The sequence below is a fragment of the Trachinotus anak genome, unplaced genomic scaffold (assembly GCF_046630095.1).
Source record: "Trachinotus anak isolate AG129_WGS33_773 ecotype Australia unplaced genomic scaffold, CSIRO_AGI_Tana_v1 ptg000004l, whole genome shotgun sequence".
NCBI lineage: Eukaryota > Metazoa > Chordata > Actinopteri > Carangiformes > Carangidae > Trachinotus > Trachinotus anak.
The window spans coordinates 13,544,385-13,670,300 of NW_027273855.1; the positions used below are offsets into that span (position 1 = coordinate 13,544,385).

A 125,916-nucleotide genomic window follows, 5' to 3' on the forward strand; every position below is an offset into this window, starting at 1 on the left:
ATAGGGGACATCTTGCATGAGCCAACTACAAAGAGGAATGCTACTGATGCAATGAGGGCAATGTAATGACATGAATCCTCACAGAGGGGTCGACAGTGAAGCTGGCACATAGTGGAGGAAGAGAAGCAGTGCACAGCGAGCCCAGTCAGGGATCTCTATCTTTCATCCACGATGTCGAGTTGGTCTTGCCGGCTATGCTGTGCATACTTAGGCTTTCATCCCTCCAGGGATCCCTCAACCTGACTTCACCAAACTGCTTCAAAGTGCAGAGAGGCTGGGGCTAACCCACATAGAGCTGTGTACCTACAGTGCAGCAGAATGGCACAGAGCTGCAGCATCCTTCATTAAATCAGATGTGTTTGTTAGAAGCTGACCTGATTTAGGCTCTAGGTTTGAGTTGGGCCTAATTGGTGCGTCTTGACTGGTGGGCTGAGCAAACCGAGGGAATGTCAGGCTTATCAATATGTAATAACGGTGCCCTACATATTCGCACATTCCAGCTTTACATGTAAATGCAGTGTGTTTTTTGTTTTTTTTTTTGTCTCTACATAAGGTTAGTTTATTAAAATACTACAGATTGCAGATGTTACAGCCAAGGAAGCCAGAACTGTATAATAGAGAGACCAGCCAAACATACAGATGTCTCATGAAAAACTGAGAGACCGTACTTCATTACATTCCGACTTTGTTCTTGTCTTTCATAAGTAAAAATAATTTGAAAAAAGGCTGGTTTTCTAAACAGGAACTCAAAGAGAATCATTGGCCCTCTCAACATTGCTGGTTCATCAAATTTAATCAAGGCATTGCACACTGATGCACCAATATGCACACACACACACACATATGCATGAACACAAACACACACCCACATACACACACAAAGCACTTCGCTCCTCACGGGACAGGCTTTTAGTGCTCTGTCTCATGCAGTATTTAATTGACCCCACACAGGAAGCCTAGCAGTCCCAAATGCACTCCTTCCCCCCATCAACAGAGAGAGCATGAACGCCTGCGAGTGTGCCCACAGCTTCCCACCACTGCTCCTCTGTCACACAACTGCACTAAATGCCATTGTCTGCTTTAGTGCAACTCAGATTTGCCACAGAAATGTCAGCGCTGAGGGTGAGGAGTTTGGACATCCATCAAATTTGTTCAAAATTAAATGTGGATGAAAATTCTGCCATGTCCCACTTTGACGGCCACATACGTGCATCCACACAATTTCTCCAACTTTCAGTTAAAAAAATCACGAGAGCAAAGCTGATCGATCTTCCTGTTTCTATAAATTAAACCTATATTTGATCAGGTATTATTCTATCATTCTGAAAAGGTGCATTGTTAGGTTTCTAGTGGCTATCCAAACAATTTTCAGTGAGGAGATTAGATGGAGAAGAGATGGCAGCGTACTTACTCAGTTGGAGGTAGGAGAGCACACTCCCCGTCTCTCTTGCTCGCTCTCTCTGCTAGGCAGTCATGGTGTGCTCTCTCTCTTGGGTAACACTGAAGTGTACTGTAGCGTGCTTGTAAGCAGTCTATCCCTCTCTCTTTCTCTACACCCCCCCCCCCCAGCCCCCCACCCTCTTATTCTCCACCACTCTCAGTACACAACCCTTTGCTACGTCAGTGAGGCTCTCTCTGCTCTGCATATCATCCTTCCCACCCTCCCTCCTCCTCTCCTCCTTCATCTCTACCTCTCCTGTCCGGTGGGACTCTGTATTGCAAGAAAGTTCATTCAGGACTCTACCATGAGACAACATCACTGTAGCAAACAAGACGACCGTGTGATGTTCTGTTGAATGAGGCTAACGTAACATAAAATGTAACATAAGTCCTCTTTTTCAGATCCAGAGTCAGGCTAAAAATAAACAACACTTCTTGGGATTCTTACATACACACTAAGTGACGTAAGCGGACAACTGAGTACGCCTATATATGATTGTTGAACATCTCATTCCAAAACCATGGGCATCAACACAGTGCTATAACAGCCTCTACTCTTCTCTGTGCAGGCCAGTCATGTTCTTCCTCAGTTCTTTATAGTCTAAGCTTTCATTGCATCTTGTAGCATTAAGTTTCTCTTTAACTGAACCTGACTGGCCCATACTTGCCCAAACTATGCAAATGACATGCAAGCGGACAGGGGTGTCCACGTATAACCATGAAGTGTCTCTCACAAACACAAAATCTCAAAGGGGAAGAATCCTTCATCTTTACAGTCCTATCAAATTGTTTTTGTTTTTTTCAGCCACTGTGGATTTCAACACGTCAAAAGCCCAAAGTTTAGAGACAGGAGAAAGTCTTATGGTGGTAAGGGGCCGTGGGAGCCATGTTAGTTGTCTCTGTTCGACATGTGGAGGCGTCCCCAGTGTAGCCCTCTGTTCACCAAGTGTGTTGTGTAGATGTCATGGCTGGCTGTGCTCTGACAGCTGCTCGGCAGCTGAGTGCATGTGTTACGGATGTGTACAGATGTGGACGTGGGAGATTTTTTTTCCAACATTTCAAGAGAAGACGGACGTAACTGCTCTATGTATTAATTTGCGCACAGAATGTCTTGCATAAGATAAAGTGTGAAATCAATAACGTGCATCTAAAGACGGACCAGTCTGGCACCATAAAACCATGACTGTGGATGATGTGAAAATCTCCATCAAAGCTGAGATTCATAATTCATAAGAGAGGTTGCAGGAAACAGTGAGGTGGAGTAGAAAAAAAGAGAGAAGGAGAGAGAGAGAGAGACAGAGGAGGCAGCCATTCGAATTCTGCATGAGAAGAGGATGTGAATAAAACATGAATGAATAGAGGTTTGAAAGTTAAACTCCACGGTGCTTTGCACTGAGCAGGAGAACGGAGAGAGAGAGAGAGAGAGAGAGAGAGAGAGAGCAGCTTTAGGAGCTGCACCCAAGCATTGAGTGCAGATGTCTGTCAGTCTGTCCCACATGAAGCGCCTCTGTGGGCAGAGCTGCTGCTGGTGCATTATGGATGAGGGGCTATTTTAAGGCACTGGGGATGCTGATTTTTGATTTTTGAGTGAAGGGAGATGACACCTGGCCGCTGCCAAATCCTTTCATGAGGTCTGTGCAGTACTTGATGGGTTCAGACATGCAGGTACCTGATCCCTGTTTGAAGTACGCACACCCAGAGGAGGGAGGAGGTAAACAGACTCATGGGATGCTAGTGAAGTGAGTGAGAGTGTCACCAAGCAGCACTTCACACAGACTGAGTAGTTTATGTAGCGATGGAGCACAGATATATTACATAATATGTGCTTTTTCGCAGTTCATGTAACCGCTACACAGACGTTTGTTCAAGCTGCCAATGTAAATATTACCAGTAATGCGTTTCCAAGACAATAAGAGACAATAAATGTTTCTGCTTGACAATATGACAGATTGTTAATTAAGATGGTTGTCTAGTTGACTGACTAAATTAATGAAATGACTATATTATAAGAAAAGATTTTTAATACTTTAATTCATGATATGTTAATGTATAACATAATTGCTCATGTGCGTGCATTCAGGCATATGTTGGAACTGCAAATGGTTTTTTGTTTCCTTTAACACTGTGCACATAATTGGGATTTTAAAAGGGCAAGAATGTAGTCTCCATGCAACTTGAACAGAAATATTGGAATATGTATGAAAATAAAAATCGTATTTTAAATTCACCAACTTCCATTTGTGTTCTTAGCTTTATGGTGCTGCCTACAATTTAATGAAATCTGTCACACCGCGGTGAGGTCAAGTTGGGTTTTTGTCCTGTCTCCATGTCTTTTCTTGTCCCGTTTTATTTTGAAAGGTAACTCTCCTCTCGTTTCAGGTCACTTGCCCTTCCTCGTGTGTCTTGGTCTGATTGCCTGAGTGTTTCCACCTGTCCGTTGTTACCATGTGTATAAGAGCCTGCGTCTCCCTTTGTCTTGTGCCAGTGTGTTGTCTTTGTCGATGTCTGCGTGCGATCACCCTAGCCGACCACAGTCTCGTCTCAGGCCTGTCCCCAGTACCATTTGGTTTATGTTCAGCTTCCTCCTAGATGAGTGATTTTCTGTTATAAGTCTCATAGTGTAGTGCCTCCAGTTTTCAGGAGAGTTTTTTGTTTGTTCGATTTCTTTTGTTATTTCTTTTGCCTGCTTCTGTTACTCGGTCTCGGAGGATTCAAATCTGATTCTGTAATAAAGACTTTTATTGAAACTATCCTGCATCTGTGTCCTGAGTCCTAGCCTGGTTGTGACACTATCTGACATAGTGACACGAAAAAAATGTTGGTTCCGTAGTTTACATATTAAAGAAGTCTGCGGTGCAAATCTGCTTCATCACCAAATAAGAGTAAAAGTCAAAATAAATGGAAAAAATCGAATTCTAAAGCAAGTGTCTCAAACCTCACTGAATGTTATGTACCCCAAACAAATTGGCGAACATCACACAGGTCATTTGCAGCTTATTTTCCAAGAGGAGATATTTAATTTGAGGAGCGAAACCAGCCTCAGTGGGATGCTGGAGAGACTTTTAGCACTCCAGCGCACAGGATGAATCTAGTGCAGAGACACTGACTAGACCCCCTGCAGTTTGCCTACCAGACACACACTGAAGCAAATGATGCAATCATCTAGCTCCTCTAGACGACCGTTTCCCAGCTGGAGAAGGCTGGTAGGAATGGCCAGCACCGTGTGTTTTGACTTTTCAGGCACCTTTAACACAGTCCAGACCCTGTGGGTGGGAAACAAGCTCATAGAGATGCAGATGGATGCCCTGAGGGTGTCCTTGGATCAGGGATTATCTCACCAGCAAGCCACAGTTTGTCAACCTTTAGAAATGTGTGTTCATTACAGAAGATAAAATATCTACTACTATCGACTTCATCTATCGGTCTGTCTTCTTTAAATCAAACTTCCAGGACGTAACCACAGGGGTGCCACTCTCCAGGATGTAACCAAAGGGGTGCCACCATGGTAACCTCAGATTTTAAAAATGTGTCAGGATGGTCAGGCTTGATGGTCAGAGAAAAACATCAATCATAAAGAGACCTTAAAAAAAAGTAAAGATGAAAGGTTTTGTGACTTTTTTTTGGTCGGGTATTGCATGGTTTTTTCATCACACTTCTCCTCATAATAATAATAATAATGATAATAATAGAATTCTCTGTTCACCAGCAGCTGAGAGTGGACAACATTATCAAGAGAGAGTTAATGCATTTGTAAACATGGGATTACATTTTTGAGTTGTTTAGATGAATATTGCTACATGATGTACTTGGATATTGCAATACCACTGATAGCTATTACATCATCAGCAGCTCCACATTACATTGTTATCAGAGGGAACTTACACTCTGAATCCCCCCCTTAAATAATAAGTACATCCCAGGTTTACGGTCTTTACATCTTTTCTTTAAGTTTTCACTTTCACTTCAGGCACTTTTTACCTTTTACTGTAAATATTATTCTTCTCCTGATGTCATTCTGTTGCACCGTGTGCTGAGACAATTACACTAAAAATATTGTGAAGGAGAGTTGTTGTGTTGACAGTCATTTGTTGTCCTTTTGTTTGTACGATCATAAAGAGCAGTGGATTATGATGGTTTTTTTTGACCGTATGTGTCCTGTGATATGTGGCAATATGAGTTTTGTAGCCCAAGTGCAATTACTGTAGTTTATCCTGAAGCAAAACTGTAATTATTTCTCTCATAACCTATAAAACAAGAATGAGGATACACACCCACTGTGATGGATAATTGTTTTCATCTGTTGCTCCCAGTGACCAGTTATACTATTTTTGGTCACTGGTTATCATGAACATTTAAAAGCCCACTGCAGCGCAGCTGAGCTGTCCCTAATTTCTGCTGGCAGACTGACAGCACCAATGCATGCGAAGTGAAAGACTCCCAGTGATGTCAGCCTGTCTAATTTCATTATCGGTGTCCCAACAAGGACCTTCTTCTACCTTTACCGCTCTGTTCATGTCTGAGGGTGCAGGAACAAAGAGGGCTGCACGATGTAAAGCACAGCAGCAGTCGACATCTCATCCAGTCGTCCGTCACCCCGACCACCTACCGGAGAGATGCAGAAGAAGAGCAAAGCTGAACGCAAACCAACCTCGTTGAGCAGAAAGACGCTTGAATTGGTCAGGGACATCCGCAGTTAACGGCGATCTCGGTCACCTCAGCCCAACTTAGGTGGGGGGAAAAAAAAAAAAAAAAACCCACAGTTTGCACAGTGGAGGCGAACTAAAGGCAGAGCACCGCGCCTCATCCCAACATTTTCACATCACAGGAGAAAACCACTAGGCTGCTACTCAGCGCTTGCGTTTGGATGTGAAGCTCCGGCGGCATCTGCGATGTAAAAAAAAAAAAAAAAATCTCCAGTTTCTGGGTTCAGGGCATGATCGATGCCTGTACACAAAGCCACATACGCACGGACACGCAGATGGATAGATTACAGCTTTCGTGATAAATTATGCAAGACCTGCACTTTTCACACAGCCCGGTCCCCCGGGATTTCTGCGGCTTCTTGTAGGATTTCTATTTTTTTTTTTTTTTTTTTTTTTGAATATTTGATGAACAAATGTGAGTTTGGCATCAGATCATCGTGAATTTGTACCCTAACTCATTCACTGACTTGTCTGCCTTTGTCAGAATTTAACTAGGCTACATGGGTTTATATCTGAGAGATCGAACTGTTTTTCTTTCCAGTGTGTTTTATCAAAAACTAAACGTGCCCCCCCGAAGTTCAGCAGCGTTCAATGGCTATCATGAACTTGATGCGAGAGAGGTGACCCCAGCTCTATATAACCTGTTGAAATGTCAATATAGTACGTACATATGGATCCGTGCATGGATTAGCACAGTCTGAGACGTCCCATCGTCTGCTTCTGCTGTACAGGGCCAATCGAACGCCCCCCCCAGTCAGGTAGCTTATTCTGCCAGTGTCAGAAAGACAGGAGAAAGTCACTGTGGACACACACACACACACACACACACACACACACACACACACACACAGAGACACACACACACACACACACAGGGGAGCATAAAGTGAATTAAAGGACCTTTTGTGGTGAGTTCCCACTGCACTGGGGTCAAAGCATCTTTAGCTGAGATCTCAGTCATGTTTCACAGCAGCTGTTGCTGTTTGGTGACAATCCAGGACAAACAGGAATAAAATCTGGCAAAATCCTGAGCAATTTCAAATTTAAAGATACCCTCCAGACATGTTTTAATTTCTATAAAACACTGTGCTTAGAATGATCATTTCTGTGTGATAATGTTTCCTTGCATCTATTCACCAGCACTAATTGAAAAACTCAGAATATATAAATATGCGGACATTGTTCAATTCATAAGTTTAACTGCTGGACACAAGATTTCTCCTGCTTTACTGTGAAGTCCATTCTCAGGGTTTGTGCTCTGTTGTTTTCAAGCGTCCACATCAGACTTGTGACAGTTTTGGATCTTGTGATGTAGGCTCATCTTAATCTCAGATTTAAGGTTAAAAACTACAGCAGATAAAGGTGAAAAGAGGCACATGTGCCATGTGTCAGACCGCACATACGGCATACATCACTGCATGGTGAAGGTGGAACATCCAAGTGAACTGACATAAAGCAAAACACATTTATGAGTTGAGGTGGACATTAAAAACATTAAAATAAAATGCACCCCTCAAACCACCTATATGTACATCCCAGAGGACTTCACATTGTGCTTCAAAGTTGCTCATGAGTTGTGGATGACACAAGGACAACATCAGTTCATAAACTCTTGGTTACACGCCCTTCACCTCCAGTAGCAAACAGTCTGTCTATATCTTGTGCTTCCTCAGACATCTTCTCTGCAGAGAAATAATTCACAGTAATAGGCTTTCTACAGAGATAAGAGCTATGTTGATGATCAATGGCGCCCACTGCTGGGCAAGATGACAAAAATGGCAACATGAAGGGTCAGAAATTCTGAGACCACTTACTTACTGGGACACCTTTGGATCCCAAGATGGACAAAGCTATAATAACTGCCGTGTTACAATTTACCAGCTACATAACTACAACTATACTAAAGTATACTCTGCTATAACTATAACTATGTAATCCACTGAAACTGCAATAGACAGATTATGAAACAATGGTACACAGACACAACTATTAGGCCCAGAGAGATGAGTGTGTCATTTTTTCTGCTTCTTTGCCATGATTTTATGTCCGTGATTGTTTTGACTCTTTGTGATCGTTTTCCTGCGTGTTTTCTTGTGTGTTTCTTCTTTGTGGTCATTGTGTGTCACTTTGGGATTGGTTTGCATTTCTTTTTTCTGTGTTTTTTAACTGGACTTCAGGCCTTTCCAACAAGAAATATTAAACCAATTTTTAAAGAGGCTCTGAGGCCCAGAGGCTCAAGGCATCAGAGGGCCCCTGGACCTGTGCCTGGTAGGCCTTCAGTAATCTATCCATGATGCTAACACTGCTGCCTGCAGACACACGCCCAAATTTCAATCCCTCATGAGTAATGTTTGCATTTTTTTTAATTGCACATTCCTTGTAACTTTATTTGTGATTGTTTTTTTGTTTAGTTTTTTATCTCAATAAATTTTCAGTCACTCTTTATGTTGATGTAATTTTCAGTACCTTTCATTTTTGTTTGTTCATGTTTTGTGGTGATGTTTTAAAGTTTTTTAGTTACTGTGTTCTTGTGCATCTGCTGCAGTGACCCTTGAATCTCCCTGCATGAGATCAATCAAGTTGATTTCATCTTATTTGTGTTGTCATTAGTAAAATTAGCCGGTGAATAGTAGTACAGAGCAGTGTAGTAGGTCCATACTGTAGGCCTACTAACCTTAACCAAGTAAACTACCTCATTATAATAGATCTAGGCTACTTTGTATTAATGTAAAGCTGTACACAAGTGTGACGACTTACTGTAGGCCAATGTTTAATGTTCCTGGTGGGGTCTGTGAGGGCGTGTGGTTGTTTTAAAGGGTGAAAAGTCAACAGATTCTTCTGTGTCAACACCAGTGTTGCTTTACTGGTTTACTCAGTCATGTGACTGAGCGCTTACTGGCAGGTAGTAGACTCATTAAACCCGATACTGTTGTTATAGCTTAAATGTCTGCGTCTAGTAGATGTAAACACTGCATAAAAAACAATGTGAAGTATTTTCACTCTATCCGCTTCAGGAGACCTTTGAGGCGTGATTATACATGTTTTCCACTAGGTGGTGATATAATGTCTGAATGTAATGTTTGGCACCAACGCTTGAGTTTCTCTTTTTATTTCCTGCCCCTTGAAAATGAATAAAAAAAGCATCGTTTCGACCGAGCTTGCTATGTTAAAACTGGGTAACGCAGCGGGCTGATGTGAAGGCGAGGAGGGAGGTGAAAGAGCGAAATGCTCAACATTTGCAGTGAAGGTGTAAGTCACAGACAGAGGCGCACTAGTGTCACCTCTAGAGGGACTCCTGAGTTCACGAATGGGAATGCAGCTTGTGGGAGTGTGTGTCGGTGTGTGCGTGTGTGTGTGTGTGTGAGAGAGAGAGAGAGAGAGAGAGAGAGAGAGGGGTCGAGGCGGTGGGAATGTACTGTATCTCTGGCTGGGAAGAGCGAAGGCTGTCCGGCCAATTTCACAGTTTTTTTTTTTTTTTTTTTTTTTTGCTCTCTCTCTCTCTCTCTCGCTTCCCTCTGAAACCAAGCGGCTTCCAGACGGACAGACCCGCATCCGAAGCGTGTGACGGCGGCTGCGTGGAGACCGAGGCCGGGGGCTGAGCTGGAGCTCCACCGCAGTGTTACAGTTACTCCTGTAACGAGGATCTCTAATGGTGAGTACACTGCCTCTCGGAAGCAACTGCCCTGCACGATGTGAATTTGTTGCAGGTCTGCCGAAGTGAAATGCAGTGAGAGGACACAGCAGTCGGAGGAACATGCCAACAGCTGACTTGTACTACAGTGTTTTGCTTTTTTTTTTTTTTTTTTTTTTGCTGTGATGATTGCGGCGGCATTGAGGAGCCTGAACTGCTCTGCAGGACAGTGGTCCTTATGCAGGCAGTAGCTATTCATTTACACTTTTTTTTTTTTTTTTTTTTTAACATTAAACATGAAGCCGTGACGAAGAGGCCGAGGAGCTGCTTTGTAGTTCGCATTAGGAGCCGTGGCGTTTTCACCCAATTTCCTCTCGTCCGGTGACCTGTTTGGAGTCTAAACATAATGACGTACACCTTCATATTGAGCCAGACGGGCCCGGTGTGTTGCCCGTGTAGAGCCGGTCACCGCTGCACAGTGTCGGTGCTGTAGACCGGACCGCACGTCCCTGTCGTATCAGGGGATCCGCTGCCAAGATTGAAGTTGCCCGACGGAATGTCTGAGTCCTGGTAAGTTGGTGAAGGCGCTGATGCGCGTCGAGCTGCACTTTCTCCTGCAGCCCGCAGACTCCAGGCTGACTTCAGGCTATCCGGTCTCCATGTGTAGCCTGGTTGAGGAGGCTGCATTGGAACATGGAGAGCCGTCGACTTCGCCTGTAGGCTATTTGGAGCGTCCTGTTATGTAATGCGCTCCGGCCGACTGCCCGCAAACCTAACAGCCGGGGCCTGCGCTGTAATTGCTAAACATGTGTGCTTTTTTTTTTTTTTTTTTTCTTAAATCAGGCCTGTGTTAGCAATGATGACAGGAAGGCTGGCAGTCAGTGCCGCTGTGTTATTAGTCTACATGTGACACTTTCACCACCTTCCTAATTTGTGCTGCATACAGGACCCGTCTGTGGTGCAGATGTCCTGTTCTGTGGCAGACGCATGTACGCGCATTGCATCACATACGAGCCGCACGCCGCCTCCTGACCTGTCACAAACGCTTCAAAGGTTAGTGGGGGACTGAGGTGATTCGTGCAGCAAGCCTGTAAGCTCGGAGCAGGAGGTGAACCGGCCACATGTTTGCGTTGTCTGCTAAAGTCGTGTTTTCAGTCTGAACTGTCGTGCTGATGATTGCACTAGTTTGCAGAGGTTGTGATTGGCTATGACTAGATTATTATGTAGGATTTCATTTAGCTATTGAGGAAACGGAGGAAAAAATGACTTAGGGTGATGTGTATTTCAAAAACAACCCATGAACCCTGATTTCTATTTGAGGCCAGTCTTTCAATTAGATTTTGTGTGTGTGTGTGTGTGTGTGTGTGGAGGTTGAGCAACTCACATTACAAGCTGCTGTTGATTATAAACATGGCCATGTGTGCAGTTCATGTGTGCTCTTCCCACTGTTTGCCTCAGCTCAGTCAGCCTGGCAGAGATTTGCTTATTAAGTTTAGAGGTTAGCAGTGTCCTTGACATGTGCTGCCAGAAGCCAGCTATAGTGAGTCATCAAAGCTAATGGGGGAAGCATGGACAATTGAATCCGGACTGGAGAGCTCTTGATCTCTGATGGTGCCCACTCAGTAGGCCTTTGTTGTCAAATAGAGCACACCCATCCGTGCCCACTCAAGATGTTTGGGCCAGATTGCAGTGATGGAGCATAGCACAGCACCGAGAAGAATGATTGGTCTCCTCTAAAATGGTAAATGTTTGAAAAGTCCAGCAATCAGTGCAGAGTTTGTTGAAATGGGACTGTGTTCAACTTCATGGTTTGATGGGAAAATGACCAGGGGGCACCTGCTGCATGAGGCAGTAATTGGAGGAGATTTTGCTGTCACACATTTTGCAAACACAACAGAAAATTATTTCCATAGAAAAGCCGTTCCCAGGCCGGTGGGGGACAGTGATGAAAGAGAGCAGAAAAGACAAGCTATTTACTAGATGTTATTTCCTGTCTCAGCTATTGATTGTCAAACTTTCTGCCAGAGAATTATACACAAAGACACGCACAAGCAAACACATCAATAAACACAGCAACTCCATCAATAGATGAGATACAACAAACGTGTGTGTTCCGTGATGTGTATGTTTCCAGAAAGATCTTGATCCTCAGGTGTTGTTTCCTCGGGCAGTGTTATCCCAACAACATCATATGTATTGTTTGTGTGTTTTTCCAGGAAAACAGGTGGTTTGCAGAGGCACTAGGTGGTGTATAGGGCTGACACACTGACTGTTTCTACAAACGAAGGGCGGCTCAAACGCAGACACACCTCTGATGCCTCTGGCCAGCTTGAGCTCATGGTGTGTGCTTGCTGGGACAAACCAGTGGCCTGGCCAAAGAGCGCAGCGTTGCTACACACAGTAAAGCCCACACAGGTGAGAGGATCCTCTCTGAAAAAAACGCTCTCTCTTTCTCTGAAACTTTTTGCTTCCAGGATATTCTGATTAAATGTCGTAATGTTGCCTTTTTTTGTTTGTGTCCATGCGTTGTTTAGGATGTCGTGGGCCAGAGGCCTCTTTGTAGGCAGAGTGGACGAACGAAAGACAGCATGGGGAGAGCGCAATGGCAAAAAGAGGAAGGACAGTTCATCACTGTGCAACCCACGCTACATGAGCTGCCTGAGGGACCCTGAGGACCTGGAGCCCCCTAATGCGGCCCCTCAGCATTACCACTGTGGAGCGGGCACCAGTGGCGGCAACTTTGGCTTGCGCTGTGGCTGGCAGGAGGACCACTACGGGAAAAGGATGGGTGGCGGTGGGGATCTGGGCCTAAAGGCTGTGGACCTGGGTTTTGAAGATGGGGAACTGAAGGGCAGGAAAGAGGAGGAATTAGGGGAATTAGCAGAGGGCAGCTGCAAGACGATGAGTGCTGCAGACTGCTGGATGAGGGTTGTGTGGGTTTTCCGATCCAAGAAATTCCAGTCCGCCAAGCTGGAGCGTCTGTACCAGCGCTACTTCTTCAGGCTCAACCAGAGCTCCCTGACCATGCTGATGGGGGTGCTGGTGGTGGTGTGTGGGGTCATGCTCGCCTTCCACTGCATCCACACAACCCCAGATGTGGCCTACATCTCAGCACTCTGTGTGGCCATGGCTCTCTTCTTGGCCATGATGGTGGTGTGTAACCGTAACGGCTTCCATCAGGACTACATGTGGATTGTGAGCTACCTGGTGATCGGGGTCCTGATTGTAGTTCAAGTCTTTGGAGTGCTGATGGTGTACCCCCGCAGTGCCTCAGAGGGCATCTGGTGGACAGTCTTCTTCATCTACATTATCTACACGCTGCTGCCGGTCAGAATGAGAGCTGCCGTGCTCAGTGGAGCCGTGCTGTCCACCATACACATAGTCACCGCCTGGCAGCTCAACCTAGAGGACAAGTTCATTTTGAAACAGGTAAGTGAAAGCAGGAATAATACAGAACAATAAATCAGCTCTGTGAAAATGTACAGAAATATTCTTGAGCATTCCTGCTCAAGATCCAGAGGTATTAAAGGGATGGTTTGACAGGAGACCAAGGCAGCGTTTATTCATACTTTAAAAAAAATAATAGGTTCACATTTTTTCAAGTATATCTGAATACAATATTCGCACACCCATATTTACAGTAAAAGATGCTGCAGTAATTCCTCCTGTCCTTACTAGCCTATTAAAGCAACTGCAAGTGTTGGGGGATAAAATGAATGGCTTTTGCTCTGTGCAAAATAACGTCTCGAAGTTAATCCCAAACTAATATGAGGCTTCAGCAGTCTGACTTAGACAAATGAAGTGGGTATTTTCCAAAGTTATGTTCTTTTTTTAGTACAAAATTCCCTTCAAAATGTCACGAAATAGAGGCAGTAACTTCAGATGATACCACTTGATTTATGCAACTCTGATGAAGCCTCTTATCAGTTTTCCTGGCAGTGCATTTTTGAATAAAATTAGCACTGTGGATTTCATCACACTGAAGTCATGTTAGGAAGGGATTCTCTTCATGGCTGGTATGTACAGGAACAACAATAACAGTGAGCGGTAACAATATTACTGTAAACACGGGTGTGCAAGTATTGTTTCAAGACAGACAAAGTGTGAATCTGTTCTTTAATAGTTATAATGCCCGTCATTATATTCAAACTAAAGCCCATGTAATTAAAAATGATTTTGTTTTAAAATGTCGTTCTTGACTTGTCTTTTTGGGCCCAGGTTGGCAATGAATATACAACCATCCGTGGAAATTAAAGTGAACATGTATTTATGAAAATACAAGAGAAGTATCTTCAGACTTGTGGTAGTCAGGGCCCACTATTATCAGCATACAATTGAGCACAATGTTGTTACTGTATTCGCCAGTGGAAACGCCCTACTTTCTGTCCCCATCAATATAGGACAAACATTGTACAGACTCCTCAACCACTTTTCCATGTCAAAGGTGCCGTACTAAAAGTAGATGGTGCCGTAGATCTCTGCAGCTTTTCAAATGAGATTTTTAATGAGCCTATGTTTTGTGCTGTAGGGCAGCTATTGGCAACTCTGTTGGGGTTTGTGGAAGGTCATCTGGGTTGAATGAGCCCGTTTAGCTGTATTGTGGAGGAATATCATGATAATGTAGCATGGTGCCATTCAGGCCGCAGTCCTCTAAAACAAGGAGGCTATTGTAGTAAAATGAAACAGGGTGGGGTGGGATACTCGGATTGTGCAATGAATTTGATGGAAAACAGGATGATTACTTCTTGAAATTGGAAGCTGTGGAAAAAAAATATAAACAGAATTAAACATTTGTAATGGCTTCAGCTCCACACACACACTGGAAATATTTCTTCATTACTTTTGTCTGCATATTCTGTGCGATGAGTTACTCTTTGATTTCTTGAAGCTGTACAATATGTTTGCGTCAGTGAGATATACATTGTATCAGACTTCACTATTAAATTGTACATAGGGATTCAAAAACAATGTGTGAAATTGCTAAACCCTTTAAAAAAGAAGTAATGAACTAACAACTAACAATTATTTTCAGTTATGTTTAACAACTAACCTGACTATTTTTATAACTAATTGATTATGTGATCCCTCGATAATGTACTTGAAAATATCAGTAAAGTTTCCAAACCTGCAGTGACATCTTTAAAGTGCTTGTTTTGACCCACCAATAGTGCAAACTGTTCAGTTCACAATGATAAAAAACAGAGAATCAGAGAAACACTCCACATATCTGAGAAGCCCGAACCATATATATATAGAATATGTCACAGTAAGAAAAGCACAGGTGTAGATACCGAAATGAATGGTGGCTGAATTCAGTTTAGCTACTTCAGTTTCAGGTTCCCGGTATTGTGCCAGCAGGCTCGCTGTAACACTGTTGTGACTTACTGGGACATTTGAATAGAACACAGACATGTCAATGTTATTATTATTACACCTAGGTTTTCCTACTATGACAACTGTGACTATGGAAAAGGGCTATAATAAGAGTTAATTGCACATTCAACTTGTTAATTCTATTGTATATATGTATCCTACTGTTTCATTAATAAATGCTCAAACAGGGAATATACAGACTCAAAGTAACTTGTGGCTTGAACTCTAGTCTCTGTGGAAACATGTTATTCATTTTCTCTACCGACCATCACTATTAAGCAACCAGATGAATGTGGAGCCACTCTGAATAAGGCAATATTGACATAACTCCACTGGTCCAATGAGCTTGTGTGTTAAGTGCCCCAGACTAGACAGGGTGACTTCTGGCAGATTGGTCTGCTGCCTCTATGTACTCCAGCTCTGGTTCGTTGAATTGGTCTTCTGACGATGGACTGCTGCCCTGCCTCAGGGCCTAGACCCTCAACACAGTATGTTCCAGTTCTCTGAGCAATCAATGGTGGGACATGGGCTTCACACTATTTTGGCTAGAGGGTTGCTGTCTCTCTTGGGCTTTTAATAGAGATGAAAGGAAGGACATCAGCTTCGCTTAGGGTTGTGTAATTCTGTTATCAGCCACATCACACTCATTCTGTAGATAACTTGTTTTAAATGGAGAGGAATTTCAGAGTGACTTCTTTGTTTTCACTCTCAGGAAAAGACACACACAGCGTGTCATTTAGTCACCTCTCAGTCTCATAAGGGTATCAGTCTGGCTTCAATACAGAAGGACTCTATTCACTCTGTCACACTGCCTGTGATAGTAAGCTCACAAAACTCTCCTCCTGGCGTCACATGGCCAGACTCCCTGATCTGGGAAAGCTGGTTTCTTCTTCTGGGACCTCATCATCCTCCAGCCCTCTCTGTGTCCCAGCCTTGTTTTTCCCTTATTTGTGTTTTCCCTGCAGAGACGTTCATGCGGAATCAGGGCTGAGAAGATGGGAGACCGATGATGGGGAGGACAAAAGGGGTCTTTGTGAGAAGCAAAGCAGGAGTTGTTGAGGGAGGGGGGTCGGTTGGTGGTGACAAGGGAATGGCCACGGATGGAGAGTGTGAAATAATGCTGGGCTGACACACCCGACTGTAAAAGAGCTGCCAGTCTCTTCGCGCTTTTTTCTCCTTCCACTTTTCTCCCTCTCTTTCTCTGAGTCATAATTCCATTCTCACAAAATCCCTCTCAGATGGAGCGGCCTTTTATTTCACAACAGGCTGAGACTGAGCTCACACTACTCATGGGGATTGTTTCCATAGATCTCCATGTTTCACCGCTCTGCTCTGAAGGGCCTCCTCAGACAACTACAGAGAGATGAAGGTACAACAGCTCCCAGGAAAAAGCTAGTTGCACTGCTGCTGTTCACTCGAAGTGCCTCCACTATCCTACAGGCGCAGGGTTCAGAGGGATCTCAGTCATTCTTACAGGTGGCTTCTGCTCTCTAGATTTAAAAGAGGGCAATCTGAGATATGTGGACTGAAACAGAAGTTAACTTATTGGTCTCATAAAGGTTCATTGTTTTAACTTCATGCCAGGCATCATTTCAAGTAGACAAGTAGGCAAGAAATTGATGACATTCTCCATCACAGACAAAAGCAACACAAACCTTTTCTTTTACCACTTGCTTGCATGTCTTGGTCTTTGATTGCAATTTTCAGCCTGGAAATACATGGCAGTTCTTCTTGACGCATGTCATTTCTTCAAAAGTATTGACCTGAGACTGGTTTCTGAATGAGATTAATATTAAGACAAGTCTCAAAAATCTAGTGGTAATTGTGAAACATCACACTTCATCAGCATTTCATAAGACTAGAATTGTATTTTAAAGATAATGTATTTTGTGCATTTAATCACGATATATCTTTCAATTGTTGTATCGTCAGTGTTGTCCTTTGCTTTTATGTATGCTTAATACTTTTGTCTTTTTGTATAATCTGATAATAAAATACAGATATGATATTTTTTCTAAATGACAGAAAAGGTCGAGGTTCAAAAGAGAAAGAATTATTCCATGAATAAGGACAGTGTTTCTGTAAATTATCAGTTATTTGTTTGGTCTTAAGTCTAATAGCGAAACAAGATTTCATTCCAAACCTGAAAACATGTGCTCAGTTTAGAGAATTAAGTCATAAGTACTTTCTTTTCTCTGAATTACTGTAAGTGCTCTAAGTGGATGATGCATGTTTGCAGTGAAGCAAATTGTTGGAAACTCTGCATAGATATCTTCTTTGGTTGAAGTCCCTCTGGTCCTGTAACTTGAACACAGAAGGGTCAGTTTCTCATTTTTTTCCCTTCACTTCCACTTACTGGGATTTTGCACGCTTCATCCTTTTAACTGCATTTGGTTTAAAATTCTGCTGCAGGCTGATGTTGTTGTGGTAGCTGTTTTCCTTCCAAGTCTTGACAGTTGGTAGATGACCAGCAGCCTCTTGATTGGAAGAAGAGCTACAAAATTCCTATTGTCCTTTTAATGACGTCAATGTTTGTTGTCGTGTTTGGTTTCCTGACTGAGTGCCCTAATGTCGGATCTTCACTGCAGCACATGAATGCACCACAAAGAGCCAGAAGCACATAGCAATTTGCGTTCCAGTAGGTTAATGTTGTCTTCTTTGTAGCCTTGAGCGTAAGCACGCAATAATCCTAATGCATGCTCCTCAGATTAGTGTATCTGATTTTTTTTACTGTCTGCTCATTGCAATGGCAGAGTGCATAAGTGAGTGTGATTTTAGAGATTCACCCAAACTCCAAATTTAAAAGAGTTCCCAGATAACACCCTCTTGCATTGGTCTACTTTGGTCCAGTCACCTGAGTTATGGTCTTGTGGCGCCGAGCACTCAGGCTGTGGCTGGTACATATGAGACATATATGAGCCAGCACTATCTCTCTCTATCACACACACACACACATACACATAGAAAGATGCACGCACAAACACACATCATATGGTCGAAACAGATTCATTTGGCCCTGACTGAGCTTCCCTGTGAGAGACCACCTGTCCCTTGTGTTTTGGTCATGTTATTCTTTCTTGTGGGTAGACGAGGCAACAGCCAACTTAACTACATGATTGGTATTCAGCACTGTGCAGAGAATTTTTGCTTTCATATATGTATCTCCAACATAAATATGAACAGCTGTGCATCCATACGCCTATATGTCTGAGGGGGGATTATGTTACTTACTGTGCCATTGTTTAGTTCTAAGTTCTTTCTATCCTGCCGACATGCAAGATGTCATACATGGATTAACAAGGAACCAAACAGAGGTTTTTCTTTAGTGTGCAGCAGGATATATTTGGATAACCAAATCCCAATTGGAGCCCTGTAAAGAGGAGCTATTGACAATCAGGTCAAGAGGAGAGTGAAGTCTCGAAGGTACATCTAGTCTGTGCTTTTGTTATTGTGTGCTGATCCAGCACTAGAGGAAAAACCAGTTCCTTTGTCAGATTGTTATGGGGTCAACGAATGTGGGACTAGTGGAAACATACTGATCCCTCTGCTTAACACTAGTGAAAAAGATACCAATCAATGAAATGTCACCAGCATGAACGAAGCGTGCATAATGCATTTAGGCCAGAACATTGATGTTACATAAGAAAAACCTGAAAGCAGCTCTACAGGCCACATTGACCTTGATGCAATTATTTATGATGTTTTCCTGGAAAGTATGACAACAGCTGTGTCTGATACTCACATGCACTGTAGGGTAACTCCCTCTGCTTTCTGACGCTAAAGTGATATTGAAACTAAAAGAAAACAAATATCTTTTTTTATTATCTCTCTGAATGTTCAAGATGGGCAAACAAAACCGAGAATCTGCTCATGTATTTGATACCAACTTTAAAGACTTAAAGGTAAAGGTACTCGTTGTTATGGACACTTTTTTTGTTTGATACCCAGCACGACCTATATGGAGCAAATCCAGTGCACAGTGTACACACGTTACTACATGTACACCTACATACGCACGTAGGCCATGAGAAGTGGAGTGTGTGATCTGTGTCTGTCTGCATGAAATGCATGGCTCGTCGCAGCCGACTTAGCCGCTATCAAATGGTGAGAACCTATCATCAGGTACTGTGGGGTGCCAAACAATGCACTGGCTCAAACAAACCCCCCCCCCCCCCCCCCCCAGCCCCCGCCCCCCACCACCTCTTTACTCCTAACCTCACGCCTCTCAGAGAGGGAGAGAGAGCTTGTGACTCATCCACTTATTGTATTACAACCAGAGGCGATGATACAAACCCGGATAACTTCCACCACCATGGGTGGGAGCAATTAGGATTAGCGATAAACGAAATATTGCTTCTGAAATGCAGCCAATGATAAGGGAAATAATAGCTGGGCTAATAATAGCTGTGTGAGTCGGGGATGAGGAAGTGCAGGCTTCTAATAACAGCTCATGGTTTACTAACAACTTGGCTCTCCACAAAAGTAAATACAGGGATTTAAGTCTGAACTGTTATGGCGGACGGCCAAGAGATATATATTAAGAATCCATTAGCACTGTTAAATGTTGATCTGTGTGGCGTGCAAGCCCTGAGGCTTTCTAAGGCTGGTTTTACTCTGGATCCCGTTGAGCATAGTACACCCTATCCTAGTGCTCGTGACAGGAAGGTGAAGAGCTCTTTGTCAAACGTCACACTAGCCAACTGTCTTGTTGTCCCAGTTACAATTACAGTCAAAACAGCAACAACATATGCTGGGCTGGCATAAGAATGTACTACAGGAGTGAAGCTAATTAACGAACATGTTTATTATCAGTGCACACATAGGGAACACCTTCCTGCTGCTGAAATGTACACCAATCTGCACAACATGTCTTCATTGTAAGACACCGTAAGAATCTTCAACCTGCTCAACCTTTTCAACTTTCACCTGCCCCACTTATTAAGTGGAAAGAATATCCTAATGATTTTGTCCATTAAGTGGAGACAGTTTTTACTTTGAGCTGCTAAGTTGAAACCACTGAGCTTTTTTTTTTCTTTTTCACATTTTCATTGAATGATGTCATAGACAATAACAAGACCCTGGTCCCATGATGTAATTTAACAGACTGAGGGTTAATCCAAAGGAAGTTACACTCTATCTCGTGCCTTCATAAGATCTATGAAGCGTATTACTTCATGTCTTGATTTATTATCCTCGCTCCTTACACATTAAAAAAAAAAATCCTTTCCTTTTAAGGTTGCAGAAAGACAGTACTGTTTTCTTTGTTTGGGATGATGTGTCATGAGCACCTTCATGTCATGAAGAAGAGTCATAGCTGCTGCACTCTGCATTCTCTTTAACATTCAATATGTCTGAATCGCATTTCCGAACATCTTTGTTTTGGTGTGTATAGCTTGTAAGGGCTGAGCTGAGAGGATCAGGACATCATACACACAAGGTCAGAGCCCTAGGTCGTATACAGTAGCAGTTCAACTTACAGGTTTCAAACCGCGTGTTGAAACTCTACACCTGTGCTTTTATTGCCATGAAATGCTGCTGATGTATCGGGCTTCCCAAACATGTCACTTCAGGAAACTTCATGTTTCCTGAAGTTGGCCCAGGAGGCGGATGTGTTACATGCACGAGTGCAGTATCAGCTCATCCTTGACTGAGCAACTCATGGAAGACTGAGTCCAAACTATAGTTGGAGCAGTTTCCAAACTCCACTCGTGTTGCTACTGTTTAAACTATAACCTGTTGTTCTTGTCTCAGTATTGATCTGTGTGCTTTATAGTAAAAGTCAATATTGTGTAGGGTTAGGAGACAGAACAGGGAAGTGCAGTGGCTAAAAGGGTGTAGTTAATGTTAGCAGATGCTTACATAACTGGACAGAGAAATTAAAGTTGTGAATGTTTTTATTGGAGCTCCAACATCTGGCCCACACACACACCACCTCATTTTATATAGTTTAATTCGCTCTCTCCTAATTCTGTTACTCTGTGTTCAAAGACTAAAAGTCGTGTTACATCGGTCACTGTCAAAGTGAAATGGTGGCCTCAGGTTCATGTTGTACATTGTGCTTAAAAGGAGATGCAGGCAATAGCAGCTGAAATGGGAATTCCTGGATGTTTAGCTCACAGTCACACAGTTCAAGGTCTGGACTCCCTCACACAGTTCAAATCAGCGAGACGAGCCAGCAGAGGAGTGAACGGGGCTGGTTGACCGGCTGGTTTGTTAAGCTAATTAACCAGATCTTGTGTTCCTGTAGCCGCCGTGCTGTAATTGCAGCTGTGCCTGTGAGGGTGTGAGTGGGCAGGAAGTGAAGGGTTAGTGAGGACACAGCTGGGAGGAGAGTGTCATGTCCAGTCCTGCCCCCTCCCTCCTTCTGTCTGTCCAGCCAAACACTGACCCCGGACCACTGAGCAGCCAAGACCACTGACAAACAGACTCGAGTGTGCTTCAAACCACAGCTTTGTGTGTAATGCTCAGCTAATGCAAATGGTGCATTTAATACTAATAGGTATTAATTGATTCATGTTACCTGTTGAGTAATAATTCTAATGAGGAAATGGGGAGGACAGAGAATTCAACACCCGCTGGTGCTGTTAGTAATGCTATTAAAGGAAATAAACAGAAGTGGAAATGAGACAAGTAAAATAGAACTGAAACAATTAGCTGATGATTCTATTAGTCAGTTAACTGGTAGTTAATCCATTTTTTGAATAATTTTTCAAGTAAGGCTGAATGAGTTGAATATCCTTGGTTATGAACTCTTGGTCAGACAAAACATGCTATTTAAAGACTTCCCTTGGGACTTTGGGAAATCGTGATGAGTTGAGAGCTTTTTCCTATACCAAAGACTTTATCAGTAAATGAAAATCATTGTTATTTTCAGCCTCAACGAGAACAGACCTCAGTTATAGCACTAGCAACGTGCACATAAGCCTTGAAAACCTGAGGTTGCACACCCATTTTATGTAAGATTATTTTGTGGCTGTCTACTCCACAGAGACAGGAAATGTTGGGAAAGAGGAAGAAATGATAAATGTCCCAGAGCAGACCCAAATCCAAGAAGCTACGTGGTATTATCCAGCCAAATTTAGTTAGCCACAAGAAAGTAATAAGACAGCTACAATGTGGGTTCATGTGATAATACGTCTGCTTTGTTTTAGTGAGTGGCCTTGTTCAAGGTTCTCAAATGACAGTGCAACTACAACAACAAAAAAGTCACAGATGATATTTGTGTCCATTTTTACTAAAAGTTGTTCCTCTCCATTCACTGTGAGTCCTCTGCTGTTGTTGGATTTGGTCTATCTTGTACTCAGGCTCTACACATACTGTAGATACAGTATCAGAAGAAAAGTGATAAAATCATGGCCATATTGCCTTGAATAAGGAGCAATATAATGTTGCTTCACTGCTGAACTTTAGTCAGCCAAGAATTGAGATATTGAAGTGGAAGGATAAATAAGCATTATAATCTTTTGATTTGAGGCAAAATTTGTTGGTCAAATTAGAAAAATGGAGTGGGTAGTTTTAGCTGGTGGTTGCAGTTTGTTTTAGTCAGTAATTCCAGGATCGCTGGGAGATTTTCCTTATGTTTGGACAACATTTATGTGCAAGTATTAATTCAGGATCTGTTTTTCTGACAGCCGTGCGGCCTGGTTCCAGCTCTATTTAGCTTTGTGGAATTTGCCTCAGCGTTTCACAGAGATTACTTCGTGGCCTCACCGGTCGCCTGAGACCAATTTTGGTTTGGCCCAAGCCATGACGAAAACAAAGCTCTAATTCCAGATGGCACAGACCCAAGATGGCAAAGACAGGCACCCCCACCCCTCTGCAACATCTATCTTTATAAGGAATAGCTTCACTCTTATGTCAGTAATTACACATTATAGTAACCCCAATTAGATCAGGACTGGTGCGGCAGAGTCTCATCGTATTGTCTATTTTTACCGCTCTGGAACCACATGTTATCTTTTCAGGCTATGATCAGCAGTGTGTGACTGGGCCTTGACGTTCATCTCTGTAAGACATTTTAAAAGCTCCAGATGCCTATCAAAGGTCATGCGCTGTAGAGCAGTCCCCATGTCAACTGCAGCCACTGTCCCCTGAGCCTGTGTATTGACTTATGGGATGAAGCACTGTGGCCTTTTAAAGTTTAAACATCAGCTTTGGTGGAGCTCAGGGTCGGTGAGATATCTGAACTTATCTTTCATTGCAGGCTTTTCAGCTACTCCCAGATAAATCCAAACACTGACTACCTGAACAATGCTTTTATTCAATAAGTGACAGTACATCATATCTGTGGTTATCAGTTCTTAGTGTACCTCCTATCATAGGAGTTAGTTACAGATTCATCAACATGTGACCACCTCAGCTCTGCTCACGGGCAAGGCTTCTACAGTTGCCTTTGCTGAACATACTTAAGAATAGAAGAGTGCACAGTGCAACAGGTCCAATTGTCTTGAAAACATCTCTTATTGATCAATAGAACGTATCAGCTGTAGCACAGGTTCGGACTCTGAATGAATGGATAATGACCTTGCTGTGAGAACCTGATCTGTGCATATGTACATTCCAGCATGCTTGTGTGAGAAAGAATTGTCCAGTGGGATATTATTAAAGACAGAATGCATTTACTGTGTGTTTGCCAAGCAAAAATCTTTTCCATCCCCTTCATCCACTCGTTCTTTAATGTGCTATCCTTCTGCCTTACTTTATAAAGCACCTTCCTAGGAGCCGCACCTTATAAGCCAATGTTTGGACTCCTTTTAACTTCACCGCCAAGAGGTTCCTGCTTAAGTAAATGTTGAGTGAGGCTTGTCTTTGAGAGCCAAAAGTCTGCGGAGAAAATGGGCAGGAAACATCAGTGAAAGATAGTCTAAGACCAGCTTAGTGGTTATAAAGAGAGTGGCACCGTGCTAATGATGAGAAGCTGCTTCTGCTCTCTTTACACCACATCACTGTTTGGAGAGGGGAGTGTCAGGGCGGCCCTGGATTTGCAGGCCTGGGTGATATAAGTGCCGCAACACACACAACAGGCTTCCAGATCAAAGAGCTGTTAGTCCAAAAGGAGTCACACATACACGTACATGCAGAGCTCACACACAAAGATTTGCTCGAAAGCCTCTGTGAATGCTTCTGCCTCTCATCTCCAGACTGTGTGGTGACTAAGCATAACTTGGCATTAACACAAGCTTTGTTCATCATGTTTCCTGACCCTTTAGTTTCACTTATTCGGTGCTATCAGTCACTGTTGTATAGAGTCATCATTCAAGATTTAATCAGCCAACTGTTGTGCAGCTCTAAGAACAATGAAAATAAGTGTGGCGAACCTGCTGATGTTTTCGGGCTTTTGCGGGGGTTTCCATGTTGCACCTGCAGTTGTGTGTCATTTGCAAAAACATGTGTATCATTGCTATCGCTGCGCTATTGCTTGTTTTCCCGTTCAAGAAAATACACAAAACCCCAAAGGTTAAAAAAAAAAAAAAAAAAAGAATGGACCCACTCTTAAATTGGACCAAAATCTGAGCACTCTCATATGGGAAGCTGAATTGTCTGAATGTAAATTGAATGCACCGGTGAGAGGCATGGTCTTGGGAACTGCAGGAGGCCTTGTATCTCAGACAGGCCATTTAACAAAGTTATCTGGCTCACTCTGTTCAGAGCCATCTGCTTGGGATTAATGCGATCAGGTTGTATCAGCGCAGTTCGAGGCTGGAGTGTCAGGTCTCCATTGGTGGTCTGTAACATTACAATGCAGAGCTTATCAGGACGCTCTGGCCTGTTAGTAATTTAATCACTAATTGAGCGACGGTGTGACACAAATTCAGTGTTGCACTCAGAGAACAATCGCTCCGCCAGTCACGTAAAGAACATGAGTGGATGCTCTTTGTGGGTCCTCACACCTGATCTTGAACAGCCTGATGATGAGGCGCCTCGCACCTCTTGACAGCTTTGATCTGAATCCCTGAGAGCTGACAGTCGACAGCTTGCATCAGCCAGAAGTGCTCATTGGTCCTTCCTGAAAACCTGTTTGAGGGAACTTGGCTGCCTCTACAGTGTATCCCTCACAAATAAAAAAAAAAAAAGTGGTGTAGCTGCATCAAGGATCGGTATTTACCCAATATATCAGGTGCTTCTGCACCTCTGAACCATTAGTGTGTTTATTTTTGCTCGCCGCTCTGCTCCTAATCTGGTTTGGCCATTTGTTTTGAGGTGGAATAGGAAACTACCACGGACTCTTCTCTTCAAATAAACAGAACAGAATTTGCCTGCCTGTGTCCTGGGGTAATGGTGTTCTGTAAAAGCACAGGTTGTTAGATTGTCTCCGTCTTGTTGTGACAACAGAGGGCAAGTTCTTGTGTATACAGTGTAAACCTCATCTCAGAATCATGGTAAAACGCCTGCCATCACTCTATAAATTTGGTTTTGTTTTTGTCCACTTTCATTGGGAGCTTTGTTTGCTTTGTTTAATGTGTGGATTGTAAGTATCTTAGTGGTTTAATGCTCCTCTTTGTTTCTTTTTTTTGAATTCACATTTTGATGGGACAAAGACATGCATGGAAATATGTGATGCATGCATGTAAGCAGATAATCATCCTTTATCTCGAGTTCTGTGTCTCTCTTCTGCTTGTCTTTCCGATAAACGCAAATTACAAACACACACAAACATGCACTGGTTTGGCAACATACCAGCCATGGCTCAGAAAATACTGATACTGGTGTAGAGACTTTTCAAGTCCTCCAGTTTTAGTCGTGATGTCGTTATTAAGACTGAAATTCAGCCTTTATGTGTGTGCCTGCATGTCTTTTTCTCATTATTGATGAAATCATCTTCAGAGGAAACGCTCAGTGCTCTGGTCATGGGTCAAGTGACTTTCCCAGGCTGGAGTGTGTTTCTGAACATGGAGCGGACGTGTGTGTGTGTGTGTGTGTGTGTGTGCATGCACGCCTCTGTGTTTCTGAGCGGAGGGGAAGTCCAGAGCTCAAGGCTCCATTTCTGATGTTGGGTCTTGGCTGTGGACTAGTGAGAAGAGAAATCACTAACAGACTTACACGCTGGCTTGCCACACACATCCAAGAACACACAGGCACACACAAAAAACATTACAGAAGAATGCTCTTAGGGTCGATGACCCCACAAAACTAACTGTACACTATATCTAAACTTAATTTACCCAAGCCACAGATAATGCTGTTTTACAATTGCTGTGTCTGCATTCTTAGAGCCTCATTGTTCAGCCAACATACCTCCCAGCACTGGGTACACAGAAGAAACTAATAGTAATGGCTGCTTCTATTTCTCACTACTTTCTAACGCTGTACATTCAAATACATCACGAGTGGCATGAAAAATTCTGTTGCACTACTTTATACCTCTATAAATGGCTCCATTTTGATAAGATGAAGCTATTTTTACAGTGTTTTCTCCACTCAGTAAAAGTAATCTTTTCACATCTTTTCACACACTGTAAAGCCAATACAAACTTTCAATACGAGTAAAAGTGAGTGGAGTGAGTGCGTGTCCCCAGTCATGCATCACATTCAACCCTCTGGGCTTACTATCTGCCATTGAGTGCGCGACGTGAGGAGAATGTCCTCTTGCTGAGAAACCACAAGGCCACGGTCATTGTCTCTGACCAGATCATATCTAATGGCCCCTCAGATGTTTGAGGAATTTTTCTCCTTGCAGTAAATCCTATGACATAGAGTGTTATCAATTTTGTTTATTGACCTCACCCAGGTCAGGCAGAGTTCACAGTATTCTTGTGATGTGACATGTGCATGCTTGGTGGGATTTCCATGTGTTTTTCTTCTCCCTTTTTACCCTCTCTATCATGTTCGTGTGTATGTTGTGTTTTCAGGTCAGCGCCAACGTGCTGATCTTCCTGTGCACTAACATGATCGGGATCTGTACCCACTACCCTGCTGAGGTCTCCCAGAGACAAGCCTTCCAGGAGACGAGAGGATACATCCAGGCCAGACTGCACCTGCAGAGAGAAAACCAGCAGCAGGTATGCATATGCGCACAAACACACACACACACACACACACACACACACACACACACACACACACACACACACAAACACTGATATACACACAGACCCACACTCACACAGTGACACGCATATTCAACCAAATTAGCAAGGGAGGAAGCCATGCCCCAGTCCTGCAGGAAAACTAAACACACAGAAATGCAAAAGAGCAACAAATGGGTGTCTCCATTCTCTAGTCTGATTTGTTTGTCTCACTTTTCGAGGTCAACAATATGTTCTGGAGTATAACACGTATCTCAACTCCTTTCTATTTGCCTAACACGTTCCCACGCACATGCCAACGAGGCAGGGTGACTCATTGAGCATTCTAACGGTGGAAACTGATGAAATGAATGGTCTCTCTCTCTCTCTCTTTCTCTCTCTCTCTCTCTCTCTCTCTCTCTCTCTCTCTCTGTGTCTCTCTGTCTTTCTTTAATTTCTCTCTCTCTGTCTATTCTCTCTCTCTTTCTTTCTCTCTCTCTCAGGAGCGCCTACTGCTGTCAGTGCTGCCAAGGCACGTTGCCATGGAGATGAAGGCTGATATCAATGCCAAGAAGGAAGATATGATGTTCCACAAGATCTACATCCAAAAACACGACAACGTTAGGTAAACCAAGAGGAATACACATACATGCTTCTTCACAAACACACTGACACACGGTGTCGGGGAACTTGTCTACGTTGCCATCACAGCTAGCACCAGTGTTTTTGACCTCACTCCGCTGACTGATGTGTCAGTTACAGAGTCACTCCAACAGCTATTTCCCTGGCAGCATGTATTATGCATGTTGTTGTTTATTGACACTGACAGCACCGGCTGCAGTAACGATATTGACTGAGGCACACTGCTGTGCATTCTGTAGCAAATGACAGAAGGCAGACCTCAAGTTTGCTGGCCCCCTGACTCAGCGCTCACCACTGGATTTCACCTCCTGAGTGGGAATAACTTAGTACTAACAGGTGATAGAAACCTTCCATCCATTAGCCTACCGTCGAGCGCAGGTTGAGGCAGCAGCAGTGGGGAGGGGACAGTGAAGTGAGGTTGCAGCAGAGATGTCCTGTCAGAGGTGACCCAAATAGGTACAGGTGATGCACTTAGTGGAACAATCCGTTGCAACGCTGCAGCTCTACCAAGGTGTAAACTTACAGGATTGATCCATTATCTAAATGTGACACAGGATTAAAACCTGCTGTCTCTCCCAAATTGATGCAAAGGCCATTTTTTAAAAGTAACAACGCAATCTAAGTTATTAATGTTTTCTGGTTCTGTTGATTTATATCACTAATGTTTGTAAGACAAGCATATATTTACATATTATATAACATATTATCAAGAAACCCTGTTATTTTTTAGAAGTCTAGAAGAATTTAGTGTAAAATTCAATGTTTAACTATTTAACTATACTTCTAATATTTAGTTAAAATTAAGTTTCTAAAGGGCTCTTGACCAAGATTAACAAACATATTTTCTCATATTTTTCTCCTAGAAGTATCTTGCCATGCAGTCATTTTTGATTTGTGAATTGTTGTGTTAACATGACTGAAGAAAATTACATGAAAAACTGTAACAGCAACATATCCAAAAACAATGCACAGGTGACTGTGGACAAGCCACAGATCCTACTATCAGTTTTCTGTTGGACTATTTCAATAATAAAACATAGTTCCTATGAAAAGTGTTTTAAAAAAGCGCAAATACAACCGTATGCCAAAAGTGCAGCCACTGCATGGCTAGATACCACTGGGGGTAAGTGAGAAAATATGTTTGTTTTTAATTTGAGTGAACTCACCCTTTGTAGATAACCTTGCTCAGAGTCTTGCAGACAGCCACTGGAGTGCTGTAATTAAGTTCCAATTCTCCCCCAGTGGTGGTTGATCTCGCCAGACCTACAGCGCCATCTGTCGTCTTCAAGTGGAACTCAGTGTCTGATGTTGTTTATCCTCACTTTTCATTACTATCAAAAGTTAGCAATGAAAGGCATGCAGACAGGGGGACAGGGGGTTGCGTTCTCAGAGGGACAGACTGGAGGAGGTGACCTACATTGGCTTAGATTATGAGAGCCAGAGCTGAACAAATGTCTGCCTCTCTCGTCTTTGCCCTGCTCACATGGCAGCTGGACAGTGAGGCGGGGGAGAGGCACTAGACCATGCTAACTAACTCTATACTTTATTGATTGATCTCATTTTCAAGTCGTCTTTTGTCTGTCTTTTCCTCTCCCTGTTGCGGTTACCCTCACCCTTACCCTCCCTCTCTCTCCCTCCCACCACCACCATCGCCTCCTCTTCAGCATACTGTTTGCCGACATTGAGGGCTTCACCAGCCTGGCGTCTCAGTGCACAGCCCAGGAACTGGTCATGACCCTGAACGAGCTGTTCGCCCGATTTGACAAGCTGGCCTCGGTGAGCATTGACACCTGCCGCCACCATTTTCCCAGCAGAACTTTGAGCCACTGCTGCTTATGTAACCGTACAGTCTGTAGGCTTCACTGTTAGTATGACAAAGCCAACATGATGTACTTGTTGGGGTGGGGGTGGGGTGGGGAGTTGGGGGTGTCACTTAAGCATTGTGTAACACATCAATTAGACTAAGCTGAGACTCATGAGTCATCTTAATTATGCATAAAAGGCTCTATATTTGACTTGAGCATGCTGTGTATTAGCTGTAATTGAGTGCCTAATATTTAACGTGTGTGTGCGTGTGTGTGTGTGCGCGTGTGCCCTTGCTGTACAGGAGAACCACTGCCTGCGCATTAAAATCCTAGGCGACTGTTACTACTGTGTGTCAGGGCTGCCCGAGCCCAGGGCTGACCATGCCCACTGCTGTGTGGAGATGGGAGTGGACATGATTGAAGCCATCTCGTGAGTCAAAGACACACTAATTGCGCTGAGACACACAAGAACCACACACTCATCACGGGAACACACACACACACTCAAAGTCACATAGCAATATTCCATTGAAGGTCAAGTCAAGATTTTTGCTATGTTGTTGTTACACAGCCTGTTGAAGAGACACTGTGAAGCTGAAGGTGACACTAGTTTTTTCTGACAACAGCACGTGTGCGTGTATGTGTGTGTGCATCTGCAGGCTGGTGAGAGAGGTGACGGGCGTTAATGTGAACATGCGGGTGGGCATCCACAGCGGCCGTGTTCACTGTGGGGTGCTGGGCCTGCGCAAGTGGCAGTTTGACGTCTGGTCCAATGACGTGACACTCGCCAACCAGATGGAGGCTGGAGGGAAGGCTGGGTAAGTCCCTACGACTTCCACCTGCCATAGTCTCCCATTGGCCCTTTAGTTTCTGACACACTGTAGGTTTGTTTGTATGTGTGTAGGCGTATCCACATCACCAAAGCCACACTGCAGTATCTGAACGGGGACTACGAGGTGGAGCCGGGATTTGGAGGAGAGAGGAATGCTTACCTGAAGGAGCACAACATTGAAACCTTCTTGGTGCTGGGCTGCAGCCAAAAGAGGGTGAGTGCACAGTCAAGCACACACACACACACACACACACACACACACACACGTACACATGCCCACACACACACATACTCACACACACGTCCTTGAGTCCTCTTCAGAACTTCACACCAGTGCCGTATTTCACAGAAACAATATAATGGCTTGTCACCTGGCATAGAAGACCTTGTTTGTCAAAGCATCTACCCTGGTGGGGTTTCTTCTCTTCCAGAAAGAGGAGAAAGCCATGATTGCCAAGATGCAGCGAGCACGTGCAAATTCTGCCGAGGGACTGATGCCACGCTGGGTGCCTGACAGATCCTTCTCCAGACCCAAGGAGCCCAAAGCTTTCAGGCAGATGGTGAGATACACTCAAGGAGCACTTAGCTCTGCCCATGGCACCTGTTCTTCTTGTCTATATCTGATTTCCTGTGTCATCCTCTCCACTCTCTAAAGTCAAATCATAAATATCCTTTCTAATTATGTCTTCAAAGTAGCTGTTAATACTAGATATTTCTCTTACGTGGTTATTTGAGGGTCAGAGGCCTAATGCTGGGAAGAATTCTTACCAACTTCATATCAGTGCACATTATACTAACCTCTTTTATTGTATAACACTTCTGAAAACAGATTTTAAAAATATTTTGTTTTAGTCACACCAAGATGTATGGCTAAAAGTTACTCATTTGGTACAGGCTCATATATTTCAACAACTATTGAATTGATGTCTTGAAGTTTGGTACCAACTTTCATGTTCTCCACTGGATGAACTGTAATAACCTCTGACTTTTCAGTCAACAGCAGGTTTTCAGTAACATTAGTGGGTTGACTCTTGTGATTTTGAGCAAAATGGTGCAACAACTATTCCGATGAAATTTGGTCGTGACATTCATGTCTCCCCCAGGATGAACTGTAATAACTTTGGTGATCCTACTACATGCTAACACACTAACACATGTAAATATGGCAAACATTGTATCTGATGAAATCAGTATGTTATTTGTAACTGTTAGCATGCTGACATGCTAACCGTGCCTACATGCACTTCAGTCCTGTTTCTTTTAGAATACCTTTACCTTGAATGAATAAGATGCTCTGTAAGTATGAATCTGAGTGCCTGAATGTGACAAACATGTACAGCACTACTTATATGGAAAAGCCTAAAACAGTCAGTGAGAATGTGAGAAGTATTGATCTGGTCCCATCAAACAAACAGGAGCTTCAACAGGGCTCCCAGGGATTCCCAGCTCATTGTTTACTACTGCAGCCGATCTGATGAGGCTGCAGCTGCAGATATTTCTCTTTCTCACTCACTCTCCCTCTCTTAATGCTACAAGTCTCATTTCCTGGTCGTTCCTACATTCTTTCCCTCTCCTCCTGCGTTTGTCCTCTCCATCTCAGAGGGTTTGTGCCCTAGGGGCAAAGAGGGTGTAATTTGAAGCCTCTGAGCATTAATTAAAACATCAGTCTGGCTCTCAGGGATTAGCTGTGCAGATGTCTGTGTCTCTGTCTATTTTTCAGTTGTACTATGGCTACACCATAATCTCTCCCCTTTCTCTCTTTCTCTTTCCTGCGCCGTCTCTGCTTTTTGCTCTCGTTGTCTCACTCTCTCTCTGTTTTTGTTTTTCTCAGGGCATCGATGAAGCATCCAGCAAAGACAAGTGAGTGTTTTGGCCCGAGTTTTTGTTATTAGGGTGGCTTTTGTTATTAGTGGTTGACTGGCAGGCTGTCACTGTAGCGGTCTAACTTTAGAGCCCACTGTTGGTTTTATACAGTCAGATCCAACCCAGCGCTAATACCATATTAGCTCTGAGTCATCCTGCCTGTCATAGCATAGGCCAACTCCCTCACACAGACACAAACATACAAAGACACACCACGCCGTGACCTATTGTTCCATCTCCCTCGTAGCCGCTGCACTCAGGAGGCCCTGAACCCAGAGGATGAGGTGGATGAGTTTCTTGGACGGGCCATCGATGCACGCAGCATTGACCAGCTGCGGAAAGATCATGTCAAGAAGTTTCTGCTCACTTTTCAGACCGCCGACCTCGAGAAAAAGGTTGGTATTTGACGTTTGTAATTCACTAAAACTCCCCATCGAATAAACTGGATTGATGATTTCTTCTTTAGCAGAGCTACTATGAAACTAAGTTCTCATTGATTTGCTATTTTCAGTACTCCAAAAAGGTTGATGATCGTTTTGGGGGATATGTGGCCTGCACACTCCTTGTTTTCTGCTGCATCTGTATCATTCAGATTATCATTTTCCCAAAGTAAGTAGTTTGCTCTGATAAGTTGCCTTTCCCAGTTTCCAAGTTAGAGTGAATTGTGGACAGGAAATGTGATCTTGATTAGTTTATGAGGAGTTAATGAGAACTATACATCCTAATGAGCCTGTTTTCTTCTCTTCCGCAGAACAACACTTATGCTTGGCCTTTACATCAGCATCTTCATCATCCTCGCCAACATCCTCTTCATCTGTGCCATCTACTCCTGCATTAAAGTAAGAAACCAAGGCCTTCATCACCCATATGATTCCTCTTGCAGATATCTTCAGATAAGAGTCATTATCACTTGTCTTCAGCCCGCATCACTAATGGTATTAACTCTCTCTTATCTGATCTTGTCCCTGCTGCCTGTATTCAAGCTCTTCCCGGTTGCCTTGCAGACTGTAACCAAGAAAATAGTCCACTCTCGTGCAAACAGCACACTGGTGGGCGTCTTCACCATCCTCCTCCTCTTCATCTCTTCTTTTGCTAATATGGTAGGGACTTAAGCTCTTCATTTTGTCATTTTTGTATCCTGTAGCTGTTGTTAATCTTAACATGTCACTTCAAGATGTCCCACACAGTGAATCAGGGAAGGATCTACTGTATGTGTCCGCCTCAGTTTTCATTTGTCTGTCTTTCCATTAATCTGTCATACACTTCATCTCAGATGCTGCTGATCAGATTTCAAGACATTTGAAGAAATTCTGCACCATCTTGGCATTTTTTTAAAATTAGACCACTTTGCCAAAGGGGGTGTTATAGTTAGGAGTTGAGCTGCAGTTAGTCATAATCCATCACCGTGACAGATGGAGTTGTAGAAATCAGTCTATATTTAACCATCATATGTTTTTCCATGTTTACTAACAATATATAGACCCATTTACTACTGGGTTTTGTGTATATGTGGATTAAAACATGCTTAATGCCAGTGCTATTGTATGTTACATTACAAACGCCCAGGCGTTTACAACGGTTTAAAATCAAGGAAAGATTAAAATATGACAATTTATCAATACTGAAACCTCACTTCATTACATTACATTCTTTACATTAGTAAGATTAAATGCACATTTTAAATGATGTTATGTAAAAACCTGTCTCCCATAGAAGCTATGCTGTGATCAAAGTTCAGCAAAGATGTTTATTCACTGTATATAATATCAGGTTTGAGTGTAGACAGCACAGGGCAGGTGTGTCACCTTCTGTGTCACTCTCGTTTGTGCTCTGTGCCTTGTAGCTGTATCTTTCTGTTCTGTGCTGATCCATTTCTTTGATTAGTGGCTTGCAGGTTTGTTCCAGTCCGACAAATCAGCCTATTCAAAGTCCGTAAGGACTTATCAGTAGATTGCTTGCTCAGTTCAGCAGCTGCTCTCCCTAATTCTGTGATATTGATCATTTATCAGTCTCCCTGTGTTTTGGACTCTTTGTGTATTATTGTATTGAAAAGTAAAATTATATTATGTGATTACCTACAGCACTGAGATACAGGACCTTATGTATTTAAATATCTCTGTAATATCTGTAAAATTACATGGAATTATGAAAATTTATTAGATGAAAAGACCTGTGTTTGTTACTTGACTAATGATTGGCCCAAGGGCTGTCTGTTACATCTCAGCTGATGAGATGGATGGATGGATGGATGGATGATATCGTTGGGAGATTTAAGATATTTGATGTAATTTGAAAACACCATTCTTTACAGTTCATTCACCAGAGAGCATTGGTGACTTTATTTTTGAAATTTAAAATGTCCTACATATTGCAGAACTAACCAATAATCAATAATCAAGTATAACCAATTATCAAGTGATCCTTATTCAAAATGTTTATGTTATATGAGGATAGACCATTATCGATTTTTTTTTTTTAACTCTCAAGCATAGATGCTGCCATTGACCTGAGCTTTACTGTCACAAAATACAGTATTCAAATGTTATGTGTATATATATATATATATATAGATATATATAAATGATTTATGGGGTTTCTGTTTCCAGCATAACATGAGTGTGCTTCCCCTCCTTGCTATTTCAGCTTTATTAGCTGACTGTTAAATGATAGACTGTATCTTTCTTCCCCGTTAGTTTACCTGCAGCAGAGAAAAACTGCAGGACTGTGTGGCCAATGAGCTGAACACATCAGTGACTCTCTGCCTGCTGCACAACCTGACCAGGACAGCAGAGGATGGTTTGACTCTGTGTTCCAGCCAGGCCATGCCCTGCCATTTCCCTGAGGTCAGTCCCATAACATTTTAGCATACGTGTCTGTTAGTGTTATCTGTTCTCTGTGTGTTCACACGCATACACAGGTGCCTGTGTGCTTGTATTTGTTTTTCTGCGTGCATGAACAGTAGGTTTGAATGTTCACCTAACAGTCCTCATCCCTTCGCTGTCTGCTCTCTGCTGCAGTATTTCAGCTACAGCGTACTGCTGACCCTGCTGGCCTGCTCTGTGTTCCTCCACATCAGCAGCATAGGGAAGCTGGCTCTGATGTTGCTCATCCAGCTCACTTTCCTCCTGCTGGTGGAGTGGCCTCAGGTGGCCCTGTTTGACAACGCAGACCTGCTGGTCATTGCCAACACCCTGTGAGTCCCCTGCCAGGAGCACACACATATAGGCTTTACAAACACGTACACTCAGTCTTCCCCATTTTTTTTGAACTTGAATAGTTCAGCTCCTGTGTCACAATACTGTGGTTTGGGTTGTGTGTGTCCTACTTTTTTACAATAAAGTTTAGATTGGACCTACTTTATATTGGTCCTATTTTCTTAATATGTTCTCATTTTTTTTCCTCAGGCAATTATCACCTGTTAATGATTCCCTACAACAGTAAGTTGAATTATTGTATGTTTTCCTCTGTCTAATTTAAGCGACTCATATGCTGTGTTAACATGACCTTTTCCCACCCATTTTTCAGGCCTAGTTTCAATGAAACTGCAGAACAGTGGTAAGTAGCTTTTACCTGTTTTGTGTACTTCATACATTATTTTACTCCAATGCACAAAACTCATTTATGACTCTTGCAACCTCCCTCTTGTCCTCCTCCTTAACTCCTCAGCCTGGAGAGTGTGACCAAGGTATCCCTAAAGGTCATGACCCCCGTAATCCTGACAGTTTTTGTTCTGGCTCTCTACTTGCATGGCCAGCAGGTGGAGTCCACTGCTCGCCTTGACTTCCTCTGGAAGCTACAGGTAAATGCAACAAAACTGAAGCTGGCACTACTATATAACTCACCAAGAGTCACACAGTTATATGACTGTAAGACTAAGCAACCATGTCCTCGTTCTCCATCCATCCTCAGGCCACGGAAGAGAAGGAGGAGATGGAGGAACTGCAGGCATACAACCGGCGCCTCCTCCACAACATCTTGCCAAAGGATGTAGCTGCCCACTTCCTTGCACGAGAGCGTCGGAATGATGAGTTGTACTACCAATCATGTGAATGCGTCGCTGTCATGTTTGCCTCCATTAGCAACTTCTCTGAGTTTTACGTGGAGCTGGAGGCTAACAACGAGGGAGTGGAGTGTCTCAGGCTGCTCAATGAGATCATCGCTGATTTTGATGAGGTGAGGAGAGAGGAAAAATTCAGGGGAAGACGATGAACTCAAATTAAATTTGTGCAGGAAACATTTAGTGGATGAGATGTGTAAGGACAGGGAAATTAGATATTTGTTTTATGCTGCATACAGTCACCATTTTCCTGGTTGTCTGTGTTGTTCTGTCACTTAGCATGTTGTTGACCTGTAGCTGAAGTGCTGATTTTGTTTGCCTCATTTCCTCTTCTTATACATGGTCGATCGCTTGTCTCTAGATCATTAGTGAGGAGAGGTTCCGTCAGCTGGAGAAAATCAAAACCATAGGCTCCACCTACATGGCAGCCTCCGGCCTCAACGATTCTACCTATGATAAAGAAGGTCGCTCACACATCCTAGCCTTGGCTGACTATGCCATGAGGCTCAGAGAGCAGATGAAATACATCAACGAGCACTCCTTCAACAACTTCCAGATGAAGATAGGTAAGCCTGGAAGGTAGCGGAGATTGGTCTTGAAACATTATCTGATAAATCTTCTATGGATTGGCATTTCTTAAAAAAAAATCCTTTTCCCAGTCAAATGAGATCTACAGTAATCTACGTCCTTAGAAATAGCATTGTAACTTAGTCAAAATGGTGTAACTGATATGATGTAACATAGCAAGGTGATTTGTTCTCAGGACTAAACATGGGGCCTGTGGTGGCAGGGGTGATTGGAGCCAGGAAACCCCAGTATGATATATGGGGGAACACAGTAAATGTGGCCAGCCGGATGGACAGCACAGGAGTACCAGACTACATCCAGGTACTGCACGTCATGGACTTCACAAGAAGCATTTCACAGTTTTAATTATTGTTAAGTAAATTAGCCCGTGTGGAATACCAGTCTAGTTACTAATGACATTAGTCATTGCGACATTGTAAGTATTCAGACATGAGAGTGCGTGTCATGTGCGTTCAGTCATACCAAAGTCTGCACTACATCTTTATGTCCACACCACAGATGATTATGACTACAAAGCACATATGTTGAAAGTATTGTTTGTGGTATCTGAAAGACACAAGGTCATTTGTCTGTAGCAGATACCAATGCTACAGATACAATCAGTGCACAGTCCTTCAGTTTAAGGATTTAAGATCAGACATCTGGTCTGCAGAAGTGCCCTTGAGCAAAAAATGCCTGTCAGCACTGGACATGCTGTTCTCAAGCATAAATGGTACTCTAATGTCCCTCTGGAGGAGGGCAGACGGCTAAATTTGAATTCCATGCAGAGGCCATGCAACTACCACAGGATTATCATCTTCAGTAGGAAAATCTTAACCACAGTGTTCCTCAGAGAACGAGTGTCAGTTAAGGACAAAGGTCCTACGACAAAAGTCTTATTCAACAATGTATTTATAGATGTGTAGGAGATGGTAGCACACATTTTGAAATATGTGACTTACACCAGTCTAGCTAAGTGCCCCAGTAAGATTTTCTGGCCCCAAATCAAATTCATAAATTGGCTTCTTTAAAGGTTACAGTCAGAACTATTCTGCCATCTGGTGTACAGTATGAGTTACTGCAGGTCAAAATGTCATTTTCAATACATAGCATATAAACAGTGAGGCTGCAACTAATGATTATTTCCACTGTCAGCTCTGTCAGTCAATATCTGTCTTTTTTTTTTTTTATTCATTCATTAATATGTAGTCTTTGAAAAGCAAATGGAGAAAAATACCCATCAAACATCTGTCGACCGACATTACAAAACAAAAGATGTTAATAATTAATCAATTCTTAAAATGGTCAATATAATGATTTAGATTGACTAGTTGATAAATTGATTATTTGTTTCTAATAATATTTTGATGTATTGGGTAGTCAATGTCAAAAACAGTGAAAAATGAGCATAAATTCTCCACAGTCTGAAGAGCAATCTTGAAATAGCACATTGTGTCTGATAGTACGTGATGGACTAATAGTCCAAAATCAAAAGTTAACAGAGAAAAGCAACAAGTCCTTACATTTGAAAAGCTCGAACTAGTGAATGTTTAACATTGGTGCTTGATAAATAACTAAAACTGATAATCAAAATTGCTGTGGAGTAATTTTCTGTCCATTGACTGTATAACTATTTGATTCAGTGAGAACAGATAAGTACTCAACATCTATATTGCTCTAATTTTACATGAAATGCACCGCTCTAATATTAATATTAACTGCTACAATATTCTATCTTTTATGTTGTCCCTCCATCATTGTGGTTTTGAGTGATTATTCAACATGATAGTGACTGATAGTGTTTCTCCTGGGCTGGGTTGAGTGTCTCACATCTTGGGTGTCAAATGTCTGTGTCCTCTCTTAGGTGACCACAGACTTGTACCACGTGCTGGTCAATAACGGATACCAGCTGGACTGTCGAGGTGTTGTCAAGGTGAAGGGGAAGGGGGAGATGACCACTTACTTCCTCACCAGCGGTCCCCTGGGCAGTTAACGACAGCGGCCGACCACAGAGTGACTCCCACTGCGCTGACAGGACAGAGACTAGCAGAGAGACTGAGTGGTCAGCCTGGCGATGAGCACTGAAGCACGGTGCGAACGCACTGGGGACAGGAGACGGCCGACGGAGACGAGCTCGGCCTGTCTGTTTGTTGTCACGTAATCAGATGCACACAAGTAGGATGTTGTTCATGTTTGAACGCTTTTCTCCCAAGCTGCTCGAGAGATCACGAAGCCCAATTGCCTTAGGACGGAAGTGGCTATGCTTGTGTTTATGAGCAATAGTATTTCATCTGGAGTCATTATTTATTTTGTGTGGATGGATTTTTTGTGATGACCTTGTACAAAAAAACTAAATATATACATATACAAAAACAAAACTATGTTACTAGAAAATATGCAAGGACAACATGAAGGATGACAATGACCAAAGAACAAATGTTTGATATGAAACACACACTAACGATTCTGTTCAGAAATACAAGTAATTTATTCATCTTTTGACAGCAAAGGCCACGGTAACGTCACTGTCACTGATAGGGACAAACTTTTTTCTTTTTTTTTTTTTTTGCTGTGGATTTATTCATGAAAGATCACACGCACACACATAGGCAGATTAAAAAAAACACTCACAGCAAACTTTCTTGGACTGTGTTTCTTATCAGGGCCTTCTTTGTTTCTTCCAGCCTGTGATTAGCCACAGTCTGGACGCAAAGCTGTTTGTGGTTCACTGAAATGTGCGATTGATTACTAGCTCCCTGCAATGTATTTTTGGTTCAAGCCAAAAAACAACAACTATGAAACAAATGAAGAACAGTTGCATTAGTATCACGGTACTGAAGAGAGATTGTCAAACTGCTATGAAACATTTTATATAAGAGTGTGTGCGAACAGTACGTATGCGTGTATGGGTGTGTGTTTGTGTGTGTGTGTGTGTGTGTGTGTGTGTGTGTGTGTGTGTGAACACACATAACTGAATGCTGATCTTTACCTATAAAGGGGCATACTGTAACTTTTCACTGTGAGGTTTTTATGATACTGTATGACAATGCTTTCTTGCCAAACTGGTTGCTGCAAGGCATGTTTTATATTATTTCGGAGTTGTGTGTCCATTCCTGATTTCTTTTGTCAAAATGATCATTTGAAGAGAAATATGTCTACGTCTTTTACTGGACTGTGATTTTTGACTGATTTCATTCCAACCCAAATAAGAAAAAGCTTACAGAGCGTATATATTTTGGATTGTGTTAGAACGTTTGAACGTGAACCAGTGACCTGACAACTTCAGGATCAACTGTATGCAGCAATTCTCCATCTGTTCACAAGTATTGCCTTGAGATTATGCAGTTCTGAGGTCCACCTACTCAATGGACCAAGATTCACAACTTTACACTACAGTATTTGACACTAGGTGGTTGTATTTGGCACAGGGAGGCTTGTAACCCCCAAAATTAGTTGGTCAAAACAATAATCATATGAATGTAATGTAATAAATATTTTTGCCCACAATGAAACTACTACTGAAGAAAACCACTCTTTACATTGCCTTTGGTACTGAAGAAGGAGTTCAATCATTGTATTAGAAGCTAAATCAATTAGACTTCATGTTTGCTGTAAAGTTAAAGAGTATTTCACATTTAGACAAGCTTTACTTCCGGTGTTGATATGCTCACTTTTGTTTCTGAGCCTAAAAATGTTGCCTTTATGGGCTGCAAAAAAGATTCTCATTTCTGCTTGTCTCTCTCTGTCCTTAAAAATGAAAGGGTCATCAAGACACTGTTGTTTTTTCCTTTTTAAAAGTGACAGTGTTGATGATTTGATTCATTTCCCCTTGGATAAGAAGTTAATAAATGGCTGTTTTTGCATTGACTGTGTTTGTTTTGTTTGTTGTTTTCAGTGGATTCCCGTAGAGCTCTACATTAAAGACCATAGTAAAGTTCATATCAAAAACAGAGAACTAGGGGCAAAATTTACTGTACCTCCAATTGTAAAACATGTTAAAACATATTTATGAAACATATTTTTTTAGATAAGTGAATATTTACAGACACCAACACACTGGACTGAAATTCAAGAGCAGATTAATTCTCTTTCTTTCAGAGTTTACTTGACAACACAGCTTTAGCTTGCTTCATGGTGTTGTTTTAGTTTGGCTTTAATTTAGATCTCAAGTCAATCAGCAGCCTGCAATCAAGATTTCTCCCTGTTACAGTAACCTGAGAGACGTCTCCTTCTCTTTCTCTGAATAAGTCAGTCTACAGTTTCAAGAGGGTGATACAGGAGAGAGTATTTAATTGCTTGCACATGAATAATGGATTTCTGTTGAGGTAATGGCAATGTTCACTTACAGCACTCTATGCTGAACATTAATTAAGAGACATAAATTCCTCCTAATCCCTGATGAAAAAGCACTAATGTTACTATAATAGGCTCCTGATACAGGAACCTGTAATGTGTCTGTAATATGCATCAGTACACTCGTGTTTTACATTGTACATTTTTTAAGCCACATTGTTGGAGGGCAAAAGTCCTGGACGGGGCCAGAGACAAGTTTGAACCTCTTTTCCAACACCTTATCTTCCAACACAAGTGCACTCCCAATAGAAGACCAAAAAGTTCACTGGAGAAGGTCAGAGGTCAGTGCAATAGAGTTTACTCTTCAAATCAAGAGTCAAACTGAAAACACAATGTAGAAACCACATCTTAGATACCAGTTCTCTTGGTGGTTGATGCACCCCTTTTTCCAAAAAAAAAACCCCATCCTTTCCTGGAATATGATGATGTCAGGTGTGCCCCTGGCAGTGTGCTGGTGGGCGAGTATGCCCCCCACCTTGTTATCCAGTCATTTCTAATGGTAGTGAAAAAAATACCTGCTTCTCCTGTTTTCTGACACCATTATATTCAGGAGTCCCTAGACTCTATTTTTTTTTAAAAAGAAAAGAACTTTATTCCAACCAGGTTATATGTTGTCAAACTTCTAATCATAATCAACATGTGAAATGCTTTGGTTCAGGATTTGAGATATTTGTATCACAAGTTATATAGTAAATCACACAACTCATTGCTATATAGCTACTCTTGTCATTCACAGACATACCCACAAATATATACATATACACATTAAGAGGACGAATAAAGTATTCCTCTGTGTGTGTGTGTGTGTGTGTGTGTGTGTACTTGTACTTGCTACAAAGTAAGAACCAAAAAAAGTATTTTACTAACAGAGTGAGGACATTTTGGGAAAGTGAGGACATTTTGGCCGGTCCTCACTTTTTGAGACACCTTCAAATCACATTTTGAGGGTTAAGACTTGGTTTTAGAGTTATGGTTAGAATTAGGTTTAGGTTAAGGTTAGGGTCAGGGTTAGGGATAGGCACTCAGTTGTGATGGTTAAGGTTAGGGTAAGGGGCCAGGTAATGCATTATGTAAATGAGTGTCCTCACAAAGATAGAAGTACAAGTAAGAGTGTGTGTGTGTGTGTGACGTACAGTGTCATTTTTCCGCATTTGGCACACTGTGTGATTTTTCTGCACAGGAACTGTGTCGCCTTGAACGTGCCGCATGAGAAGAACTCATTTGAAGTCGTGTGCGCCGCCAGTAGGGGACTCTAATCATTTCAACAAATGGCACCTGTTCACCTCAGAGGAACAGTCGGGAGGCCACGGAGGCGGTGTGTCCTGGTCCGCACAAAACTGCAGTGTGACAGCTTCACGGAACTTGGAAAACCCGCGGAGTGCTTGTTTGGCAACTTTCCAAACAATTAAAGGCATATCACGTCAACCGGAAAATTTGTGGCCGACAGCCGCTCGACAGTTTTCGGTAAGTGGCAGCATTTCGAGGAGGCTCAAACACATGAATGTTCATCTCTCTCTGTCGCAAGTCAGTGTTACTTTTGACACTTTAAAGTCTACTTCGTCTTATCTTTGTCTATTATGTGATATTTTTTTTTTAGAACTAAGGCGTGACTTGTGCGTATGATGTGAATTGAATTGAATGGCTCAACATAAACTGAATGAAAGCAGGATATTTGCAATCGACTCTTCCTCTTTCATTTGACACTGCTCAGAATCATTTAACCGCACTTTGTCTACTTTTGCTTCACGTTCCTCAAGCTGTAGAGAAAAGTGTGTGTTTATTTGTGAAATGATGATCCTGAAAAACATAATTATCCTGAAATACTAGAAGTTGGCCTGATGGGACATAATGTTATTCTAGCAGTCAATCCAGATTTATGTGTCCATACAGTATTGGCAATTGTGTGACTGAATATTTATGTGTGACTGAATATTTTTGCTTCCACTACCTCCTTTGTTGGAGCTGTGATGACAGCAAACTGGACTGACTGGTTGCCTGTCAGACACAACTGTGGATTGTTCCCCTTTTCTGGAACACCAAAACAGTGCCCTCTTGAATCACTTATGAGGGAGGCTGGCTTGAGAATGGTGTAAATTAATTATGACCAAGTAAGAGTGTGTGTCTAACTGAACGGTGATCACCTAAGATCATGCAGATGTCCCACATTACAATGATATCCTGTTTCACGTAGCAGGAAACGACCTGTTATTGTGCCATGGCAGGTTGAACCTATGGTCCAGTCATGCTCCACGTAGCAAACTCGTACTACTTCCTGTATTGGATGACAGCTGAGGTGTCTTTGGAGCAGGTGTCTTAGCAGGGCGTTTTGCGTCACTTATTAACTGGCATGGGAGTTGCAGGGTTTAGCCAGCAGTGTTGCAGCCCATCTGCAGCCACGTGGGTCCTGGAGGACTGTGTCCGGAGCAGGTGAATTCAGGTGTGTACAGAGAGGTGTGGTGTGTTTGTTCACTCACTCCTCTCCCTGTTCTCTCCACCTGCCCTGTGGGACTGTTTCCTGAAGAGGCAGGGAGAGGGAGGGGCAAGGTTGGCTAGATTACCTGCTGCTATGACAGTTGCACAGGCACACAAACCGGTTTAAGATATTTTTTCTTGCTTGTCGTCTTTTTTACTCCAGGAGTAAATTCCTGAATGTATAACAAGTACAGACTGGGATTTTGATTTTTACAGAGCTTAACCTACAGGTAACGTTCATTTAACAGACAGTTTCTGGGGAATTTCTTTTTTTTTTTTAACAGCTTTGGGAGCAACACCCTTTCTGAAACATGAGGCTGTTTCTACGCCGGCGCATGTCTCCTCTTAAACTGGTGCTCCTTGGGGGGACTCTGTTCATGGTGATCCTAGTGGTTCTCCACAGGGATGTTGGCTCTTCGCCTGCTGGGGATCCCTGGTTTCAGGAGCTGGTGGACAAGAAGGACAAGGTGATAGTCATGGTCCGAAAGGCTGTCAATAACATTGGCTTCCAGATCGGAGCTCCGGAGCCACCACCAGTACAGGTGCAGCCCACCCAGGATGTCAACTGCCCCACCGGCTTCTACACGCAGGCTGAACTCAAGCCTCACCTGGAGAGACCACCACAGGACCCCAGCAGCCCCGGGGCTGGTGGGACAGCATTTCAAAAAAAACAAATGACCCCGGACGAGGAGAAGGAGAAGGAGGAAGGCATGACACGTCACTGTTTCAACCAGTTTGCCAGCGACCGTATCTCACTCAGCCGTAGTCTTGGGGATGACACAAGGCCTCCAGAGTAAGAGCGTGTTCTCTAATGTTCAGAATTATCTGAGATAGTTTGGACTAATCACTGTTTTACCAACATGTTTGCTGACATGTACAGAGTAGGTCAGATAATACCCTGCATCTTGGTCGGAGGGGTAAATTATTTACATGCATTTTCATATTAAGCTCACCATTATCCTGGAAAACCACAAACACTGAGTATAGTGTAGCATCATGCACATGTCAGGATCAGGTTGCTGTAAACACTTTCACTCACTGTAAATGTTCATCAATGCAAACATGTCACAGGCGTTATACGCCTTGAGCTATGTCTTTAGAGGTTAGAGGTTTCAAATGGCTTTAAAATGAGCTGTTTATGACTGTTTGCACTGAGCATTGCATCAATTGCATTGGGCTATTTGAACAGACCTTGAATGTCTACTGACAATGGTCTATTATACAAGGCTCTGCAAGACCTTCTGTGACTTACATTTCATCTGATATGGCACTCTCTCTTGCACACACTCTACTCTCATGCTGTTGCGTTTTCTCTCCCTGTCTCTCTTTGTATCTTGATGTGGCTCACCTTGCTCAGGTGTGTGGAGAGGAAGTTTCGTCGCTGTCCTCCTCTGCCCACCACCAGTGTCATTATAGTCTTCCACAATGAGGCTTGGTCCACCCTCCTCAGGACAGTCTACAGTGTTCTGCACACATCTCCTGCTATCATGCTCAAAGAGATCATCTTGGTTGATGATGCCAGCACTGCAGGTACATACTAAAATATACTTGAAGATTCACTGACAGCAGAACATAAAACACCTTATTCAGGAGCTGGGTGACAGCGAGAGGGGCTTGGAGTTCAGTTTTATGATTATGTTCTTTCTTATTTCAGCTCTTATTTTGGCACATAAATGAGGAAGAAACTCTTAGGCTCAGTCATTCTGCTAACAGGAGTCCTGCTGGGTGCTGTGAAGTTAAAGTTTCAGTTAAATGAATGTAAATAAGACAAGCAGAGTAGGTAGAGAACTACCAGTGATGCATTCCAGAAAAGAAAAACCTGCAGAGAATAGCAGAAAGGTCCAGGTAATTCATTCATGATATTCCATTTGACATAAACATGTAACTTTATTGTACCATAAGCCTGTGAATATTCTCATTTGTCCAGGTCATAGTATCTCAAAGGAGTTTTAAATCGAAAACAACTTGACTTGGTTATTTGTCTAGGAAGACATTTCACCTCTCATCCAAGAGGCTTCATCAGTTCTTTCTCGCACCTGACCCGGCTGGGACCCAGCCCTAGACAAATAACCAAGTCCAGTTGCTTTCGATTTAAAACTCCTTAGAGATTTATTGTACCAACAATATTGAAAATGTATTTAATGCTGGTTGGAAAATTCATTCCTCATATAGTACTGACAGTTGCACTGACTGTAAATGTGGCATGCTTTATAGTAGAGTTAGACCATCGAGGGACATTTTTAAACAACACAAAAGAAAAGCTTCAGGTAGCTCATGTGGGTTATTTTTGAAATATGATATAGGCAGAATACAGCTTAGAGCATAGACTGAGAGAAAATAAGTTATAAGTAATTTATTAATTAAACTGACCTTCAGAGTTTTTAGGGCAGCGTTCCAGTCACAGTTAGGCGTTAGCTTTGATAAGATAGCATAGAAGGGTGTGAGCTCAGGATTTTTCACAGCATGCACACACACATTAGCAGTCAGGTGTGGTTTTGTAAATAGAGACTTCTGTTTGACAACAGTGTCATAAAGAAGAAAGTTACAATACAGTAAATTGCTAAAATGTTTTACTTTTACGTTGGCAAGAAAAAGTAAGTGAAGCCTCTGGAATTACCTGTATTTATTTATAAATGTATCTTAAACTTAAATCTTCATCAAAATTACAAAAATGAACAAACACAATCTGTTTTAACTAATAACACACAAATTATTAGATTGTTTTTGTTGATATTGAAAACATAATTCATCATGGTTTGGAGCTACTTTTCTCCCTCAACTGGACAGCTTGCCATCATCAGGAATCCTACAGGATAATGTCAGGGTGTCTGTCCACCAACTGAAGCTCAGTAAAAGCTGTGTAATGCAGCAGGACAATGAGTAAATCCACTACAGGATGGCTTCAAAAAAAAGAAAATTAAGAGCAGACCTTAACCCAATTGAGATGCTAAGATATTACCTCAAGAGAGCTGTACACACCAGGTGTCCGAAGAATATGGCGGAGCTGAAGCAAGTCTGTAAGGAAGAATGGTCCCCACTGAACGTTGTGCAGGTCTGATCCGCAGCTATCAGAAGCTCGGTTGAGGTCATTACTGTCAGGTTCAACCAGTCCAAGGGTTCACTTACTTTTTCTACCACCACTGGGATGTCTAATGGGTGGGATTAATAAAGACATGAAAGGTTATCATTGTTTGGGTGGTATAAACTTAAGCACTGTATTCTTGACTTATATGAAGAGCAGATCACATTTTATGACCAATTCATGAAGAAAACCAAGTAATTCCAAAGAGTTTAAATGCTTTTTCTTGCCACTGTAGATGGATAAAAGATGTGTTCTTGTCAGCCTTTATAGCCCACTGTTATTCACAATTCAAGCCAGGGATACTGGAGGATTTCAAGCCATACTAGCTAATATTCTAGGTGTCACATCATGTCAGTTCTTAAACCAAATGTAGAAAAAAAGTTCAATTGCAATAGATACTTAAACTAATGTCTTCATTTATCAGTTCTATTTCTATTTACAAGCTGTTCCTTTAATATCTCAAATAACAGCTGACACTAGCCTGACCCTGCCGAGAAACGCAGGTGTTAAAATGACAATGCTACACGTATCGTCAGTATTTGTAATGTTCGAAGGCCTGTTGTCTGAGTTTGTCAGTTAGATTTGACCTAAGCTAACATGCCATTACCCTCAGCTGTATTTAGAGGTTTCCTCCTGTACCCAAGCTTCTCCTTTTTGTCATAACATTTATGACACATGGTTGTTCACTCAGACTGAAACGTTGAGACATGCGGTGTGCATTGTGGTCATGAATGCTTTTTGAAGGGAAGTGTGACCCATTTTTACCAGCAGTGTTTCTACTTCAGTGCCTTTTATTCTGGTAATGTCTCTCACATGTAAATATGTCTGTTGCACCTCTGACCAAAGCCAGCCTCACTGTTTGTTGAGGTACTAAGTGTGCTCTGTTGCATCTGTAACCAGAGTATACCATGAGTATAGCAAGGTTCTCACCTCTACTACTCATTGAAGCCACTGGAGCTCAAGTAAGCTAACATTTTCAGCTGGAAAGCTCTTGTTTTAAATGAAGAGAAGTTGAGACAGACATGGTGATTTAGTTTCATCTGTGCAGAGCACCTGAAGACCCAACTGGAGGTGTTTGTGCATCAGCTGAAGATTGTCCGCGTAGTGAGGCAGCTGGAAAGGAAGGGCCTCATCACAGCCAGACTGCTGGGGGCCAGCATTGCTCAGGGTGAAATTCTCACCTTTCTCGACGCACACTGTGAGAAAATACACATGCACACACACGCACACACACACACACACACACACACACACATACTTGTACTTCTATCTTTGTGAGGACACTCATTTACATAATGCATTCCCTAGCCCCTTACCCTAACCTTAACCATCACAACTGAGTGCCTAACCCTAACCCTAACCGTAACCTAAACCTAATTCTAACCATAACTGTGAAACCAAGTCTTAACCCTCAAAATGTGATTTGAAGGTGTCTCAAAAAGTGAGGACCGGCCAAAATGTCCTCACTTTCCCAAAATGTCCTCACTCTGTTAGTAAAATACTTTTTTTGGTCCTTACTATGTAGCAGGTACAAGTGTACACACACACACACACACACACACACACACACACACACACACACACAATAATTGTCACTTTGGACAAAAAACATCTGCTTAATGTAATACCAGCATTCTCATGAAGCCAAGCTATGCCACAGAAACATCTACACCTGATACTGATTGTTGGCAGTAACTTAATTTTTCTCTGAGGGAGGTTAAGAAGGAACTATGTAGTGATCTCTGCCTTTCCTCTCCTGTATAGGTGAGTGTTTCCATGGTTGGCTAGAGCCCCTGTTGGCACGCATTGTTGAAGAGCCCACTGCTGTGGTTAGTCCAGAGATCACCACCATTGACCTCAACACCTTTCATTTCAACAAGCCTGTGTCCACCAACCGCGCTTTCAACAGAGGTAACTTTGACTGGAGCTTGACTTTTGGTTGGGAGGCGATTCCTGAGGATGCAAAGAAGCTGCGCAAGGATGAAACCTACCCTGTGAAGTAAGTAGGGTTGATTGTATTGGTATAACTTAGAGCACCCTAAATGATTTAAGTGCCTAAAGCTTTTGTACCTTCCTGTGAAATTTTCAGAACACCTACTTTTGCTGGAGGTCTCTTCTCGATCTCAAAGAAGTACTTTGAACACATTGGAACATATGATGACAAGATGGAGATCTGGGGTGGTGAAAATGTGGAGATGTCATTCAGGGTCAGTCTTTATCTATACTCCCACAGTTGCACATATTACTTGGTAAGTGTCTCGCTTATTATCAAGTTACAGTCTGAATTGCTGCCTGTGTCAAATATGATTCACAGGTATGGCAGTGTGGGGGTCAGCTAGAAATCATCCCTTGTTCTGTGGTGGGCCATGTCTTCCGCACCAAGAGTCCCCATACCTTCCCCAAAGGCACAGAGGTCATCACTCGCAACCAGGTGCGCCTGGCTGAGGTCTGGATGGATGACTACAAGAACATCTACTACCGCCGCAACAAGAATGCTGCGGTTATGGCCAGTGAGGTCAGTGTGACCTGCTGACAGTGTTCAGGTGTTAAATGCACATTGATACATTGTCATTTATCATCTTTCATGTCCCGCATTTTTGGCTAGAATTTATACTCCAACTTATTTCACTGTTACAGCATAAGTTTGGAGACATCTCTGATCGTTTGAAACTAAGAGAGAGGCTGCAGTGCAAGAACTTCACCTGGTACCTAGATAATGTCTACCCAGAGGCCTTTGTTCCAGACTTATCACCAGAAAAATTTGGAGCCGTAAGTCTTAGAGCCGTGCTTCCTTTTCAATGACATAGCACACCTCAAATGTTGATAAGCTGCATGTGTATCTTACTGTTATTGTGTGGGTGTGTTTTCACCAGATTAGAAATTCAGGATCTCAAACCTGTCTGGATGTTGGAGAGAACAACCAGGGAGGTAAACCTGTGATCATGTACCAGTGTCACAACATGGGAGGCAACCAGGTACAGGGGATTACACTTGTGAAATCAAGAGCTCTTTGGTGAATTTTGGGTCCCTAATTGAATGAATGTCTCCTCCAGTATTTTGAATACACAACTCATAAGGAGCTGCGTCATAACATTGGAAAGCAGCTGTGTCTTCATGCCATACCTCAGCCAGATACAATGAAGATTGAGCCATGCCAGCTGAAGGGAAGGGGCACCAGTGTGGCACCACAACAGGAGTGGGTTTTTACTGAGGTGAGGAATGCAAGTAATGGTCTTTTCCAGAATGTCTAACTATTCCTTTGACTACTGTAATCTGAATAAATGAGAGAGAGAGAGAGAGAGAGAGAGAGAGAGAGAGAGAGAGAGAGAGAGAGAGAGAGAGAGAGAGAGAGAGAGAGAGAGAGAGAGAGAGAGAGAGAGAGAGAGAGAGAGAGAGAGAGAGAGAGAGAGAGAGAGAGAGAGAGAGAGAGAGAGAGAGAGAGAGAATATATATATATATATATATATATATATATATATATATGGATTCTGCAATGATTCTTTTGATGATTTTGTCTCTGATGCTACTTTACAGGAAAATCTTCTGAAGAATCCCAACAGTGGGAAATGTTTACAGCTGAAAGCAGGCAAGATTCAAATGGACCACTGTAATGCTGCTGACATCTACCAGCACTGGTCTTTCAGCTGACCTCCCAGTATACCCATCAGGTGACCTCTGACACCTTGCGCCCCCTTCCTCAGACTCGGCTCTGAGGAGCCAACTCTACATCAATCCAGCAGGACTTCATGCTGTGGAACGTGGGGCATTTTGCCATACTGAGTGGAGAGATGAAGTAAAGACAGTCACATCTGTTGAAGATGCTCAGGTTGACCTTGTTTTAAATTTATTTATGATGGAAACTCAGGAAAGACATTTGAAGGTGGTTGGGGATATCAAGACAGAACATGGACATGAAGGAGTTGCAGCTTGTTCATGGGACTGTTGCTGTGAACTGCAATGATCTTAATTCAGTGAATTTACACTCCACTTGAAAAATCACTGTATAGTGACTTTTTTTGTAAAATGTGACAATATGGACGAGTCTTACTAAAGTGTAAGAGATGTCTGTTCTTTTTAAATAAAAATCCTACTTTGTTGTTTCAGATGAATGATTTGCATGATACATTTTTTTTTAATCATCATGATTTATCCATGGAGGTTAAACAGCGAAATATACCTGAGTTATAACAACAACTTTGATCTGTCCTGGTTATTTACTAATGCACGTCTACACTACTAATCTTATGTTAGTACTAGAATTTTCTTTTATGTTTTAGCCGAGTGATTTTCAGTAATGATTTACTTAGCATTTCCTGGAAGAATGATTCGCTCAGAGTCCTAGCTGTGGTGACTGATGCTACACATATTTAATTATTTGGATTTAGAGCCAGAGTAGCATCAGGTTGCCTGCATGGAAACACATTCATTTCTCATTTTATATGCTGTGAAAACTGTTATGCCAGAGGTTATGTACTGATAAGAACTATGTCTGCAACAAAGCCATAAGACTTTCTCAGCCACAGTTCATGTTTGCGCAACATTCATCCAAGGAGTGGTTTAGGAGTAAGGAACATTCCTTGCCTTGTTTCAGCCTTGTCTGAATAGACCTGAATTGTGAGCTGTGAATTGTGAAAAGTGAGACAGCAGGATTTCTTCCAGGCCAAACCTGATCTGATGGAATTTGCACAGGAGTACTATATATATCCAACCTGCTGGACTACAGGGGCTGGGGGGTAGAGGGTATATGCATTACAAAGCATGAAGTAGCAGTGACATTAGGATTTTTTTTCTTTGCAACAATAGGTGGCAGCATTAGCACATGAAGTATTTCTGCAAAGCAAGGATGACAATTGAAATTTCACCATACCGTGTGTGTTATGTAGGCATAGTGAAATGAGAGTGGCCTCAGTAGGGAGAGAGCAGATGGGCCAGAAGATGAGCAGTGAGCCTTTGACTCGCTCTGAGGTGTTTGGGCAGCTCAGGAAGGAACTCTATGGAGAGGAGCAGTCTACTCGTTCCAACACACACATATTTATTATCCTGGGAGCCTCCGTGAGTACAACCTTTGAACTTCTTACAACCTGGTATGGATATTCACTGTTTTCTTCAATTCTGAAATTTTAATGGACAGTTTAAAAAAGATCTGTAGAAATGTTCAGTCTGTTTCAGATGTTACAAAAACTGCCTGTTCACAAGTCTACAGGCTATTTTGAGGTTGATGCAGTTCGATAAACAATATTTCTAATCGCATTAAATTTCAAACTGAAAAAAAAAAAAAAAAAAACTTCAGAAGATAGTTTGAAGCTACAGGCCCAACAGAGGTGACACAACAGTTCACTGGGAAATATTGTGTTTGGTAATCAGAGAGTGCAAGCCAGGGAATGAGCATATGTTGCCTGAAATGTGCTGCATCTACTTTTTCCTTTGTAAAGCATTGAAAGAAGGGGATAATTTTGGACCACAAGCATTTTTTGTCTGACTGTTCTTGGCTTTTAAATCTGACACAAGTTCCAAAATCTAGTTGTTTTTATCTATTTGTTTTCTTTATTTTGTCAGTACCAGTTATCTATTTAAAAGTTACATGAAGTCTCAGACACAGCTCTGCAAGGAGGGTGTGTTCAAAGTCCCTCTGGTTGGCGTTGTCTCACATTACTCAACAAATCTACTTGTTCCACATCACTGCAACCACTTCTTTTTAAAGTTTGCTTACACTTTGGACTCTTCATTGATTCTTCACAGCCGCTGTGGTAATCAGTAGAGCTTCATGATCAGATCTCTTTTTCCTTCGTGTTCTTTGCACAGGGAGATCTTGCTAAAAAGAAGATCTATCCAACTTTATGGTGAGTAGAGACTTACTTCTCATACACCAGTCAAAGACAAGAGTTGTTTGGAAGTTGTTTGTCCACCCTGTGGTATGAAGAGTTTGACCCTTTGTCGGTGTTCTGTATCACTGCTTTTGACTCCTATCCTTCTTTAGGTGGTTATTCAGAGATGGCTTGCTCCCAGATGACACCTACTTTGTGGGTTTTGCCCGGTCTAACCTGACTGTGAAGGACATCAAGACAGCATGTCTGCCTTATATGAAGGTAATACATCTAGCACTCCCTGTTGGTTATCTGTGACAAGATCATTAATTGTGTAATCTGGAATCATTATTCAACATTTCTTCAGGTCGCTGATGAAGAGAGTGAATGTTTCTCAGCCTTCTTCAGTAAGAACTCCTACCTGAGCGGCAGGTATGACGACGGCAGCTCCTTCGACCAACTCAACGCCCATCTGTCGTCTCTCCCTGGAGGTGGCGATGCCAACCGACTCTTCTACTTGGCTCTGCCACCCACCGTCTACCATGATGTCAGCACAAACATCAGAACCCACTGCATGAGCCACACGTAAGTATCCTCCAGTCTGTTAAAAAACAGTGGTCATTCTGTTTAGATTGCATGGTTCTGACCAGCTATGTTTGTAAAACAGAGGCTGGAACAGGGTAATTGTTGAGAAGCCATTTGGTCGTGACCTCCAGAGCTCCCAGGAGCTGTCCGCCCACCTGTCCTCCCTGTTTACAGAGGACCAGATCTACCGCATAGACCACTACCTGGGGAAAGAGATGGTCCAGAACCTCATGGTGCTCAGGTAACAAGCTCCATACACACATTTTCAAGCACTTTACCACAGGTATAAACTTAAACATTGTCATATATGAGATATGCTCTCACTTCCAGGTTTGGAAATCGCATCTTTGGACCAATATGGAACAGGAACAGTGTGGCGTGTGTCGTTCTCACCTTTAAGGAACCTTTTGGCACTCAGGGCCGTGGAGGATACTTTGATGACTTTGGTATCATTCGGTGAGAGACAGTAGATTCAGTTAAATGTGGAAACACTGGATACACTGTCATTGTTATACTAGAGCCTGATTTTAGCCCTATCTCTCTAATAGAGATGTCATGCAAAACCATCTGCTCCAGATGCTCTGTTTGGTTGCGATGGAAAAACCTGCTTCCACCAACCCTGATGATGTGAGGGATGAAAAGGTAATACTGATGATTGGGTACCAGGAATTTGAGCATTTTTTTTTGTTTTCAATAACAAAGTCATCCATATGATCTTGTCATCCTGTGTTTTTTGCTGCAGGTGAAGGTATTGAAGTGCATAGCTCCCGTTGAAGTGTCAGATGTGGTGCTTGGCCAGTATGTGGGGGACCCTGAAGGTGAGGGCCAATCCAAGCTGGGCTACCTTGACGATCCCACCGTACCAAAAGGTTCCTGCACACCAACTTTTGCCACAGCAGTGCTCTACGTTCAGAACGAAAGATGGGATGGTGAGGCTAAACATCTCTCCTTCTTCATCACATTTCATTTTATAGTTCATTTTAATGGCAGCTCCTCCATCATATTTGTCATATTCGTTCTCCATGTCATATTTTTTCACCCTTCATGTCTGTCCTTGCACCATCCAACCATTCATTAGGGGTTCCTTTCATTCTGCGCTGTGGTAAAGCTCTGAATGAGCGGAAGGCAGAAGTGCGTCTGCAGTTCACTGACGTGCCAGGGGACATCTTTGGCGAGCGCTGTCAGAGGAACGAGCTGGTGGTGCGGGTGCAGCCAGATGAAGCTATTTACCTGAAGATGATGACCAAGAGGCCAGGGGTTTACTTCAGCCCAGAGGAGACTGAGCTGGACCTCACTTACAAAAGCAGATACAAGGTGCTACAGGTTCACTTGACTTGGTCTATCATTCAGGTCTTGAAATTGTGTATATATTTTTTCTCTGTCAGTGAAATACGTTCAAGAGTTTTCTTGAATAAACTTTATTTATTCAGTATCAACTGATGCTTAAAACAAGCTGATCACAGAATAGCATTTCGATGTTATATAATTCCGATCATGTCCAAATAAAGACCTGCCAAGTTTGCTACAAACACAATTACATGACAGATTAATGCAACGTTTGCATTGATGCTATGGTGCATTAATTATAATTCAACAGAGGCTTATATACAGGGTGAGCAAAAAACAGAAACATTTCACAGTATCTACCAACAGAAAGACTACCTCAGTGATGCTTAAAACACTGTAGATCATTCTACCTGAAATAAGCATGTGTGTAGTTTTTTAACAGCTGCCATCTTCCTCTAGAATGTGAAGCTCCCAGATGCTTACGAGAGACTGATACTAGATGTCTTCTGTGGAAATCAGATGCATTTTGTCCGCAGGTTGGTAAAACCATTTAGTTCATAGTTCATTGTCTTTGTGTTTTGTTTTTAGTTGTGTTTCATTCACTAATTAATTTTATTTTGACCTGAACTCTTCCTCTGTCTGTCGCAGTGATGAGTTGCGGGAGGCCTGGAGGATCTTCACCCACCTCCTTCACCAGATAGAAAAAGAGAAGACAATCCCCATACCTTACACATATGGAAGGTAAAATCAGTTTTATTGGACAGAAATAAATATATGACGCAAAGTAACTAAGTCTTTTTTTTTTTTTTTTGTCTTTCATTTGTTGTGTCCGCAGTCGTGGTCCAAACGAGGCAGATGATCTGATGAAAAGGGTGGGATTTCGCTATGAGGGAACATACAAGTGGGTGCAGCCCCACACAGCATGATGCCTTCTGTCACATGAACACACATACTCATGAACACGTGAACACCAACGTCACAAAGTTTACAGACAATAAGGTTTACTGCAATCACCTCTGTACCATGTTTGATTTTGATTTCTCTGTCTTTGAGCTTTGATTCCTAATCATACAAGAATGGATGTGGAAATAAACATAACTGTAGTAGCCTGATTTGAGTTTTCACCTGTAAATCTTAAATTTCTAAATAAATCATCATTCACTCTTCTGTCTGCACTTTTTTCTTGTTTTTAAACGTTGTCCACACCTAATACCTTGTCCTTAGGACATATTAGACTTGAAGAACAGTAAAATCTCCTACTTTACTGATTCTTGTTTGATCCTTGAATGTTAAGAATATAAGCTTGTTATGTGCAATCAGCAGCCCAGTGTTTACAGTCATCACTAAACCATGACACTGTGTATGATGCACATAAAGCAGCAACACTAAGTAGTGTTTACACTGGGAGGGCTTGTTGGTCTGGTTTGTAAGAACAGGTGACTCTCTTAATAACAGTCAGTCACAAAGGAGACACATTTAAATGTCCCGCTTCAGGTGAGAACAACTTCCAGGTAAGTGTTTTATGCTATAAGCTAAAACTGTGGATAAGTGTTAATAGCATTTTAAAGATGAATCGCTCACAACGTATGAATGAGTTTTCATTTTACAACTTCAATTTGCTTTTGAATTCAATTTCCTGCACCACACTGATGATGTTTCTTGCCGCCTATGTCTGTCTCTACCAGGTGCACAGCCTAGCTGGGAACACACACACATGCACACAAACACGCACTCAGACCAATAACAGATAACTCCATCCTGCCAGGATTTGGAGAGCCGTGGGAAGTGCAGCAAAGATGAACATTTGTTCAAACAACTTTTCCTCTGGAACTATTGCAGTTGTTCTTTTGTGTACTCTTCCATTTACTGTAGGTAATAATACAGTTATGGTGGTTTAGTTTTATTTTGAATGATACTAAAAAATAAAAAAAAGAGTTCCTACTTGTTTATGTCAAAAAAACGAGGTGCTGTTATTTCCAAGATAAATTGCACTGCTGAACTAATGCTGACAACAATAAAGAATAAAAGAGTCAGGTCAGTCTTTTTATTAAAATGTTTTTTGTCTTTTAACTCCTGTTGACATTTGCCATTATTTTATTCTCTGAAAACTCAAGTGAACATGAATAAAATGTACAGAACAAAAACTGCATACACACACTACACAGCAATGGATTAAATACGTTCTTTTGTGCAGAAAAAACCTGCACTACAGGTAAGTCTTTTATAGTGTTTTCAGGAGCAGTATTGAACGCACACACACATACACACAATGATTTAAGAATAAATAATCTTTTTTCATTATTGCATATATATATATATTAATATTGGAAACTCTTTGGCCATGACAGACTGCAGATCTGGAAATTCACAAATCAACCTTGTCTCGCTCTTTCTCTCTTGGGTGGGACTATTTGTGTAGGATGCATCTCCTTTCACACTTTTCACCTGTCTCACTGCAGTCGTGCATGGCTGTGCCGTCCTCGATGCCCCGGGCATACAGACGCACCAACTGGCCATGAATCCTAAGATGGGAGTTCAACGCAGTTAAAAAAAACTCAATTTAAAAAACAATTTAAAAATGATAACCACAGGATGATGACAGAATATAAGACTGCACAAAATACAACATGCATGGTTGTACCTGCAGAAGATCTCAGTGAAAGGCAGAATCTCTCCGTCACAGTTCCACACTGACACGGAGGGAGATTTGCTGCAGCACAGGCCACAAAGAAAAGGAGTCGCTGTTTTCTGCTTGTTTGTCATTTCTCGCCCTGTGGCCCTCTCTGCCAGGTGCTGTCGAGAGCTGCTCCTGCTTACAGTCTCCACGTACCCTCTCTCCTCTTCTTCTATCCCACCACTCTGCCCCACAACCTCTTCATATGCTTCCTCCTCTTTGCCAGAAGGGAGGGAGAAACGAACAGCCTTCACACGGTGGACCTCCACAAATGGCAGGTCAAACTAAGAAGAGCAGGTGTGAGAGATTGGGTCAAGCAGTTTTTAAACTTCCTCTTCCAGCTTTGTTTTAATGTGAAAGTGCCCATACCTGGTCCTGTGTGCTCGTGTGCCTATAGAGGAACTTGAGGAAGCCCAGCGGGTGAGTGTCCCACACCAGGATGAGGTCCCCTGTTCCGTCTGCCAGGTGGGCAGACGGAGAGAGGCCCAGAGGACTCCTTGGACACGAGCTGGACATACAGGTGAGAGACACACACCTGAACCTCCCCTCGACACTCACCCACTCACCTGGGGAGACAGAGATAAAGAGAGACGGTGATCCCTTCACCTACGGGACAGCCTTGATCATTCTTAAAGGTCCATCCTGCTGTTTGTGCATGTTTAAGCCCATCATGCATGTGAACCCTTTGGAATAATAATTGGTCGTTGTAGACAAACACAGTGTGCTTAACCTAATAACACACAAACAATTACAATCTTTTGCATTTAATTGAACACACCCATGAAACATGTGCTGGAGAACCTGAAACCTTAGATTTAATAACTGGTTCAAACCTCAAACAAATGTTTTCTATAGCAGCTGATCAGACCTGCACAATGTTCAGGATGAAGTTTGGACCATTATTCATAGAGAACTGCTTCAGCTCAGACATATTCTTAGGATGTCTGGGTTGAATGACTCTCTTCAGGTCATTTCACAGCATCTCTACTGAGCCAAGGTCTGGGCTCTGACTGGGCCACTCCAAGAGGTGGATTTTCTTTGTTTGAAGTCATTCTGTAGTAGATTTACTTTGATGTTAAGGGTCAGTTTCCTGCTGCATCACCCAGCTTCTACTGAGCTTCAGCAGGTGGACAGACACCCTGACATTATCCTGTAGGATTCCTTAATAAGCTTGGAAATCCATTATCTCCTCAATGACGGAAAGGTGTCCAGGCCATGAGGCAGCAAAGTAGGCCAAAATAATGATGCTTCCTCCACCATACTTCACCGTTGGGATGGTGTTTTCATGTTGGTATGCAGTGCCCTTTTTACTTATTTTTCGTCTTCACCGCTCACTATTTAAAGCAGACTATACTTGTTTGGACTGTTACTGATTGTGTTCTTTATCTTTTGGTTTATGTTAGCATTGCTGTGATTGTTGGTCAATGTTGCAGTGTTGTGTGGTTATGCAACTCAGACTACGAGTTGTTAACATACTGCAAACATACAGTAGGGCCTTCTGGCGAGCACTGTAAAGAAGTGCTTCCCTACCTGGGGGTTGGGGATGTCCCAAGGGGTGATGAGATGATTAATAGGATATGGCAGTAGAAAAATCATATTTCTGTTTTACTTATTCTAATCCCTGCTTCCTTTCTTGTGATGTGCTGGATAATGCCATCCCTTAAGCCCTCTATAAATAATTCAAATACAATAATTGTAGAAGGAAGAATGTCACTGTTGCAGATGTGCAGCCTGATGCGGAGTTCCATTTTAAGGGGTCACAAGCCAAAAAGGCTGTTAAATGAGCTAAAACATACAGAACACAAAACACAGGACTTCCATGTGTTATGTCATTACCTTCTGAGTCACTACTGAACTGGCTGAAGTGGGAGCTGTACAGGGATCCTGAATCTGAAGAGTGAGTGAAAAGTCTTTCTGTGCTTCTGGAGCACACACTGCACCTACACACACACACACACACACACACAAAACACAAAGAGTTTCACTCTACTTCAAGTTTGTGAAATAACAAGCTCCTCGCCCTTGAGACCCAGTCATGAGAGCATCATAAACTATTTGCTGACAGTTGCCTCTGACAAAGACCGAGGCATTGTACACTCTAACAAGAGACCAAGGCTCACCTTTCGTCTAGATCATGTTCCTCTTGCCATGGTTTCTACCCTTCTTAAGGTACACCCAACACCTGAGTCCCTGCTACAGGTGGTAGCAGTTACGCTGTCTCTCACTGTGAATTTGTGCTTGAATAATAAGGAGACTACGCTCAGGGACACTTTCTCTCTTTCCCATTAATCACCATTCATAATTTCTTGAAGCTTGTTTGTTACTATGGGCTACTACTTTTACTATAAAGGATGAGTCACTTGGGCAATAATTAAAGTCCCATTTGCCTTAAAAAAGACTGGGACTCATGGAGAGACATGACATAAAAACATAGCAAAGCTGGTAACTGTCATGTAACACTGAAAACTAAGGTAATGAAAAGTGATCCACAATTCATAATACAGGAAATATACGGACAAAAATCACATAGACGCAGAGAATACTAGGTGATTGACAAACAACATTATGAAAAAATGAAGTAGAATCTGAGTAGAATCTGACAGATAAACACTCCTACAAACCCAGACAGTGGTTGTTGGAAAGTGATAAAAGTGATAAAACACCCACATCACAAAATTTGTATGGAAGTAATATCTAGAGTAGAATCTGTTGTGTATACAGTCTTTATATGTGACTTCCTGTGAATAGTTTTACCCTGAGAGGCAGCGCGTTTTATCTCTAGGGCTGGAGAGCAACGGGTCCGCTGGTAGATACTGAACTATGCCTGCATAGCTTCTGTTGCTCAGGTACACCATTGTGCCTAGGCAAAGGAGAGCAAAAAAGAACATACTCAGGGGAATGTGGTTTTGTGACAAAAAAATGAAAGAAAAGAAAAAAAAAAGAAAAATGAAAAAAATGCACGCATCGCAATAAGTGCTTTCATCGTTATCATATTGATGTCAGTGACAGTTTCAGAATGACTTTCTAACTCAAAGCTAAAAATAAATACATATTTTTTTCCCAGCATCTAATATAATTCAGCACGTAGCCATTTCTGTTCTCTAAATGAATCATCAGCTCATACCTGAATAGTCATATCTGAGAGGTCCCATCCAGCGGTGCTTTTCACTCTCTGCCAGTACATCCCCATAGAAGCCATAGCCCACCAGAGACACGGAGTAGCGCACCAGAGTAGAGGCATGATGAACTGAACACACATCCAAAGGCTGAGAATCTCCTGCAAGGCATTGTGGGAAAGGATTAGCTCAAAGCTGACAAAATCGTATGGGTATTTTCATATGTTGATTTCTAAAATGAACAAATGATGATTAAAAGAATGTTCTATTTGAATGGAAATACTTCCTCACCAATGATAACGTGCAAAGCTGAAGTAACAGGGTCGATCACTCCCACTGTGGCATAACACACACAGTCTGTCGAACCTACAGTAGATATAATACAACAGGATGTGTGCATTGCAGCTCTAACCCAAACTCCGGCCACTTCATGAATTCTTAATAACCGTGTCATTACCTGCGGGAATGATGCCAATATGAAGTGGACAGGGCTGTAAAGTGACAGCAGGATCATTCTCACAAAGGCCTGCCTCTTGTTGAGTCCGCCCAATCAAACCATGAAGTATTTCACTGAACATGCCATCTCCACCCACACACACCACGCTGTTATAAACAAACACAAGAGTTTCTGTTACGAAAGCACCTCCCAGCGGGGTTAGCTGTTGTAATGCTGTCATACCACAGTGTTTAGACTAGCTCTTACCCGTCAAAGCCTGTCAGGTCTTTCTTCAGGAGGTGGTCTCTGGCCTGGTTTGCCCGCTCAGTCACTAAACAATACATGATTACATGCACACTGCAAATCCATTTCATCAATCATTTTTGAATTTAAGTAGGTCAGTGAAAGGCCATCTGTCAGACATAATCCTTCAACTAGAGGAGCATCAAGCATCCGCCCCATCAGTCTTTGCATCAGTAGCTAACTCAACTTTTCTCAAAACTGATAAAGAGACAAAGAAATGTTGCACAATTTTATATAATCTTACCGATTACATGAGAGCTGATTCCAGCCAGCTCAAACAGAGGGGCAACAAGAGAATGGTAGATCTTTCTTCCTTTCTTCTTTCCTCCAAAGGGGTTGATGAACACCAACAGCCTATGTGGGCGTAATGGACCTGAGAGACACATTTAAAACATTACAGGTTGTCGAGAGCAGCAAACCTGCAGACTGAGGGAGGATTTGAAAACAATAAATGATTAACAGTCATATCAAGACATATTTAGAGGACACTGGAGCTGTAATATCAGTCTAGTGTTTTGCCTTATTTTCCATCCTTACTGTGTGTTTTTAGAGCAGTCCTTAGGTGTTTTGTCCACTGGTCTCTGAGGACCCGACTAGGGCAGCTAAACTGGGTCCTGCCCAGTCTCCATAGCAACCCAGAAGAGCCCCCGCTGCTGCTGCGCTTCACATAGAAAACTAAGGGTGGATGATAGATAGATAAAACATAACCATGCTGTAAAACCACAATATCAGCTGCTGGAATGCTGATATATATTTGAATAATATGCTCTTGTTGGTAAATTATTTACATTCTCATCTCAGTATGGACAGCAAAAGACGTGCAGCGTTTCAGGCTGCGCTGTTATTTACTTAAGCATTGACAGTGACCTTGGGTTTGTGATACCCGAGAGTCTCCCAAGAGAACCCACCTGTGAAGTCTTTGTCTTGGTCCTCAACTGATTTCTGGGGAAGGATCTCCACCCGGCCTTCCTCCACTCCAACCACTTCTGCCACCGGTACTGAAACTTTAATCACACAGACAAACAAACAGTGAAAACTTCAGTGGACATGTTTCTGTACATACAAATAACAGACTATTTTAACCCCTGGGAAGACTTCTCACAACATGTATTTTTACCTGTGTAAAGCACAGGTGTGACTTAAGACATTAGTAATGGCTCTATCCGAATTAGCGGTTCTAATTCCAGGGCTCTCTTGTAGGACATTTCACGAAATACAGTCTGACATGTCAATAAGAAAAGCACAAGTTCAAATAATAAAGTTGTTGCAAAATTCAGTGAAGCTGCTTCAGTGTCAGGGTTCTGGTATTGTTCACTCTGGCTCACTGGGACACCTGATTATAACAGAGATTGTTAATGATATTAGTGACAACAGTTCTTTTCCTTGTATGACTGCCGTGAAGAAGGCCGTTTGTGTGTGTTTGCTCATTGACACACCTAAAGGGAGTGGAGCCACCGTCTTTATTATTAGCTACACAGGTGTAAGACAAGTCATGTCTGCCTTAAGAAAGCTCTGTTAATGACAGTTTTGGAGCCCAGGTTTTACCGTTATGCTGCCTGCACACGGGAGATTTGGATGATACAGCTTGTGTATAGTGTGTAACACATCACTTCCGTTTTTACTTTAACACCCCTTTCCACTTCATGTGTATGTATTGCTGTGTTGGCGACACAGACAGACAGCAAATGGACATTGGAGACATTTGGTGTCAGGAAAAATTGAGATTTAAAAGAAAACCCCTATATTTCAAGCTTGAGCCTTATGTGTGTGTGTGTGTGCGCGTGTGTGTGTGTGTGTGTGTGTGTGTCTGGCCTTTGTTTTCAGTAAACTCAGATCTCAGCAGGTTGTCTTTCGTGACAGTGCTGTTCAACTTGTTCTTCACGTTTTCTTCATGCAACTACAGCTTAATTAAAGCGCTCCCTCCCTGCGACAGTCAAAGACACGCATGCGAAGCGCAGCAAAGATGGCTTTGTTCGCGGATGCGCTCTCGTTTGTCATCGGTCCTGTTTACACCGGTTCCGTCATGTAGGAAACAAGTTGTGGCGTTTAACAAGTGCTGCGCACCAACAACACGTTTAATGGGCGCATTTATTCGTGATATTGACACTTTAAACAGGCATATAAGTTCACTAAGCGCAAGGACAATGGAAAGTATAAATACTGAGGATGTTTTTGCGTTTCCCTTATCCACGATCAAACTGTCTGAATGGATATTAGAGAGCGACTGATGTTATGCAGCTGGAGAACAGAGCCACCTACTTGTTTTCTTATCGCGATTCTTCTTATCTACCTCGGTCCAGTTGAAATGCCAGCCTGTCAGGACGGCCCGATATCTTTTACTCCCGATCCACAGACTAGACTCCAGCCTCAGGTCTGTCTCCATCTGTACTCTCAGCGACAACGTCTTCTCAGAAGAAAACTTTTATGGTCACATTTTTTTTTTTTTTTTTTTTTTTTTACACCATAACTTTTACATGCCTGAGGAGCAGCAGCAGGTTACCAAAACGATCTCAGCCCAGCAGTGTCCTTATCTGACATGGGGATGTTTTTAGCTTCCTCTGAATGAACCCGTAGGACTTTCTCTGAAGACACATTTAAGCCACTATTCCTGTGATTAGCACATGGGTGTTATTCTAAAGTATGTTTCCTCCACAGTCCCTCCCTGGCGACACCTGCTCGATTTGCATGTTGAACTGCTGATTGGATACCAGTTTACCTGAAGTGCTCTGAGTGCCAAGGGTATCAGGCCTGCGGGACTGTGAGAGAATGGACCATGTCACATTAAATTGTAAACAATAATAGATGTAGTCATGTACAGATGAAGTCAGCTTTTTAAAACGTAATTGTGAAAAAAACCATACAGGTCTGTGCAGTAGTGATAGCCCACAGCACATTATTGGTGACAGTGTGTGCAGGTGTGAGAGAAAGTAGGTGATTTAAAAGTTAAGTATTACCTTTTTTAAACTGATAATGACAAAGCCCTTTTTTTAAAATAAAAAAAAAAGCTTATGTCCACGCTGGTCTGTTGTGTGTTATCCCCTCTTATTCTTTCCTGACTCCTTGGCCTCGACCTTAACCTACATTTTCCTGTACTTTTCAGCATTTTTAAACATAATTTTAGTGGAATGTGCTTCACATACAAATAATGATGATTTATTTGTTGTTCAGTTTATCAAATATTAAGCCAAAGGAAGTGTGACACAGGTATCCACGTGACATTCAATCACTAAGTGAAAAACATAGCAACAGCAATAAAATAAACTGTCGAGGGAAAAAACAGGGGAAATTCCACCATCACCCAATCCACCAAAAGTCTCTGTATATGTTTGAAAATGTTATGATATTGTGAAACATTTCAAAAATATAAAATGTAGGTCTTCTAATGTGTGTCTTCTAATTTCAAGATGGGAGGTGCCTGATAAGAAGATTGCCAAATTGCAACAAACTGAGGGGTTATTAATCTTTACTAATCAGATTTTTTTTGTGTTTTTTGCTTGTTTGTTTTTCAGAGTTTTAAGACTTAAACTTGAGTCAGAGTTAAGTCACAAAATGAGAGCTTAACTAGACTTGGATTTGACTTCTGTGACTCTTTAAGATTTGACCTTGAAAGCAAAAACATAAAATTTTCACATTTTGACCTTGTAATTGCAGAACTGCAGAAAATAAATAAGGCAGGCCTTGATAGGCCTCACCCACACACTTGAATATTTGATAACCTGGGCCTGAAAGGATCTGGTCTCATGAAAAAACACTACACAGTTTTAAAAGGAAAATATTTAAATACAGCTATGAGAAACCTGAGAGAGATGTTACTTATGAAAAAGTTTCTTTCCCCTGCTCTGGCTGACAGGCATTGTGCTGGTTCTGTCACCTGTTTAGTGAACCTGTTTCATGTAAAGTGTCTCTACATACTTTACGTAACAACCTGAAATGACAGCTTGCCACACCAGGTCAAAGGAGGTCAGGTCAAGTCAATTCATTTATAGAGCAGGTTTAGACGTTACTCTTTATAATATTGATTACAGAGACCCAACAAGTCCCACCATGATCAACCACTCAGCAGAAAGAGACAGAAACCTCGAGCAGAACCAGACTGAGGAAGGGCAATGAACTGCCTCAACCAGTTGTGATGAGAGAGAGAGAGAGAGAGACAGAGAGAGAGAGAGAGAGAGAGAGAGTGCACGAGAGAGAGAAAGAGCAGAAAGAAGGACCACCATGCAATGATGATTTTGAAAATTGTGGTAATAGTGACACTAACACCACCAATAATAATAATTATGATGATAATACTATGACTACAACCACTAGTACAGATGATAATAATGATAATAATTGTAGCAGCAGGTGTTGAGCAGGATCATGGGGGCTGGAGGCAGGAAGACCTGGAGAAAGAGAGGGGAGGAGAAAGAGGGGCACACAAAAGTTAGAGTGTGGTTTTCAGAAAGTTTACAGTAATCTCGGACAACATGGACTACATTGTATATACTGGGTTTAACTGATTTATTGAGACTGAGACCGACCGTAGAATGGTAACAGATACAAAGCCTGAAGTTGTGAAAGATAAGAAACTAGCTGAAAGTTAAGGTGTAAAGATGAATTTTAAGTTTGGATTTGAAGGCATCAACAGAGTCAGACAGTCTGATGTCAACAGGGAGGTTGATCCAGGGGAAGGACAAGGCTCTGCAGCCAGCAGATGACTTATTTAACTTTGGGGACAGACAGAAGCCCTAAATTTTGGGAACGCAGAGCACAGGATGGAACATAAGGTTTGAGGAGATCAGGCGGATATGAAGGAGAAAGCCCGTTCACAACTTTGTATGTCATTAAAAGCACCTTAAAGTCTGTTCTGACATGGATATGATAGGCCAATGAAGGGAAAAATTGATGAAATATGGTAACATTTTCTGGATTAAGTTCAAATTCTAGCTGCGGCATTGTGAACCAACTGAAGACTCTTAGGACTAGAACATAGCAAGCAGAAAAACAAAGGGTTACAATAATCAAGTCTTGATGAAACAAAGGCATAAATTAAGATTTCAGCATCTGTCACAGACACAAAAGACCAAATTTAGCTGTTGCCATACATCGGGTGAAAGCTGGCAGTCTTTAAAGTGCTGACCAAAGGAGAGGGTAGGATCATGATGTGACACCCAGATTCATCCAATGAAAAATCACAGTTGTTGTTATTGTTGAGTTATAGTTACTTGATCAAACTGGTGTCTATGTCGAGCCGGGTAAATGACCAGTATCTCAGTTTTATCCGAATTTAGGAGCAGGAAATTTTGAGACATCCAGCTTTTTACAGTATGAAAACAGACCTCTAATTTCATAATTTGAGAATAGTCGTCAGCCCTTATAGGCACATACAGCTGATTATCATCAGAGTCAAATGAAAGTTATTTTCATGACCGTAAATAATGAATGAAAAGCTGGTCTAGGAGTGTGCAAAAAGCTGCACTGAGATCCAGTAAGAGGGGCACCAAGATGGAATCTCAATCCACAGAAATCAGAAGATTATTTACGACTTTAGTAAGTGCTGTTTCAGTGGAGTGACAGGTCCTGAGGGCAGACAGAAAAAAGATTATTGTTAGACAAATGAGCCGAAGTCTGCTGAGACACAGTACTTTTGACAAGAATGGAACTTTTAAGACTGACAAGTACATAATTAGAAATTCCAGATCAAGGTGTAGTTTCCTAAGTAAAGGTTTAACCACAGCAGTTTTAAAACTAGTGCAGACAGAAGTCAGTGATAAATTAACAATGAAGGTCCCAGAACTTGGCCAGAGGTCTTTGAAGAGTTTTGCTGGTAAAGGGTCAAGGAGGCAGGTGGCGGGTTTAGAAGCCACCACCAGCTTGGACAATGATTCAAGAAATATGTCAAAATTTTAAACACTCAACATGATGCTCAGGTGATTCTGCAGAAGGGGCCGTTTCTAAACTCCTCTACTTTGCTGCAAAGAAATCATAGAAAATCATGAGCTGAAAAGGGCAAGCAGCTAGAGATGTAGAGTAAGTCTAGCTAAAGTGTCAAAAAGAAATCTAGGATTGTGTTGATTGTTAATAATTAACTTAGAGAAATAGGCTGCTCTAGCAGTGGAAAGCACACACTTGTATTTTGATACAAAATCATGCCACTGGAGGTAAAGAGCTTCTGATTTTAATTTGCGCCATTTGTGCTCCAGTGTTCAGCTGGCGTGCTTCAGGGCATGTGTCTAGACTTCTTTGACCATCTAGTTTTGATGGTGAGAGTAGCAGCTTAACTCACTACAACAGAGCCAGTTGCCAAAGTGGAAGGAGCCAGGACCACTGGTCATTTCTCAGCAAGAGCAGCTACACATGCTGGGCCTATGTGTTGCATGGTAAATACATTTGAACTAACGGTATGAGGATAGGCTAATGTTACCTCAAATTTGATAAGAAAGTGATCTGAGATTACAAAAGTGATGGGAAAGACTGTTAGACCAGATACCTCTAAGCTATCTCACAGGATAGAATCAACTCTAGAGTGTAAAGCACTGCAGTGAGTAGGTTCACCCACAAACTAAACAAAATCACTGGAAAGACATTACTCAGAGGATCACAGGCCTCATTCAGGTGAAGATTAAAATCATCAATGATTCAAATGTCATCGGTACATGTAACAAGACTTGTGATAGATTGTCCAAATTCTTCTAAAGATTGTGAATAAGGATGAAGTGGTCTGTAAAGTACCACAAGGTGGCATGGTCGCAGTCTTTAATCCTGGAGAGGGCAATTCATAACTGCTAGGATTGGTTTCAGTACAAGAGCCTCAAAAGAGTTAAAGTTCACTTCAAGATTAGAGGTTAGTCTAAACCCTGGTAGCAGCATGGTCATTAGTGGAATCAGGTAGGGAGGCCTAAGAGGTGAGATAATGTTTGGTTTAAGCCATGTTTCAGAAAGGCCAATTACATCCAGGTTATGCTGAGGAATCAAGCGTAATACTTTAGAAGACAGTGATCTCATGTTTAGGAAATCTTGAGGGTCTTTTTGAGGCTTGACTTGTCAGCAGTAGGCGATAAAGGACGAGACATCTTGTCTATCAGACCAGGCCACACAGCCATTCGGGACAGGGATGAACTTTAAACCACAGGCCAAAGAAGCTGTGCTAGCACTAACAGGCTCGCTGTCAGACCCGAGTTGTAACAAACTCACATTTGCTGAATACTTTATAATATAGAAGGTCTTTAGGAGGGTCTGTCCCTCTCACAATGTCATCCAAACAGATGCTAATATTGCAATGTTGAGGCATAACTGTTGTATTCTTAAATGTTACATTATTTCTTCACATTCATTGTGAAATGAAAGACTTTCCAGGGACTGGGTGGCTAACTGAAAGTGTGTACCACTAGTTTAAGCCTCAGGAGATATGAAAGTCTGGCTTATGCATTGCTTAAATAAATGCAGGCTGCGAGGCTCATACAGTAAATTAACATCATCAGAGCATTTTAAAACTGTGCACTGCTGACCTCTAGTGGCAGGAGTCAGTGCAACATGCTATGAAATATATATCATACAAGTTTTAACTTGCTCATCACTGAGTATACTGGCATTATTCACTTCAAAATCCATTTCATGGAAAATGGGAATTCTATGAAAGTGGAAAACTCTTCAGATGTTTTCATTATACTAACAAATGAACTGTGGAAACATCCTGTTGAAATGGAATACTGCCAGAAGACCCTTCTAAAGTCCTTTATCTCTGTCATTAAGTTATGACAACTTCAACTCAATGGATAGAATAACTTTAAAACTGTTTACATACTTTGTATGTCCTTGATTTATCAGTTTGTTGTTCACATTTCTTAAAGAAAATTATTTTACATTTTATTTTGCTGCTTGTTCTTATTGAAAGAGTCAAATAAAAATTAAAGAATGTTGAGGTTATTTTATTGTGTTTTTTTTATAGAGGTTTTTCCATTTTTATTTTGAGGAAACTATAGAAAATTAACAATTAAGGGAAGAGTTAGAGACACAGTCAGTGTGAATACTAACCACTATTTTCCTTTTTCCTTTAAAGTACGGGAAATATTTAACATGTCTACACACTAAGAACAAATAACTTATTTACACACAGAAAGAATGAAAGGGTGAAAAGAAAATATCTACATAACAAAAAGAGTTAAAACCTATCTACACGATGAAAAGAGTTCAAACATGTCTATAAACTAAGGAATTAAACTGACAGAATATGAGAGAAGGCAGCTGAATCTCCCATGAGCAGATGTCTTGTCCTGTATAATGTTTGAGCTGCAGAGTGATATACAGCATGGTGTTTTATCTTCATCCCCTGATTATTGACGATCAAAATCTTACCTTTACAGTATCTCTCTGCTGAACGAGGGCAGGGCAGCAAGCTGAGATACACCTCCACAGGCACTTCAGTCTTCAGGGGTGTATACTTCCTGGCAGGAGCTATTGGACTCTGTATTCTCCCAGGATGGGACACAGAGACAATCCTCCCAGCATGTCCCCAGCAGGTGCTTCATACTAACATCTAATCCTCACACAGCAAAGCCCCACAGATCAGGTGGGCTTCATCTAAAATGATGCAGATATATCTAATGTCTCCACTGACTTACACATTAAAAATCGAGTTGATAACATTCAGGCTAAATGAAAATAAGCTGTTTTATGTATAGCAATGAAGGAAATGTGTGATTTTATTGAACAGCAGATTTGCTGAGCATGGAAGCTCTTTTTCAAAAATGTCCTGTTTCTCTCTGTTGTCTCCCAGAGGGAGATTAACTCAAACTTTTCAGCCTGTTGTACACTGTGACCACAGTTTTCTGCCACATGTGATTGGCGTAATCACTGAGGTGAAGAGAAGTTACACTTATAGTCATTTAAAAACCCTAGGTATTAAAGCATTACATGGAAGTAAAGATAATGTACCAAATAATATTTCAAATCAGTGCAAACTCATAACAAACCTAACAGGATGCACACTTTCACAGTCTGCATAACAGACATCAAAAGGAAGGTGTTCTTTCCTGTTGGTGTTGGTGCTGCTCTGACTACTCTCTTTCGCCTCCAGTAGTTGTGGTCATTTACGTGAGGTGGCACATCACACATCTGTAATCATTACAGGTGGTTAGGATGGTGCTCTACCTGCTTCAACACAACTATATTTGATTGAACACTGAATAAAGTGATTAATCCCTTCAACCTGCTGAGCTCTTTTTTTCTTTTTCAATTTACCTAATTGTTTATTTATTACTGTAATATCACATCAAACTTAACAGCAGTAGGTCTACTGAGACAACAGCAAAAGGAATCACTTATATACTGGCAAAGTATGTGGGCTACATCTAGATAGAAATGTCAGGCTCCAAGTGGAAACTATGCCTGTTTAAAAGGAGCATTTTACTGAAGGTGGATGTTGAATGCAAACCTGTGAAATATGCGATGTTTTATTTTAAAGAGAAATTTCTACAAGTTAACATTATATCAGTTTGCCTTAAAAGCAGCAATTGGTCATCAATTGATCTTCACATTTCAGTCATTACACCAAAGACTTTAATATTTTATATTTGATATTTTACATTAGCTATGTTTATGAACAAACTTACGTTGCATCAAAGTCAATTCCTTGAGCATAAATTTAGTTGAGATATTGAAGAAAATGGCTTGAAAAAAGTTTAATGATCTTAAAGTCCTTATATTCTTACATTCTCCATGAGGAAACGGTAACACGGGCCAAATGAGGTCGGGGCGTGAAAAATTGGCAATTTTTGCCTCCAGTGTCAGAATGACATGGAGGATTATGGATCGAGTTTCTTGAATATGTAGGTTCTCCATAGCAACCAGCGACATACCTCAGCAGACCAGCTGCTACTATTTAAGTAGGCTATATCTGTCAGGATATCTACATTTTAACACAAGAGAACCACTAATAAGAAGGTTATTTTTGGTGCAAAAACAACTGAGCGCATGTGACAATGGAATTAGTGGTTGTATAAATAGTCACACACGTACCAGTAAATTTGAGGTCACAGAGAAAAAAAATTGTAGTTTAACAAATACAGTACAACAGAAATCCTGTTTTACAAATCACAGATTAAGAAACTCATTTTGCTACAGTTGCTGCAGTGAAAGTGGTGCAAAACACATTCACACACCTGCATCAAAACTTGTGAAGTCATGGACAAAATTTGCATATCTGAAAATCAGAATGTGAATTTGTGCAATGAGAGTTGCACATCTGTGAAATATTTATTCACAAAACCTTTTTTTTTCTTGGATATTTTTATAGCACAAACACAAGTAAATAACCGCCACTGCTTGAATCTTCCGCTTTGTGTCTCAGATGGTCCTGCATGCTCTAAATTTTTCACCACATATCTGAGAAATATGGACCAAAAGTGTTTTGTACCTGTGGCACCTCAAGCTAAGCCCACCTCATACCATATTGGATTTATCATAACTACATACAGAGCAGCAGGTAATCACAGTGCAGTGCATCTAGAATTGAATGTATGAAGTTATTACACTAGTTAGTTAAACTAAAACGTTTTAAAAGTTAGTTCTTGTCACTGTTTACTGCTAGGTTAGGTGCAGCATCAGTGTTAGTCTTGCTATAACCATAAGCTAACGTTAGCATAGTTGTTCTGCTCTATAGCCTCTGAGTTTGGTGTAGCTCCACATGTAACAGTTCTCCATCGGAGCAGAACATGAACAACCGTCACCAGCTACAGTCCAAGACTGTTGAGTTACAGTCCATCTGCGGATCCAGAGACCTGCCTGCAGACAGGACAACCCAGGTCGAGCTGAGGTTAACTGGTCATCAGTGACTTAAGTATCTAATTTAAGTAATTACATATAGCACCTCAGAAATAAACACTGTTGAAACAAATACGCCATATGATCTAGGCAAAAGTGTTATTGGTTGTGACACAATTTGTAAACAGAAGACAGTGTTGTGGGTGAAGAATAGCTATGAGCTGACAAACATCAGGAAAAAGTGTCAAAGCAGCCACATGTGAACAGTGAGAAAGTAAATTCCAGTTGCATTTTGATTATGTTCTGGCCCGCCATCTAATGTATTATGAAAAAACTAGCCTGAGACCAAACTTATGTGCTGACCACTGATGAATTATATTGTAGGAAAACATTAATTAGTGCAGGGCTGTTTGAATGTTCTGTGAGATGGGCATACTTAGCTGTACTTAGCTTAACTCACAAAAAAAACTGTGCAAGTAATGTGAACAGTAAGCAACTTCTCTGGGCAGACAATATGGTCGACATCTTAAAATTAAAAACTCAACATCTGACAAACACTGTCCATCCACAGTGACATCATTTGAACAGCAAGCATCACTGATGTAAACACAGACTCTGGCTCCCCACCAGAGTCCTGCTCTGTCAGCAAATACGCCCCGTCCACCCGGCGAAGAGCCTGATCGGGGATGTTGTGACGGAGCCAGGTCTATAGATGTGGGCGCAACCGTCTCTGATTTCTCGTCGTTGGGTTAGCCCAGACTGACCATACTAAAACTCTTACCCTGACTCTTCCTCTCTTTCTGGATCAGTCGCTCCGTTTGCGGTGACATTTGATCCGGCTGCTCGAGCTGGCTGGTTGGAGACGCAATAATATAATAATAACACTATAATAATATTAGACTAATAATAGTGAAATGTAAAACCACATGTAGCCCAGTTCAGTTCTCTGAACATTCATGCCAAGTTGCCCAGTCCAACATGGCGGCCACAATCCAGCGGCCAATGCAGCCTTACTTATGAGGTGGGCGTGGCTTTAATTGCCACAGGTAAAAATCACTTTTGCCCTCCATTTCTCCAAGATATTTGGTGCAAAAGTCAGAGGGCGCAGAACTTGCCATTTGAGACCCATAGCGGAAGGTTCAAGCAATTGTATCCATTGACTTGTGTTTGTGCAGTATCCAAGAAAAAAAAGTATTTGTGAGAAAATATTTTTATGTGCAACTCTCATTGCACTCTCATCATTCATGTTCTGATTTTCAGATGTGCAAATTTTGTCCATTTTCACAAATATTTGATAAGGGTGTGTGAATCTGTTTTGCACCACTTTCACTACAGCAACTGTCGCAAAAAAAAAAAAATGTGAGCATGAGTCATCTGTGATTTGTAAAACAGGACTTGTCCACCCGCAATGAAGAATATGAGAAAATGTAACTGTTGTGTTATATTTGTGGGAGAGAGAAAAAAAAATCTACAAGTACGATTTTGTTTTCTCTGTGACCTCAAATTTACTTGTACACATTTTATACATAAACTAATTCCACTGTTACGGGTGCTCAGTTGTTTTGCCATGACCCCACCTTACAGGGCCACAAGGTCGGAAGTTGACACTGCAGACCTACTTTCATGGAGCAATGAACCAATGAATGTGGGGCTTTTGGGCACCGTGGGAGCAAGAGCAGTAACCTGATTGTTTATTGGTGGTCCAGCCTCGCTTGATTTACTTCGCCTGATGCATCCAAGTATATAAAGTATGAAATGTTGTCCACAGCACAACATCCGAGTTGTTAGCGAAGTTAATGTATTCTTCAAAATAAAAGTGTTTAATGGGGATGCCTGTGTGCCATTTGTATGGGTTACAACTTTTACTGTGAAGTCCGAGCGCACACTGTGGCCGGAAATAGGTGCCGTTATTGCGGCACGCTTCTTCCTCCCCTCCCTTCCTTGCTAGCAAGTCGGCTTAGCTAGTTAGCGAAACAAGCCCTTTAAACGTGTTACTGTAACTATTATGAATTGATTGATCGGTGTAGTGTAGTTGATTTCTGTTTTCACAGTCCAGATAACACCAAAACTAACAAAATGAACATACGAAACGCAAGGGTAAGTGTGCTTAAATCCTCTCGACAGCCATGCTGTTTCTGCTGTTAGCTAAGCTAGTTAACTACAGCCTACACGTTAGCTTACCAAGTATCGCAGATAAAGGGGTTTGTGTTGTGTCATGCAACTTTCTGACATTTGAGTTTTTTCTGTCATTACAGCCAGAGGACCTTATGAATATGCAGCATTGCAACCTGCTGTGCCTTCCAGAAAACTACCAGATGAAATACTATTTCTATCACGGATTGTCCTGGCCTCAGGTGAGTCACAGTGCAGTATTCCTATTTCTCCTGTTTCTGCGAGCACCACTACTCCTTTCAACTAAATCCCTACAATCTATACAATTTCTATGTGTGATACTCATTGTGTATTTTCTCCGTTTCAGCTCTCATACATTGCAGAGGATGAAAATGGCAAAATTGTGGGATATGTACTGGCAAAGATGTGAGTATCTGTAATCCGATATATTAGTTTTGCATCACATGGATAACAGAGCTGTACAGTTTGTTTATAAAGCGCTGAACTCTTCTTAGGGAGGAGGACCCAGACGATGTACCCCATGGACACATCACATCCCTGGTAAGTCTGGATCAGAGACACCTCATACATCTGTATTATTTATATTAAAACACTGATATTGCTGATGAGATATTTGGCTGGCTTCTCTGTGTAACAAAACCCCTTCTCTGTGTCTTCCAGGCAGTAAAGCGCTCACACAGACGTCTGGGTCTTGCTCAGAAGCTGATGGACCAGGCCAGCCGGGCCATGATAGAAAACTTCAATGCTAAATATGTCTCACTTCATGTTCGCAAAAGGTACAGGGTACTGTTGACTGGCTGTGTACTTTTATTTCTTTTGTTTTGAAGAATTATTGCATGTTTCCTGTTAACAAAATGTGGTCAGACTGTCTGTGTCTTAGTTCTCTTGTTCTCAAGAAACTCACCAATCCTTCCTCCCCACTGCAGCAACCGAGCAGCCCTGCACTTGTACTCCAACACACTCAAGTTCCAGTAAGTACTTTTGGGTGCCAACATTATTTCAGTAGTGGGTATTGATGTACATGTTGACAAATGAGTTACAAGAAATTGCAGTACAGAAGTGTCAAATATATCTCCGAGGTCAAAAAAAAAATAGACCACAACATTACATACTCAGCCCATAAAAAGGCTTTTTATATAACAGTGCACTTCACTAGACTGAATGTTATTTTTTTCTAACTACAACAGTAAGCAGCACCGCCAGTTTGACAATGTACAGTGTGTGTGAAAAAAACTTTTTTTGTCTCATTGTTATCTATCAGGTCTTGCTGTTATTGTCCACTAAAGAGTCCTGATAAGTTTTGTAAGATGTCCTGCTTGGCACATATATTCATTTACAAAATCAAATTTAAGGGATATTTTTCAAAAATGTTTGTGTTTTATGTCAAATATTAGTATTGGCTGTTATTGTTATTGGGTATTTATGACACCCATATGTTAATTTCAGTACTGGCCTTGAAAATCCCCTATCAGTGTGACTCTGCTCATGAGTTCAATTCCTGCCAACAGCCCCAGACACCAAAACAAAGTCTCTCAAATGTTTCAAATATTTGAACTTGAAGGTTTCAATCTCTTCTTCGGGAATAAAAAAATGTTGGAAATGGTGAAACCATTGTATTTATTTGTGATAAAATTAATCAAATTGAAATGCATCCTGTCTAAAAACTCTGAAATCATGTCCTCATGTCCTCAATGGCCCTGACAGATATCTGTACTGACGTTAACTGATATGTTATTCTGTTACTGCTCCACAGGATTAGTGAGGTAGAACCTAAATACTATGCAGATGGGGAGGATGCCTATGCCATGAAGAGAGACCTGGCCCACATGGCTGATGAGGTGACTATTCTTTACATTTATTCACTTGTTCGCACTGCACCAACATGATTTTCTCTAGCTCCTCTTTACTTCAGTGGATGTGTAGCCCTACTGAACTCACATGAGCAGTTTCTTATCATGAACTTGTTGTTTTTTCCCTATATGTCCCGAAGCTGAGAAAGCCTGGAGTGCGTGTTTCGGGTCACGAGGCTCCGTCTGGCCAGAGCCCATCGGGGTCTGGCGACCAGGAGAGGGAGAGCGAGAGAGACAGTGGAGGAGAGAGCAAAGAGCTGAGTGAAGTCAGCGAGGCAACAGAAAGCACAGACGTTAAAGATTCTTCCTCTGATTCCCAATGACACTGCAGTCCTAGACATTTTTAAAATTCATCCTTCGCCTCCTCTTTTTATCTCTATTTGACAATGTTCTGACAGTATCTCTGGCTTCACAAACTGTGACTATCTGTGCATCAAAGCCATTCCAACATTTCCATCGTTGGTTTTTCTTCAATCTTGCAGTGATGAACAAAGAGTGTTTGATAATGACATGGATCGGGATGTTATCTAAATGAAGCTAAAATGAATATTTGGTTTCAGCGTTTTTATTGGATTGCTGTTGTCATTACCAGCAGTGGCCCTAAGCTCTGTTAGATTTTCAGATTGAAAACAACTTGTGTTTTTCTCTTAATTATTTAACAGAATCACAGCAAATAAATCTTTCAAAATAATACTTTTGGTACGGCACTTTTTTCAGTAAGCAATCATAAACGTAACAGTTGTTCTGAGCATAGATCATTAGATTCTGATAAGTGAAATATTATGTGAGGATGTCTAAGTTAGCCACTATTTAGGTCTATGAAATGTCTAAATATATTTAATTAAAGCAAAACTTAATTATAAAGTAGGTGTCAAGAGTGACTACAGTAAAACCATCTACACAGACAGCAAATGGGTTACTGCTGAATTTATAATATCACTAGTATTGATGTACTTAAGGTGCAAAAGATCCATTAAAACAATTTGCCTTTGGTCAGAAAGCCCCTTCAGTATGCATGGGATTTTAAAATGTACAATTTTGACAACTGAGAGCATTACACACTACTACCACACAATTGGCCTGACCCTTGGACACTGATAAATGAGCTAAAAGCAACAGACTACACCAGTTTTTCACAAGTGTCACATTTTTCTACAAATAAATGCCATCAGAATCAAAACAATAATGCTACATATACACTCCTGGTCAAAAGTTTTAGAACACCTTCATTTTTACAGTTCATCAAATTTGCATACTGCATATCTTTGTTTCTGAAATTAATGCATATAAATGATAAAGACTATGGTCAAAAGCAGGGCTGTTTGCCTTGAAGGAATCATGGAATATTAAATCCTAAATTTAATCTCTACATTTGACTTGCTCAGCAGCCGAACACACTCATGACAGTCTTCTTACAATGGAACTCAGACATTGTGCAGAAAGTTAACACTGTTGCAGAAGTTCCCACAAATGTGTTAAACAGTTTTGCGTAGTTTTGCTTAGCTTTTACTTTCGGTTCATCCCCAACCAGCTCCATTGGTCTGAGTCTGGAGACTGCTCTTCCGTCACGTGAAGCCACCGTCCAGTTCTTTTCTCCTAACGTTTTGGGTCATTATCTTGCTGCAGGATTAACCTAGCGGTATATTCCTACTACTTCCTGTAGTAAAGTGTTGTCCTAATGACGCATCAGAGGTTTTTGTTTCAACACTGCTTTCATACAGACATATGGCTTGCAAGTCATCAAAACAGTTGGGGCACCCGTGGGAATGATTTGCATTAACGTTCAAGACTTCATTTACAGGAAAGCTGTAAGTTAACCAATTTCTTCATCCATGAAAATGGCCTGTTTTCCATCAAATCTACATGATTTTTTGCCGTTTTTAGTGGCCTACTTTTTTTTTTTTTTTTTTAGCATATTCGCTGGACTTGAACTGCTGAAATCTCAATAAAAACTGGTACTGTAGGAGCATTACTGTATATGTAAAATCACTAAGTGCAGTCATGTTGATGAAAGTCTGCTTTCTCCAATGAATATCTGACCTCTTGAACTCTCCTTGTTTATGGCTGAGATAAAAGATGCATTGGAAATTCTTGTTGGTGTTCCAAGGTTACAAAGTCCGCCATGCTTTAAACTGAAAAGTCATATAATCAAACGTGAATAAAACATTAACATTCAGTAGAGACTGTCTTCAATCAAACAGTGTTTGACCTAATACCCCATACTGACCTAAATATGTCAGTTTAATTGATTTTTTTTTCTTTTCATATGGTGATTATGCAACATCATCATACTGTCTGTTTGAGGAAGGAAACAAGAGAGAGAGAGAAGTACTACACAGATAACAGCAAATTATGCAGACTGACCGCTCACAAAGTTAGGCTGTCACAAATTGGAAGTAGCTGACTTTCACACACTTCTGCTATTTAACACTTTTCAGTGAGAGAACACAAAAACAGTGCTGCTGTTCAAAACAAGTCCTCAACAGTGATAAGGCTCAGAGAAATTAGTTATGTTGTATCAGTAGCAGAAGTTACCGGGGATTTTTTTTTACTGAAGTCAAAACCCCTCTTGGGTTTTGTGTGAATGTTTTACTTGAGATGAGGTGTTTTCAGGGGGTACCAGCCATATATCATGAACAGTGGTCATACTGTATGTGAGCAGATTGTGGACTTTCCCTGAGAATTCAGGGTTTTTCTCTCGCAACTAAACTCTAAAGCAGCTGATTTCATTTAGTAGCCAGTGAAAAGCCAGTGAGGAGGGTCTAATCAGTGAGAGCAGCTGGTGTTTGATTGGACAGAAAACCTGCTGTGGGGTTGAAGAGGCAGCATGAAAGAGAGAGGAAGGACTTGACTTGAAGAGGTTTCCACTCATCACACTTGCACAATCACACACTGATGCCTCAAGCTGAATGTGTGAGTGAGATGAGGGGTGAGAAAGTGACAGCAGTAAAGCATTGTGTGTGTGTGTGTGTGTGTGTGTGTGTGTGTGTGTGTGTGTGTGTGTGTGAGAGTGAGAGAGAGAGAGAGAGAGAGATGAGTTCCACTCCACCCACATCTATCCATGTCCAATGTGAGGGGGAGGTGAAATAGCTTACTTGAGAGCTTACTGTGCTATTAACTGGCATCATTTAGTTGCCTCAGTCTGGAGAAGAGACAAGTCAAGACTACTCCTCACCAGGTAGGACTCTTTTTCTGGATGTATTAAATCTTTATTGATTTTCCCTTACTGAACTGTCTCACCATAACAGGGCAGTTCGACTGTTTGACTCTAATAAACATGTTCTTGTTCTGCAAAGTGTGTGCTGTTATGAAGGATTATTCTGTTTGTTTATCTCAGTTATGTTATTGGCTACACACATAGCCCTCAGGCCATTAATGTCTCATAGTTCAGGCAGCTTCTATATTCTGGTACTTGTTGAAACCCAAAGTTAGATATACATCATTACTTTTACAGCGACTGACAAACCAGTTGCAGTAAGGTTAAGGCTAGCTTTATTAAAATATTGCAGCAGATTGTGACGACAGGAGGTGGTGATTCACTGCTGATCACATAGAGAAAGAATGAAAGGGCTAATGGAAAAGGGTGACATACGCTGGAAAAATCACTCTCCTTTCTACAGGGAATTTTGGGTTTGCTGTAATGTAGCAGTCATTTTAGCAGGTCAGTTGGTAAATGTTTCAGTTGGAAAAGAGTGCACATTTCAGCTGAACAGAATGCCGATGAGTGATGTTTGGCTTTTAAAAAAGGGGAAGTTGAGGAGGGGGGAAGAAAGAGAATGTGCATGATACTTGTGTACAGAGGGTTGTGATCCAGCAAAAAAACACCCTACTCTTCCCCTTTCTGATATGTACTAATAGAATCATATCTTGCACACATGAGTGACTTAGCCGTTCATTCTTAGTTTCTCAAAGGCCCATCAAATGAACATGTGGTTAAATGACTTTATCCATTGAGATGCTCTGGTAATATTTTTTTTCTGCATTTCTTTATTCTGCTGAAAACAGGCCAAGATGAATAGAAGCATATAGAAGCATTAGTTCCTGTCATACAACATGACAAAAATGGACCAGAAACTGAAACCAAAATTCTCATGTTCACCCTCAGTCAGATGAACTTGCCCCACTTTCTTCAACCTAAACTGGAACATACTTCAGTCATCCAAGTCAAGTCCAATTTTATTTATATAGCGCCAAATCATTAGAGAAATCCAACAATTCCCACCACAAGCAAGAACTTGGTGACAGTGGCAAGGAAAAACTTCTTTTAAGAGGCAGAAAACGTGGGCAGAACCAGGCTCAGGTTGGGTGGCCAACTGCCTTGACCAGCTGGGTTGACAGAGAAAGACAAAAGTAATAGGATATCTGCTTTAAAAGTTCGAGGTCAAAAGCAGCTGGATTTGTTGCTTTATTCTTGAAATGACAAAATATGCTCTGAGTGAGTATCACTGGTAAAACCACCTGTAGCTTTCCACATAAACATCCCCGCAGAGTTGTACGCCTTGTGGTTCATCCTATTTTCAGGGCAGCTGAGATGTTGCTAGAGCTATTTTTGCACCTCATGCATTTCTGCAGCGTGACCGGTGCACAAGGCAGCACATGCCAGCTGGTTTTGTAGTTGTCTGCCGTTCAGCAGAGCACAGCAGAGGGTGACCAGTTTGAAGAGATGTGTTACAGTAAGATGAACATGCTCTTTTCGCTCTTTGTGTGTGGCAGGAGGAAGTTTGCTCTGTGAAGAGGGTGTTACGGCACTAAGAGTGTGAAAGTTTAAAGAGAGGCATGCTAGGGTTGCAGCAGTGGATCATAGGCCTTGATTCCTACCCTACTTTCTCCAGCATAGAAGAATAGAGTAGCTTGCATGCACATAAAACACTCTGATTTTACAAGAGGGGTAAAAGGAATTGAGCAGCTGATATATTTCACATTAGACAGTGATGATAAAATATTGTCTTACTTTATACAGAATTTCACCCAGTTGGAGCAACAATGACTTCTCATGTGAAACTCCGGAAGGAGAGGGTCGGTGTGGTGGACTACGACACACAAATCAAAGGTGAAAGAATGACTGTGCCACTATAACATCCTCTTTATCATACCCCCGACTGACTATGATTTACATATAGTCTTTATGTAGGAAAAAAAAAACTTGTGAAATCTGTTTCTTACCTACAGCAAGACTTTCAGAATGAATCAAATTTCCTTGTGGTTCTTACTCTTTCCCCTGCCTGTACTATCTCTGCCCCCTCCTCCCCCCCTCTCTTTGTCTTTCAGAGGTACGTTGCCAGCTTGCAGACCAACTGAAGGTGTTGGACTTGCAACTTGAGCAGAAGAGCCAGCAGCTGCAGGACCTGACAGACTACCTGCGGCGACGGGGTGAGATTGAAAGCGAGTATGCCCGCTCCCTGGAAAAACTTGCTGAAAGGTTCACTTCCAGAATTAAGAGGTAAAGGCAGCCCTGCCTCTGGCAGTGTACATAATGTACTAAATTAACCAGCGGTTCTTTTGAGGATGCTATTGTGTAACATTCCTCATTATATCTCCACATGTTTGTGCCTTTGTCTTCCTTTTCTCCTCTACATATGCTCAGGAAGGAGCCCAGCAATCACTCAGTGGCACAAGTCTGGTTGGCTCTGCTGTCCCAGACCCGCCAGGAAAGTAAGGATCATAATGGACTGAGTGAGAGCTGCAGCAACTTCCTCATTCAGCCCCTCACACACTGTCTGGAGTACACACAACGCCTTGCCAAGAAGGTAGTTACACAAGCACTGACACACCAGCCACAAACATGAGTCTATAATAAAGACAAGTCTGTACGAGTACAATGTAACTGACTTGGTGCTAGAGAGACTATCACTTTCTTTTTCTAAATTTTATCCGTTGACCTCTGGAGACTGAAGATATTTTGGGGCACACTGTGTTCTGCCACCTTACTTTGTGGTATTTTGTCTCTACGTGATATTTCCAGAGTAAAGACATCTGTTCTCAGCTACAAGACGGACTACTGAAGGTTACCACAGAGCTACACACTGTAAGTGAGAAAGCAGCCACCCAAAACATTTTCCGTTTCCTAAACAAAGAAAAGAAAGCATTGCTGTATGCATCTGTGTGCAGGCATGGCGGACGTACCACCAGTACCACTCAGACTATGTGTGTGCAGAGGGGAAGCTCAAGGAGGCAGAGAAACAGGAGGAAAAGCAGAAGCAGAGTGCTGCTAAAAAACTGGAGAGGTTGATAGAAAAAGTAAATATATAAATATATATATATATATATATATATATATATATATACCCTTTGATGTAGTTTCCTGTACCACGCATGTAGATCATGTCACTCTTTAATTTCTTGCTGATAAATGTTTATGTGCTCCAGAGACAAGGTAAGGTTCAAGAGATATACCTGAAGTGCAGCAAGGCCCGAAATGACTACCTCATAAACCTGGGTGCAGCCAATGCCTCCATGAATAAGTACTACCTCCAAGACATCTCTACTCTCATCAACGTGAGTGCATCAGATTCCTTGTGTGTCTGCCGTCTTTTTCTTACCTATTCATAAACAAATACTGTGTATTTCTCAAGGTAATGATCTTTTTAGAGATACATCATCTGCTTTTGCCTTTTTGAACTTCATAGTTTTGAACTTCCCAACGGTGCCCCATTCAACCAATCAACAAACTTTCAAAACACTGGGACATACTATGTAGTACTCAGATGTCACCCAAAATATCATGTTTAAAGAAGATATGTCTCCGTCAGTGTGCGGATGTAGGCTACCACGTCTCTCTGGAACGGGTGGTGCAGGCTTACCTGTCCAGACGGTGGCGGGCTCAGCAGAACCTGAGCACGGGTCTGCAGCAGCTTGAAGGGGCCGTGTCTGGACTCGACCAGAGCCACGACAGAGATACCCTCCTGCAGGACCATTACAACACCTTCTCTATGCCCCTTCGGTTCGCCTATCAGCCCCATGACGGGGACCAGGTGCCTGTTTTGTGCATATAATGGACAAGTATGCTGTGTCAGTGGATTATTCAGCTGTTTTGCATCATTTTGGCACTCTCTTATGCCTTGCAGGTTTCTGAGGTCAGTGCAGAGTGTGAAATGAGATGTGAACTGGAGACCAGATTCAAACAAATACAGGCCAGACTGAAAGCAGTCAGCCAGGAAACAGAGGAGGTACATCACACCAACCCTTAGCGATTGGTTATCACTTTTTTTGTGTGTGTCGACTGTATCTGTTGTATTCAGAGTCACCATCTTTGAGTCCAAGGCAGAGTTTATCCAAGACTGTAGATACAATTATTTTAATGTTATGTTTTTTTTAATTATTTCATTCAAGTAGATGGAAAGTATCCTGAGCACAATCAAGATGTGAAGGCAAACTTGTAAATGTGTGAGGGGGGGGAAAAAAGAAGAATTGTTTGTTGTCTTAAAACATTTCTTTTGAAATGAATCATTTCATCAATTGTTAACCAATTTTGGCCAATGTGTCTTCAGGCTGGTAAATGGCAGGAACATACCCAATTTAAAAAGATTTTCTTACCACATTTTAAGTCTCAGTCACTAAACCTCAAGTTCAAGTCAAGCTTGGTGGTGAATGGTGATGATGTTTGTATTATACACACACACATGCCAATATGGTAATTCTGGCAACTCTGATAATTGAGTGCTGACAGCATCATATAAAGTTGTTATCTGTGTCACTGTCATCAGGTTAGTAAGAACATGTCAGCAGCCCAGTCTTCCCTGCTGGAGAATATCACTGATGATGATCTGGAGCTCAGCAGCGGCAGCAGTTCATCTCAGGACGGCAGCACTGAAAACCTGACAGTCAAGCCTAGTGTGGCCCGGCGCAGGGCCAACATGCAGGAAATAGAAAACCTCTACTTCACTGTGAGTCACATTGTTGAGCACGGTTTTGGTGATATGCAGTTGGTGGATACGTAGAAGCGGTTTTTGGTTTGACTATTGGGTTTTGGTTTATGAAAGTGACGGTAATGATAAGAAATGCTGTGAATTACATCTGACTTGTTTTGCAGAGAGTAAAAGAGTACCTTATTGGCAGCTCCCTGGTATCTAAACTGCAAGCCAAACATGACCTGCTCAAAGTGGCTGTAGAAAAAGGTATCACTTCTGCATTTCTTACTTAATTCCACAAGGCAAACTGCTGACCCAGAGTGTCATTTGAGAACAGCTGGTGCAATGTGGGTTATTATTGTGAGAATAGTTGGTACAATCTGGGTTATTATTGTTATCCGCTAAATTGTTGTTCCCTTTTTTTTTAACCCAGCAACTTAAGTGTTACATTTATATTTAATCCCATCTATTTCCCATTTCTTGTCACTAGCTGGTTCCTGGTTAAGCTAATTAGAATAATTCTTTTCCTCCCTAGCTGAAGCATCAAATGGACATCAACCTAGGTAGGGATATAAATGCTTTTTAAGACTTTGTCAGTATGCTCTTAATTGATTTAAGAAAGCCATTCATTGCAGGCAGATATTACAAAATGTGTCAAAAGACTGTATCTTCACAACATGGTATGTTGCTCTGCAGAACCAATGGAAAGTCAATGCGTGTCAGGAAGAATCACTCGAGTACCAATTTGTTGCACAACCACAAACTTTTCAATGGAGACATGCTATCCTTCATACAGGTAGCTACCATCATTACACCCTCTCACATTTTCCTCTTCCAGCAATTCGGACTACTGGGGGTATTAACTTCAGTTAGCAGTAACATACCAGACTTCCTGCTTCTGAAATTTATTACTAAATTTGTTTCATTCAGGCATCAGGACAACAGATTCCAATAGTTGTGGAAAGTTGCATTCGCTATATCAACCTCAATGGTGAGTATTCAAGATGGAAAGATCAGTGGACCAGCAGATGCCCATTTGTAGCTCCAATGCAAATGAATATCATAGACAGAGGTTTAATTTTAAATGTAGACTAGATCTTAAAGCCACTGTATAAAATAATTCAAAAGTTCCCAAGTGCCACCCCCCAGTGTTCATATTAAAATTATAAATATTATAATTTGTCTGTCCATCAGGTCTACATCATGAAGGGATATTTAGAGTGCCAGGGTCTCAGGTGGAGGTCAACAACCTAAGGGATGCTTTTGAGCGAGGTAGGCCTGTGTGTGTGTGTGTGTGTGTGTGTGTGTGTTTTTGTGTGTTTTTGTGAGTGTGTTTGGCATAGCCCATTCTTAGATAGGAGCTCCCCTCACTGTGGAGCATTAATAATGTGGGGCAGTGTGCTGTGGGATTCCCCTACAGGAGAGGACCCCCTGGCTGAGCGGAGGTATGACCTGGACTCTGTGGCTGGAGTGTTAAAGCTCTACTTCAGAGGTCTCGAGAGTCCCCTCTTCCCCATCGACAGCACCAACCAACTCCTAGAGCATGCTCGTGAGTGCATGTGTGTGTGTGTTGAAATATCAGATGCTGAGGGAATATAGCAGCAGCTTATCTTTCTTTCATCACCTTTTTTTCAGAAATAAAGAACGAGGCAGAGAGAGCTGCTCAGATCAAAACAGTCATCTCTTCCTATCCCGAACCTGTCATCATTGTCATGAGATACCTCTTTGCATTCCTCCATCAGTAAGTATTGTCACTTTTTGGTGTTGCTGTTAAGTAATGTATAACAGAATCACTTAAGTCTAATTTTAAGTGCAAACTGACAACAAATTGAATGGTGCCCTGACAGAGATAACAAGTTGAGACAGAGATATAACACACCAACATAGACAAAGGAAAAAAAGGTTCACGCACGCACAACATAGCAACAGAAAGGAAGCAAACCAAAACTAAAGGAAACGGACATAAAAACCAACTGAACATAATTTGAATACCAGAACATTTGAAAGGACATGGTTCATGTAGGAGATGTGTTGAGGTAAAGTTTTGACATTATTTTTTATAAACCTGTGTATGTGTATTGTCAAGTGTAAGAAGGCAAAAAAGCATAAGGGAATTTCAGTTTAGCTTCTTTTCACAGTGTGCCTCTCAAACCTTTAATTTCTGGCCTTCTTATTGCTTCATTGTATAATTTTGTTTCTCTCCAGTGTGTCGCAATACAGTGACGAGAACATGATGCAGCCTTACAACCTGGCTGTGTGTTTTGGCCCCAGTCTCGTCAGAGGGGCTCAAGATGACGACGTTGTCACCCTCCAGCCTCAGATCAATGGCTTGGTGAAGGGCATCATCATCCAGCACGAAAGCATCTTCCCCAGCCAGAGTGAGGTAGAAGGACCCATATATGAGAAATGCATGACACTAGAACAAGATGACTGGTAAGAAAAAAAAAAAAAAAGATGTTCATATCTAATGCATACACATAACATGGATTTGCTGTATGGTGGAATGATAATCTGATGGTGTTTTCTTCAGTGAGCCGCTTATTGAAGAAGGAGATGTAGAAGCAGAGTACACTCAGGGCAAAGATCGTAAGTTTATGTGCTGATCTTTGTTTATCATTTCTCTGAGGCTGTGGTGGTATCATTGAATAGAATAAAAAAAATAAAACATCAATGTGATGTGCTACAGAGATGGAAACAGGATCCTCAGCTGTCAACACACCACAGAGAAGAGAAGAACGTCCCAGAGCAAACAGCAGTGGCTCCATTGACCAAAATAGGTCATCAGCTGGACCAGCAGGGGGCGGCATCACTTCAGGTGGAAAGTTAATGCTTCAGATTCCTGTTGGGCCACAGAGCAGGCCACGGCGGGTCCCTTCTCCTTGCTTTGTGCGCAGAGAGTAAGTTCCACTAAATGTTGCAGTGTAGCAGCTGACTTGTTATATTTGTTTGAAAAATTAATATTATATATATTTGTGGTGTCCTTCTCTGCATACAGTATTCAGGACCACTCATCTTCTGAGGACATTGCTGTTCACGTAGACAAGGTCTGTTTTGTTTCTCAGTTGTTTTTAAATTATTAGTTCCATGTTAAAAGGCACACTTTTATTCAGGGTTTATACGCTTTAACAAATAGCTTTAATAAGACTTATTAAACATTTACCACCCCTTTTATTTAAATAAAAGATAATGGATTTTTTCACATTTTTTTAGTAAGTTGTCTCCAATTAAAAATGTTAATGTCATTAATGAAGTGTTTTTACAGCACTCTGCTGTTGTAAAAGCTGCAATGTGTCAAGCTTTTACGCAACAGATTTTGGTCCAGATGTTCTGCAACATCTTCTGGGGGTTAAATGGATAAATTGTCCTTTGGAAACGTCTTCCTAATGAGCTAAAGAGCTAAAAAGACAAAGCACATTTTGTACTTGGAGGATAACACCAGTATAGCTTAGCAAGATTCAAGCCAATTAGTTATTACTTACAAACCCTTTTATAAACAGTCTTTTTTAGAAAGAAGTACCAAATAACTAATGACTTAATGACAATGGTACATTGTGGCTTTTATTACAAACATAATCAGAAGCTCTCAAGCAGAAGGGAGTTCAGAAAACAAAGACAGTTTTGTCCTTTTCCTCTTGCTCATCACCATTGTTTATTTCATCTCACAGGAGGTCTGTCGCCAGATGGACTCGGTCTTCAAGGAGCTCCTCTCACGGCAAGCACCGCAGGATCCCTCCTCCACCACCTCCTCTCACTCTGTCCAAGCTCCCCAAAGGAAAGGGAAGCCAGGTGGGCGCAAATGGAAAGAGTAGGCCTCTTCAAAGCAGATCCACTGGGCTGAGAGGACTGGCATCAGTAGATGACATGAAAAGAAAGAGAGAGATGATAGAAATGAAAACTGAGGTGTGGGGTGTTGTGCTCTGACAGTAGCTTTCAACAAATCTGTTTCAAGAAAACTGAGATCACCAGCCTATAGTCACTTCACTGAGGTCCCTATGATTGGTCTTGGCCTCCTGAGTCAGGAGCCACACTTTGGACGGATGTGGACATTCATGTTTTGTCTAGCAGATCCCTGCTGTGACTGCAGATCAGCAGTGCAATGTAGAAACCGTGGATTACTTGAAATGCACAGATGTGTTTATGTACAGTTGAATGTAGTTAGGCAACTTATGACTTTGGGGTGTTGATATTCAACTTTTTTCCAGTTCAAGCCAAATTTTCAAATTAGTCAGTAAATGCACACCTACATACAATCACATATACATTCTTCATTAAATGTCTGTTTTCCAAAATAAAAAGTTGTTAAGAAAACTGTGAACACTGGCTCTTAGGAATTTGTAAATATTAATTATTTGTAAGAATTTCTTGACAAATTTGACTTATCTGTATATCTGGCTGCATGACAAATAAATATTTTGTCTATTCTCTCCGTTTTTTCTTTTTATATATACTGTGTGTGTGTATAAACTGGAAAGTGTAGGACATGTAACTTATATTTCTTTTGCTTAAAGCTTTGGCTGGAATTAAGTTTAAAATTTAGTATTTCAAATATTTCTTAATTACCATTTACATAAAAAGTGAAATAAACGAAAGACATGTTAGAAATTTTTTTTTTTTATGGTAACCAAATTACAAAAAGGAGCCTAACCACAGATTGAATCACAACAACAACAAAAAAGCTAACAGGACTTTGAAAGAAAAAAAATTATGGTCAAGAAACTTTGGCAATATACCTTTTCACAGGTACAGGTGGCAGGCATTAAAGACAGTGCTGTTTATTTATTTAAATGTGTCTTAACACTTATTCTCATACAGAATACAATGCCTGGAGCACAACAGTGGAACGCAGCCTTTATTGGTTATTGTTACTAGTTACACCTGTGCTTTCACTGTTACATGTCAAAATCTCTTCTGTGAAATAGGGCTAAGTAATAAAGTTTTGAAATATAAATACATGATAAATACAATGTTGTCAAAAATATTCAGGTCCTTTACTTCAGTAAAAGTAGCAAATACTAGATATTCAATATAAAAATATGTTACAAATGTAAGTCCTGCGTTCATGCTAACCTTACTTAAATAGTGCAGAGGTAAATGCAAAATGTTCTTAAAGTATCAGAGAATCATTTAGGAGCCCAATGGCCCCTGTCACTATTATTTGTTATATTTTATCTGTTATATGTTTGCTGGCCACGAGCTATGTTTAACTTTAACAATGCATTATATTTTTATAAATTTTTTCAATTAAAAAATGTACATGTAAGGTTACTTCAATGGCTCATGGTCAGATAAATGTAGAGGAGTAAAAAATACAACATTTTCCTTTAAAATATAGTTGAGTGTGAATATGAAATAGCAAAAGGTGGAATTAAGTTAATTTGGCAACAGTTACCCTTTGTTCTTTTTTTTTTTCTTTTTCTTTTTTTTTTTCATATTGGACCAGTTACTCTCCTGTGAATCTATTGCTGCCAAAAAAATATCTAAGCGTGCCAGCAAGCTTAACTTGGGTACAGTGGAGAAGTCAGGTTAGGAGAGTAAGAGACTTAGAAATCTGCAACAGCACTGTTACTTTAGCTGTCCTTGCAGGAGTTTTATTTCTCTTGTGTTCTTGTATTTTTTTGTTTGTGTCTGACAATCCATAAATAAAAATCATTTAACATCTACATCATCTTATAGAGTATATATACTATTTCAGGCAAAATATATTGGGGTTCTATTATAAATAGGGTTCAACTGTAAAATCTAAAGGTCATTTAAATAAATCTAAAGGCAGTAGTGGAAAGTACAATCTACTTAAGCGTTTCCACTCATTTATGCTACTTTCTACCTCGACTTCATTAAACATATGATCAACTTTTAAAATATGTTTAGGGGTGCAACCAACAATAACTTTCCTTATTGAAAAATTGGACAGTTATTTTTGTGATAAATTGTTTTCACAATGAGATGTTAGATAATAGTGAAATATTATTGTTATAATTTCACATGCCCCAAAGTGTTGTCATCAAATAGGTTGTTGTAGGCTTATTCAGTCAGTCTAACAGTCCAAAATCAAAAGATATTTGTTTACTCTCTCAGATATCACACAGACAAGCAGCAAATCCTGAGAAGCAGCAACTGGTGAATCCTTGGCCTTTTTGCTTAAAAAATAATTAAAACAACTAACGGAACATCAAAATAGGTGATAAATTTTCTCTTGATTGTCTAATTGGTGCAGCTCTGAATAATAAACATTATTATAGATAAAAGATATTGCATATACTCAGTTGACAGTATATTAGGTACACTTTGGTACCAGCTCAGTGCACGTATTAGGTCTATTAGATAAACTCAGGTTGGAGCTGTGCATTATGCTGGGATTGGGCCTATATGACGTCACCATACTAATAGTGGCTACTAATAAGTTTTAACTTGTCCCACAAAAAACAACAGAACTTGATAGGGGACATTATGGAAAATGAGTACTTCTAATTTTGATACTTTAAATAGGCCTTCATTTTTTTTTTTTTTTTTGGCATCTGTAACCTTTTGCCACCGGTGTCTACCATGGATGTATTATATATTATAATACATCCATGGTGTCTACAGTCAGATTTTGTTTTGATTCTGATGACGTGTCGACTGAGTATTTTCCCAGAGTGCTTCGCGGCGCAACAGTCCACGTCATTCTCGCGCAGCCGTAGTAGAGTGGCAGCGGTGAGCTGAGGTGGACTTCTTCCTCTCGGTCGTTGTCAAAGGAGCGGTACGGTCCAGCAGCTGGAGCCCAGCAGCAACAAGGAAATCTTTCAGACTCAGAAATCCTCACAGACACCACGATGATCCGGATAGCTGCCTTCCTCGCTCTTCTGGTGGTCGCCTGCTCGGGTATGTCAGCAGAGAACCGGTGGAAGAGACCTTAATAAAGCTTGTACTGCTAACCAGCTTTAGCTGGTGGCTAATTCATTCACTCACGTCCTTGTGTCTTCTGAGTTAGGCGGAACAGTAATAAGTCTTGGTGAAACCTGTGTTGCATTAACGTCCAGGCTTTTAGCTAACCTCTGCTCTGCTCTGCGTGGTGACAGGAGAGAGCTGCACAGACCCAGTGATCACTCCGTCGGCCTACACCACGTCTGACGCCGTCATCTCCTCCGAGTCTGTCTTCATCGTTGAACTCAGCCTGGCCTGTGCCAACGGAGCACAGGTACAGTCACTGTTTACTTCCAGCCCTTCAAAAGAGACAGCATGATGACAGATTGATGTTAGTGTTAAGTGAGTCATTGATGATCATTTCTGTTCTCTCCAGAGTGTAACTCTGTATGCTGATGTCAATGGGAGACAGTTCCCTGTGACCAGAGGCCAGGATGTTGGCAAGTACCAGGTATAGTAGTGTCCATATGTTCATATATACTGACATTCAGCTGCATTTACCAATAACACTTGGTGACACCAACAGTCAAAGTACCCTTTCAACCAGCCCCAGTGAAATTCAGTATTTTAATGCCAAGTCAACATGCAGTAGAGAGAGTAGAGAGATTATAAAAATGTATTTATGGATAACTAGTGGATATGGATAACTAATTAATTGCAGAATACACTCAGTTTGCCCATTCTCTAGAAACCTATTTGAGTCTGACCTCAGCTTAAATGCTCAAATTAAGAAAACTGTACAGTCCTGCTTTCTCCACTTAAATATAACTAAAGGAAAGCCATTTCTATCCTGTACTGGTCATCCACACTCATATCTCAGTGTTTGGACTACTGTAATTCCATTTCCTCTTGGTTGAAACAACTTTTCAGTCCCGTCAGCACGTGTTCCAAAATGCAGCAGTGACGATTTAAACTAATTCAAGGAAACACGAATATGTCACCCCCATCTTCGTTAGCTACCTGCTAATTTTAAAATTGTTGTAAAATCTCACAGGTTACAATCAAGACTAAAGCAAGACTAAAGGGTCTCGCCCCAAATTGCTGAGCTCCTTACCCCGATTAGCCAGATCACAGCCTGAGGTCTTCTGGCAAGGGTCTCTTGGGTGTTCCCAGATTGATATTAGTAACTAGAGGTGACAGAGCCTTCACTGTTGAGGCCCACTGCCTTTGGAACATATTTGGTATAAATTCACTTGGACTCAAGGTTGGACTGATTGGATTTTGGTGGTTAAAGGTCAAGGTCACTGTGACTATATTTCCATCAACTTGAGTGGTTGGTGAAGGCGTGCAACCACAAGACAGTGATTTAAGTTATCCGATGTTTCGTTTTCTTTGGGTGTTCCATTCTCTGTCAAGCACTTACAAATGAAAAAAACCTCGAGCTGACCAAAGAAAACAAATACTGTAATTCCAGAGATATGACAGCCATTTTCAGTAAATTAATGGTGTTGTTAGGCTTAAAACCAAGTGTTTGTCTGATCATTAAATAGGGTCAGAAATGCCTCACAATACCTGACTTAACTTCTGAATTTTGGGGGTCGCTGCATCTGACAGAATTGACAGTCTGACACATTCTTAACACATCCCTCTGTGAATGCATTTATGGATAGAGTGTACAACAGTGTGCACCGTTACCCCTATTTGAACATTTCGTTACAATTCACCTCTCTCTACGATGGCAAGCTTTTCTAGTGTGGCCATTCAGGACAGGTATAAACACTTCAGCTTTCCAGTGTGGTCGGAGAACAGTTCATACAAACTTGTTCACTTGGAGCATTGCCCGGCCTTAATCCTTTCCTGTGCAGCTCATAAATGTATCGCGCAGCCTTTCAGAGAGGAGTGAAAGCAAAAAAATTTTAGCCACTGGTCAACATGTGACTTCATCCCTCAGGTATCCTGGAGTCTTCCTCACAAGCAGGCCAGCTCTGGAACATATCAGGTCAAGTTCTTTGATGAGGAATCCTACAGTGCCCTGCGTAAGGTTAGTGTTGCATGTCAGTTTACTGCCAGCGAACGCCACTTGTTTTGGAAAGGCTGTTTAATTTGAATTATATGTGTGCATTTCCTTTGTTCCAGGCACAGAGAAATAATGAAGATGTAAATGCCATTCAGCCTCTCTTCTCCGTCAATATTGACCACAGGGTGAGTCTCATTGACCCTCAGGTTGAACATGTGAATGCAGTCACAATAATGGTGCCACTAGCCTTGTAAAACTGGAGTCTGTGGTCATTATTCTCATATTAACAATGAAGCACCTCACTGTATGTCTCTGCAGTTCCCCTCAACTTTACAAAGCTTTATAGCATCTTTCTGCTCATTGTTGGCTTCAGTCTCATGACCCTCATCAGCAGACGAGAGTCTAAAAAACCACTCTACACTATCTACCCAGTATCAAACAGCAAACAGACAAATTTAGTGACTAGCTGGTGAACCTGGCGGAGCATTTAGCAGTGAAAGAGTCAGGTATTTCCCTCAGGAGTTATTGGAGACTAAATAGAGCTAATAGAGAACGAATATTAGACTTATATTTAACAGATGGCCAGAAAAACAACTCCAAGTGAATATTAATGTTGCTCTATGTCCGCTGGAGGTATAAATAGCCATATAGCCCAAGAGCATTATAGCAGCAGCCATGAGGACTTTACTGAGATAATGGCAAGCTGGAATCCAGCCAACAAGTCAATCCATAATTCATTTGAAGCTTTTAACACAAGGGTGTTGGTTTGTATGCTGTCATCATACAAAATCTTTGAAATAGAAAATTGCAGATTTAGTTCAGCTCTGTTGGTAAAAGCGTCTTTCCTGACATCCTGGGAAATTTTTGCATTGCTATACAGTATATAAAAGAAAAGCAGAGCTAGATTAACGGCACACTCATTTAGGAATAGCATCATACTTTTAAAATGTCTCTGATCACTTATTGTATGCTTTGTGGCGAGAGGTCCAATCTAAGTAATCACCCACTTTGCTCTCAGTGTCAGAGTAATCCTAAAACCAGGCGAAACTGGAATGTGAGGTCGGTTGTCATCTGTTTACTTCTCTTCCTCAGTAAACCTGTGCTCATCCTTTTTTAATCTCTTAACAACAGGGTGCGTGGAATGGCCCATGGGTGTCTACCGAGGTGGTGGCCGCCCTCATTGGTATCCTGGTCTATTACATGGCTTTCAGTGCCAAGAGCACCATCCAAGCATAAACGGATCCAAAGTCACTTTTTTCAACCACTGGATCGTTAAAGACTGATTTCTGGTGGAGCTTGATCAATGATCCGTCATCCAGCGTTGTGGCAAGCCAACAGGATTTTGCCACTTGATCTGCTTTGGGATGAGGAGGAGGAGCAGCAGTCTTTGTATTGTTTTTATTCAGACTGTGTCTGTATGCCATCTGTCTTATCTCTTTACAGACATACATTTTGTCACGAGTTTGTCATGTCAGTATGGAAGAAATTTTGTAATTTTTTTTGGTAAATTCAGACAAGTATACATGGACTACATAAATAAACAAAACAAATATAGACGGTGTACTGTATTCAGTCTTCAAAAATGTTGCTCTATCCAAGCCAGATTATCCTCTGTCCTTCTGTGTTTATACATGTGGGACTTGTACAGATGTGGTCAACCCCAACAGAGAAAGGTCAAGCCTGCACATGAAATGTCAATAATGTGACTGCACTGGGCTGGCTAGAACAGGCCTATTGGATACGTCTCTTCCAGTGAAATGAATAAATGGCTTGTTTTTCTTCCAGTCTAATGTCTTGGTTCATATGATAGTCCAGAGCCCAGCTGCCTTGTCTATAAATTCCCTTTTCTCCAAGACAGACCGGGAGATTCATGGTCTCCTATTCCTTAGCAACACATGTCGATTGTGAAGGGTTTTTTTCTTTTTTTGGTTGCCAGTGGTAAATTGTTGAAGTCTAAATGATTCAGTAGTTCCCTGACCTCATCTAGATCAAACGATAACCAGGATCCAACAAGATTTAGCTTTCACAGACTAATTGCTAGAGGGATCAAGGATGGGTATACAGATATTCTTAAGAGCTGCAGTTTCTGCGCTCCATTCAAATCTGATTTTATTAACAGTTTTAAAGACTTTTCACAAAGGCAGATTTATGCCTGCTCTACTTGAGGGAAAATACAATTGATACTTATTTTTCCTTTTAAAAGTCTCTCACCAAGTACTTATTGTATTGGATTTATGGTCGTTAAGAAAACCACAACAATTATGTGTTGCCGTAAACATGTTGTGGATGAACTCTCTGTGGACATGAGAGCTATATTTGTCTGCACAGGAGACGCGTCACTGTCCCACTGGCATTACCAAGACGAGAGTAAGTGTTTGAACAGAGCAGCTGATTCGCTGCCCTGTTTTGTCTCAATATGCACCGGCAGTAAACATGTTGTGGGTGTTAATTCAGTAATTCAGCGTTAATTCAACTGATAGCACAGCTGCTGGTAGTGAATCTCTGAGTTGCTATAGTGCAGTCCCACCAGCTGAACACACTGTGGCAGCTCTGTGCTGCTTTTTGAGTGGGTTGCAGCCACGATGAGGCCAGCTATTACCTCATGGACAGATTGCATGTGATTTTTACTGGTTTAGTATCAGCTGTTGCTAATGTAATGCAACACATTGCATAATCCACTCTGAGCTGATGTTCTGTTTAACATCCACTTTGCTCAATTTTGTCACATTTATAGATACTCAGGACTGTCTCGTGCCTATGTGATCTAGTTTGTTAGAGATTTAAACTTAGCATGTCTATTTCTGTAGCTGGCCTGTATCAGTGTGTGCGCACACTGTACAGCACATAGAGTGCTGCTTTTTCATCTACAGCACAACTGCAACTTCTCACTGACGCACATGAGAATAATGTAAACTTTGTGTATGAGTAACCTGATCCACTCCCATAAACACTTGACAGTGTACCAAGCATACAAAGAAATCTCTCATATGTCTGCTTTTCTGTAGCTTTGTCAGCACAAACACGCACTTTTTGTGGTGTAAGCACATCTGAGCTTTTGTTTTCTGTCACCTTTAGCAAGGAGATAATACACGCATCACAGTGTTGTTGAATGAGAGAAGACATGAGCTGGAGCGAGTCCAGACACTCCCACATGGAGTCACCTATTAGACTGTTGCAAGTGGAGGGCAGCTGGATGGAGGGATATAAATGGACAGAACAAACAGTCAAAGCAGGCCACTGAGTCGATGCTGACACAAGACTCTTCCTTCTCTTTGTGATGGAGTTCGGAGTTTATGACTCTGACCTCAGGGCAGATAATTGCGGATGTAGGATGAAATATTTGGAGATTGTTGTTGTTGCAGAATGAACACACTCAGAGGAAGTCATAGTTTACTATTTCAATGGTGAATGATTTAGGCCATGCAAACAAACAAATCTGAATTACATTTATTTATTTATTTTATTTATCAATATAATTACACAACACAGGATTTTAATCTTGATTTACTAACACAAAGCATCTTGTAGCTTTGTTTTTAGAGGTACCACATTATTATGTAAGACAAAGCATTTTACTGAGAAATAGGAGTTGCTGAAGATGAATCTGTATGTGTGTGTGTGTGTGTGTGTGTGTGTGTGTGTGTGTGTGTGTGTGCGTGTGTGCTGTGAGGCAGAGAAAAGCTGCTTTGACAGAGGTGTGTAAAAAAAACCAACTCCGGGGGCAGACATGGATGGGCTTAGCGAGATTCAGCAATGTGGAAACTGGCGTCGCACAAATGATTCTCACATGAAGTCACACTTTCTGTCTCTGCTGCAAACATTGTTTTTACCACTCGTTCTTCACACAATTTGTAAAGCAGAACAAGGTCAACAAACTGTGGGCAAGTTCAATAAGCAGAAAACAGACGGTATCTTTTCATGCTGCTTCCCCTTCCTTACACTGTAATAACAGTTATTGTTCTGTTATTTCATGGATGTGTATGTACAGTGAGGCATGCTATATGTAGAGCTGCTTAAACCACAACAGTTTTACTGTCTTCCTCTTCCTGTCCTCTTTAGGCATCCTCTAGTCCGCTGTGCCTGTCAATGCAGCTGCCAGTCAAGAGCCAGCCATATATGGGGAGACTGACCTTTTCTCTCTCTCCTCTTTTGTGTAAATGTATAACTTTTGGACATCCCCTCCACATTTCTTTTTTTTTTTGTGGCATTTTTGTGCACCTCTGGCTGTGAGTCAAGAAATACTGTAGGTTAAACAGGAGCAGACACATCACAACAGACCATTTCTTTGCACATGAATCTTGTGAACGCATGTTGAATGAGCTCCCATAAAATGGGTTTTATCAGACACTGTCCACATGCCTGTTTTTACTACGAAGAATAGAAATTACAGGGTTGTGTTGAGGTGTAAACACAACCATGCTTTAAGTAATGAAAACAAGGTGGGTGAAAGTGATAAAAGCCAACCCTTGATCCTCTGGCTCTCAGGGGGAATAACCCCTTTTAAATCAGTAAGTACTTCATCTTCTCAAACATATGAGGCGAGATTTGGTGCACATAATTGTAGCCAATAAAAATAAAAGTCTAGCTATATTTGGCAAAAACTGCCCCAAAAACAGTGCATGATCGATAGCCTGGCTCATTTTTCTTTTGCTTCCTCTGATTATAAAGTATGATGCTCCAGTGCTCTCTGCTAACAGACTCTGGAGTTGATTGTGTAAGTTGGTGAGAGCCAGATATGCCTCCCGTTGTCTTGGAATGAGCTTAGTAGCAGTTTCGGCAGTCATCAGGTCTGTTGAGGGGTCTTGAGTTAAGCAATGCAGACACATTGCTCAGTGTAGTAAAGCTCCTGGCTCCAGGTCTGATTTATACCGACTTTGGTCAAGGCTGGGGGGCTCCATCATTCTTCAGAGCCTGGATGTAGTCCTTGGCTGAACCTAAATTGATTTTAAGAGGGAAGTTCACCCACTTCCCTGCCCTTTTGACAGTCACACAGCTGGGTCATTTATTTCCCTTATACCCCATCGCAGCCACAGAGCTGGCAGGAAGCGCTGCCCCACTGTAATGAAGACATGACCTTGAGTTTAGACATCAGCCGCAATTCAATATGGAAACCAGGTACATCAGTACATTACACATAAACACACCCACACTGACAGACACACACACACACCGGATTACAAAAACCAATGACATACCCCATAGACCATCTATCATTTGCTCTGACAGGGGGGATGATGGTGGTTAGAGTGATACTGTCAGGTTTTCCATCCTTAAGAAACAATACAGACCCACAGATGAATTCTGTGAAAATCATAGGTCTAATTTTTGTGGCTATTTAGAGGTGTTTCTGCCATAAAATTCTCCACTTATTAGAATATATTCATTATTTAGCTGTTGTAATGCTCACTAATGGCTGTGCAGGCAGTATAATGCACAACAAAGTGGGTCTGGCCTCTCCCATAAATCTCAAAGGCTGGATGGATCTGAAGTCTGGCCCTTTCAGCAGAGAAGAATCATCCTCTGACCTCCCAGCTTCCTGATAGGAAGAGTAAAATTCATGAACACCCCCAGGATTTGAGAGAAGTTCATCCATTTCCTGATATAACAAAGTGGGACATGGGATGTTGTTGCTGTAGCCTTTCATTTGGCAAAGAATCAAAGTGGGGGCTTGTGTCTGGGGAACAAATGCACAGTGGCGTGCTGAAAGCCCAAACACCCTGGCCGCGCAGAGGAAAAGGTGAGGCGTCTTCTTCAAGCCAGACAAGTACTCCTGAGACACCTTGAAAGCATCCCAGTATTGGCCTGCAGACTCACATAACACTGCTCTCTCACGAAAAAAGAATGTGCTAAACTGGCTCAAAATGAGCATTAAAAAAACACACCATTATTTTCTGGAACATCTCATCTGAAATGGATAGTTTGACCATATACAGTCAATTCTAATCTGTTATTACTTATATATATAAAACAGTGCTATTTTATCTGTCATGTAGTTGAGGGGCATAATACATTACTCTTTTTTCTTTTTTCTTCTCTTTACTCTTTTTTGAAATATGATATAAAACCGTACATGAACATAGGGCAGTAACAGGAACTGAAATATTCATATCCAGTATATATATATATATATATATATATATTCTTTTATGCAACAATAAATAAAAAGATAGAAGAACACATGGCTCATGGTGTGATATATTCAGTGATCCCTGCTCAGGTGGTAAGTCTAAGAATAACATGGCTGACATCATTCGAAGATTAATCCAGTGAGGGAGGCCCCTCTACATTACAGGCACTTGGATCTATCTGGGAGTATTTTCACTGTTGCTGTGAAGTTTTTCTTTTTCTTAATGATGTCCAGTGGTCTCTGTTTACACTTGATAGTGTCTTATCTATTGAAGCTTTGTAACATCTCTACTGTGAAGACCTGAAAAGATTCTACAGTCCAGCTTTAAAAAAAAGTCTTTGGTTTGACATCTTGTTTTCTACTACACATATCGGACCATTACAATTGTATGATTTACATTCAGTATTTATCTTACACAAAATGTAATAATATCTAATGTGCCTTACATTTTTAATAAATATACTTTACATTGTTCATCGCTATACATGGAATGTCTCTTATTTGTTTCCTTCCTGCCTCTTCTGCATGATGTCGTTTTCATATTTTCAGGAGAGCATGACAGGAAGGTATTTTTTTGTACCTCATATTTTGTGCTTGTACGAAATACAATCACATAATTGTGTCCCAGTTGGATGTGGAAACCTGGATTGCCCCCATGAGCCTAACCCTCAACTTCTGTTTGTTTATGAATGTGTGTGTATTTCTGTCTGTGTAAATCCACAGTACTCCAGGTCCTCGTTGGGCGATGTCTTGACCCTACTGCCAAAATCCTCATAAGTGAATCTCCATCCATCTTGCTAACAAATCACTATTGTTCTTTGGAACCCGAAATCCTCCTGAGCTAATATGAATTCAGCCTCAAGCATCCGTCTCTAATCTACTTTCTTTGATTTAACAAAGTTTGTTCACATTATTAGATTTCAACTACAGCCTTCTCAGGACCACTCCTGCAGCTCTAACATCCATGTCATCCCCTGTCTGCTCTCAGTCCAACAGCAGTCTTGGTCTGTCTCGCTGTCTGTATGTGTATGTCTCTCTCTCTCTCTCTTTCCCTTAGCCTGCTGCTTTGTTTCCTCTACACCCACAGCTCCGTCTGCTGCTTTGTACATTAGGTGTGTAGTAAGGGTATTAATGCAGTGATCCACCCCTTGCATTCCTGTTGCTCTGCTCTGTCTGTACGGGGCAAGAGTTTTTCCTGTGTGAATCATTGCACAGTTTTATTCTAACAGCTATAGAGGTGAAAATCTCTTTACTCTCAAGGACAATTTGTACTGTAGATGCTATCACTGACTGCCACTGTATATTCCACAGAGCCCTCATAAAATGCTGCTGACATCTTCAATGACACCCTATCTCACTGCTGGAGTGGAGAGGACAGGTGATTACAGATAGAAGTCCTGTTGACAGCACAGCTGTCCTTTGTTGTTGGAAACATCTGGTGGAGGTCAGCATTCTCCGTCCTCGGGCTGCAATGCTGGAGGTGGTGTTGGTGCTTGGCGGAGTTGTCTGCAACAGCACATTTGTGCAACGGCCACATGTGCAGCCATGCATGTCTTTTCAAACATGTCTCTGTGTCTGACATCTTTTTCTGTCTCATCGCCCTCTGTCAGTACAGGCCGTCCTTGGTGGTGGAGGTGTGTGTGGTGGTGGAGTCATCGGGCAGGGAGCCCCGGCGGCCAGGTCGCGACCAACAGTTCAGAAGGTTCTGCAGCTCTCTGGACACGCTGCTGGAGAAGGCTGTGTAGATCCACGGGTTGGTGCACGAGTTCAGACTGGCCAGCAGCATCAGGATAGTGAAGGCCACTCCTGCAGAGGACACACACACGAGAAGACAAGTACATAAACATGTATGTATGCACATGTAGAAATGTGACTTTCACATGGTCAGTTTGCAAACTAGAGGTGAACATTCTTCCAAAAGTAGACAGATGATCACGTTTTATACCACATTGTTCTCTTCTCTCTTACGAAACAGACATAAATATGTACAACTATTCAGTTTGAATATAAACCATTCAGGATTATTGTTTTTCTTTTTTCTTCCTTCAGAAATGGCAACAGGAGTGTAAATATCCCAGAGGGACAAAATCCTACATACTTCCTTTTTCTGTTTTTCTTTTCTTTTTTTCCCTGGAGGCTATAATGAGTCTTTTATGTAATAACTAAATGCTCATTTCACTGTGGCCAGTTGAGGACAATAGGGACAAAGTGCCTTTAGAATAGAAAGCTGATAAAAATCAAGTGTGTATGTGTGTGTGTGTGTGTGCGTGTGTGTGTCATTTGTGTGTAAGCATACTTGTATGTGCATGTGAGCACAATTTGTATATGCATGTGCGGGTGTGTGTATGCGTGCATGCTTACGTGCCTTGCTCTGTGTGTCTGCTTGTGATTTTGATTGTGTGTGCAAGCTGCTGGCGCGGATCATTGTTGATGAAATGTCAACATCTGGCCACATTGCAAAATCAGCAGGGGATGTAAACAGGTTGTTATTTACTAGCCTCAAGTGTTTGCCTTTAGCTTCAGACACCCACACAGTCCATACTATCAGCCACAAATTATGGTTACACTAGCCTTGCTGGCTTAATCTCCGGCTGCCAGCAAAGACATCATCAGATACGGACGCCAGGCCAGATAGGAGGAATTCAGGGGTCTCTAGGTGTGGGATAAAAACAAACATTGTTTTTGACGTTGTATTTCGTCTACTGTTACCACATATGCGCTGCAGCTTGTCCTTGGAGTAATTAGTGAGATTGTATTAAAACTCACTGCGATGGACAACAGCATTGATCAGAGGTTGCTGTTATAAACCAGACCCAGTCATTTAGCTTTTGTTTGTGGCTGCCTTCAGGGCAAAGCAGATAAGGTTTGCACATTTAGAGCTATTAAATGGATAAACTCGGCTAAAGAGGATCAATCCCTCTAAGAAAAACAACTTAAATTATTAATTTAGAGTGGTTATAACACAGATGTCTGTTTTGTTTTTTTGGTTTTTTTGAGGGCATGCACTGGGAATGTTGCAGTGATGGAGCAAAAGCTCTTTGAAATCAGGCTGGTGACATGGATAAACAGTAACCATAAAAGATGTTTGTGACCGACCTTGGTCTGGAGGGTTGGGGTCCCAGGCTGCCCACAGCTGGACAATGAAGAATGGTGACCAGCAGATAGTGTACACCAGCACAATCACCAGAGTCATTCTCACTGTTTTGGACATGGCTTTAGTGATGCTTGGAGGTGGAGCAGCTGAAGGGTGAGGGGGAACATAGTCCAGGGAGCAGCGGGGTGAGCCTGTGGCCAGCTCGTAGGATGTGTAGGACTCCTGGTAATCTGAGCTGTTTAGTGCTTGCTGCTGTGTTGGCGATGTTGTTGCTGTTGTTGTTGTCACATGTTCACCATGGCAACTGTTATACTGAATAGCAGATGGTACATAGTCATAGCAATCTCCCACTTGACCATTGTGTATGTTATTTTGAGGGCCGTTATTTGCACCCTTTAAGTGCTGTCCTCCTCTCCCATCCCTGCCCCCACCTCCGGACGCCCGTCTCCCCCTCTCCCTGGCCCGCTCATCCTCCTTCTTAAAGCTGTGGAAGCGGAAGAGGATTTCATTCTTCTTCAACTCAGCCATCACAACCCTCTCTGACTTCAAGTAGATGTTATTGTGAATCTCTCTGAAGATTCTTATCTGAAAAACAAGCACATTATCATCACTAACTACTGTTTAATATTAGAGAGAAACAAGGTATCAGGACCTGAGGATTAACTTTTATGACTGACACATGCCAGACTCAGATGCTTGTCTCTGCTCTGGCAGACAATCATTTTTGAATTTCTGCTGTAACAGTGCCAGGAAATTTGATTCGAAAGACAGTGTGTTGGCCTTCACCAACAGCCATAAACCAGTGTCAGACAATTTTATGCCGCACTATTAAATACAACTATTCCTGCACTCTGTTAATTAAGCATAGCTGCCATAGAATTTTAATTCCAGCTAAGTAATTCTCCATGGTCTCCTGAGCAACTTAAACAATAATTTGAAATCAAGTATTAATGGGCGATTGTATCCATATTTATTTTTACTGAATTTAAGGATTGTTCCTGCCATCCACTGTTCTTCTGCTACCCTTTACCTTTAAAAATAGTTTTATTGGGGCACAATTTGATAAGCCACTTGTCTCAAATCCATAATTGCATCTAGTATATACTTGTTAATTACATACTAGTTAATCAGTTGAGTCGGTTGAAACTTTCTAAATTATTTCTGTCCACAGATTCTACATCATACTTCTGAAAAAGTCTCTAAAGTCGATTTGAAATGTGATAATGAAAAAGGGTCAAGGATTCTGTGTTTGGCAGAGATCTGGTACATTCCACTTGCTGGCAGGAGGTTCTCAGAGTGGGCAGATTTTCTGAGCACCAGTCTCAGCAGTGGTCTTCCAAGTGCTGTGTTAATTAGGGGAAATAGCTGGACCCTGGAAATATCTTTCCCTAAATAGAGCAGCGGGGCTGATGGGAGGCAGCCCAGAATGCCTATCCACCATGAGATGCTACATAACACCAACCGCAGTCCCCCCCCCGGGTAATCAAACAATGCCTGCCGAATGCACCCTGCATGAAAACAAAACAGCATTTCATTCATGCCATTCACTTCATTATTGGATAATGTTGCCAACAGTATGTAATCCTAGTCAATGGTCTTTGTGGATTGTGCAGAGATTTGAGAGTCCAGCTAGTACAACCAGAATTACCTGACAGATGGTAATGATGAGTGCGGGAAGGAGGAAGACAGCCACAGTCATCCAGGTGACGTAAGCCTTCAGCCCCCACGGCTCAGCAAAGTGACCCCAGCACTCGAACTCTCCAGGAGCCACTTCTGAGCGAGAGAAGATGAACACCTGACAGAACGAACAAAAGGGAGGGGGGGGGGGGGGGGGGGGGTCAGCACACTCACAGACATGACTGTCAGTTTCCTCCTCCATTAGTTGAACTGCAGTGACCTCACAGAGCTAAAAATAGACAACATCTTGAGTTCTACTGTAGCAATAAGGGTGTTAACGCCCACTGAGCACTCATTTCCTATTTCACCATGTGTTTTCTTGTGTGCGTGTGTATGTGAAAGAGGTTTTGTTTGCCTGTGTGTTCGCCCGTTCCCTACCTGCGGTATGCTGAGGACTAGTGCCAGGCCCCAGGCCACCATGACAGGGGTGTTCCAGCGGGACACTGCTCCCCCACGGTAGGCCTGCAACGGGCAGCAGATGGCATGGTGTCGGTCCACTGTCATGGCAACTATCATGTAGGAGGAAGCAAACATGCCCACAATCTGCAAGTACTTGATGGACCGGCAAAGGAAGTCAGGCCCCTGAAACCTCTCTGTGATGTCCCATATTAGCTGAGGAAGAACCTGATACACAGATTTTAAAAAGAAAATTAGATTAGATAAGTTATTATCTAAAAGTGAAAGAAACAGTTTGGTGATTGAAATGCTTTGGCCACTACACTTTATGTTCCATTTATTCTTTAAAGCAGCTTGTGAACGGACCTGAAAGAGGGCCACCACCAGATCAGCCACACACAGGTTGACCATGAAGACATGCATGGGCGCATTGTGCTTCCTCCTCCTCAGCAGCACCCACAGCACAAAGCTGTTCCCCAGGGTGGTGAGAGCCAGCACCAGCCCGAGCACTGCAATCTCAGCCCTGGCCAGGCTCAGGTCCCTGACCCTGGGCTGGGGCACGGTGTGGGGAGTGGTGGTGGAACCATTCTCAGGGAAGATCCCAAAGAAGGATCCCCCACTGTGCGAAGTGTTGAAGGAGTTCAGTTCAGAGACAAACAAGGACGAAGACGAGAAGTTGTTCCTTCCTGTGGTGACCAGAGAGGAGAGGGCTAAGCCATCCCAGTCCGTTTCCACACTGATGCTTTCCATTCCTGAAAGACAAACAAAGTGTTAATGTGGGAACGCCAGTATAATATGTTGTTGTTTGTGGTTTGTTTAAACGATGCCCTTTGGAAAATGATATCTGGTGCAGGGTCATAAGACTGTCAATACTCAAATTTTACCAAGTGCAGATTTATCAACAAACAATTTACTTGTTCTGAATTATCATAATATCAGTGCCCGTTTATTCAATTTCCTCTCGTTGCCCTTGCATTTGTCAGCTGAGCAATTTTGTACTCAGGGTTTTTCTTATCACACCGCTGAGAATACAAACCGAAACACTTGGGCCTTTCATTCAAGATCCACGATGATGCTACATATTTCACATCGTATATTATAAACAGCTTCTTTTAAGCAATTTCTTGAAATTTGACTGAAAGTAATGAAAGCCAAATACTGTAGTAATCATCATGTGAATGTTGTGTTTTTGGTGCTGTCTCCAAATTTTTTTTAAGTCTTCAGTGTGTGTTTGTCCATCTCCCAAAGCTTCCAGTTGTGTTTGACGCAAGTCTAGTATGGTTTATTTTCTTTGCAATATTTTCTCAAGGTTGATTTGACAGCTTTCCTCTCTATCCCACCACTCTTATTCCTTCACCTCCGCTCTCATAATCGCTCTCATCCCAGGCTTACCCCATACATTCCTGTTTTCCCCCTGTTTTTGTTCCTCCCCCTCCTTCTTCATCTTTCTCTCATACATCCAGGCATTCTTTTCTTTTCTCCCAGTCACACTCTCTGTTGATCTCAATAAATTTTACGTTTATTTTTCTTTGCTTATAAATAAATGGCTCAAAAGAACAGAAAGTTGATAGGAATAAGATGACAGTTTAAGAAACAGAGTCGTGGGATGCTGGAGGCAGCTTTGGTCAAATAAACTCAACAGAGAAGAAAGTCTGGGAGGAAAAATGGAGGAAGATGAAAGAAGAGTAATAAAGGCAGTGTGGAGAAAGGGCAGGAAAAGAAATAAAAACTGCAAGAAAAGGTAAGACAATGGAGCCGTGGAAAGAGAATGATAAGGAGAACATTGAGAAAGAAGGAGGGCAAATACAGCTCTAAAGAGGGCTTTGCTATTAGTTATCACAGAGCATGTGTAGATTGACACCATATTGATGTGTTATTTTTACTAATGCGCAAGGAGTGGTGAGATATACAATGGGTGCTTGGAAATTTTCCACATCTAAGAATAGGAGGAAAACTATAGTGATAGTATTGTGCGATTGAGTGTGACTAACAAGACATTACAAGGTTGTTCTCACAACTCTGTTGAGACCTAATGGTCAATTTGCTAGTAATAACGCACTCACCGCTGGGTGTGTGAGATAACATAGCTGAACACATTGTTAAGTGTTACATGCTGGCTTTGCCAGAGGAATGTATTCAGATGAATGCATGACAAGCCAGGCCAGCTGGACCTCTGCGCCCAGCGTGAAGGTATAGCCGTGGATGAAAGGGAGAGAATCTGAGCAGAGCCATTGCTGTGAGGTCAGTCAAAACACTCTTTTTGTTTGAGTGAATCCCTGCAGCCACACCAGGCAACCACAACACTGCCATAAATGGCTAAACCAAATCAAAGCTTTATTATTTTTTTCCCTCTACGTCTGCATTGGTTTAGTGAGTTTTTAGAATTCTGCTCAAATATTCAGCCCCCCGTTCAAAGGTCTTTGGATCAAAGCTAATAATACTATTTCTTATTATCTGTTTATTATTTTTTTCTTTTTCAAGTTTCTTTTAATAAGGGTTTAGACAACGGGGTCTTTTTCCATCAAGGAATCTCCTGGCCTCTCTTTCTTGGGACCTGAGATGCCTTGTGCCCCTCTCTGTAATTACAGCACAATTCATGAGAGGATTCTTTGTGCTGCTGCGGTCCTTTATACCCACTGTATAATCTCATTATGTATATTTGCCCATGTGACTAATTTCTGATGTGAAATCCCCTTTTCAAGTATGCTTCTGTGCAGATAAAACATAATGGCTTTGGGATGTGCTTTAAGACCAGTGTAGCCTCAGAAATTAATCCGCAGTATTACAGTAATGTTCCCAAATTCTATTCAGTAAAAGGTAATATGAGGATTAATGAATGGTAGGAAGAACCGTCTGTAATAGTGCTAAGACTTGTTGCCATCTCTAAGTCTTGTTCTGAATTAGCCCCAGCTTTCCTAGATTCCTGAAGGACACAAACTATTTTCTCCAAATATACTCATGTCTCATTTGCATGGTTTGTGCATCCAAGAAATCAAGATGGATTGTCTTCAAATTGCTCAATGGCTAAACTACAGGAGACCCACGGATAGCGCAAAACTTCTGGCACTGACGTTTCCCGACCTCAGAGGAAATTCCTTAAACTGAAGGTGCATAGAGAAAGTAAATGTTGTCTCCAGAACTGTGCTGAATGCAGTTTAATGTATCCATTTATGTACCCTGTGTCTGAAAATGTATTCCGCCGTGCTCTCTCCTTAATAACACAGGCACAGCACAGCAGTCCCATCTGTCTGATCGACTTAATGTAAAGCACAAATTATTCCATCTCTGTGCTTGATGGACTGCTTTCAGTAGTTCGTGCAGTATGTTGCATCCTGTCTTTACTTTAAAGCTTTCACTCTGATTAATGATGGAGTCAATCCCTCCCTTGCTTTCCTCTCCAGAAGCAAACCAGTGTGGAACCATCCATTTTCATGTCCTCTCTATCCTGCACTGCTTTCCACACACTCAGGGCCTCAGGGATAACAGAAACAGGTAGTTAAAGTGTGCTAGTAAACATTATAGCTTCCAACCATTCACATCTTTCAACACGTCAGTCGTCTTCGCTCGTCATGTTTTGGTCATTAACTTTGACAAGCTACGTCATGTGCAATTTTGTCATGTGGCAACCATTCAAAATAATATGTTTAGACGAGAGTATAATTTGGTTCTCAACCCGATGAGATGTGATCACTCTCTGGGACTCATGGACTTAACTTCAGCGGAGTTAAACAATTGTGAACTAAAATGTTGGTCCGGGCAATAAAAAAGGGGTACGTTCTGCGGACCATACCAGTGTGTTTGCAGGTTTTAGCCCTTTGACCTTTTTGCTGATCATTTGCAGATGCAAGCTATACCGTTTGGTCCCGTGTGGGTAATTAATATGAATAAGCAGTCTCTTGAATCTTACATTATATAATCTGCCTCAGTGATTAACAAGTCTGCATTCATTGTTGTTGGAGTTACATTATTATTCCGTGGTGATGCAATTAAAGCACAAGTTGACTAGAAGTCTTCACCTCTCAAAAATGTCTTTTTGAAAGAAATCAGTTCAGACTTCATCTAGATTATGAATGTTTACATACCTCAGTCAAGTTTCTAGAGTTTGCTAATGGAGTTTAATATTGTGTGGGAATGAATAGTAGACAAAATACATTCAAATTCAAAAAGCAAGGTTTGAAAAAAGGTTAGTTGTGAGGTAAAGCTTCAAGGGACTTCTAATAAACGGGATGAAAAGTGAAACCGCTGCCATGGTCCTTGCAGGTAAACTTCCACTCGTGGTCAAATAAGAAACAACTCTCACAATAAATTGAAATATTTAACATGACGTAGACACTGAACCTACTGTCCCTACTGTATTTCGGGGTAAAAACATCATCCATCTCTTGCTTTGTTTTGAAATGTCTTGCGTGGCAGGGAAACAAACTCTTCACTTTTCATACACAGAGGATCGTATTTGCATGTTAAGACGCCGACAGTGAACCCAGCTGGCAGATTTAACGTGGATCAGTCACTAACATGGTGGTGGCAGCAGTGACAAACAAAACAGGTGCTTATGCACTAGGTGCAATAATCCAAACATAATGAATGACCCGTCACCTCGCCGTCTGTCTTGTGTGTGCCTGACAGTGATTAGTTCCCTTTGACCAGGTTTGACCTAGTCTGATGAATGAGGACCTCTCTTTCCTCATTAGCAGCCGTGTGTACACTCAAACAACCTGTTGCTAATTTCACCCTCTCATCTGCTCTTCTCTCTTTCTCTCTTTTTTTTCTCTAAATCTTCACATTCATCCACCCAATCCTTTTCTCTCTGTCTATCCTAACCAGTCCTCCACCCCCTGTCATTAAGGATGAAAAGTGCAGGGGAAATAGTTTCTGATATGCTTATTATTTATTTTGATTTGAATTATCACCCTCATTCATAGATCTCGGTGGCAGGAAACAGGATTAAAAGGGTCTGGCCCAGATTAAATCTTAGATGAATGAAAATAAATAGAGGAATCAAGGACTAGATCCACACCATGTGATTTATTTAAGCTTTGGTCTTCTGCGCTGCTTTTCTCTCTATAGCAACTTTATTTGTATACCAATCAATAGATTCTTACATAATAAAGGTTTGGGTGAGTCATGCGGCAGTACATGCTGGGCTGTGCTGCATTTCATCTGCATGATAAAGCAGCTATGACCACACTCTCTTCTTTAAGACCCACATATCAGTAAATTAGATCCCCATTGGCGCTCTGACATACAGCATAAATTCACCATCTGAATGAGTCGGCTCAATGGCAGGTGGATACTTCATATATATTTATGCATTTCAATTTGTGGAGGCACCTGCCTGCTGTACTCATTAAAAATCAGATTCACAGCTCTGTATCCATGATTCATTCCTCTCTTTCAGAGGGTGTCACTCTGCTTCTTCACCACAGACTGTAGCCCATGTGAGCGATAAATGTAAACACTTTGTTCTTTTACTGTCTTGCCCAAACAACCCATTAAATGTTAATCATGAGGGACCACACCTCATTGCACACACTCATACAGTCATTACTTGCCCACATATCAGCTGTGTGTGGCGCAGCGCTCATTGTATTCACAAATATCACTGTGAGTTTATTTCCATAATACATCAGCCAGTGGACAGAACTCACTGGGTCTGGTGTGGAAGAAGGTCCAAGTCCCCTTATCAGCACTGATAAAGCCTGTTCCTGAGACCACTGTTTTTCTTGTTATGTATCATTAACCAGCGCACTGCCAACAAGCATGTGCCCAAAACAAAACAGGGCCTTCTTCACGTCACACAACTGATATAAAATTCAGAGTATTCCCCCTGAAGATTGGAAACTGGGCCACAAAGTCAGTGCATCAGCTTAAACAGGCCTAGAGGTTTGTAGCTGATATGGTCAGATCTGTGCCACATGATGAAATGATTCCCTGTTAGAGACCAGACTAAATTGACCATGAAAATAATAGTAATGATGATGATGATGATTTTTCCTGATGGTGGCTACAATCAAGAAAGTCATTTTGAGAATATTAGTGATTGTGCCAAACACACACACACACACACACACACACAAAGAAGGAAAGCCTATGATTAATGGAAAAACCCCTTTAAAGCACTTTGGTTGATACAGACATCTTTGTGCTCTCAACCACCAAAACATAATTCTGCCAAACAGTGATTTGTTGATTCAACTGTCTACCTAGAGAGAGTATTTAATAGTTATTGCATTAGCAGAAACGGACAGGACGAACTGCTGTGATGGTAGAGACACAGGCTTTCACTGAGAATTCATTCTGTGATTTTTCCATGGTCAAGACTTCACTGTCATTGAAACTTTCTTATTTCCATTGTGTTATATGGTGAATAATGAGTTGTTATATCACACAAATCGTTTAAATGTCAATGGCAATAAATCAGTGAGCTCTGAGGATACAGACTTGTGTTTACCATAAACACACAGCTGGCCGGGGGCCCCAAAACTCCTTTTTAATCATCTCAGGGCCGTCGATTTGCTTTTTAAAATAAGGGCAGGACACACACACATGCACAAAGAAACAGACACACAAACACACACATGCACATAAAGGAAGAGCACCCCAAGGTGAGTATATACTGTATGCCCCTGTCTGCTCTCACCTTGTTTTCAGTGCATGGTAAGCTTTCTCACGCGTATCCTTATTTCTTGGTGTATTCTGCGCCCCCCGTCTCAGTGACTATGGGACAAAGCATTGAGAGCTGTCACCAACACTGCCCATTAACATTACATGCTAGAGCAGATCACGTTAACAACCTGACGGCTCCCTTGAGCTTTTTATAATCCATGGAAAAACTTGGAGGACCACATGCATTTTCAGTTAGGACCTGCCATAAATTATTTCCAATCAAGCTCAGCCAACTGCGCCAGACTGTATGTGTTCACATGTATTACATATGTTCAAATCAGGACTGGCAGGCATGGTAAATACATGTGAGCATTTTTACTTCATCTAAAGCTTTATGAATGTTTAAAAAATCAACTTAAGTTGACATTCAATTATTTAAACTACACAGCTGAATATGTATTTGTAAGTAATCACGTATATAACTGCAAATGTGACATCAGTTGACCTTAATTTTTTTTTACAAATATATTCAATTCATAATCAACACATTCATTTACTTAAGTCATACTAACACCTCCTGAAACAAGTTTACTGTTCCTAAAAATAATTTGTTTTGTTTTCCTCCTCAATATTATTAATGACTGAATTCCAGATTTTTTTTCTTTCTTTTCCTTTTTTTTGTCTGTTTAATTTTTTTTTTTTTTAATTTCTTTTTGTTTTCGTTGTTTTTTTGACAGTGTCACCATTATCTTCACAGCATGTCATAAAATATATTATCATGTTACAAAAGTTATAATGTTTTAAATGGTGGTATTATAATGAAATAAATTATAATAAAATGCTAGAATAAAATTGACGATAATGATGACTGATTAATGAACAAGAATTGGTTTTAAATTCTCGTGAGAACATGAGATATTGTCGATGCACAGAGAGATGACCTAGATTGGTCAGTAAACACATGTGTTTTTGAACAGGTTTGTGTTCCCACACACCATCAGAAAAAGTGTTTTCGCTGATTGGAGGAGAATTACTGAAAGAATTATAGCTAGAAGTATTTGCGCGAGTTACCGTAAAAATATCCCGATCAGTATTTATCATCGTATCACAGACTCGCTAAAGAGTAAATAAAAGGCACTTACTCACATATGATCCACTGCAGTGGTGCAGCTGTGTGACAAGAAGCTGTCGAATTTTACCTAAAAGATTCACATCCTCAGTCTGTCAGTATCAGTGTAATATCAGCTGGCTCCTGAATCAATCAGGCAGGGGGGGGGGGGGGGGGAATCAATGAGGCTTCATCAAAGCCCGGTACCTTTTGTTTTCCTCTTTTGGTCAGTGTGACAAAGAAGTTCTGCGAGGTCTGTTTAAGTCCTTTGTGTGTCTGCTGACTGTATTGTCCTCGCTGTGTTGTACTTCAAAAGTGTATGTCAGGGTAATCCATTTGATAGCCATGTGTGTCCCGGCTCCTTGTGCGTCACGTTAGGCTCCTGCAATGTGCTGTGCCCCCAGCACCACCAGCAGAAATGAATTTGAGCTTCGTCTGCTCTTACCTCTCCCCCTCCCTCCCCCACAATCCCCTCCTCCTGGGTCAACCAGCCTGTCCTCTAGGACTGAGGGTGGAGCGTGCAGCCAGGAGTGGAGGGAGCGTGTTATACATATCTATGAAGGGTATGGGTGTGTGTCTGCGTGTGTGTGTGTGTGTGTGTGTGGGAGAGAGAGAGAGGGAGAGAGAGAGAGAGAGAGAGAGTACTATGTTCATCTGCATGTGCACACTATGTAAGTGTGTGTGCACATGCATACCTATAGTATGTGAAAACTTCTTTTGAGGTTAATGTTTGTGTGTGTGTGTGTGTGTGTGTGTGTGAGAGAGAGAGAGAAAGAGAGAGAGAGCAAGGGGGAGAGCACCTCCCCTCACTGAAATGATTTACGTCTTGTGTAAGTCATTGATACACGCCGCTCGTGTTTTTATTCAAAGCTCTCCACTGTTTTGTGCACTCCCACCTTCCATCTCCTTTGTTGCTGGTGAACAAGAGCCGGTGCACTTCCACCTATACAGGAATGCCACTTGGCTGAGTCAGCTGGGCCACTGCAGGTCACACCCTTGGTGAACACACAGAAGGTTAGTGCACAAATAATAATAAAAAAAAATGCTATCTTTCCAGCTTTAAAGTCAAGGCTCTCTCACGCACACAGTCACACGTGAGGATATGCAGTTGGCCTGCACACAGACACTCACAGGTGAACACAAACATTCATGCACTAAGTTCGTACACACACGCAGACAGCAATCTAACCAATGGTGGTGATGCACCCAGATTTATTTTCACAAGTCAATTACAGCGTCTTCTCATTTTTTTGCTCCACAAGCTGCAGTTAACAGGGAAATTGTAGTTCACTGACATTTTACAGGTATCATTCCCATTCAGTTGCCCCCCCCAGCAGCACACATACAACAGACCCACACACGTAGACAGAGCACACAGACCCATGTGGCACATTCTGTCTGTCTAGCCCAAAGCCATTGATCCCTGGCAGAGACTGTGTTGTCCCATGATGTCAGAAAACCTGGACACTTCCTACAGCGGTGCTGCCAGGTTCACATCAGATGTCTCCCTTAGTCAAACTATTTTGTCCTGCTGCTAAGGAGGTGGGGCCATGAGCTCCCTGAGAATCACTCTAATATGATTATCCTGGCTCCTCTGGTCTTAGAGGACGTTTTGTCACAAAGCGGGTAAAGCAGCAAAGCTAATCCACAATCCACTCTGTTAGTTTAACAGCTAGATATGACAACTGATGAATGAGAGAAGAAGCAGGGAGAGAAGGCATTTGCGTGACAGTGGAAGACCATGAATGGGTGACAAAGAGATAATTAATGGTTTGCTCAAATTTGGTATGAGTTTATAGGTTATGAAAACACAACCATGTAAAAAAAAAAAAAATAGACACTCTGTATGAAATATTGTATTGGGGAAAACATCAACCCAAATTATTTTATGATTATCTATCATCAGGTAAAACATCAGAGCAGCACTGAAGCTGAAAAGGAATGTGGAGACTTAAAATATCTCACTCTATGACAAGCTTTTCCTCTGAGATTTCAGGCAGGACATTCTCCCACATGTTGGGGCTTATTTTTATGCCAGAAATAAAAATGACAGCTGTTTTCCTCGGAGCAGGAGTCTCTTCTGCAAAGTCCTTTTCGTGACTTTTCTCAGAGATGTCTTTATTCGAACAGAGGTGTTGACAATTACAGAAAAATATTGCATTAATGTTACATGAATCAGCCGTGTGGTCAACCGGGGGCCCTCCTCTGCCTGGAGAAGAAATGATGAAGACAGTCCTGGAATACACTGAACCAAGTCCAAAAGCAGTAACTCAATATAGGTCACTTTTCAGTCTAAAGTGTTTGGCTTCGCCGCCACCTGACAGAGTCTGCAAACATCAGCCTCAACAGAGAGGGATGAGGCTTAACTGAAGGTTCACTCAGACGGACAAAAAGTCCAACAGAGCCATTTGTCTTCCTGTGGGAGAGCCTGAATTAGGCCATCCCTTAGGTTGAAAACTGCACCGAGCACAGAACAACACCTGGTCTAACAAAGCTGGCTCTGAAAAGTCAAAGAACATCTGACAGAAACATTAACTGTCAGCTGACCCATGAATAACAGACAAATTAAGAATTTGGGAATCATTCTGTGTGAATCCGTAATAACTCGGAAAAGATACAGTGGGTGATTTCTGTGCCAATAAAGGGCTGTTTTATTTCTATCAAAGGCCCTATTACTGCTATTATTCTAAGAGTTCTTTTCCATTAGTTGCTAAAAGCATGAATCACTTTTGTAAACCTGTTACTGACCATTAGAAATATACATTCCACGTCCATTTTGGGCATGAAGTTAATGTGGTCATACAGAGCCACAGAGGAGCAGCATCTTTTATCTAAGTAAAAGTATCTATAGAAAAGCACTTAATTTTATTACACTTAATACACATATTTTTTTTTCATTACCTCTAGAGCCCTACACATAGTTTCAGTTTTATTTATACAAGTTTCAACTATCCTGTCCACCTTCCTTCTTCTCTGCCTCAAGCCTGTTACAATGAAAGTAGAATGAATTTTGTTTTCGATGTTCACATAAGTAAAAAAAAAAAAAAAAAAATCAACAGGGTGGGTCTGGCTAACTGTGGATTAAGGACTAGTTCTCCAGAAGGAAGTAGTACTGAACATGTGTTGTGACACATTATCGTGAATTTTTTAAATCTAATTTTCAATGCCGTGAGCATTACAAGCGAAATTCCATCCGCATCCGTTCTACTGAGGAGTGAACAGAAACCACTGCAAGTAAGTAAAAATGATGCTTCTTTAGATGAACCCACTGCTTTCAGGCTTCATATTGTAGAGGAGTAACACAGCATTTCAATACTGTCTTTTAACGTTTTTGTATTTTCAGTCCCTTTCAAAGTAAAAGTGTTGCTACACTGAACTATCACTGCATCAGTTTTTATGAGATAATCTAATGTTTTGCATGTTCCTAAACTCCATTCTATGAACTAACTACAGCTGTTAGGTCAGTGTGGGGGAGTAAAGACCCTTTTATTAATTAAGCACTTTGGCAGGATACAGAACTGTTGCCGGGATCAAGTTTGAGGCTTTTCAGCTACAAGATGATCCCTGTAAACAAAAGTCCCGCTGCTTGGAAGTGCGGCCATTATGAATATGAGTTCTGTTTAGTTTTTCTTCATTAAAAAGACAGATTGTCCATGACATAATCTGTTTATGAAATTTCAAAGCATTAAGCGTGGTTTGGTGAATTAATTCATCATGTCGTAGCAAGCTCTGCATATGGTCACAGTATGATAGCCATGACCACTTTTCACAGAGGACTACAGCTATTATCTCTGTGTGCTTTGTCATTCTAATAACTACAGAGGACATAGATGAATACGCTGAATGGGAGACATTTGATTCTCACTGCCAACTTGATGTTAATAGAGGCTTGTGAAGACATATCTGATCCACTGGCCTGGATCACACATGGTTGTCAGGTATAGGGAGGAAAAAAAGTTGCACCAAGCATTTCTGTATGAATGGGAGCCAAATCTTTGGCCATATTTTGTGGGCATCTATATGCAGGAGAGGAAGAGCGATAAATGGTGAAAAATGCAGACAGAATAAAAATGTGTGGGAAAGTTTGCATGTGGGATGTCATGTTCTGAGCCAAATGGGAGGATCAGAATCAAGCATTTTGAATGGATTAATTAATACTGGCTTTATAAACCCAGGCTATTTCTGATCCTTTGTTTAATTTTTCTCCACGGACACCCCAGCTGTCAAAACTGCTCTCCTTTAAAATCTTCAACCCATTTCTGAAACAGAATGTTATGAGCATCTTTTTGCCTGCAACATTTTGCTGGTGGCTAAGCCTCTGAAGTGCTGCTTTTGACTGTATACAGCATTTCACCTTTCAGTTTATGAAGAGGAGGTGTCACAATTCTTTTGAAACTTTCTTGCACAAAAAATCCACAATTATTCAATAATAATTATTATGATAACATAACATTATAACACATAAGATTATATGAAAATCAAAGGAAAAGCTTTGACGCAGGCTGTATATTTTCCTATTGCAGGGCCAATAAGCAGTCAAACATATTACAATTACTCAACCAATTTACATTATACAGCTGTAAAAGAAAATTAAATATCCTAAATATCAGATATTCTCATTTTACTCATCTGTTTCTTCTCCTTCCTGTGGCCCCTCACTTGCTTTATCGGCCTGTTTTTTTCTGCTCCGTCTGTCAGATGGTATTGATGGATTTTCTGTGTGCACCGCAAACATACAAAAGGCACAGACAAGAGAAGTATAAACAGCGACGTAAAAATACTGACTGACGAGAGGAGACAACAGAAAAAAAACAGGTAGAGAAGATAGAAAAAAAGGGAAGAAAATCAGACAAGCCAGTTAAACAACTGTGAGGGAACAATTCTTTTATGGATTAAAATCAGCATGAAGATGCTTTCAAAATGTTTTGTTTTGATCCACTAATGAGCGCCATGTTTAAGGATGTGCCATTTGAACCATCAATCAGGGGAGGCTGCAACAAAAACAAACTTTGAAAGCATTCTGCCTGGGAGTATTTTCCTCCCCCCTGTCTTCTCTGCACACACTATCTGTCCATCCAGCCTCCCCAATCCTGCGTCTCCTCTGTGGCAAACAAAGTGGTTGGGAACAGGAAAAAACGGGGTAGGCTGTAATTCAAGCGTAAAAGATGGATAGAAAGCAATGGAATAGTAGATATCTTTGCATCCTGGAAAAAGAAAAACACCACGAGGAGAAAGAATTACAGGGATTAAGTAGAAAGGAAGGGAAGGGTAACAAAGTAATGGGGGGGAGGGGGGTGGACTATCAGTCAGTGTTTCGTGAAGAGAAAGCAGGAAACGAGAACCCCAGTGACGTCACGGTGGAATAAAGTGCACAGTTCAGGAGCATTGTGCCTGTGGTGCCTTGAACGTGATCGTCCAGAAAAAACAGGCTGCAAGCACAACGTGATGGATGTGGGAGGCAGTGTGTGTCGTGTGTGTACACAGAGCGTGTACATGAGTGAGCAGCGCAGTGCGGCGCATGTTTCCATACAGATGGAAGTTTGTTTAGAATAGTGTGAGTGTGAGAAGTGAGTATGCAGATGGAGATGCAGATGTGGTGAATAGCAGTCTGTGCTCTTCGGGGGTCTCTCGGATAAACTGGCAGTGTCAAGACGTTTTTTGCCCTCCACATTTCTTCCATCATCTCAATGTCAGCCAACACCCCCTACTGCATCTGGACTCACAACCTGCAATGTGTGTGCGTGTGTGTGTGTGTGTGTGTGTGTGTGTGCGCGCAGCAGCAGAGGATGCAGTATCCATGACCACATATTACATCTCTATGGTGGATCTGTTTCTCTGAATGTGGATAAATGGATGAGATCGGCACACTGTGTTGCAGTTGGTGTGTCAATTGATTGAGGGCGATATCCTCTGTAATGGTGAGGGCCTTCAGCTTGGTTCTTACCGTATTATTGTGTCAGTGCAGGCCCACACTGGAAATTTGGGACCATTATGGACATAAGTTGTGTTAAATTTCAGGCTTCAGTTTAGTAATTGAATTTGATTTTATCTGTAACATTTTGTCTGTGTTTCATGGTATTAAATACTTTACTGTTTAATTTGATATTTTCTTCACATATACATATCCCATACTCCACTGACTCTGTATTCTAGTTTGCATGCCTCTGGCAATTTCTGTCCGTCAGTCGGTCTACACTTTAGTCCAGCCTGAAATATCTCAACAACTATTAGATGGAGAGTTTTGCACATATATTCATGGTGTCCAGATTATGAATCATGACCTTTTTTTTTTTTTTTTTAAATCTGTCTTTCTTCTAGTGAGGTTGGCATTCTTGGCTGGTTGTGAAATGTCTTGAAAACTTTTAGATGGATTACCATGACATTTGGTAAAGACTTTCATATCATTCAGGATGAATAGTGATAACTTTGGCGATCCTGAGACTTCTCATCTAGTAAAGTCCAATCAGCCTCAGCTGTACTATGCACAGCCCTGCAGAGCAGCTAGCACAGCTGCAGACTACCTCATTTAGATATTAGTACATTTGTGTCCATTTTTGCATGTATGTTATGTATACATTGTATAATTACAAAATAAATCAAATCTTGAGGCCTTGTTCTGTAGAGGGACCCTGCATCATAACTACTTGTAGGAGTTTTAAATTGACATTGTGCCCACATGGTGGATATTTCTAAATAAATTTGTCTTTGATCAAATTACCACAAACACACAGCAAACCTGGGGTCAGGTGGTATTCCAGCAAAGGAGTAATAGTTGCTTGCTGGTGCTCTAGGCAAAATATAATTAAGCTGCCATGTGTGTGTGTGCTCTGTGCTTGATTGATACTTGGAAGAAAAAGGGAGGGTATATACACAATGCACTGGGAGTGGGAAGAGAAGGGGGTCACTAGAAGTCCATTAGCTCAATTTTGCTGTGAGGTCGCCTATAGCAGGTTACTTTGGCCACGCGTACCTGCATGTCTGGATGCAGTGCAGGACTGAGTAAAGAGAAGAGTAAAGAGAAAAGTAAAGAGAAGAATGACAGCGAAGGAGAGATAACCACCAGATGAGCTGCAGATATTTGTTTATACAGCTCTCCCTGAATACTGGAGCATCCCTGTGTAAACCCCAAAAGATGGACTGAGTTAGACAGTGTTACATAAACCTGGAGAGAAAGATGAAGAGTTGTAGCCAAAAAATAAAAACACTGACAATGGAGGCATATCAGTTTCACTTTGTGAGCACAAGGAGTCAGACAAAGCCCGAGGAGAAAAACAAACTTTCCACCCGAGTGTTATAGTAAATGGAAACAACATAAACAGTATCAAGGCAAAGTAAATCCAGACTGGAAATCATCTCTAGTTGTTTCGTCCAACATGTACTGAAGGTGGAAGATGGATTGTAGCCTAAATGTGAACACACGCATAAAAAAACACACATTCATGCTCCCTTAAAAGCGTTGTGCTTTCTATCAAAATGACCATTTGTTTATGTCATACCAAGAAACCGGTGTTTCCCTGTGGAAAAGACACTTCAAATCCAAGGTGTGTGCTTGCGTGAGATGGTGGGCATGTGCATATTTGTATGCATGCACTCTCAAGAATACCCGTTTCCACGTACCTACTTATCATGCACAGCTCTGCGTGCAGGGGAGTGCTGACGTCATAGTGCTAATGATGATTACGATGATGGTGTTTATTTATCTCTGGAGGTGGAAAAAGGTAGATGGTGGGTTGAATGAGCACAGTGTCAGGGGCTGCAGAGAGCGGAGAGCGAGCCAGGAAGAGAGAGGCAGCGAGGAAGAGGGAGAGTGGGGAAGAGGGGTGAATAGTTCTCTGTGTGGGGAATGAGAGAAAAGAGAGAGCCTCTTGTGGTATGTTTACATGTCAATGTAGTTCCTCATCTGATTGATCATATCGGCGTGTTTGTGTGTCTGAGTGCGTGTGTCTGTGTGCCTGTGGGTTTCTACATGCTATAATTTAAGTCTAACCATTATGTCAATTATGTACTAAGTGTCATGGAATGATATGTTACTGCAAGTGATTTCATTTAGTAACTGTTTGGACACCGTAAGTAATATCTGGCCTGGTGTTGCTCCTGGTTATTCCACCATTGTAATTTATCATGGCATAACCCTACAAACCACACTCCATGTGAGCTTGGCTAAGTGCTGCATTGGACTGAGAGACACCAGTGGAGGTATATTTCATAAGCGAATGAGGCAAATCTGAAGAGCTTAATGGAAATTAAAGGTAACCGCAGGTAATAGCTCCACAATTACCCAACTGTATTTACCCATCTGTGGTTTGTTTGTATGCTTAAGCCACGCTTTCCCGAATTGCACTGGCCACTACAATGCAGTCATCTGCTATAATCAATCTACTTAATTGGACATATGTGTTGATACAAGGGTGTTATCAGGAAACAAGCCATCACCAACAGACACTCTGCTCTGCTTTGAAGCATGGTTCAAATAATGTGGGAACAATTGCTTGGAATCCTAGGCGCAGATCTGAGTATTTCCTGAGTTTAGAGCTGCTAAGGAGCTGGTTAAATGAGGCTGGTTCTCATTATTCAACGAGCAAAGAGGGGGGAAGATGGAGGAGAGGAGGGTCTGAGGGATGGAAGGATAGAAAGAGCCAAACAGAATACACAGATCACAGAATCGTCCATTTGTTTTTTGCCTTAAGGAGGAAATTGTTTGGTCACGTAGTGGAAAATCTGATGATCTGACATGATAATTGTAGGCGGGAATTGTAGGAAAAGTGATGAGGGCGATTGAAAAGGAGGCAGGCAGGCGTACAAAACAGACACTCTGACATAGACAAACTTAAAAGAGGGTGTTTAGGGAAGATCGTGCTCATCTCCTGTTACAGTCAATGAAACTTTAAGTGTGTCGGTCACCACAGTGTATGTGTGAGGTGTCAGGTTAGTGCCCTCTACAGAGAGGCTCTTCTCACTCGTGGGAGTGTTTCTGCATGCGTGTGTGTACATAAAGTCATGTGCACACACATGTGTGCACGTCTGTTCAATGAAACCGTCTCATGTAAAATGAGTCTAACACCTGATTGAGCTCCTGGGTGTCACTAAGAGTGCTAATCTAGAGCAACTTTGTTAGACCACGTCTAGACACACACTCAAGGTAATTTGTTGTGCTAAGCATAGCGGTAACATCATGATCAACTGTCAGCAGATAACATACTTTAGCTTCACATCAAAGAAATCTGATGGTGCCAGTGTGAAGTATGTGCTGTAGTGTGACTGTGTTTACGGCACTGTTCCCATAGCTTCTCAAGGAGCATGACCCCACAGTTCCCAGGGTAAGGAGACTGAACAGGCTGTGGAAAACGGCAACAATTTGACCATTCATGCCATAGAAAGATCTTGGTGTACCCATATTTTTGCTCCTTCTCTCCAGAGGTGTCACTTCAATTCAGGAGTTTGGGATCTTGGAACAAACTGTTTTGTGTCCTGCAGTGCTGCATAACAGACGTTGCATAAGTCGAGGATACTGGCAACACAAAATGGTAGTGCAAGCTCTGTCTCTTCCTCTCTCCACTACTGCTCAGTCTGGGCTTGTGTGTTTATGATGACAGGGCTGTGACAGGGCAGTAATGGCAATGCATCATCTGGCCAAATGGGAGGGATGACAAGTTTCAGTGACTGACAGCGGATTAACTGTTCTCTTTCCCACTTCCTTCCTGCTGTAGCAGTAAATATAATCTCTCTCTTCACTTTTACAAATAATGGAATAATGTTATATTAGAACCTATACATTGCTGTGTTAGAGACTGAGATGCACCCCTGGGTGGCCCCTGTACTTCCTTGTTCTCTTGCGGATGTCTTGAGTACAATAGGTCATACAGCATGGAGAGTAGCATAAACATCCCAGCCCGGCTCATAGGGTCATATGTTAGCCATCATGCAAGCAATTAGCCTGAGTAACTTAATAGTTATAAATACAAATAATGTCCTTTATCACTGATGCTGAAATATTTTCTCAAGACTGAAGACATCCTAAAGTGTTACATGGTGTCCAAGTAAAACCAAGGGTCTTGATTAACTTTTTATGTGCGTGTATAACGTTGAATGGATGTAAACAAGGGTGTTAGGAGACAAAGAAGAGTTATATTTAGGATGCCTTCTTTGTGAGTCTGCCATAAGTTGTTTAGTGGAACAGAGCAGGGATTAGGGCTGATTTCTGTATTATATTTCCATGGAAAATGAGCCAGTGATGCAGGGAGTTGACAGGGAACGAAAGGCGTCAGAGCTTGGGTTTTATGATTGTCTTGACTTGCTGCCATTTAGTGTCACTCCACACTCAGTTTCTCTCCAGTGTCTTTAATTCCACCTGCCTCCTGAAAGGACTCCCTCCTGGGGTTTTTTTTTTTCCCCTTGTGCTGTCTCTCCCGAACCAAAATCCTAAAAACACCTTTGTGGGAAACACATAAGCACATAGCTTGTGTGAGGATTCTTTCCACGATTTGGTGTAATAATTTAATGGTTGATATTTTAGTGTTGACACACAAGGAGAGTGTAGAAGAAATGTTTTTTGGCTTGTAGTTACCTGAAATAAGCCAGAACACTACGTAGAAAGTACTGTGCAGAATCAGTATGACTTTATTCTGCTAAAGTTAGTGTAAGGGCTGAGATCTGGCAAAATAGATAAGTGCTTTATCCTGTGCACAGACTTAACTCTTAACACTAGAGCTCTCAAGAAACTGCAACATACAGTAATTGCTTGGTAAAATTACAGCATTAGGTCACCGAACAATCTGAAAAATGAAGCCATATGTTGAACACAGCCTATCTTCAGCCGGGCTCTGTGCATTGTTTTTCTAAGATCAGGCAATAGGATGATAGGAAGCCATGGATAAGAGTGGTGGAGGAGCTTTTGAAGTGGGTAAGGGGAAGGGGCCGGGCAGGTATGTGCACTTGAAGGGTTGCTGAAAGACACATCAGGTCAGCAGCAGTGAAGGAATGTGAGAAAAAAAAATAGCACAAGTGCCGAACCTTCAACCATGGAGCCAATAACAACAGTGTTTTTCTTGAGGATATGAATGTTAAGAACCATACATTTCAAAAGCCAGTGTTTTTATCAGTTTATAGAAGACATATAAGGGCAAAATACTGCATGTCATCATACTCGCTTGCGCCTGTTATTCCATCTTCATTCCTTCACGATTCTTCCAGCTGTTCCGTAAGATACCATCAAAAGCAGGATAAAAGTTAGAAATAAAGGTACAACTCTGATGCCATTTTAATATTATGGCTTGAATTTTCAACTGAGAAATACGTTCCTTAGTGATAAAACCTAATGGTAGTGCATCAGGTGAGAGCAGTCAGAGACACAGTGCTTACTGCTTCATTCCCTCTGGCTTTACCTAAAGACTCACTTAACTAGAGCTATTCAAAGATGGCAAGATAAAAGAGAAGATGGAAGCTGGGTCATCTCTAGACTGTCTTTTCATATCTTCCTTGGTTCAGGAGCTTTGCAGTGGGTCACATCAGGTATGTCACTGATTAGCCTGCCTTCAGGCCAGATGTGTTCTCGCTGCTAGTTAAACTCGCACTGTGCTTCCTGTCTGCAGCCTCCCTGCTGATTCACCAGGATTGGACATGCGACACATTCGCTGCTGCAGCCACCAGTTGCATTCCTCTGCCAGTGGAAAAGGCAGAATACACACACAGTTCATAATCAATACAACTCTGTCTGAGCATAACATGAGCATAATCTGCCACAGAACCTCAGACATCCACTTCAGACTGATGATGATCTTCCCGCCACCCCCACCAAGATTTCACATTTCATTCAGGAACCAGGTGGCATTTATGAAAAGCAAAACAGACAGGAATCCTGCCGAGCTGCTTCAGTGAATGGAGAAATATAATCAAAGCTGTGTTTTCTGGTGGATTTGCAGAAGTCTGTTTTCATCAAATCTCTTTAGAAATGCTTCACCAGACGAGAGTCGGGACACAGACATTCAAGACAAGAGAGGGGGGGGTCACAGTAGATGGAAATCAGGAAATAGCGCCAGATTATATGAGACAGCAAAAAGGGAGCGACCCACATAACATGCATGAGCCATTTATTTTAACAGCTACTGTTAAGTCAAAATTATGGGCAATGGTAAAAAGGACTTGGCTTCAGGGTAAGAAAAAAATATAAAAATTATATTGCAAATTTGTCATTTTTGGGAGTTTTGGAGGGATTGCACATGTCTTTTAGTATGATATATTTACTCTCTTGATAGCATGTGTCTGGCAACAGGTGGAAGATGGTCCTGGCCAGCTCGAGATGATTGCTCACTGTGCATACGGTGCTGCCTCACTGGACCTGGAAGAGATTTATTAGATTAAAAGCGAGTGTCGCTGGGAAATATTCTTTGTTTTGGCAACCAAGAGAACACACAGTTTTTGAACTGGTGTACACAGAGCTGGAAAGTGGGGGGTTGCCGAGTTGTCAAAGTGCCAAGACGCTCCGATTTCAGGGGAGCACAGTCGTAATGACATCAGGGCAGTGTAATGCAGGTTGTCATGAGCAAAGCATGCATGCATGTTTGCCTTGATGTAATGCAACTCTGGCAGTGCCCCCTGAACTCACTGCAAGGGCACAGACAGTAAAACATTCAATAGCTTTAGAGATAGAGAGATCAAAAGGGAGAGAGAGCAAGAAAGATTGAGAACGAGAGAGAAGCACAGGAAATATGGGCAAGAATGGAAGACAGGTCTCAGATGGAAAACAAAGCACGTCAATAGCCAATCAATCAGTGCCTTTATGCCCCCCCCCCCCCCCCCTTCCTCTCTAGTGTAAATGTGGCCAAAGTGCTGCAGTGATCCCAACTGTTAGACAACATATCAACGTTCTCAGAAAACCCAGCCAGCAGCACAAGCCCACTAATATATCATAAACATAAAACCAAACAGAAATAGCTCACAGGCCCCCCTCACTCTCACTTTGCCAAGAGGCTTTCAGTGAGGGGAAAAAAACTGTCTGAGGCAGTTAAGGGAAAGTGAGCAAGACAGACAGGTTCCTATTTAGACACAATGCAATAAAGCACCCCACACACATGCTACCCCACCACCACCCCCTCCCCATGCAACATTTACCCACACTGGACCACTGACAGGGCAGAATACCAGGGCAGGGCCATGGAAAGGGCTGGCTCCTGTAGCACAGGTGGAATCAGTTTCTCTGCACGGAGCTAACAAATTGGCTGCAGTAAATGCATATGCAGATTTGCAAGAATATTTAAAACATATACATACATATAATCATATTCATACAAGTATGCACATGCACTTCCACAAATAGCTATGCCTGAAGCTTCACATCCCCCCCCCGGGCATAAAATAGAAAGCACTGGGACTTACAAATTTTTTATTTATTTTTTTTTCGTACAAGGCACAAGTAAAGTGTTGAAATCACATACAACAAGCATATGTGCATGTGTGTTTCTTTTCAACTATGTTTTGAGTATGAGCTCAGAGTGGGGAGCCCCTGGTATCTATGGAGGACTTAAAGCAGTATGGGGATGGCATGATTAGTCAAGTCAGAGACACTGTCAAAGCTGCATGACCCAGGTTCAAGCACCATGTCAGCCTGTACATTCTCACTGGACGACTCCTTGCGCAAGATACTAGCAATGAGTCCTCAATTAGGGATAGTTGAGCAATCAGAACAGAATATGGAAAAACACACATTTCCCGATGGGGATCACTGACAGATCACTTTTTCATGGGAGTTGTGATAGTCGTGATTTTATGATCTCACTTGGTGGTATCCCTCTGGTGTTGAAAACAACTCTGTAAAATAATAAAGTGTGCAGCTCCTGATAAAGAGGCAGCCAAGAGTCTGATGCTTTATTGGCTCCTTTCATTTTGAAAGATAAAGTGGTGATGAAGTGTTTCAGCAGCTAACTGTGCCACGAACTCCCTGATTGTCAAACTGTATCACCTGTATATATCATACTCTTCTTCCTCCCACTCCCAACCAGATCCTCACCATCCTTCTGTCCACCTTGTCCTCCAGCCACATCCACACAACCCTCTCCTCTGCATTCTCTATGACCTCTTTTCTACATCCATTTCTGCCAAGCAAACATCATCACTAACTTCTCCCAACTACCTGTTCATAATTCTTCTCTGATTAGGTCTGTCACTGCTGAGGAAGACACTGAAAATCCCTCTCAAGAGAAAGTCAAGAGGACATAGAGAGAGAGCCCAAAACACACGCAGCCGGGCCCAAGTAATGGAGAATTGCTGACTGTTGACGTAGCTTAATGTAGCTAAGCCATAGCTGTGGGGGGAAAAAGCCCCATTAACAGGGAACGAGGCCGGCTGACTGGATGCAGCTGTGCTCGGCCGAGCCTGATCAGAGGGAAGTTGATTGATTACCATCACCTGCACTGTGTAGCAGAGCTGATCAGCATGAGAAGGAGCATGTTCGTG

The 125,916-nt window shown here is 41.7% G+C and overlaps 8 protein-coding genes across 17 annotated transcripts; 6 read left to right on the top strand and 2 right to left on the bottom strand.

Moving 5' to 3' along the window:
• The first annotated feature begins 9,531 nt into the window (after positions 1 to 9,531).
• Positions 9,532 to 40,786, top strand: LOC139620503 (adenylate cyclase type 6-like). 3 transcript variants are annotated; one of them, XM_071476116.1, is made up of 25 exons: positions 9,532 to 9,795; positions 10,721 to 10,827; positions 11,991 to 12,189; positions 12,309 to 13,203; positions 26,997 to 27,146; positions 27,656 to 27,777; positions 29,459 to 29,570; positions 29,902 to 30,029; positions 30,259 to 30,417; positions 30,504 to 30,645; positions 30,863 to 30,991; positions 32,263 to 32,291; positions 32,542 to 32,689; positions 32,806 to 32,903; positions 33,046 to 33,133; positions 33,278 to 33,394; positions 34,988 to 35,137; positions 35,312 to 35,487; positions 35,699 to 35,731; positions 35,820 to 35,849; positions 35,961 to 36,093; positions 36,204 to 36,467; positions 36,713 to 36,917; positions 37,115 to 37,239; positions 38,783 to 40,786. In XM_071476116.1, exons 4-25 carry the CDS (start codon positions 12,310 to 12,312, stop codon positions 38,909 to 38,911), a joined length of 3,561 nt encoding a protein of 1,186 aa, XP_071332217.1. In that variant the 5' UTR covers positions 9,532 to 9,795; positions 10,721 to 10,827; positions 11,991 to 12,189; position 12,309; the 3' UTR covers positions 38,912 to 40,786. The 3 variants fall into 3 exon arrangements, with proteins under 3 accessions (XP_071332217.1, XP_071332215.1, XP_071332216.1); XM_071476114.1 differs by lacking the exon at positions 10,721 to 10,827; XM_071476115.1 differs by lacking the exons at positions 9,532 to 9,795; positions 10,721 to 10,827 and adding an exon at positions 10,042 to 10,344.
• A 1,689-nt stretch (positions 40,787 to 42,475) lies between these two features.
• Positions 42,476 to 50,934, top strand: galnt6 (UDP-N-acetyl-alpha-D-galactosamine:polypeptide N-acetylgalactosaminyltransferase 6 (GalNAc-T6)). 2 transcript variants are annotated; one of them, XM_071476119.1, is made up of 12 exons: positions 42,608 to 42,735; positions 43,632 to 43,708; positions 44,028 to 44,536; positions 45,101 to 45,273; positions 47,874 to 48,023; positions 48,590 to 48,824; positions 48,915 to 49,032; positions 49,140 to 49,340; positions 49,463 to 49,594; positions 49,699 to 49,800; positions 49,879 to 50,037; positions 50,360 to 50,934. In XM_071476119.1, the coding sequence occupies exons 3-12, from the start codon at positions 44,055 to 44,057 to the stop codon at positions 50,471 to 50,473; spliced, it is 1,866 nt and encodes a 621-aa protein (XP_071332220.1). In that variant the 5' UTR covers positions 42,608 to 42,735; positions 43,632 to 43,708; positions 44,028 to 44,054; the 3' UTR covers positions 50,474 to 50,934. The 2 variants fall into 2 exon arrangements, with proteins under 2 accessions (XP_071332218.1, XP_071332220.1); XM_071476117.1 differs by lacking the exon at positions 43,632 to 43,708 and having other exon boundaries at positions 42,476 to 42,735.
• A 769-nt stretch (positions 50,935 to 51,703) lies between these two features.
• LOC139620506 (glucose-6-phosphate 1-dehydrogenase-like) lies at positions 51,704 to 55,668 on the top strand. Its single transcript, XM_071476121.1, has 12 exons — positions 51,704 to 51,877; positions 52,628 to 52,665; positions 52,803 to 52,911; positions 52,997 to 53,214; positions 53,297 to 53,455; positions 53,545 to 53,670; positions 53,763 to 53,856; positions 53,957 to 54,143; positions 54,293 to 54,528; positions 54,961 to 55,037; positions 55,150 to 55,242; positions 55,337 to 55,668. The coding sequence occupies exons 1-12, from the start codon at positions 51,719 to 51,721 to the stop codon at positions 55,425 to 55,427; spliced, it is 1,587 nt and encodes a 528-aa protein (XP_071332222.1). The 5' UTR covers positions 51,704 to 51,718; the 3' UTR covers positions 55,428 to 55,668.
• An 863-nt stretch (positions 55,669 to 56,531) lies between these two features.
• Positions 56,532 to 63,665, bottom strand: LOC139620505 (ceramide kinase). Its single transcript, XM_071476120.1, has 13 exons — positions 63,290 to 63,665; positions 61,939 to 62,034; positions 61,568 to 61,705; positions 61,275 to 61,403; positions 60,995 to 61,058; positions 60,749 to 60,894; positions 60,583 to 60,657; positions 60,300 to 60,452; positions 59,930 to 60,035; positions 59,012 to 59,115; positions 57,545 to 57,741; positions 57,143 to 57,459; positions 56,532 to 57,023 (listed from the first exon to the last, which is right to left on the bottom strand). The coding sequence occupies exons 1-13, from the start codon at positions 63,411 to 63,413 to the stop codon at positions 56,909 to 56,911; spliced, it is 1,764 nt and encodes a 587-aa protein (XP_071332221.1). The 5' UTR covers positions 63,414 to 63,665; the 3' UTR covers positions 56,532 to 56,908.
• A 10,014-nt stretch (positions 63,666 to 73,679) lies between these two features.
• On the top strand, positions 73,680 to 76,444 carry naa10 (N-alpha-acetyltransferase 10, NatA catalytic subuni). 2 transcript variants are annotated; one of them, XM_071476125.1, is made up of 8 exons: positions 73,680 to 73,867; positions 74,026 to 74,124; positions 74,250 to 74,308; positions 74,398 to 74,443; positions 74,564 to 74,679; positions 74,830 to 74,874; positions 75,657 to 75,741; positions 75,894 to 76,444. In XM_071476125.1, exons 1-8 carry the CDS (start codon positions 73,847 to 73,849, stop codon positions 76,074 to 76,076), a joined length of 654 nt encoding a protein of 217 aa, XP_071332226.1. In that variant the 5' UTR covers positions 73,680 to 73,846; the 3' UTR covers positions 76,077 to 76,444. The 2 variants fall into 2 exon arrangements, with proteins under 2 accessions (XP_071332226.1, XP_071332225.1); XM_071476124.1 differs by having other exon boundaries at positions 73,702 to 73,867; positions 75,885 to 76,300.
• Positions 76,445 to 78,513: 2,069 nt separating this feature from the next.
• LOC139620507 (SLIT-ROBO Rho GTPase-activating protein 3-like) lies at positions 78,514 to 88,021 on the top strand. 2 transcript variants are annotated; one of them, XM_071476122.1, is made up of 23 exons: positions 78,514 to 78,613; positions 78,886 to 78,931; positions 80,714 to 80,803; positions 81,022 to 81,193; positions 81,338 to 81,500; positions 81,716 to 81,778; positions 81,862 to 81,990; positions 82,120 to 82,248; positions 82,503 to 82,724; positions 82,818 to 82,919; positions 83,457 to 83,636; positions 83,783 to 83,867; positions 84,136 to 84,163; positions 84,297 to 84,396; positions 84,531 to 84,591; positions 84,795 to 84,872; positions 85,021 to 85,149; positions 85,236 to 85,341; positions 85,806 to 86,033; positions 86,131 to 86,186; positions 86,287 to 86,497; positions 86,596 to 86,644; positions 87,266 to 88,021. In XM_071476122.1, exons 3-23 carry the CDS (start codon positions 80,737 to 80,739, stop codon positions 87,407 to 87,409), a joined length of 2,502 nt encoding a protein of 833 aa, XP_071332223.1. In that variant the 5' UTR covers positions 78,514 to 78,613; positions 78,886 to 78,931; positions 80,714 to 80,736; the 3' UTR covers positions 87,410 to 88,021. The 2 variants fall into 2 exon arrangements, with proteins under 2 accessions (XP_071332223.1, XP_071332224.1); XM_071476123.1 differs by lacking the exon at positions 78,886 to 78,931 and having other exon boundaries at positions 78,551 to 78,613.
• A 2,253-nt stretch (positions 88,022 to 90,274) lies between these two features.
• Positions 90,275 to 94,014, top strand: ssr4 (signal sequence receptor, delta). Its single transcript, XM_071476126.1, has 6 exons — positions 90,275 to 90,461; positions 90,659 to 90,777; positions 90,880 to 90,954; positions 92,395 to 92,484; positions 92,580 to 92,645; positions 93,592 to 94,014. The coding sequence occupies exons 1-6, from the start codon at positions 90,413 to 90,415 to the stop codon at positions 93,694 to 93,696; spliced, it is 504 nt and encodes a 167-aa protein (XP_071332227.1). The 5' UTR covers positions 90,275 to 90,412; the 3' UTR covers positions 93,697 to 94,014.
• A 4,462-nt stretch (positions 94,015 to 98,476) lies between these two features.
• Positions 98,477 to 111,898, bottom strand: LOC139620510 (vasopressin V2 receptor-like). 5 transcript variants are annotated; one of them, XM_071476129.1, is made up of 7 exons: positions 111,507 to 111,898; positions 110,395 to 110,471; positions 104,121 to 104,506; positions 103,737 to 103,982; positions 103,330 to 103,476; positions 101,684 to 102,266; positions 98,477 to 100,393 (listed from the first exon to the last, which is right to left on the bottom strand). In XM_071476129.1, exons 3-7 carry the CDS (start codon positions 104,502 to 104,504, stop codon positions 100,194 to 100,196), a joined length of 1,560 nt encoding a protein of 519 aa, XP_071332230.1. In that variant the 5' UTR covers positions 104,505 to 104,506; positions 110,395 to 110,471; positions 111,507 to 111,898; the 3' UTR covers positions 98,477 to 100,193. The 5 variants fall into 5 exon arrangements, with proteins under 5 accessions (XP_071332230.1, XP_071332229.1, XP_071332233.1 ...); XM_071476128.1 differs by having other exon boundaries at positions 111,503 to 111,898; XM_071476132.1 differs by lacking the exon at positions 110,395 to 110,471 and having other exon boundaries at positions 111,676 to 111,898.
• Between the last annotated feature and the right edge of the window lie 14,018 nt (positions 111,899 to 125,916).

Coding starts and splice junctions, on each gene's coding strand:
- LOC139620503 (XM_071476116.1), top strand. CDS start 12,310: ATGTCGTGGGCCAGAGGCCTCTTTGTAGGCAGAGTGGACGAACGAAAG. Junction 27,778..29,458: donor CAAAAACACGACAACGTTAG/GTAAACCAAGAG, acceptor CCTCCTCTTCAG/CATACTGTTTGCCGACATTG. Junction 37,240..38,782: donor GAGTACCAGACTACATCCAG/GTACTGCACGTC, acceptor GTCCTCTCTTAG/GTGACCACAGACTTGTACCA.
- galnt6 (XM_071476117.1), top strand. CDS start 44,055: ATGAGGCTGTTTCTACGCCGGCGCATGTCTCCTCTTAAACTGGTGCTC. Junction 49,033..49,139: donor ATGTGGAGATGTCATTCAGG/GTCAGTCTTTAT, acceptor TATGATTCACAG/GTATGGCAGTGTGGGGGTCA. Junction 49,801..49,878: donor ACAACATGGGAGGCAACCAG/GTACAGGGGATT, acceptor TGTCTCCTCCAG/TATTTTGAATACACAACTCA.
- LOC139620506 (XM_071476121.1), top strand. CDS start 51,719: ATGAGAGTGGCCTCAGTAGGGAGAGAGCAGATGGGCCAGAAGATGAGC. Junction 52,912..52,996: donor CATGTCTGCCTTATATGAAG/GTAATACATCTA, acceptor ACATTTCTTCAG/GTCGCTGATGAAGAGAGTGA. Junction 53,215..53,296: donor ACCCACTGCATGAGCCACAC/GTAAGTATCCTC, acceptor TTTGTAAAACAG/AGGCTGGAACAGGGTAATTG.
- LOC139620505 (XM_071476120.1), bottom strand. CDS start 63,413: ATGGAGACAGACCTGAGGCTGGAGTCTAGTCTGTGGATCGGGAGTAAA. Junction 61,706..61,938: donor CCAAGACAAAGACTTCACAG/GTGGGTTCTCTT, acceptor ATCCACCCTTAG/TTTTCTATGTGAAGCGCAGC. Junction 60,036..60,299: donor TCTCAGATATGACTATTCAG/GTATGAGCTGAT, acceptor TCCTTTGCCTAG/GCACAATGGTGTACCTGAGC.
- naa10 (XM_071476124.1), top strand. CDS start 73,847: ATGAACATACGAAACGCAAGG. Junction 74,680..74,829: donor TCACTTCATGTTCGCAAAAG/GTACAGGGTACT, acceptor TCCCCACTGCAG/CAACCGAGCAGCCCTGCACT. Junction 75,742..75,884: donor TGGCCCACATGGCTGATGAG/GTGACTATTCTT, acceptor TTTTCCCTATAT/GTCCCGAAGCTGAGAAAGCC.
- LOC139620507 (XM_071476122.1), top strand. CDS start 80,737: ATGACTTCTCATGTGAAACTCCGGAAGGAGAGGGTCGGTGTGGTGGAC. Junction 82,920..83,456: donor TCAGCCAGGAAACAGAGGAG/GTACATCACACC, acceptor CACTGTCATCAG/GTTAGTAAGAACATGTCAGC. Junction 86,187..86,286: donor GTACACTCAGGGCAAAGATC/GTAAGTTTATGT, acceptor GATGTGCTACAG/AGATGGAAACAGGATCCTCA.
- ssr4 (XM_071476126.1), top strand. CDS start 90,413: ATGATCCGGATAGCTGCCTTCCTCGCTCTTCTGGTGGTCGCCTGCTCG. Junction 90,778..90,879: donor CCTGTGCCAACGGAGCACAG/GTACAGTCACTG, acceptor TGTTCTCTCCAG/AGTGTAACTCTGTATGCTGA. Junction 92,646..93,591: donor CCGTCAATATTGACCACAGG/GTGAGTCTCATT, acceptor TCTTAACAACAG/GGTGCGTGGAATGGCCCATG.
- LOC139620510 (XM_071476132.1), bottom strand. CDS start 104,504: ATGGAAAGCATCAGTGTGGAAACGGACTGGGATGGCTTAGCCCTCTCC. Junction 103,983..104,120: donor TGGTGGTGGCCCTCTTTCAG/GTCCGTTCACAA, acceptor TCTGTGTATCAG/GTTCTTCCTCAGCTAATATG. Junction 102,267..103,329: donor TCATCATTACCATCTGTCAG/GTAATTCTGGTT, acceptor CTTGTTTTTCAG/ATAAGAATCTTCAGAGAGAT.